At 40.8% G+C, this 121,896-nt stretch overlaps 2 protein-coding genes across 18 annotated transcripts; one reads left to right on the forward strand and one right to left on the reverse strand.

The window, feature by feature from the left end:
• Positions 1-56,046: 56,046 nt before the first annotated feature.
• URB2 (URB2 ribosome biogenesis homolog) lies at positions 56,047-90,099 on the reverse strand. Of its 12 annotated transcripts, none has more exons than XM_070566829.1 (11): positions 89,783-90,012; positions 87,871-88,009; positions 87,226-87,372; positions 86,033-86,209; positions 80,920-84,250; positions 77,960-78,120; positions 75,851-75,961; positions 74,022-74,264; positions 64,632-64,719; positions 61,804-61,943; positions 56,047-58,006 (listed from the first exon to the last, which is right to left on the reverse strand). In XM_070566829.1, the coding sequence occupies exons 5-11, from the start codon at positions 83,834-83,836 to the stop codon at positions 57,809-57,811; spliced, it is 3,858 nt and encodes a 1,285-aa protein (XP_070422930.1). In that variant the 5' UTR covers positions 83,837-84,250; positions 86,033-86,209; positions 87,226-87,372; positions 87,871-88,009; positions 89,783-90,012; the 3' UTR covers positions 56,047-57,808. The 12 variants fall into 12 exon arrangements, 10 of the variants coding, with proteins under 10 accessions (XP_070422930.1, XP_070422959.1, XP_070422948.1 ...); XM_070566858.1 differs by having other exon boundaries at positions 75,899-75,961; positions 89,783-89,976; XM_070566847.1 differs by having other exon boundaries at positions 89,646-89,965.
• On the forward strand, positions 89,131-119,924 carry TAF5L (TATA-box binding protein associated factor 5 like). 6 transcript variants are annotated; one of them, XM_070566889.1, is made up of 5 exons: positions 89,131-89,632; positions 100,411-100,555; positions 104,277-104,381; positions 111,104-111,828; positions 117,913-119,924. In XM_070566889.1, the coding sequence occupies exons 2-5, from the start codon at positions 100,414-100,416 to the stop codon at positions 118,708-118,710; spliced, it is 1,770 nt and encodes a 589-aa protein (XP_070422990.1). In that variant the 5' UTR covers positions 89,131-89,632; positions 100,411-100,413; the 3' UTR covers positions 118,711-119,924. The 6 variants fall into 6 exon arrangements, with proteins under 6 accessions (XP_070422990.1, XP_070422998.1, XP_070423012.1 ...); XM_070566897.1 differs by lacking the exon at positions 89,131-89,632 and adding an exon at positions 90,141-90,272; XM_070566911.1 differs by lacking the exon at positions 89,131-89,632 and adding an exon at positions 90,215-90,272 and having other exon boundaries at positions 104,282-104,381.
• Positions 119,925-121,896: the final 1,972 nt, after the last annotated feature.

Here is a 121,896-nt window from a genome sequence, read left to right on the forward strand (position 1 = left end):
CAGCTCCACAATAGCCTTGAAAACCAATAGCCTCACAATACAGTAGCTGTGAAAATCAGCAGCCTAACAGCCACTGGAGGGGGCAGAATGTATTTGGAGCTCCCCAAAGCCCTATCCCCAGAGAACTGTCACTATTTAAACTGTCTGACAGCTCACTGAAAATCTCCATTCTCAGGACTTGTCTTTATTTGACCTGACTCAGAGCTCACTCAGTGCAAGCAGTCCTATCCCCAGGGCATTTGTCAGAAACAATCAGCAGCAGCTGTTTTACATCTCACTTGTATGAGGCAGCATTACCAGTTGGAGCTGACAACAGGCTGACCAAAAAGCTTAAAATAAAAAACTGGAGAAGGAAATATCTGTAAGGGGAATTGAAATTTCCCAACATAATTCTGGGTATCCAGAAGGCCACATACATATTCAGGGCTATGCGCATGCCTAGGAAATACCTGAGAGGGCCCTAATTTCTTCCCTCTGGCTGACTTTCAGGCTTTGCACACGCAAAAAGTGAAGACTGAGGAAGAGTTGTAAACTGCCTGCTAGCACCATTGATGGCATACCTCAACACTCACACACATACACACAGAGCCACTTGGCAAAGACTGGGAGTCATACTGGTTCAAAGCATTTAAAGAAATCTCTGTCCAATCATTAGCTGACCACTAAGTTAACCAAACACAGACTTCAATGGCTGCATATAACAAAGAATACAGATTTCATAGATTTAGTCCAGGGAAATCACTACACAAACAGGAACAACAACAAAAAGAAACAATAAACCCTGGCGAATAGGGGGAATCTTATTTCTAGAGTTATCACAGTATATTATTTGATGTCCAGTTTCAAAGAAAAAATTACAAGACATGAAGAGAAACAGTAAGGTATGGCCCCAAATCGAGTTAAAAGAAGCAGTCACTATAGACTGTCTCTGAGGAAGCCCAAATACTAGACTTACTAGAGAAAGATCTTAGATGAGCTGTTATAAACATGCTCAAAGAGCTAAAGGAAACTACGTCTAAGAATTAGAGGAAATCATGAGAATGGTGTCTCATTAAATAAAGACTATATATAAATAGAAATTATTTTTTTAAAAAAAGAACCAAACAGAAAATCTTGGGTTGAAAAGTACAACAGTTGAAATGAAAAATTCACTATAGGGGTTCAACAGAAGATTTGAACTGGCAGAAGAAGGAATCAGTGAATGTAAAGACAGGCCAATTGAGATAATTTGGTCTGAGGATAGAAAAAGACATGCTATACAAATAGTACCCAAAAGAGAGCTGGAGTTGCTATACAGACAAAACAGTCTAAGACAAAATTGTCATTAGAAGCAAATAAGGACATTTTATAATGATAAAAGGAACAATCCATCAGGGAGATATAGTAATTATAAACTTGTACACACTTAACAAGAGAGCCCCAAAATACATGAAGGAAAACTGATGGAATTAAAAAGCTAAATAGAAAATTCAACAATAATAGTTAGAGACTTCAATACCCTACATGCAATTATGGATGGAACAACTAGGCAGAAGATCAACAAAGAAATAAGGAGGATGAGAAGAGAGGTATTTCTTCCCTGGTTGGAAGACATTCTTGGTGCACCTTATCACCCATGTCCCATGAGAGGGAAGATAAAAAAGTGGTCCAAAGCAGAAAAGGAAGCCAGGAATACCAAAAGAAGGGTGTCCCCAAAAGAGTGCCTCCCTTTGAAGGAACAAAAGCTTTTAACCTCTTTGTTTCTCGTGGAGAAGTCTGTCCACTCCCAGCAATTGACCCAGTTGCTGGTCCTTGGTCCATATCAGCACTTCTCATTAGGATGAGGACAAAAGGATAAGGTAGAATTGGGATGCTTGAGCTTCTGTTAAAAATTAGAGTGTCCTGGGGCTGGCCCCGTGGCCGAGTGGTTAAGTTCGCGCGCTCCGCTGCAGGCGACCCAGTGTTTCGTTGGTTCGAATCCTGGGCGCGGACAAGGCACTGCTCATCAAAACCACGCTGAGGCAGCGTCCCACATACCACAACTAGAAGGACCCACAACAAAGAATATACAACTACGTACTGGGGGCTTTGGGGAGAAAAAAGAAAATAAAATAAAATCTTTAAAAAAAAAAAAAATTAGAGTGTCCTGTCCTCATCTTTCTAAACAAGATTAATTACCTGTTACTTAGAGAGATTGGGGCACAAGAGAATAACATCAGCCTCCTAGCACACCTGAAAATGTCATGGCAGGATAATTCACCTGGGGAGGCAGGGAACATCCAGAAGTGATCATCAGGCTACCACCTTTAATTTAGAAACCTTGATAAGATACATATCTTGAAAAAATATATGAAAAAAAGAAGAGTATGCAAAATTTAATCAGACACCAATAGAAGAAAAGTTAAAGAATTAATTCAAAATTAATTAAAATTAAAGAATGATAAATGATTTATTTTATTAATTAATAAAAATTAAGGAATTTTTGTCTCATTTGAAGATGCCTATATTTTTTCTACCCATAAATACGTGAAAAACATCTGGTGCTATTTCTCCCCTCAAAGATTGCAAATGTTTTGCTATGTCACTGGGCAAGCAACAACAGATTGATTTAAGTTCAAAACTCCACTGGGGAATGCATTGCTGCACACATTAAAGCTGAGCTTCTGTTACCTTGTAGTTCATTGACTAATTCCTTCAATCAAGTCCATTTGGGGCTTTAACAGATTTCTAATATGTTTTAACGATGTTATTTTTATAGAAGACTTAGTGGAGTGATTCTCATACAAGAGTCCACATGAAAATCATCAAGGTTACTTGTTAAAAATGAAGATTCTTGGGCTCTGTCCCCCAGAAAACTGATTCAATAGGTCTGATTGAGCCTTAGTACCCTGTACTTTAAATAATCAGTCCTGATGAGAAGAGTAGAGAACCAAGTTTTGAAAAGCACTATCTTAATACACAGATCTGTAGACAGAAAAATCTTTTGTTTTTGAGAATTAGCACTGTCTACCTTGACTTCAACCCTACAAGATTACTTTCATGTTATATTGTGGAATAGCGTCAGTGCTAGATAATACATAAGACAACTTTTAAACACAAAAATCCGAGGAGAAATTAAGGAATACCTAAAGGGCAACAACTCAAGAAAGTGAGAATTAAAAAGGTAGGTGAGGGGTGCTGGCCCAGTGGTGTAACGGTTAAGTTCATGTGCTCTGCTTTGGCGGCCTGGGGTTCACAGGTTTGGATCCTGGGTGCATCACTGATCAAGCCATGCTGTGGTGGTGTCCCAAATACAAAATAGAGGCAGATTGGCACAGATTTTAGCTCAGGGACAATCTTCCACAAGCAAAAAGAGGTAGGCTGGCAACAGATTTTAGCTCAGGGAAAATCTTCCTCAACAAAAAGAAAAAAAGGTAGATGAAGAAACAAGGCCAGCTTTCACCTTGAAAGCATGTGCTAGACCAGTAAATTTTACACCCTCCATTTTTATACCCTCCAAGGACCACAAGGCACAGAAGGCAAAGACCAAGATCTGCCCAAGGTGGGAAATTTATTAGGAGACATCCCCATTATGCTACTATACCAAAGGGCTGTACTCTCAATGCAAGAGTGAATTGGAAGTAAACGTATTCTCACCCACAGCAGATTATGAGAAAAATTGCTGACTCACATTGGCCCTGGATTGTCAGGGGGAAAAAACTACCTTAAGATTCATAACCACACTGTACTTCTCACATGGATTTTTGCCCAAGGTGGGAAATTTATTAGGAGACATCCCCATTATGCTACTATACCAAAGGGCTGTACTCTCAATGCAAGAGTGAATTGGAAGTAAACGTATTCTCACCCACAGCAGATTATGAGAAAAATTGCTGACTCACATTGGCCCTGGATTGTCAGGGGGAAAAAAACTACCTTAAGATTCATAACCACACTGTACTTCTCACATGGATTTTCAGCCCAAATTCATGCTCCCTCTATAGTCTGAAAAACCTCAAACTGAGTGTTTTTAAAAATCAGGTCCTGGGGTTAATCCAAAAAGAGGATATAACATTTGTAAATATTTATGAACCCAACACAGGAGCACCTGAACATATAAAGCAAATATTATCAGACCTAAGGTAAGAAACAGACAGCAATACAGTAATAATAGAGAACTTTAATACCTCACTTTCAACAATGGATAGATCATCCAGACAGAAAATCAATGAGGAAACATTGTCGTAAGTGATACATTTGACTTACGTGACTTAGACACACGCAGAACATTATATCCAAAGCAATAGAATACACATCCTTCTCAAGCACACGGAACATTCTCCAGGATAGATCACATGTGAGGCAACAAAACAAGTCCTTATACATATAAGAAGATTGAAATTGTATCAAGCATCTTTTACAATCACAGTGGTATGAAACTAAAAATCAATTACAGGAAGAAAACTGGAAAATTCATAAATATGTGGATATTAAACACCATGCTACTGAACAAATATGGGTCAAAGAAGAAATCAAGATAAACCAAAAAATGCTTTGAGATAAATTAAAATACAATATACCAAAACTTATCATGTGCAGCAAAACAATTCTAAGAGAGATGTTCATAAATGCCTACATCAAGAAACAAGAAAGAGGACATCAGCAACATGGTGGAGTGAGCTGTTCCCTTTATCTCTCCCCCTTTTGAACTACAACTAAATGGACATTCACTGACCAACGGAGGAAGCCCACAAAGCGCAACAAGATGCCTGAGAGACACACGCAGCTATACATCTGAGGGTAGATGGAGTGGCCCCCTGGGAAGTGGCAGAGATAAGTGAGCACACCCTGCTCTGCTCTGGTAGCCCTGTGCACGCACACGAACGCTTTCCAACCTGGTGCAAGCACCTGGAAAGAGGGAACATGCAGCAGGGTGACCATAAGAGGAGGAGGCGGTAACGCTTAGCCAGCGCTCATGGTCACACTCCCGTCAGAGAGAGGGAGCCCACTGTGCCCCTGTGGCTTAAAGGAGCAGCCATAGCTTGGGTTCCAGCAAGGAACCCTGCCCACCAAGTACAGTGGCCTGTGGACTGTGGATTATAAACAGGGACCTCAGCAGATATCTGCACTGGGCAAACACTTCCCAGGCACACACAAACACTCACAGGGCAGCTGCACTCGCAAAGAGGGAACAGGTCCAGGTGGCTGTGGCAATAGGTGCGGCAACTTTGAACCCAAAACACTGCCTGTGAAGGAACCACAGCAGATTTCTGTGATGGGGCAAACACTTCCCAGGCACGCACGAGCGCTCACAGTGCAGCTGTGCTGCCAAAGAGGGAACAGGTCCAGACAGCTGCAGGAATAGGCACAGCAGCTTTGAGTCCACTTTATGGTGGGGGGGGGAACTCAGAGTGCCCCTGAGGCACCAAATAGGGACCCTAGCCTAGAGAGGAAGCCCTGCCCAACAAGGACAGTCCACACAAGTGCCTGAACACATTCTAGGCTGGGGCAAGCACCAATAATACCCTGACAGCTTCCAGCAGACAGGGTGGGGCCAGAAACACTCCTCTGGCTCCCCTCTAGCAATAACAGGGGGAACCTGCCTCCTAAGAATACCAGAAATGCCCCAACAAAAGATTAGTTCATCAAACACCATGAGAAACTGCAGCAACAATTCAGACCAGAAGGAAAATGACAATTCTCCAGAAACCAACTCTATAGACACAGAAATATACAACATAAATGACAGAGAATACAAAATAGCCATCATAAGGAAACTCAACGTTTTGCAAGAAAACACAGAAAGACAATTCAAGGTGCTCAGCAATAAAGTGAATCTCTTCACCAAAGAGATAGAAACTACAAAAAAAAAAAAATACCACTAAGCAGAAATTCTGGATATGAAAAACAAAATTAATGAAATAAATAATAATCCAGAATCATTAAGAAATAGAATGGATCTTATGGAGGAAAGAATTAGTCTTCTTGAGGATAAAAATGTAGAAATTGTACAGGTGGAGAAGGAGACAGAACTAAGATTTTTTTTAAAAAATGAAGAAATTCTTCAAGAAATATCCAACTGAATTAGGAAAAGCAACATAAGGGCTATAGGTATTCAAGAGGAAGAAGTGAGGGAGAAAGGAGCAGAGAGCTTGTCCAAAGAAATAATTGTTAAGAACTTCCCAAACTTGGGGATGGTTTCAGGTTTACAGATAAGTGAAGCTAACCAAGTGCCAAACTTTATCAATGCTAAAAGACCCTCTCCAAGGCATATAACAGTAAAAATAGCAAAAGACTGGGATAAAGAAAGAATATTAGGAGCAGCAAGGCAGAAGAAAATAACCTACAAAAGAAACCCTATCAGGCTTTCGGCAGATTTCTCAGCAGAAACCTTACAGGTTAGGAGAGAATGGAATGATATATTTAAAATAGTGAAAGACAAGAACTTTCAGCCAAGAATCCTCTATCCAGTGAAACTTTCCTTCAGATACGATGGAGAAATAAAAGCTTTCCCAGATCAATGAAAAAGGATCAAAGAAACTAAGAGCTGATTCTTTGAGAAGGTAAACAAAATTGACAAACCCGTAGCCAGACTCACCAAGAAAAAAAGAGAGAAGGCCAAAATAAATAAAATTATAAATAAAAGAGGAGAAATCACAACAGATACTGCAAAAATACAAAGGATTGTAAGAAAATACTATGAAAACTATGTGCCCATAAATTTGATAACCCAGAAGGAATGGATGAATTCCTAGACTCATACAACCTCCCAAAACTGAATCAAGAAGAAACAGAGAATCTGAACAGACCAATCACAAGTACAGAGATTGAAGCAGTAATCAAACTATTACAAAAAATTGAAGAAGATGGAACACTTCCTAACACATTCTATGAGGCCAACATTACCCTGATACCAAAACCAGACAAGGGCAACATGAAGAAGGAAAATTACAAGACAATATGACTGATGAACTAAGATGCAAAAATCCTCAACAAAATATTGGCAAACCAAATACAGCAATGTATTAAAAGAATCATATACTACAATCAAATGGGATGCATTGCAGGGATTCAGGGATGCAGGAATGGCTCAACATCCACAAATCAACTAATGTGATGCATCACATTAACAAACTGAGCTTAAGAATCACATGTTCATCTCACTAGATGCATAGAAAGCATTTGACAAGATCCAACATCCATTTATGATAAAAACTCTCATTAAAATGGGTACTGAATGAAAGCACCTCAACATAATAAAGGCCATATACGACAAACCCTCAGCCAATATCATACTTAACAGAAAAAACTGAAAGCCATCCCTCTGAGAACAGGAACAAGACAAGGATGCCCACTCTCATCACTCCTATTTGACATAGTACTGGAGGTGTTGGCCAGAGCAATTAGGCAAGAAAAAGAAATAAAAGGAATCCAAATTGGAAAGGAAGAAGTGAAACTTTTGCTATTTACAGATGATACAATTCTATATATAGAAAAACCCTAAAGAATCCACCAGAAAACTATTATAAATAATCAACAACTACAGCAAAGTTGCAGGGTACAAAATCAATTTTAAAAAGTCAGTTGCATTCCTATGCACTAACAATGAACTAGCAGAAAGAGAACTCAAGAATACAATCCCAGTTATAATCACAACAAAAAGAATAAAATACCCAGGAATAAACATAACCAAAGAGGTGAAAGACCTGTACACTTAAAACTATAAGTCACTATTGAAAGAAATTGAGGAAGACATAAAAAGTGGAAAGATATATCATGTTCATGGGTTGGAAGAATAAACATAGTCAAAATGTCCATACTACCCAAAGCAATCTACAGATTCAATGCAATCCCAATCAGAACCCCAATGACATTCTTCACAGAAATAGAACAAAGAATCCAAAAATTTATATGGAACAACGAAAGACCCCAAATAGCCAAAGCAATACTGACAAAAAAAGAGAACAAAGCTGGAGGCATCACAATCCCTGACTTCAAAACATACTACAAAGCAATAGTAATCAAAACAGCATGATACTGGCACAAAAACAGACAAACAGATCGATGGATCAGAATTGAAAGCCCAGAAATAAAACCACGCATCTATGGACAGCTAATCTTTGACAAAGGAGCCAAGGACATGCAATGGAGAAAGGAAAGTCTCTTCAATAAATGGTGTTGGGAAAACTGGACAGCCACATGCAAAAGAATGAAAGCAGACCATTATCTTACACCATACACAAAAATTAACTGCAAATTGATTAAAGATTTGAATGTAAGAACTTAAACCATAAAACTCCTAGAAGAAAATATAGGCAGTACACTCTGACATTGGTCTTAGCCACAGCTTTTCAAATACTGTGTCTTCTTAAGTAATGGAAACAAAAGAAAAAGTTAACAAATGGGACTACATCAGACTAAAAAGCTTCTACAAAGCAAAGGAAACCATCAACAAAATGGTAAGACAACCCACCAACTGGGAGAAAATATTTGCAAATCATTTATCAGATAAGAGGTAGACATCCAAAGTATATAAAGAACTCACACAACTCCACAACAACAAAAAAAATCAACCCAATCAAAAAATGGGCAGAGGATATGAACAGACATTTTTCAACGGAAGATATACAGGTGGCCAACAGGCACATGAAAAGATGCTTAACATCACTAATCATTAGGGAAATGCAAATCAAAAACTACAATGAGATATCACCTTACACCAGTCAGAATGGCTGTAACTACCAGGACCGAAAACAACAAACGTTAGAAGGGATGTGAAGAAAAGGGAACCCTCACACACTGCTGATGGGAATGCAAACTGGTGTGGCCACTATGGAAAACAGTATGCAGATTCCTCAAAAAACTAAAAAATAGAAATAACCATATGGCCCAGCTATCCCACTACCAGGTATCTACCAAAACAACTTGAAATCAACAATCCAAAGTAACATATATACCCCTATGTTCATTGCAGCATTGTTCGCAATAGCCAAGACATGGAAACAATCCAAGTGCCCATCGACCGAGGGTTAGACAAAGATGATGTGGTATATATATACAATGGAATACTACTCAGCCATAAAAAAGACAAAATGATCCCATTTGCAACAACATGGATGGACCTGGAGGGTATTATGTTAAGCGAAATAAGCCAGACTGAGAAGGACAAACACCATATGATTTCACTTATATGTGGAACATAAACAAACACATGGACAAAGAAAATAGTTCACTGGTTACTAGGGGAATGGGGGTAGATGGTGGGCATGAGGAGTGAAGGGGACTACTTATGTGGTGACAGACAAGAAATAATGTACAACTGAAATTTCAAAATGATGTAAACTATTATGTATCTCAATTAAAAAAAGAAACAAGAAAGATCTCAAATAAACAACAGAACTTTACACCTCAAAGAACTAGAAGAAGAAAAAGTGAAGCACAAAGTTAGTCAAAGGAATGAAATAATAAAGATCAGAGTGAAAATAAATGAAATAGAGACTAAAAAGACAATAGAAAAGATCCGTGAAAAAAGATCAAGAACTGTTTTTTTTAATAGATAAACAAAACTGACAAACCTTTAGACTCACAAGAAAAAGAGAGATTATTTATAACCAAATAAATTAAACTAGAAAGGAAAGAGGAGATGTTACAACTGATGCCACAGAAATACAAAGGATCATAAGGATATATACCAACAAATTGGACATTGGATAAATTCCTAGAAACACACAACCCACCAACACTGAATTATGAAGAAATAGAAAATCTGAACAGACTGAATACTAGTAAGGAGATTGGATTAGTAATCAAAAACCTCCCAACAAACAAAAGTCCAGGACCAGATGGCTTCACTGGTAAATTCTATCAAACATTTAAAAAAGAATTAATACCAATTATTTTCAAATTCTCTCAAAAAGTGAAAGAAGAAGGAATACTTCTAAACTCATATTATGGGGCCAGGATTACCCTGATACCAAAACCAGACAAGAACACCACAAGAAAATAAAATTACAGACCAATATCCCTGATGAACATACATGCAAAAAATCTCAAAAAAATATTAGGAAAACAAATTCAACAACACATTAAAAGGAACATACAGCATGATCAACTGGAATTTATTCTAGGGGTGCAAAGATGGTTCAACATGTGCAAATCAATCAATGTGATATACCACATTAACAAGATGAAGGACAAAAATCATATAATCATCTCAATAGATGCAGAAGAAAAGCATTTGACAAAATTCAACATCCATTTATGATGGAAACTCTCAACAAAGTGGATATAGAGGAAAGATACCTCAACATAATAAAGGCCATATATGACAAGACAACAATCAACATCATATTCAGTGGTGAAAAACGGAAAGCTTTTCCTCTAAGATCAGAAACAAAACAAAGATGCCCACTCTCACCACTTTTATTCAACATAGTATTGGAAGTCCTAGCCAGAGCAATTAGGCAAGATAAAGAAATAAAAGGCAACCAAATCAGAAAGGAAAAAGTAAAACTGTTTCTATTTACAGATGACATGATTTTATAGGATAGAAAACCCTAAAAAGTAAACCAATAAACTATTAGAACTAATCAACAAATTCAGTAAAGTTGCAGGAAACAAAAATAATATACAAAAATCTGTTATATTTCTATATGCTAATAAAGAACAAGTGGAAAGAGAAATTAAGAAAACAATCTCATTTACAATTGCATCAAAAAGAATAAAACACCTCAAAATAAATTTAACCAAGGAAGTGAAAGACCTGTACACTAAAAACTATAAGACACTGATGAAATAAATTGAAGAAGATGCAAATAAAGGAAAAGATTTTTTGTGCTCATGCATTGGAAGAATTAATATCATTAAAATGTCCATGCTACCCAAAGCAACCTATAAATTCAATGCAATCTCTATCAAAATTCCAATGGCATTTTTCACAGAAACGGAACAATCAATCCTAAAGTTTCTATGAACCACAGAAGACCATGAATAACCAGAAAAATCTTAAGAAAAAAGAACAAAGCTGGAGGCATCATGTTCCCTGATTTCAAACTATATTGCAAAGCTATAGCAATCAAAATAGTGTGGTACTGGCAGAAAAACAGACATATAGATCAACGGAACAGAATAGATACCCCAGAAATAAACCCATGCATGTAAGGTCAATTCATTTACCACAAAGGAGGCAAGAATATACAGTGAAGAATGCACAGTCTCTTCAATAAATGGTCTTGAGAAAATTGGACAGCAACATATGAAAGAATGAAACTAGAACACTATCTTACACCACATACAAAAATTAACTCAAAGTGGATTAAAGACTTGAATGTAAGACCTGAAACCATAAAACTCCTAGAAGAAAACATAGGTGATAAGCTCCTTTGACATCAGTCTTGTCAATAATTTTTTGGATTTGACACCATAGGTAAAGGCAAGAAAAGCAAAAATCAACAAGTGCGACTACATCAAACTAAAAAGCTTCTGCACAGAAAGGAAACCATCAATAAGATAAAAAGGCAATCTACCAAATGAAAAAATATTTGTAAATCATATATCTGACAAGGGGTTAATATCCAAAATATATTTTAAAAAATTCATACAGCTCAGTAGCAAACAAACAAAAAACCCAAAAAACCTAAAAAATCTGATTTAAAAAAAGGGCAGAGTCTGAATAGAAATTTTTCAAAAGAAGACATACAAATAGCCAACAAGTACATGAAAAGGTGCTCAACATCACTAGTCATCAGGGAAATTTGAATTAAAACCACAGTGTGATATCACCCGATACCTGTTGGAATGGGTATAATCAAAAAGACAATAACACGTGTTGGTGAGGATGTGGATAAAAGGGAACCCTTGTTCACTGTTGGTGGGAATGTAAATTGGTGCAGCCACTATGGAAAACAGCATAGAGATTCCTTAGAAAGTTAGAAATAGAACTACCATATGATCCAGCAATTCCTCTCTTGGGTATTTATTGGAAGGAAACAAAAACACTAATTCAATAAGATATCTGCACCCCCATGTTCACTGCAGCATTATTCACAATAGCCAAGACATAGAAACAACCTAAGTGCCCATCAATGGATGAATGAATAAAGAAAATGTGGTGTGTATATATACAATGGAATATTATTCAGCCACTAAAAAGAAGGAAATCTTGCCGTTTGAGACACAGATGGACCCTGAGGGCATTATGCTAATTGAAAGAAGTCAGACAAATACACATACCATATCATCTCACTTATATGTGGAATCTAAAAAAACACCAAACTCATAGACTCAGAGAACAGATTGGTGATTGCCAGAGGTAAGGGGATGGTGAAATGGGTGAAAATGGTCAAAAGGTACAAACTTAAGTTATACACTAAATGAGTCCTGGTGATGTAATGTATAAAACGGTGACTATAGTTAATAATACTGTATTGTATATTTGAAAGTTGCTAAGGGAGTAGATCTTAAAAGTTCTCACCATAAGAAAAAAAATTTGTAACTATGTATGGTGATGAACGGTAACTAGACTTATTGTGGTGATCATTTCACAACATGTACAAATATTGAAGCATTATATTGTACACCTCAAACTAATATAATGATAAATGTCAATTATATCTAAAAAAAAAATCAGGTTCTGAGTTAATAGTGCCTTCAGGCAAGTGACATATACAAACTCTTCCTGGAGAAAACCACTTTCAATGGAGTACTTGACTTGAAGAATTTCCACAGATAAAATTCAAACAATTATGAGGTCACAAATAAAAATGTTATTTAATACCATGGAAACAAGTCTCCATGAGCTAGATACAGGAAAAACGATGCTCAGCAGAATCAGATCCACAAAGAATTCTGAAATTGGAATTATTAGGCAAATATAAAAGCATATATGTAATAGGTTTAAAGAATAAAATTTTATATCACCAAGGTTTAGAAAATTTAAAAATACGATAATTGCAATTTAAAGGTCTATGTTGGGCATCTCAGCAGATGAGATACAGATGAAGAGAGAATTATAGAATGGAAAATAAATCTGAAGAAATTATGTAGAATGAGATGTCAAGAACAAGAGATAGAAAACTTGAAAGAAAGATTAAGAGAAAGGAAAAAAATATTAAGAAGGCTTAACAAATGTCTAATTGGAATTCCAGAAGAAGTAACAAAGAGATAGAGTCAGAGGCAGTCTTTAAAGTGATAATAGCTGAGAATTTTGTAAAACTTATAAAAATCCTCAGATTCAAGAATCCCAAAGAATCTCAAGCAGGATAAATAAAAAGACAAATCATGGTAAAATTGCAAGATACCATAGGTCAAAAGTAAGCAAGCTTTTCCTGAATAGGATCAGTTAGTAAAAATTTTAGTTTTTGCAGGCCATACTCTTGGTGTTACCCCTATTCAATTCTGCTGTTGTAGAGTGAAAGCAGCTACAATATGTAAATGAGTGATCAAGGCTTTATTCCAATAAAACTTTATTTACTAAAACCATTGGTGGGTCAGATTTGGTATGTGGGGTGAAGTTTGTTGACTCCTGACATAGACAAAAAAAGAAAACCTTAAAAGCAACTAAAGAGGGTAGACAGATTACCTAAAAAGAAATGACAAATAGATTTGTATTTGACTTCTCAATAACAAAAATGAAGACAGTGGAATAATATCCTCAGTGTGCAGAGAGAAAAACCACCAACCTAAAATTGAGTCAATCAAAATAGCTTTCACAGATGGAAAGAGGAAGAAAGTAATTTCTTAAAAACAAAAACTGAAGTTAACCACAAACACACCCCTACTTCAGAAACAAATTCTGAAGGATATATTTCAATCCCCAGGAAAGTGATCCCAGATGAAAGGTCTTAAAAAAAAAAAAAAAGAAATGATGAGAAGGAAAATGGAGAAAAATAGATGAGCACCATGGCAAGATCTGCTTTATGGCCCAGAATATAATCTATCTTAACGAAATTTCCTTGGGAAATTGAAAAGAATCTGTATTCTGCTCTTATTAGGTGGAGTATTCTATAAATGCCAATTTGGTCACATCTTTGGTCATTGTATTATCTATTGCTGCATAACAAATTACCCCAAAAGAACAAACATTTATTATTTCACAAAGTTTCTGAGAGTTGGGAATCTGGGCATAGCTTAGCTAGGTAGTTCTGGCTCAGTATCTCTCCTGGGGTTGTAGCCAAGTTGTTGCCCAGGGCTGCAGTCTCTGAAGACTTGACTAGAGCTAAAGCCATTTGTATGCTCTGTCACATGGCTATTGGCAGGAGGCCTTAGTTCCTTGCCATGCAGTCCCTTTTATAGGGCTCTTCAAACAATGGCTTCCCCCAGAGTGAGTAATCCAAGAGAGAGAGAACATGAGCATGCAAGATATAAGCCACAGTCTTTAATAAGCCAGTCTTAGAAGTGACATACCATCACCTCTGCCATGTGATACAGGTCTCTCAGATCAGCACTGGTACAATGTGGAGGAGCTTACACATAAGTATGAATACTAGAAGGTGGGGATCAAATCCCACAATTGTGTTGTTGAAGGTTCTATATCCTTACTGATTTTGTTTGGTCTACTTGTTCTATCAATTACTGAGAGAAGAATGTTGACATTTCCAGTTAAAATTGTGAACATGTCTATTTCTCCTTTCAGTTCTATCATTTTGCTTTATGTATTTTGGAGCTGTTTTTAGATGCATACACATTTAGGACTATTACTTCTCTTTAAGGTACTGGCCCGTTTATCATTATAGAAAGATTTTCTTTATCCCTAGTGAAATCCCTGGCTTGGAAATTGACTTTGTCTGATATTAGCATAATCATTCCAGCTTTCTTTTGTTTATTGTTCTCATCCATTTACTTTTATCTTATATATGTCTTGATATTTAGAGTGGGGTCACCCGCATTCCTTTGCTTGTGATCCCCGCACCCCATTTTCAAAGCCAGCAACAGTAGGCAGAGTCTTTCTCATGCTGCTGTTTCTGCAGTTCTCTGCAGCCAAAAACCACGTTTAAGGACTTATGTGATTACATTGGGTACATCTGGATAAGCCAGGAGAAATCTCCCTATCTCAAGGCTCTCAACCTTGAGGACCTTCATGTCTTCACAGAGCTCTCTGTGTGACTGGTACTGTCACCTTTTGATCTTTCTGAGGTATTAACAAAAGATCATACAGCCACACCCTTGGTTTACCTGCATCCAAAATTCAACAACCTCAGCTGTATGAAGGACTTAAGAAAGTTATAATTTTGCAGATTATCTAAATTTTCCTCATCAGGATAGGAATGATGTGCTCGCGCAACTTTCTGCATCCTAAGCAGCGGTGGAAACTCTAATATTTAACAAGAACTTTTTTAAACAAAGGGAAAAAAAAGAACGACATTATTGATAGTGAGGTGAGCCAGGGTAAGTGCTAATCACATAAGTGAGAAGATGGTTACGAGACATCTAAACACATAAGGAAAAAAGATAAGACCTGTGACTTTTCTACTTTTGATTAATTTTTTTAAAAGCTAATATACAAAGATATGATTTCTGGTTAAACCAACCCCTTGCCCTCACAAAGACTAGTATATTCAATACCATCTGGCAAGCATGATAAATGGTCTCTGGAGTACCCTTCCCTCCACTGACCTTCATTACAGGAGTTAGCGCAATATGATCATAGATTGGCACATCCTTCTCCTTCCCTTGTTATGGAGACTGCCCCCATCCTAAAGCTGGGGACAAGGTGACTCCAGCATTTACAATAAAGGACAATACGTGTTGGCAGCTCACAAAATCTCTCCTAAAGTCTGGGGACCAAAGAAAATATCTTCCCTGAATCCTGATTCTTGCCCCTAAAAGAAGACAAAACATAACTTTCTAGCCCGGTACTCTAAAGGGCAGATATTTGTTTCTGTCACAGAAATAAAGAGTTAGAAGAAACCCCAAATGTAGCTCCTTGCTCCAAACAAAGCCAACATAAATTGGTTTGTGAAGTCTCTCTCAAGACTGGGAACAGCACTTTCTATACATATATAAATAGCAAATTTATTCCTCATTTAATTCTGGGCTGCGTCTATGTGTGAGAAGAATTATTCATTTTGTGGGGTATTTTTCTGTTATTTTTTCCAGATATTTAATGGAAATAACTAAAACTTATTAAAGGATTGTAATTATTACATAACTTCAAGTCATTTTGACATGGCGGGCACATTTTTTCTTTTAGAACTTCTGACACACTGTTGGGTCAAGGCAAGGAACAAAGAAATAACATCAAAAATTAAAGAGGGAGTTTAATCTCTGCTAAGCACACCCCTCTCCTGCAAGTCACAATCAGGGGCCCAGCTGGCCTGCCACTAATAAATGGTTCTCCCTCACTGGTGTGGAAACTTTTTGTTTCCTCTGCATTTATGCTTCTGGGGAAATTTTCTAGAATGATCCTCTCAGAAGTCCTGAGGGATACATGGTCTTGTGCAGTGTGTGTTTACAAAACTGAGGCCAGTCAAGGATGAGGGTATGTGAGGTCACTTGGGTCTGTGCATGGCAATAATTTGGAGGATGTGTCTTTGCTTCCACGGTTGTACCTGTTTAAGTCTGGCCTTGCATGGAGTTCCAGAAAAGCAAAAACCAAAAAGGCAGTCAGAAGAAGATCCAAAAAGAACATTCTATCCCTGTGCCACCATGAAGGGTTTGCCAGCTGCTGCCCAGGGTATGCTGGTTTAGCCGCTCAGCTCCCTACAACAGACATGTGTGGTCCAGTGCTGTGGAAAGCATGTATCCCATGTAGATGAGTAAAAGCCGGGTGCTTGCACTGCCTGCTCTATGCTGGGCACTGTGCCGAGGTCTAGATGTATATGAACTGTAATTCTAACACAATCCAGCAAGACTCACGTTGTGTCCGCACTGGACAAACACAGAGACCAACTCCTAGAGGTTCAGTAACTTGTACAAGATCACACAGCTAGTAAGTGGCAAAACAAGGATTCAACTCCATTGAAGCCTTGCCTCCTTTCAGGGCCCCAACTGCCCCAAACCTGAAGAAGTACATTTCCACTCGCACCCCAGGATGCACTCTATCTGACAGGGAGAACAGCAGCATACAATCCTGTATGAGCCTCCCTGGGCAGTTCAGATGTTGCCTGGGACATTTTTTGGGTCTCCAATTATGTAGTCTTCATCTGTCCTGTTTGATACACTCTGTCAAACAGTTGACGTTTCTTCAGAAGATGTAAAATGCTAGCTTTGTCCAAAGCCTCAATTAAGAAATGAAGTTTAAACACTTTACCCAAGGTCACCCTGCTTTTAGTGAAAGAGTCGCTCTGGGGACACAAGGCTCCTGAGCTCTCTAATGCAGCTCTTTTAGGATGTAGGCAGCCTGATCTGAGGACACAGCCAGGAGCCTCAAGCTTTGGGCTGACTCCTGCAGAATGTCAGCTGTCTATACCCAATTGAGTTAGAAAAAAAATCTCCCTTCAAACTGGAGACATTGCATAGTCCCAACTTTGAACTTCTTTGCTGTAGTAGAGCCACCTAAGAGACTTGAGGAGAGCCAGTGCCTGCTAAAACTGAATTCTATGTTCCTCCCTTCGTATGATGCATGGACGTGTTACCAGGCACCCACCTTCACAGCATGCACCAAAAATCAGGTGGTGACTTGAAGAATGCCCCTCCCAGCTTCTCCATCTACCTGAAACCTACCCCTTCTTCAAGGCCTTGGTCAAGTTCTGTCCCCACTGATGTCTTCCTTGACTAGCTAGGCCTTTTCAGTGATTCCTCCCTCCTCTGAAACCCTCATTATGGCTACTACCCATTGGCAATACATCAGGCCCTTCTGTTGTTGTGAAGGCTCTTTTCTTGTTGCCTGAAGCTACTATTTGGTCAGATGCATCACTTTCTCCATGAGGGTCATGTTTTACACATGTTTGGTCCCCATGGTTCCTAACACACTGCTCCCACTGGTAGAAGCTTATTTGTTAGATCCTCACCATTTTCCTTGGGCACCTAACCCAATTCAATATCTGCCAAATGTCAGGTCTAAGAAGAGAGGCAAACAATTTAGTGAGGCTTTGGTATGGCTCCCACCATCCATGGAGTCAGTTATATCCTTAGAGCTAGTGCTTGGGCAAGGACTTGGTAGTTCTGCAGCATGGTGAAGGGTACGGGTGAGGACACTCATCAGTTGTTTGGGGTAAATTCCGTCTTTGCTTCTCTCTGCCTGCACAGCTTTGAGTAAGACCTCACTTTCGTTTCCTCATGTCTAGACTGTCGATACCAACGGTACCCTCCTAATAGGCCTTTCAAGAGGGCTAATGGAGATAATACACGGAAGTGACCTGTACAGAGAGTGCTCAATAAATGTAAGCTATTTTGATTTTCCTTCCTTGAACTTACCATCGTTTGCTATTGACTATTCATTTACATGATTATTTGACTAATAACTGTCTTTTCTACTAGAAGACATGCTTGGCGAAACCAGAAGCTCTGTCTGTTTTGCTCACCTCCGTACCTCAAAGACTCCCAGCACACTATCTGGCACATAATAGATAATTGGTAAATATTTGGTGAATGTGTGAGTGAATAGAAGACACTTAATATGTGTTTTTTGGATTATAAAAGGACAAGGTGCTCTGGAAGTGCTCCTAGTATTGTAACCTGGGGGCTGGTTACATCCACAAGGCAATACACATACATTTAAAAATGTAGGTTTTATTATTATTCAGGTGTGGCAAGTCCAACAGTTCAGGAGACAACTGCCATTGAAGAGACAGTTTGTTACTCACAGCTCCCAAGAGGAGGGGGCATGCCATGCCATGGGGGGAGGGCCACATGGGGAGGTACCCAGGTTGGTTCGGAGGCAGAGGGAGGGGGGAAAATGTGGGGCTGAGTCTTTATTGTGGTTTCTCTGGGAAGGAACTGATGAGGCAAGATAAACAGGCTCAGGATTGGCTGGTTTGAGTAATTTCAAGGCTCTGGGGCATAGGGGCTGTCCCTGCTTGTCTGGTACCTGCCCTGCATGATTAGGGCAGGGGTATAGTGATCCCAAATGAAAGCCCCATAAAGGAGGTGGTTGGGATGTAGGTTCTGGATTGGTTGGTTTGTGTATAAAGGTGGCTAGAAGGCAAGTTGTTTACTATCTCTAGGAATTGGCTAACACTGTGAGGGGTAGTCCCTCCAGGGTCAGCAAGGCCTCAAGATGTTGAAGAGTCAGAATTACAAAAAATAAAAAGGCACAGTTAATACAACACATAATCTGGACATCTTCCTTCATGTATGCTATATGTCAATAAAAAGCGTGCACAACAAAGTACTTACATAAAACTATGTTTCTAAAGCCACTCTGACATTCTGAGAGAGGACACTTGATTTCTCAGGATGCCAGATGGGCAGACAAGGGCTACAATTTCAAGAGACAAGAGAAGAGAGCCCTCTTCAAGGGCTGGTGACTGAGGCCAAGGATTGGTCCTATAGGAAGCTTCTCCTTCCTCATCACGGGGAGGGGACCACTCTGTTGACCCCTAATAAAGCTCTGCTCTCCATGCCCAACCCTCTATTCCCCTCACTGTCATCTTCCTAAGCTTCCTATTCTGAAGAGCTTCATCCAGAAATATGTACTTGGCTAAGGGTGTTGCCTTAAAGCTGTGCTGCCTTCTCTGAAGGATGCTCTTCCCATCCAAGACCTCTGGTCTCCAGAGGTCTGAGCCAATGGTGGACCTTCTTTCAGTTGGATGGTCTTTCATACATGCCTTACTTGTGGTCAAGTCCAGCAAGTACATTGCTGTGTAGTGTTGAGGAGCACCAATTTTGGACCCCGCTGCATGACCTTAGTTCAGTTTATCAACCACACCATGCCTGAGCTTCCTCATTTGTAAAATGCAAATTAGAATGTTAAAATTAATAAGGCCTGCCTCATAGGTTACTGTGAGTATTAAAGGAGTTACTATACCTAGAACATGTTGAGAACATAGAAAGTATTATATAAATATTTGTTCTTTGTATACTTTATTGTACTGCCCAGTAATCAGGCAGAAATGACTATCAGGTCAAAAGATGGTTATAATTATGATTAATTTTACACAAGCAGATCAGCTTCTTCGTTTTTCTTTCTTCTGCCTCAAACATTCATTGTGCGACCCTTAGTAAGCCCACACTAAGTGCCAGGACCTGAGCTACTCTCTGGAGGAGATGTCTAAGTCAATTATGTCAGTAGAAGAATAGCAATCATTTGTTAAATGTTTACTAAATGTCAGATGGCATGTTAAACACTTGGCGCAAATGAACTAACTTAATCCTTGCCACATCATTACAGGATGAATATTAGTCCTGTTTTATACAAGGAAAACAAGGCTTGGAGAGGTGTGATACTTGGCCACTTTCCCAGAAACACATGGCAGAGGGGGGATGCAAGCCCTGTCTGTCTGACAGCTGACCTGTGAGCACACCGTGCACAGGGCTTTCTGTGATGGAAATCAACCCAGTGAACTTTACCCAGATCGGGGAGGAGAGCACCTACAACGTTTCCAGGAAACATGACTCCTGAACTGAGTTCTGAAGGATATGTAGGAGTTATCCTGGCAAGGGGCTAGTTAGAATGAAGACAATCTGAGCGGAGAAAAAAATGTGCACAGAGTGGAAGTACAGGACAGGTGCATTCCTGGAAGACCCCAATGTATCTGTGAGATGTAAGAGATGGTGCTGGAGAGGTGGAAGGGGGCAGGCTATTCTCTAGAAGATTGTAGAAAAGTCAAGAATTCATTCTCAGGGGTCAAATTCTGTCATTTGGTACATGCTGACCATTTGAAATAACCAAAATTCCAACCACAAACACATGAGATAACTTCCCATTACTTGTCTTTTCAGGCGCCGGGGTCAAATCTTCAAACTAAAGGCCTACCTCTGGCTTTAATGAAAAAACTCAAAGTGCTCTGTCCATGTAGGACCAGATGTTTATCAAATCCAGCTCCCTACCAAGAGGTAGGGTTATGTTGGGGACAAAGGGAGACAGAGAGTGAAGGCTGCTCTGGCCCTGGTCCCACTGCAGATTAATGCAGACATCACCATACCAACTCACCACCTGGCGGCCACTGCCCAGCAGCTGCAGTCTGTTGGCCTCAATGACATCTCCCTCCTCCTGGTCCCGATCAGTATGACTGGCAAAGGAGAGGAAGAGCTTGTGTCTGTGCTCAGCTGGGTGGTCTGGCTCGTGCTGCCTCTTCATCCAGCTCTGACCTCACTATCCACTTGGAGGCAACACAGCCCTACTTCCCAACAGGTTTTCAGCACTGGCTGTCTAGTGTTGCCCAAGGAACTTCTGATGCAGAGAGACTGGGTGAGCCATGCCTCTCTGGGTGTGTAAAGCACTCCCATGATTCGCAGGACAGCCAGAACTAAGATCACCACACCAATCCTTGTATTCTCCTCCAGCTGTCTTTCCAGTAGGTCTTTGATAGGACATATGGGAAAGAAGTTAGCCCCTTCCAGCTCCTGCTACCCAAATACAATTCTTCACGTATCTCAGGATAACACACTCTATAATTTTCAAAGTGTTTTCATATTCTCATCTTGTTTGATCCTGTGTGAGAGGGAAGGCAGGCATCAAAACCCTACGCTGTGCTTAAAGCCACTGGTGCTTCAAGTCAGCAGCCAATAAGAGGCAGAGTTGGAAGTGGGCATCTTGTCTCCCTGGCTCCTGGTCTGGCACATTTCCTAGCCTATCACATAGCCATTCATAGATTCTATTAGGATGGCTATGCTTTCAATTAATGACTGTCTCTGTATAGCAAGCAATTCAATGGCTAATCCACAGCTTATGTGGAACTGCCTATAAGTGGCCTGATCAACCACAGAGCCTTCTCCACCTCATAGGAGAAACCAGGGTCATTCCCTCTAAACCCTGGTCAGTGTAAAATGCCTTTGTGATAGCTGGGGAAAGGAACTCAGTGAAGTTGACAGAATCTCCTTCACTCTTATAGACTAGGTAAGAAAAGGGGGAAAAACCTGAGAGAAAATGTCAGCTGAAGGGCCTGGGGAGAAACTGATTTGGGACTGCTGGAATCAGGGGCAGTTTTGTTGAGAGATCAGAAACCCATACTTGCTAACTCAAGCAAAAGGTTTATTGTTTAAGATACAGAGAATATAGCAGAACCCAACTGTAGGGAGTATAGCTAGGCCTTGAGGGAACAGAAGAATGAATGGCAACCCTTCTCTCGTTCTCTCTCTCTCCATGTCATCCCTCAACTTGGCTTCTCTTTGCATGCCTGCTCTCTTATCCTGCCTATATATTGGTTTCCCCAATTGCTCAAGGTTTCTATTCTCCCATAATTTCAGCCTGCTTATTGCTTTCTCTCACTAAACCTCAACATGATCCTTGGCTCTATCTGTACTTGGACCCTACAGCTAGCCAAATCAGCCCCTGGAATTGGATGTGTCCCAATTCCAGATGCTGGCAGACAGGATCTAACTGCTCATCTAGGTTGGCAGGTCCCACCCCCAGTCCGCTCCTCTGATTCCAGGGGTTGAGTCACATAGGATGCTGCCTAGACCTACCCCTTTAGTAGAGACCAGTTCCTTAGAACTGAGCCTGGACAATCACTCAGATGAGTCTGTGAAAGGAAGAAAGGCAAGGCCTCACTTCTAGAAGCCACTGAACAGTTTGTCAAGGGTGTTGGAACTTGGGTTAGAATGATGGACAACAATATGGGAAAGATCAGGACCAGAGTCTATTAGACACATTCTTACTAATGAAGTGGTTGTCTAGAACAGTGACTGTGTAATAATCACTTTTAATAGATGATTCATTAAAGCAGGGCAAAATGCCTCATTTCCCAACAAACTTTACTAGAAAAACAGCCCCACCAGATTCAATGAGAAGACAAGTCCGCTTTAGATAAAACTCTAAAATTTGGATAAGGAAGAAAATTCCTGAACAGGCACTCAGGAGACCTGGGTTTTAATTCAGGCTTTGCTATAAATTTTCAGCCTGGCAGTCCTTCCTTCTTCATCTAGCTAACTCCTAATTAATTTTCAAGACTCAGCTCCAGTAACTTTCTGCTCTGCGCTCCCATGGGACCCTCTACATAACCTTATCTTGGCAACTTCACGCTGTCCTGAAATTGTTTGCTTACCATCTATCCTTCTCACTAGATGTAAATTCCTCTAGCATGGAGCCTCTATATTATCCCCAGTTATATCCCAGTGCCTTCCATAGTACTTAACATACAGTAGGCCCTCAATAAATGTTTTTCCAACCAAACTGGTTTTACAACATGTTTATCTATGCTGCAAATAAAAGCACACACATTGCTGTCTGACTGAACATTGAGACTTCTTGTGATAGGGGAAAGGTCACCACTTGATGGACATTGCAGAGACCACGGGGACAGTGAGTACTCTAGAGCATGGCCAGCCTCACCTGGGACACTGGTGTTTCTACCTGTAATATTAGGAAGAAACTCCATGTCCCAGAACTGGAGATAATTATAGTGATACCACTACAGATTCTCGCCAAGGCATATTTTCTTATAAAAGGAAAGTCTGGATGTAAAAATGAATAGCAGAGTGACATCAGCAAAATGGCGGAATAGGAAGACCCAAGCTCTCATCCCTCCCACAGAAATATTAAAAAACAAGCAGAAACTGTCAGAACAAATTTTGTTAGGACTCTGGAAAACAGTCAAAAGTTTACAGCAACCAAATGAGAGCTGAATCAAGAACAAAGCACTTCAAAACTATAGGAAGGTTTTCTAGCTATTTTGCATGCCTTTCTCCCACACTTTCTCCTGTGTGACAACAGTTTTAAAGTGGCCACAGTCTTAAAGCAGCAATGGTCTTGAAGTGGCAATGGTCTTAAAGCAACAGCAAGCTTAAAGAGGCAACAGCCCAAGTTCCCAGTGTGAGACCATTTCTCTGGTTCCAGAGGGAGTAGAACACACTTTATTTGCAAATTACTGTGTATGTCAAATATGTCTGAGAAATGTCTTTTCTAGCCTGTCTAGAGGCTAACTGAAGCACTGATACAAACCTCTTCTCTCTTCTTTGCCTAACTCAGAACTCAAGCCAAAAAAGCTCAAAAACATTGAAGCCTGAATTAACAATGTTCAGATGCCTGGGAAAAAAGATTACAGTCCAACATACTATAGACAACCTAAGACAAAAGCTGTAGAGAGCTTCTCGAGGAAATTAAGGCATTCAAAAGTAACCAAGGAATCTAGATAGACCCATGGATGCCTAAGGCAAGATGCGTTCTCAGAAAAGACCTCAGAAAACACTAAGCTTTCACCTTGGACTGATCTCCAGGACTAGAGCCAATTCGCAAAGAGTTTGAGAGCTCCTAGCATTCAAGGAATTCTCTGTCAAAACACCAACTGAATGGATGCTAAGGAACACAGACTTTAGTGACCACATCAACATGAATATAATATTTGAAATAATACTTTGGGAATGTCACTAAACTCACAGGCCTTCAACAATCAAAAAAGCCAGTAAATCTTGGAGAAGGGGGAGAATCAGATTTCCAGAGTCACCATGTTATAATAGTCAAGTATCCAGTCTTCAGTGAAAAAATCATAAGACATACAAAGAAACATGAAAGTATGGCTTGGTTAAGGGAATAAAATTAATTGACTGAAACTATCACTGAGAAAGTCCAGAAATCAGACTTAGCACACAAAGATTTTTTTAAATTGTCTAAAATATGATCAAACCACTAAAGGAAAACATGGATAAGGAACAAAAGGAAATCAGGAAAATAATGTATGAATAGGATGAGAATATCAATAAAGAGATATAAATTATAAAAACGAAGAAAACAGAAATTCTGAAACTGAAAAGTATAAGAAAAGAAATGAAAAATTCACTAGAGGGTTCAACAGTAGATTTGAGCAGACAAAAGAATCAGCAAATTTGAAGACAGGACAATTGAAGTGATCAAGTTCGAGAAGCAGAAAGAAAAAAGAATGAAGTGAACAAAGCCTGAGGTACCTGTGGGATACCATCAAATATACTAATATACACATTATAGGAGTCCCAGAAGGAGAAGAGAGAACGAGGAACACAAAAAATATTTGAAGAAATAATGGCTGAAAACTTCCCAAATTTCATCACATACAGGAATCTACAAGTCCAAGAAACTCAACAAACACTAGTAGCATAAACACCAAGAGACCTATACTAGACACATTATAAGCAAACTGTCAAAAGACAAAGACAAAGAAAGAATATTAAAACCAAAAGAGAGAAGTGACTCCCTCTCAATCTAGCCCATAATCACACTAGAGAGTAACTCAAAGCCACAAGACAAAATAAAGGACACCAACAAAGGTAACCACATAGATAAATATAAAAGATGAGTAAAAAGAGAAGCCAAAATTATTGTAATTTAGGTATGGCTTATAAATTCTCTCTTTTTCCTATGTGATATAATAGGCAAGAGTATTAAACAATAGTTATAAACCTATGTTAATGGGCATAAAATGTACAAGGATGTAATTTGTGATAATAGCGATAAAAGGGGAGAGCAAAAGGTTTGTACACTATTGAAACTAAGTTGGTATTATTCAAATTATGTTGTTATAAGTTTAAGGTGTTAACAGTAATCCCCAAGGAAACTACTAATAACTAAAAAATATACAGAAAAGGAAAGAAGACAAGAATCAAAATAGTACATTACACAAAATCAGCTAAATATCAAAAAAGCCAATAATGAATGAATTGAAGACAAAAGATATAACACACAGAAAACAAGTAGATAAGTGGCAGAACTAAATTCTTCTTTATCAGTGATCACATTAAATGTAAATAAATTAAACTCAGCTATTAAAAGGCAGATATTGGCAGATTAAATTTAAAAAAACAGGATCCATCTAAATGCTATCTACAAGACACTCACTTTAGAATACAAAGATGTTGAATGTAAAAATATTGTGGGTGAGGCCATCTTGTTATGCCAAATGACACTTTCCTAGTTAAAACCATTCTAGCACGTAATCATTATAAATTACTACACACTTTCATGATTTTCTGGCCCTGATCCTATACATACCCCTGCTGAGGGACTCTGATAGTTTTGTTCTTAACAATCTTAACAAACTTTCCCAAGGGATAAGAAGGCCTCCAGGAAGAAGGAACACCTGTAGGATATTCATCATCACTGACAGAAGAAAAGAACAATGAGAGACTCTGGAGTTCATCACGCCTGAAGGCCAACATCTCTAAATGCCCTCTTTACTGCCCATTTTCCCTATACAACTGCCTCAAGATTCTGTAATTCTTTAAGATGGATATATGAGACATTAGTCTGCTATCTTCCAGTTATGCTGGCTAATCAAAATAAAAGCTTCCTTCTCGGTCTCTAACTCGTGATTAATTAGCTCAGATCACGGTGAGCAGAGTGAGCCCATTGCTAAGTAACAGGGTGGGAAAGGATATCCCATTCAAATAGTAATCAAAAGAGAGCTGGGGTGGCTATATATTATAGTCAGAAAAATAATTTTAAAAAACTCATAAGAGACAAAGAAAGATATTACATACTGATAAAAAGTTAGATACAGGAATAAGATACAACAAATATAAACACAGAACTACCCACCAAAAGAACCCAAAATATATGAAGAAAAAATCTACAAACTTGAAGGAAGAAATAAACAGTTGAACAATAACATTTTGAGACTTCAATACTTTACCTTTAATAATGGTTGGAACAACCTAACAGAAGATCAATAAGGAAACAGAGGACTTGAACAAGAATTACATCTAACATATACAGAACACTCAACTCCCAAAACAGTAGAATATACTTTCTTCTCAAGTGCACATGGAATATTCTTCAGGATAGATCATATGATAGGACATAAAACAAGCCTTAATAACTTTAAAATATTGAAATCATACAAAGTATCTTTTCCAATCACAATGGAATGAAATCAATAGCACAGGGAAAACTGAGAAAAGATCACGAGTACATGGAAATTAAACAACTTCTCTTAAATATCCAATGGATGAAACAAAAGTCACAGGGAAATCAGAAAATACATTGAGACAAATTAAAATGAAACACAACACACCAAAACACATGTGATGCAACAAAAGCAGTGATAGGAGGGAAATTATTGCTCTAAAAGCTTATATTGAAAAAGAAGATTCTGGGAGTGATGTCAGCATCATGGCAGAGTGAGCTCTGACCTGAGACTCTCCTCCCTAAGACGCAATGAAAAGGACACACATAAATCAACATAGGACATGCACACAACACAATAGGCACGTGAGAGACCCACACAGACATAAGTCTGAAAGTGGAGGTGCTGGACCCTCTGGGAGCCAGTGGAAGGTGGTAAGGGGATCTCCTCTCCCTCCCCCAAGGCAGTGACCTAGAGCACAAGATGGCATGTGGCTCTGAGAAGGAAGAGGGGAGGGGGAAGTCCTCCATGGGATTGCCTTCACTCTCCAAGTTGCTTCCCAGCCTGTGGGAAAGCTCCACAACAAGGAGGCAAAGCAATCACCAGGGCATATTCACCAAGCTGAGCACCCCAGGAAGGCAGAGAGCAAGTGCAGAGTGGGAGTGACCCAAGGATTGTACACATGAAAGAAAGCACCCCTCTACCTTCCTGGCACACCAGCTCAGCCGGTAGGCCAGAGCAAGGGACTCCCACCAGAGTGCCAGCACATACATGTGTAAAGAAGCAGCAGCCAGTGGGAAGACACAATCAGGCTCTGTGAGCAGAATTTCCAAAGGACAGGCACAGCTGTCAGAGATTGTGGTGGGCTCAGAATACACAGCTCCTGGCCCTCACCAGTGGTGGCAGGTGGAATCTGCAGCCAGGTACTACCACTATGCAAAGGCATAAATCCACTCCATCAAATAATATGAAGAGGTATAGTAATACTCAAGACCATAAGGAAAATGACAACCACCCAGAAATCAATCCTGCAGGCACAGACATTTGCAATCTAAATAACAGAGAATTCAAAGGAGCTATCAAAAAACTCACCAAATTAAAAGAAAACTCAGAAGACAGTTCAATGAAATCAGGAATAAAATTAATGAACAGAGGCAATTCTTCACAAAAGAGATTGAAACTATACAGAAAACCAATCAGAAACGTTAGAGATGAAAAACACAATGAATGAGATAAAGAAAAACCTGGAGTCCTTAAATGACAGAGCTGATATTATGGAGGAAAGAATCAGCAATTTAGAGGACAGAAATATAGAAATGCTTCAGATGGAGGAGGAGAGAGAACTAAGACTAAAAAGAAATGAAGGAATTCTCTAAGAAATATCTGACTCAATTAGGGAATGCAACATAAGGAATACAGGTAATCCAGAGGGAGAAGAAAGAGAGAAAGGAGCAAAGAGTTTTTTCAAAGAAATAATAGCAGAAAACTTCCCAAACGTGGGGAAGGAGCTGGAACTACAAGTAAAAGAAGATAATAGAACTCCTAATTATACCAATGTAAAAAGATCTTCCTCACAGCATATATTAGTAAAACTGGCAAAAGTCAATGACTAAGAAAAAACATGAAGGGCAGCAAGGCAGAAGAAACTAATGAACAAAGAAACCCTTTTCAGGCTTTCAGTGGATTTCTCAGCAGAAACCTTACAGGTTAGGAGAGAGTGCAATGATATATTCAAAATTCTGAAAGACAAAAATCTTCAGCCAAGAATACAAAATGCAGTGAAAGTATCCCTGAGATATGATGAAGAAATAAAAATTTTCCAAGATAAACAAAAGCTGAGGGAGTTCATCACCACGAGACCCTCCCCCCACACCAAGAAATGATCCAGAAGGCCCTCATATCTGAAAAAAAAAAAAAAATAAAGGGTTTACAAAGCCTTGAGCAAAGAGTTAAATAGGCAGACAAAATCAGAAAATTGCACCTCCCTAGCAGGTTAGCAAACACTTAATTATAACACTAAAGAGAAAGGTAAGGAGAACACCAAAAATAACTGTAATCACTTAATTGTAACCACAAAACACAAAATAGAATAAGTTGTGACAACAATAACTTACATGGGAAAGAGGAAAGGGATGAAATTTGCTTAGACTAAGGAAATAAGAGGCTATCAGCAAATGGATTATTTCATCTATGAGATCTTTTATACAAGCCTCACAGTAACCATAAACAAAAAATCAGAGACACATAAATGATAAATAAAGAGAAAACTGAGGAAACCATCATAGAGAATGACCTAACTGAATTGGCAGTCCAAAACACACAGGACTAGAAACAAGGGAAATACAGAACAACTGGAAAACAATTGATAAAATGGCAGTACTAAGCTATCAAATATCAATAATCAATCTAAATGTAAATGGATTGAATTCTCCCATCAAAAGACACAGAGTAGCTGGATGGATTAAAAAACAAGACCCAATAATATGCTGCCTCCAGGAAACACATACCAGCCCTAAAGACAAATGCAGGCTCAGACTGAAGGGATGAAATATGATACTCCAAGCTAAAGGCAAACAAAAGAAAGCAGGTGTTGCCATACTTACATCAGACAAAGCAGACTTCAAGATAAAAAAGGCAGTGAGAGATAAAGAGGGGCAGCATATAATGATAAAAGGGACACTCCACCAAGAGGACATAACACTTATGAATATATATATACCTAACGCAGGAGCACCAAAATATATAAAGAAACTATGAACAAACCTAAAAGGAGATATTAACAGCAACACAATAATAGTAGGGGAACTTAACAGCCCACTTACAACAATGGGTAGATCATCCAGATAGAAAGTCAACAAGGAAATAGTGGATTAAAAGAAAAACTAGACCAGATGGACTTAATAGATATATATAGAGAACATTCCATGCAAAAACAGCAGAACAAACATTCTTCTCAAATGCACATGGAGCATTCTCAAAGATTGGCCATAAGTTGGGAAACAAAGTAAGCCTCAATAAATTTAAGAAGATTGAAATCATATTAAGCATCTTTTCTGACCATAATGCTATGAAACTAGAAATCAACTACAAGAAAAGAGCTGGGAAAGTGACAAATACGTGGAAACCAAGCAACATGCTACAACCTGAACAAACAATGGATCTTTGAAGAAATTAAAGGAGAAGTAAAAAAATATCTTGAGACAAATGAAAATGACCATATGTCATACCAACTTATATGGGATGCAGTAAAAGCTGTCCTAAGAGGGAAATTCATAGTAATACAGGCCCACTAAGAGAAACAAGAAAAATCTCAAATAAGCAATCTTAAACTACACCTAGCAGAATGAACAAGAAGAAGGAGAGAAATAATAAAAATTAGAGGAGAAATAAATGAACCTGAAACAAACAAACGAAAAAAAACAGCAGAAAGGATCAATGAAACTAAGAGCTGATGTTTGAAAAGATAAACAAAATGTACAATCTCTTAGCCAGACTCACTAAGAAAAAAAGAGAGAAGGCTCAAATAAATACAATTAAAAATGAAAGAGGAGAAATTACAATGAATACCACAGAAATACAAAGGATTATAAGAGAATACTATAAAAAACTATGTGCCCACAAGTTGGACAATCTAGAAGACATGGATAAGTTCTTAGACTCATACAACCTCCCAAAACTGAATCAAGAAAAAATAGAGAATTTGAATAGACCAATCACAAGTAAAGAGATTAAAACAGTAATCAAAAATCTCCCAAACAATAAAAGTCCAGAACCAGATGACTTTTCTGGAGAATTCTACTGAACATTAATACATTGAATACCTAGCCTTCTCAAACTATTCCAAAAAACTGAAGAAGATGGAACACTTCACAACACATTTTACAAGGCCAACATCACCGTAATCCCAAAGCCAGACAAAGACAACTACAGGCCACTATTACTGATGAATATAGATGCAAAAATCCCTAACAAAATATTGGCAAAGTGAATACAGCAACATATCAAAAGGATCATACAGCACAATCAAGTGTGAGTTATACCAGGGACTCAGAGATAGTTCAACATCCACAAATCAATCAATGTGATACACCACATTAACACAATGAGGAATAAAAACAACATGATCATCTCAATGATGCAGAGAAAGCATTTGACAAGATCCAACAACCATTTATAACAAAAACTCTAAATAAAATGAGCATAGAAGGGAAAGTACCTCAACATAATAAAGGCCATATATGATAAACCCACAGCCAAAATCATATTCAATTAGGGAAATACTGAAAGCCATCCCTCTGAGAACAGGAATAGTCAAGGGTGCACACTCTTGCCACTCTTATTCAACATAGTACTGGAGGTGTGAGCAATTAGGCAAGAAAAAGAAATAAAAGCTATCCAAATTGGCCATGGAGATGTGAGACTCTCACTATTTTCAGATAACATGATTTTATATACAGAAAACCCTAAATAATCCATCAGAAAACTATTAGAAATAATCAACAACTACAGCAACGTTGAAGGGTACAAAATCAACTTACAAAAATCAATTGCATTTCTACACTCTAATAACAAACTAACAGAACAAGAACTCAAGAATACAATCCTATTTACAATTGCAATAAAAGGAATAAAATATCTAAGAATAAATTTAACCAAGGAGGTGAAAACTATAAGACATTACTGAAAGAAATCAATGATGACAAAGAAATGGAAAGATGTTCCATGCTCATGGACTGGAAGAATAAACATAGTTAAAATGTCCATACTACCTAAAGCAATCTCAATCAGAATCTCAATGACATTCTACGTGGAAATAGAACAAAGAATCCTAGAATTCATATGGGGCAACAAAAGACCCCAAATAGCTAAGGCAATCCTAAGAAAAAAGAACAAAGCCAGAGGCATCACAATCCCTGACTTCAAAACATACTACAAAGCTATAGTAATCAAAACAGCATGGTACTGGCACAAAATAGACACACAGATCAGTGGAACATAACTGAAGTCCAAGAAATAAAACCACATATCTATGGACAGTTAATCTTCAACAACAGGAGCTAAGAACATACAACGGAGAAAGGAAATCTCTTCAATAAGTGGTGTTGGGAAAACTGGACAGCTACATGCAAAAGAATGAAAATAGAGCATTATCTTTCGCCATTCACAAAAATTAACTCAAAACGGATTAAAGACTTTAAGTTAAGAACTGAAACCATAAAACTCCTAGAAGAAAATATAGGCAGTACACTATTTGACATCAGTCTTAGAAGGGTCTTTTTGAATACCATGTCTACTCAGGCAAGGGAAACAAAAGAAAAAATGAACAAATGGGACTTCATCAGAGTAAAGAGCTTCTGCAAGGAAAGGAAACCAACAACAAAATGAAAAGATGACCCATCAACTGGGAGAAATGTTTGCAAATCATATATCTGACAAGATGTTAACCTCCAAAATATATAAAGAATCCACACAACTCAACAACAAAAAAATAAAGAACCTGATCAAAAAATGGGCAGACAATATGAACACACATTTTTCCAAAGAAGATACATAGATGGCCAATAGGCACATGAAAAGATGTTCAACATAACTAATCATCAGGGAAATGCAAATCAAAACTACCTTGAGATATCACCTTACACCTGCTAGAATGGCTATAATTAGCAAGACAAAAAATAACAAATGCTGGAGAGGATGTGGAGAAAAGGCAATCCTCATACACTGATGGTAGGAATGCAAACTAGTGTGGCCAGTATGGAAAACAGTGTGGAGATTTCTCAAAAAATTAAAAATCGAAAAGCCATGCGACCCAGCTATCCCACTACTGGGTGTTTACCCAAAGAACTGGAAGTCAACAATTCAAAGAGACATGCACCCCTATGATCACTGCAGCATTATTCACAATAGCCCAAATATGGAAGTAACCCAAGTGTCCATTGACCCATGAATGGATAAAGAACATGTGAGATATATATATACACAATGTATATACCATACACACACACACACACACACACATACATATATATATGGACTACTACTCGGCCATAAAAAAAAAAAAGACAAAATCGTCCCATTTGCAACAATACGGATGGACCTTGAGGGTATTATGTTCAGCGAAATAAGACAGACAGAGAAAAACACCATATGATTTCACTCATATGTGGAAGATAAACAAACACATGGACAGAGAAGAGATTAATGGTTACCAGAGGGGAAGGGGGCTGGGAGGTGGGCATAAGGGGTAAAGGGGCACATAAATATGGCAAAAGATATATAATAATGTACAACTGAAATTTCACAGTGTTATAAACTACTATGACCTCAATAGAATTTTAAAAAGATCCCAAATCAATAACTTAACTGTACATTTAAAGAAGCTAGGAAACAAAGAGCAAAATAAACACAAAGGTAGCAGAAGGAAGGAAATAATAAAGATTAGAGTAGAGAGAAATGCAATAGAAAATAGAAAAACATTAAGAGAGAATCAACAAAACCAAAATTTCTTATTTAAAAGATTGACAAGTCATTAGCTAGATTGACAAAGAAGAAAGGAGAGAATATACAAATAACTAAAACCAGAATTGAAAGTGTGGAAATTACTCTCAATTTTACAGAAATGTAAAAGATTATAAGGATATTTGAACAATTGTATGCCAACAAGTTGGATAACCTAGATAGCATAGACAAATTCCTAGAAATATGTAAATTACTTAAACTGACTCAACATGTAATAGAAATTCCAAATAGACCTATAACCAGTAAAGAGATTGAATCAGAATCAAAAACCTCCCAACAAAGAGAAGTCTAGGATCTAATGACTTCACTGATGAATTCTAGCAAATATTCAAAGAATTAACATCAATCTTTCGAAATACTTCCAGAAAATAGAGGAAGGAATACTTCCTAACTCATTCTATGAAGCCAGCATTACCCTGATAGCAAAGCCAGATAAAGACATCAGAAAAAAATAAAATTGCAAACCAATCATCTTTATAAATATGATGCAAATCCTCAAAAAATACCAGCAAACCAAATTCAGCAGCATATTAAAAGGAAATACATCATGGCTGAGTGAGATTTATTCCTGGAATGCAAGGATGGTTCAGCATATGAAAATCAACAAATATATTACATTACTAGAATGAAGGGGGAAAAGCTCAAGATTATCCTAATAAATGCAAAAAAAATGAAAAACTCCAACACCCTTTCATGACAAAAACATTCAACAAACCAGGTGTAGAAGGAAACATTCTCAATATAACAAGGGCCATATAAGAAAAATGCAGTGTTAATATCATACTCAATGGTGAAAGACTGGAAGCTTTTCCTCTCAGATGAGGACAAGACAAGGATATCTACTTTCACTACTTCTATTCAATACAGCAGTGGAAATTCTAGCCAGATAAACTAGTCAAGAAAAATAAATTAAAGGCATCAAATGAAAAGAAAGAAGCAAAATTATGTCTGTTCACAGATGACATAACCTTTTAGGTTAAAAACCTTAAAGATTCCACTCAAAAAAACCTGTTAGAGCTAGGAAATAAATTCAGCAAAGGTGCAGGATTATAAATCGATACTTAAAAATGAGTTACATTTTCAGCAATGAACAAGCCAAAAAGGAAATTAAGAAAAGAATTTCCCTTACAGTGTCATGAACAAGAAAAAAATATTCAGAAATAACTTTAGCAAAGGAGGTGAAAGATCAGAACACTGAAGACTGCAAAACATTCTAAAGGAAATTAAACATAAATAAAGGAGAGACACCTCATGTTCATAAAATAGAAGATTATACTGTTTAGATTACAATAATACTCAAAGCACTCTACAGATTCAATGTAATCCCTATAAAATACCATCAGCAGTTTTGCAATAGAAAAAATATTAGAAAATAGAAAATAAAATAGGGGCCGGACTGATGGCGCAGCTGTTAAGTTTGCACGTTCTGCTTTGCTGGCCCAGGGTTCACCGGTTCAGATCCCGGGTGTGGACATGGCACCGCTTGCCAAGCCACGCTGTGGCAGGCATCCCACATAGAAAGTAGAGGAAGATGGGCACGGATGTGAGCTCAGGGCCAGTCTTCCTCAGCAAAAAGAGGAGGATTGGCAGCAGATGTTAGCTCAGGGCTAATCTTCCTCAACAACAACAACAAATCAGCCTATATAGACATTCACTCATAAAAAAAAAGTCTTGTTAGGGGCTGGCCCCGTGGCCAAGTGGTTAAGTTCGCGCGCTCCGCTGCAGGCGGCCCAGTGTTTCGTTGGTTCGAATCCTGGGCGCGGACATGGCACTGCTCATCAAACCACGCTGAGGCAGCGTCCCACATGCCACAACTAGAAGGACCCACAACGAAGAATATACAACTATGTACTGGGGAGCTTTGGGGAGAAAAAGGAAAAATAAAATCTTAAAAAAAAAAAAAAAGTCTTGTTAAAAATATCAATCATTTCAAAAAAAGAAAAAAATAGAAAAATCCTAAAGGACCCTGAGTATCTAAAACAATCTTAAGAAAGAAACACAAAGCTAGAGGCCTCATATTTCCTGAAATCAAAACACTTACAAAGCTGTACTAATTAAAACGGTATGGTACTTGCATAAAGACAGACATATAAAGTAATGGAACCAAATAGAGAGCTCAGAAATAAACCCTCACATGTATGGTCAAATGATGTTTGACAAAAGTACCAAGGAGAAAAGATAATTTCTTCAACAAATGGTGTTGGAAAAATTGGATATCCACATGCAAAAGAAAGAGTCGGACTCATACCTTACACCATATTTAAAAGATTAACTCAAAATGTATCAACAATCTAAACTTAAGAGCTAAAACTATACAACAGAAGAAAACTGAGAGGAAAAATCTTACGACATTGGATTTGACAATGATTTTTTTAGGTATGACACCAAAAGCCTAGGCAACAAAAGAAAAAATAGATAAATTGGGCTTCGAAATTAAAAGCTTTTGTTAATCAAAGGATGCCATCAAGAGATTGAAAAGACAATGCAGAAAATGAGATAAAATATTTACAAATCATATACCCAGATAAGGGCTTAATATCCAGCGTATACATAAAGAACTCTTACAACTCGACAACAACAATAAAAATCCAAATCAAAAATGGGCAAAAGCCTTGAGTAGATATTTCTCCAAAGAAGATATACAAATGGATGGTAAGTACATAGAAGACGCTCATCATCATTATGTATAGGAAAAATGCAAATCAAAGCCACGATGAGACACCACTTCATATCCATTAGGATGTCTATTATTAAAAAAAAAAAAAAAGAATACAATGAGTCTTGGCAAAGATGTGGAGAATGTGGAACCCTCATGGAGCAGCTGCTGTGGAAATCAGTTTGACAGTTCTTCAAATAGCTAAACATAGAATTACCTTATGATCCAGCAATTCAACTCATAAGTATACACTCAAAAGAATTGAAAGCTGGTGTTCAAACCGATGCTTTTCCTCCAATGTTCATAGCAGCATTATTGACGATAATCAAAATGTTGAAACAACCCAAGTGCCCATTGATGGATGAATGAATAAACGAAATGGGATATAAACATACAACAGAATATTAATCAGCCTTAAAAAGGAAGAAAACTCTGACACATGCTACAGTATGGCTGAACCTTGAAGACATTATGCTAAGTAAAATAAGCCAGTCACAAAAAGACAAATATCATATGATTCCACTTATATGAGATAACTAGATTAGCCAAATTCATAGAGACAGAAAGTAGAATGGTAATTACCGGGGCCTGAGAGGAGGAAGCAATGAGGAGTTACTGTCTGATGGGTACAGAATTTCAATTTGGGATGATGAAAAAGTTTCAGAAGTAGATAGTGCTGATGGTTATATAACTTTGTGAATGTACTTAATGCCACTGATTTACACACCTAAAAATGGCTAAAATCCTAAATTTTGTGTTACATGTGTTTTACCACAATATTAAAAAGTTAAAATAAAATTAAAGGAGCAACCCAGGTGGAAGGATGCTTCTTCTTCTAAGACTGGTGCTTCTTGCCAGGACTGTAAAGGGTACAAAAGTTTGGATGTCCCCACGACTGGCAGGGGCAGTGCCCTGCTTGGCAGAAAGGGACAGGCTGCTGGCTCAGTCTGTGAGCTATTGTGTATGTTTCCATGAACACTGGTGTACAAATGTCTTTCTGAGTCCTTGTTTTCAATCCTCTCAAGTATATACTTAGAAGCAGAATTTCTGGCTCATATGGTAATTCTATATCTAGCTTTTTGAGGAATTGCCAAACTGTTTCCCACAGTGGCTGTATTACTGGCTACAAACAAATAATCATAAGTTCTTTACTCGCCACACAAGAGAGGCCAAAGAAAAACTGGAACACCAGCCTTATGGCAAGGAAAGGGCTTTTGCTTCAGGAGACATCAGTCAGGAGACAAAAGTGAGCCCTCAAACTTGCCTCATCTCCCCAAAAGACGGGAGGCCAGGGGTTTTAAAGGTTGCAAGGAATGTGGCTCCTCGTAGGCAGGGGGAGCCACTGGCCTTGCTAGTTGGCATTTTCCTACCAGCCTGCGTTTGGCCTTGAGAGGCTGCTTCCAGGGAGGAGGATGGCAAGATAAGGGAATCTGCAGGTGGGTGGCTTTGGTTGTCTGCCTCCGTGGTGGCTGGTGGCAGGAAGCCAGGGAGTAAGCAGGGACAGGGGATGAGTGCTTTGATTTTAACCCCATGTATGCTGGGTTTAATGTAGGGGAACTGATATCAGGGCTGGTATCAACTGTACCTTTTTACATCCACCCTCTCAGCCATGTAAAGGGGATCCAATTTCTTCACATTCTTGTCAACGCTCGTTATTTTCCTCTCTTTTGATTATACCCATCCTAATGGGTGTGAAGTGGTATCTCATTGAGGTTTTGATCTGCATTTCTCTTATGACTAGTGATATTGAGCATTTTTTCACATGCATATTGGCCATTCATATATCTTCTCTGGAGAAATGTCTATTCAAGTCTTGATCGTTTTTGAATTGGGTTATTTTGTTGTTGAGTTTTAGGTGTTTTTTAAAATATATTTTGGATATTAAACCCTTATCAGATATAGGCTTTGCAAATATTTTCTCCCATTCTGTAGGTTGTCTTTTCTCTCTCCTGATAATGTCCTTTGATGCACAGAAGTCTAACTTTTTGATGAAGTCCAATTTAACTATTTTTTTTCTTTTGTTGCTCATACATTTGGTGTCATAGCCAATAATCTATTACCAAATCTAAGGTCATTAAGATGTACTCATTAAGAGTTTTATGGTTTTAGCTCTTGTATTTAATTCACTGATCCATTTTTAGTTAATTTTTTGTATATGGTGTGAGGTAGGGGTCCAATTTCATTCTTTTGCATGTGGAAATCCAGTTTTCCCAGAACCATTTGTTGAAGAAATTGTTCCTTCCCCATTTAATGGATTTGGCACCCTTGTCCAAAATCAATTGACCATAGATATATGGATTTATTTCTGGACTCTCAATTCTATTCAATTGGTCTATATGTCTATACTTTATGCCAGTATGATGCTGTTTTGATTACTATGGCTTTGTAGTAAGTTTTGAAATCAGGAAATGTAAGTCTTTCACTTTTGTTCTTTTTTAATGTTGTTTTGGTTGCTTGGAGTCCCTTGAGATTCCATATGAATCTTAGGGTAGTTTTTCTATTTCTGTAAAACACACACACACATACACAAAACAACCATAGTTGGGATTTTACAGGGATTGCATTGAATCTGTACATTGCTTGAGCAGTTCTGTCATCTTAACAATATCAAGTCTTCCACTACATGAACACAAGGTTGACCCAATCTCAAATCAGGGGAAGGAAACAGTTTTGGAAGCTGCTTCCTGGGGACCAGGAATAAACATTGATGGCCATGCTGTGCCAGGAATCAGAGGAATCAAGTAGAACCAGGGTCAAAGATTAACAAGAATTCCTCATCCATTCTTCATTTTACAAGAATCGGAGGAAGTCAGGTGGAAGGGGCCAATGATTAACAAGAATCTTTTATACATTCTTTCATTCCACAGCATTTACCGGACATCCATAATATGCCACATTCTGTGCTAGGTGCTAAGGTTCAAAGACAAGTAAGATATATTGCATGCCCTTGTGAATCTTAAAATCAAGTTGGGTGTATGTTAGTATCTTTCAGGTTATAGCAGACGCTCACTGAAACTAACTTCAGAAATAAGGGGGTGGGGGTTGTTATGAGAACTTAGAAGTCTTACTTAGAATGTAGGAATGGAAGCCAATCCTCAGAAAAAGAGAAGAACCAAGATCTAGAATGGTTTAAGGTATTCCTGAGGCCCTCTATCACCATCTCTCATATCTGTGTCTTTCTGAACATCGGCTTCCTTCTCTTCCTCACAGATTGGCTTCCTCTGCTCTTCCATCAGTCTAGTAGAAAACATGGCCAAATATATTAACCGTATTTGCATATTACTGGTCTAGACACCACTCTCTCTGTCTCTGTCCCAATTCCAAATTCCTAGGAAGAAACATTCGAGGACACATATCACCCCATAAATCCCTCAACCATGGCCTAAGTAAGGAACAATTGGCCTATTTAGCTGCTGTCTCCTGGGTGTAACCAGGGTGACAGGGTCACACAGCACAGTAACTACAAAGAGCCCACCACGGCTACTCTGTGGATTTGAGGTGCAAAACAGCAGACAAATCAAAAAGTGTCCACCACGGTGGGTGAGAAGCATCAGAATATAAACAATAATACAATGCACTAAAAGTTGGTGGTAAGCACATAGGAGGGGCCCTAGAATCAACATAGTAGGGACAGAGAGATAGATGCCATATTGAATAAAGCAGCTACACATGAGCTATAATTTTGTTTACTTTTTATTTTCTAAAGCCAAAACTAAGAAGGACAGTTCTAGCAAGGTGGAGATGAGAAACACAGAATCTGATGTTGGTCAGAGGGAGCTGGAGAGATTCACAGTTCAAGTTCATACTGGTAACTGGTAACATGTAGACTGAGTGCTGAGACCAAGTCTATACAGTTCCAAAGCTCATGCTCTTCCCTCTACTCATCACTGCAACTCTTTGAGGAGAATATTTTGCCAGTCTGAGCCAGTCCAAAAAAGAAAAGCTCAGAAAGTCATTCATTTATTTGTGTGCTGATATAATACCTTGTTTTTTATAAAGTTTCTGAGAGACATATAAAAATACCTAATTTTTAAAAATAACTTATTCAACATTCACCATGTGGCAAGTACATGTTAAGTTTTTATCTACATTATTGCATTTTATCTGTAGGTAGTAGTATTACAGTAGGTAGTATTATCTCCATTTTTTGGATTAAAAAACTGGGATTTAGAGAGGCTTTAAGTAATTTGCACAATATGCTACAGCTAGTAAATGGCAAAACTAGAATTCAAGTCAAGTCTGAGTCCTTAATCTCTTAACTGTTAGGCTAAACAGTTGAGAAGTCAACATAAAGGAAACACCTGATTAAGAAATGACAGCCTGATTATCCCCTAGAATTTATTTATATCCCGTATTGTCTTGATTGGAAACCAGGAATAAGCCAAAAATATTAAAGAGTCCTAGTACAAAAATCAAAAAGGGAAGAATACTCATATGAGTCACAATATCCTTAAGATAAAAAGAAATTTAGGATAGCCCCAATTTTTCTGATACTGGGAGAATTTTACCCATGAGTCTTCATAAAGAGAGTAATACTATGTGATATCATGGATAATGGCCTGACAACATCTTTGCAATAAATACTATGATGAGTTTTATAATTCATACACTTGCAATTCACACACCTAATGGCAGTCAACATAAAGCCAAAGAACGTGTGAGTTTAGTAAGTTCTGTGTGAGGCCAAACTAATGCAGTCCAATTCACAGCTCTCTGAAGAACTGGTTTGAACCAAAGTGTGTGTGTGGTGTGTACAGAGACTGCACTCCCTTCAGGGAATCCTCCATGATATATAGGAAGTCCTAGTTGTGATTTCTGAGATGAACTTGGAGTGCAGACAGTCTACGGTGCTGATTAAAAACAGAGCCCAAGAGAGAGATGAGGTTAAAATTAAGGAACTAAGAAAGATTTACCTGGTCACCGAACCTACATGGAATAATTTGGTTTTGATTAATATTGTCTCATAAATATTACTTTTAAATGTTAATAAGCAAAATTCTATGAAAAATTATTTTAAGAATAACGTGAAATACAAATTTATATGCCAACACTATTTTGTGTTCCCTCAATGGTTTTGAAAATAGAATGGTGATTTTTACTGTTTATTGTAAATAGAAAAACATTTCAGTAATCTAATAAACAATGACCAGTGTCTGCAATCAGATGACAGATAGAAGCAGATGAGGCAGCTCCCTTTAAAGCATAGTTTTGATCATGCAAAACAGAATTGTTGTTTGAAAGATTTTCCTCTCTTCTTTATAATGGACATAAAGTGCCTTATAAATGAAATTTTTATTAGGTATTGAAAGAAAGCAATGAGAATAAAAAGAATTTGGAATGAGGTGGAATTGGTGAGGAAGAAATATTAGTAGAACATACATCAAAATACATTAAAAAGTCAAATAAAATATTACTTGGAATGTCAGCCAGGTAGTTTTGAGCATACAGCTTCAAATAGAGAACAAAATATTCAGATGTTTTTATTTAAGTCAGGAATAAAAAGCATAACTAATAATGCTTACTGCCATAAAGTGAAGAATTCACAATTTGGCTCATCAAAAAGTATTCCTGGATTTCAACATAAAGGCAAAACTGTTAAATTCCTTTGAGAATCATCTATGATAGTTTCTGCTCATGAAATCGTTTTCATAATGCAGATTGAAATGAATGGCGGCCGAGATGCACAGGCTCGGCAAAAGTGGAATGCATTGAGTGCGAATCTTAGTGAGAAAAAAATGGGAGGATGATTAGTGAAAATGGGTTGATGTCTTTATAAAACTAATTATAGAAACCAGGAAAAGTTCACTGAAGAAAAATGTGGACCTGTATCAACTTTTTAAAAAACACTTTTACTGCTGTGACATACAGTAAAGAAATTATATATTGGTGTTTAAGTTATGATGCTGATTTTAGGCAAATTCTTCAATTTTAGTTTTAACTAGAATTTTTAAAAACTGGTCCAAATACTCTTTCTTTTTCTTATAGCCTCATTCACATATGCCTTTGCAATCATAGCTAAATGTAAGGTACATTGATCCCCACTGCATCATCAGATTACGCTCTTACTTACTTACAGCTTACATGCTTCACTGGGGCAGACTGGTAGATTTCCTTCACTGTTGTACCCCTCAGCACCCAGAACAGTATGGGACATAATTGCTGCTCAAGAAGCATTTGTAAAAGAATGAACCAATTCTTTTGAATGAATGAATATCATTTAGATGCAGAACTAAATGTTCCCCAAAACTTGGAAATAAGGTTATCCTCTGAGAACGAAACTAAGAAGATACATTAGACCATAGTTGTCTATAAAAATAACCCCAAAGACTGTCTCCATGTGTGAGAATGAGGAGATGTGGGACACCTAAGCATAATCAAGATATAGGGTATAGTATCAGAGAGTCAGGATATAAACATGATTGCAACCAAGAAAATAGAAGACTAATTTTTGTATGTTGTTGGAAAAAACTATCTAGCAGAATGGGATCTGGGAAACAGGGGATCAGAGATTAAGAATTTTTAATTTCTCTAACTACCTTACTAGTAAAAAAAAATGCGTCCCATAAGGGCAGAGATTTTTGTTTGGATGGATGGATGGATGGATGGGTGGATGGATGGGTGAATGGATGAATGGGATGGATGGGTGAGTGGATGAATGGGTGTGTGGATGGATGGATGGATGAATGGGTGAATGTGTGAAGGGAGGGAGGGGTGGATAGACTATTCATTCATTATTTATGTATTGAAGAATTTGTCCATGCTAATCCAGCATGATCCAGGAGAGAGAATCACTGAATCTGTTAAACAGAGGGCTTCTGGCCACTGAAATTATATAACCTATTTTGGGACAGAGATGGGTCACCCAGCTTTACCATGGTTCAGTTCAGTTAATCAACGTTCATTGACCACTTACCATTGAATAGTTCTCAGATGAGATTTCAAGACTCATGGGGGTTCATTAGGATATAGGATCAGTTGGCTGTGATAAAAACCGAAAATAACAGTGGCCTAAACAGGATAGGTTTGTATGTCTCTCTTACACATACTTCTGAACCATATGGTGGCTCTGATCCACGAAGAGTCAGTGTACTACTCAGGTTAGGTTAAGTTATGCTGCAGGAAAAACAACCCTGAAATCTCAGAAGCTTACTAATTATTTTTTGGTTCTTTCCCCTTGCTCATGGAGTAGGTGCTGTGGGTCTGACTGCTCTCTGAAAAACCTTCCTTCAAGCAGTGGCACAAGGGCCCAAATTGAGTCAATCTTTTTGTCAAGCACAAGGCAAGGCAAAGCCCAAGGCCTGGTAGATTCAGCTGGGAAAGCAACAAAGAGTCCTTTTTTGATTTAGACAGTGAGGAAGCAGAGCCAAAAATGACCACTTCCAAGGTCCTTGCCCCACACACTAAAAGGATGACTCTGAAACAAAAACGGCCCAGTGACTGCCACACAAGTTGTGGGCCACCCAGTGACTGAGGAGCGAATGCCATCCTTCAGCCTAGTGGTTTTACAGTCTGCAGCTTTATTCTGAGGGTTTGCAGCAGAAAGCTGCCCCCACCCCACCCCCAAGAACCTGGGAGGTGGTGGGAAATGGCCTCTCCACCCAGCAGGGAGGAAAGGGAGGCTTGGACAAGGGCCTCGGAGGGCTCCACACAAGCCTCCTGTCCTCTCCTATTCTGGAAGGATCCAAGGTATGCTGGCAAGACTTAGATTCACTGCATGTCAAGCCTCACATGGAACTATTCCCTACACCTGCATCCCCACCATCTCCACCTGCACCCGAGGAGAGGATTAGAGACTGGGAGGTTGTGTGTGCCTCAGCCCAGAAGTGATCGTATGTCATCACTGAACATGACTCTGCCTAACTGCCGGGGAAAGGGCAGGGCATGAGGATGTTTGATGAACAGCTCTGCCCTAACAGGCACAGCACTTGACGGGCAGGACCCAGGCTCTTCTCCCGGTGATATGAATCCCCAGGGCATGTCCTTTGTCTGCATGGCCCAGGATGGCTGCATTCTAGCCAGCAGGAAAAAGAACCTATTTCTTGTTAAGAGAACCACCCTGCAGATGCACACACTACTTCAGCTGCTTTTCCACTACCCACACGTCCACACGAGGTGGGCTAGGAAGTGTAGTCATTATGGTGAGTGGCCACATACCTGGTAAAACTGCTATTGTGGAAGCGGAAGACAGATACAGGGGGACAGAGGGCAAAATCAATCACAGGTGTGTTGGGATCATTTGTAAGATGTTTTCTGGGTAATCTGGCATCAATAAAAGTAAAAATATTGAAGTATGTGAATGATTTTTTCTAATTCCCAGATTATACCTCTCTCTCATTTCGACACATTCTGAGTGAAGAACAAGAACAAGGCATACAGCTGCAGCTAGCACATCTGGGTAAATGAGCATAGCTTTGGTGGACCCATGAACTTCATCAGGCAGTGTGTCACAGCAGGGGGAGAGGAGGGAGTAATGCACAGATCCACTCTGTAATTACGGGCACAGAGAGCACGCACCAGCCTGGGCAGAGGCTCAGAGATGTGGATGAGAAACCGTGTGTGAGGACTGCCAAGCAGACCGGTACTGTCAGCATTTAAAGTGCAGAGGAATGGCGTGGAAAGACCTATGTGAAATGTTCTTCAGGACCATGCAGCTCCTTTTACACAAACATCATCCTCACCAAGCAAACCCCAGATGACAAACCAGCTTCCCAAGAACTCTGAAACTGGGTAGACCTTGATGCCTTCATTAATAGATCCATCTGGCAGTCACTGTCAATGGAGCTTGTCCATTGTAAATCTCTTTCAAGTTCAGTGATCATGACATTGTGAGTTAGCTCTGAGAACCGAGTTGATGCTGAGCTCACTGATAGAGTGAAGTTTCTCAGACTCCTAAGTGAATATACGTCACCAGAACATAGGGACCTGCATTAGAGGTCTGCCCTGCTGTGAACCACGTAGAATAACAAACCTCTCTTAAGCTACCTGGACTGTCCTCATCAAATACACAGCACGCCCTTCTCCATCTAGTTCTTGCTCACCTTTCATAATAACAGTTGCTAAGAGTGGCTCTTATGACTTTGCATGGGTGGGAGGGGGGGGCAGGAGATGTTTGGTTGCTTCTATTGTCGGATCCAATCCAGATTCAAGAATTGCCTGTTTTATCTCCATAGTCTCTTATCTAGAACGATCCCTTCACCTTTTCCTTGCTTTATGACTTTTTGAAGAGTTTTACAGAAAGTCGCAAATTCTAGTTTTATCAGATTGTTTCCTCATGTCACTTATCTTGTTCCTCCATTCCTTGACTTTCTGAAAGTTAGATCTAGAGCAGTGCTGTCCAATAGAAATATGATTGTGCCACATACATAATTTTCAATTTTCTAGTAGCCACATTTTTAAAAATTTAAAATAGGTGAAGTTAATTTTAACAGCATACTTTATTATAACTTACCATATCTAAAAGCCTATGGTTTCAACACAATCAACATTTTAAAAATTATAAATGAATATTTTAAATTATTTCCTTAATACTAAATCTTCAAAACTTGGAACATATTTTATACTTAGAGCACATCACAGCTGGGACTAGCCACGATTCAAGTGGTCAATAGCCACATATGGCTGGCCAGTGGCTACCAAATTGAACAGTATACTTCTAGAGGCTTGATTAGATTACAGGTAAACATTTTGGTGACAATCTCTCTTAGGTGATGACATGTAAGCAGATGACTACTTAGTGGGATTCTGTTTATTGCTAACATGGCCAGATCTCTCTACAATAAAGATAGCGCCCTCTCTCTTTGGACTCAGCGAGTAATCCTTGGGGTGATACTTTGGCACCATGCAAATGTCCTTCTTGGGACAACCGGAAAAATTTGGACGTAAACATTAGATGCTTTTATGGAACTATTCTGATGTTTCTTAAGTGTGATTAATGGCATTGTGGCTCCACAGGAGAACGTCCTTATTACTGGGAGCAGGATGAAGTTTTTAGGAGTGAAACATCATGTCAACAACTTCCTTTCATACTGTAAGACTAAAAATTTTATAATATATATAGATATAGATATGCTAGTATACATATAGAGAGAGAAAGCAAATATGTCAGATATTTACAGTTTTTAAATCTAGGTGCAGAGTATATGTGTGTTTATTGTGCTATATTTTCAATGTTTCTATAATTTTGAAATTTTTTACAATAAAAAGTTGAGGACAAAGTTTTTTAAGTAATAATAGCACTTATTCTCTTCCAGGGATTGTACTAAAAGTCTTTCGTACTTTATCACCTTTAATCCCTGGAACAACCATACGAGGTATGTGCTATTATTATCCCTCTTTTCCTGATAGGGAAACCAAGGAACAGAGAGATTAAGTGATTTGCACAAAGTCACACAGATAGTTTAATAAATGACAAGTAAGATTCGAACTGAGTATGTCTGACTTGGAATCCATGTTCTGAATCACAAAAGTATATTTCCGCCTCAGCATTCACAACAAAGAATTAAAGTTCAGAAAAGACATTTTCCTAGGTCTTTATAAGCTCAATCGTTGTTCTAAAGACCCAGCAGCAGTGGAATATGAACTTAGAGAAACTAGAGGCTTGATTCAGCACCCTGGTGGTGGGCCGCCCACCGGGCCTGCAGCTGAGGGTGCTGGCCTCCTCACAGGACCAGGCCTGCTTACATCTTTTTACATCTGCAGGCCTTGGCACTTGCTCAGTCTAATGTCTCCATAACTATGATGATTTTCTCCAGCCTCTCTCAGGCAACAGGCCAACAGAAGTCATTTCAAATACTACTGGCTCTTAAGCAAGTTTGGATTTCCACTTGCTTCTCTCTCATTGCACATAGAACAACGATGATAACAGCTACTATTTACTGAACGCTGGCTGTGTGCCAGACAGTGTTCTAAGTGCTCTTCATATCCTACCTACCTTAATTCTCCCAACAACTCTGTGAGACGTGTTCTAGAAGGAAAAGGAGGCATAGGAGCTACAGGTAGGACGGAGCCCGGAGAGCGTAATTTCAGAGCACATACTTTTCACCAGTGCCTAGCAGAATGGGATGTGCCATCCCCAGAGAGCTTGTCACACTGGAAGGGGGAGAGGGCAGGGCTGGCTATGAGCGCCTTGGCAGCAGTCACTTCGTCATATTGCCTCTTGGGAAAGGGAGGAGGAATTGGCGGGGGGAACATTTACATCTATTGAACACCTCTATGTGCTGGTATTGGGTGAAGCCCTTTAAAATCCATTATTTTGTTTAAGGTACAGGACTACTCTGGGGTCAATTATTATTACGTCCATTTCACAGATGAGAAAATGAAACTCAGGAAATTAAGCCACTTCCTGAGAGTCTCATAAATAGGAAGTGGTTCCTGCTACACAGTAAAAGTTAGTAAATGTTTGCCAAATGAAACCACAAATATATTGCTTCATAAGTTAAAAAATAAAAATACAGGGGCCGGCCAGGTGGCATAGTGGTCAAGTTCACATGCTCTGCCTCAGTGGCCCAGGGTTCGTGGGTTCACATCCTGGGCGCATACCTACACACCACTCATCAAGCCATGCTGTGGTGATGTCCCACATACAAAATAGAAGAAGACTGGCACCACTGTTAGCTCAGGGCTAATCTTCCTCACCAAAAATAAATAAATATAATAAAAATACAGAAGTTGTCACACATTCCATAAGCTAGATGCATTTGTTTGCCAAAGGAAAACTATGGCTCAATGCCAAAGATCTTATGTCAAAACAGAGGCAGCCCTGACACTGGGGCATGCTGGGAGCTCCTGCAGGAGAGAGAGCTGAAGGAGCCAACAGGAAAGAAAGGGAAAGAACCGAGGGCTAATCCTCACTTCTGAGCAGGCACAAGAAACCAAAGCAAAACCAACTGCCTCTAAGAAGCAGGGGTCTGGAACAAAACTTAGGGTGGGTTGGGAGGGGAGGGGTCCCACGAGCAGTGACTCACTCATGAGGAGGTGTCTGAGCTATATTTCAAGCTACCCCATCTGGGTCACAGGCAGCATGGGTCACCCCACTAATTACTGTGGAAAAACAGGTGAGCAGAACTCCCTCAGAGCTAATAGAAAAGGTACCCTCTCTTGGCGGGCACAGGTCCTTAGATCCAAAGCTCTGCACACAGAGCCCAGGTCAGATTTCAGCCTCCACTTTTTCCCCCAGCCAGGAACTCTGGGACAGTGCGCAAACTGTACACCTGTACACAGCAGCTCTGAAGTTAGCCAGGTAATTGGAAAATCTGTGAGACCCCTCTTTGCCCCACTGCAGACCTGCAGAGGCCTCTAGACCTCACTTGTCTCTTGCTCCAGCTCTGTGTGCATTTTCACCTCCTGCAGACATAACCTGGCTTCACCTAGGCTCCTGCCCCACCACTTCCCTTGATGGAGGCCTCCTCCCCACCCCCAACAATGCAGGTGCAACCCAGAGGGCAGGAGCGGAACATGCCCTCCTGTCAGCTCTCTCTCCTCTGCTTGCTAGCCAGGCCCCTCACTCCTGCTCCCTGGGATTAGACTCCACAAGGTCATACATGTCTTTTTTCTCACCCTCTGCTTTCTGGGGAGCTCAGACTAAGACAGAATAAATGGAAGCCATGGACCCACTCCCCAGAAAACTGCACATACAAACTGAGGCATGGGGTCTCAGCAGGTTCGTGGGTTCCCTGAAGGCCAGTGTAAGAACCTTAGCCTTGAGCCAGCTCTGGAGGCCTAGTGGTAAAGTTCAGGGTGCTCTGCTTTGATGGCCTGGGCCTGGTTTCCAGGCATGTACCTACACCACTCATCTGTCAGTGGCTATGCTGTGGTGGTGGCTCACATACAAAAAGAGGAAAGTTGGTAGCAGACGTTAGCTCAGGGCAGATCTTCTGCAGCACAAAAAACCACATCAGCGTTAAGGAGAGGAGAGAGGTAGAAGTTATGGCTTATAAGTAGAAGTACGTTTTGTTTCTCTTTTTTTTTTTTGAAAGGCTGGCACCTGAGCTAACAACTGTTGCCAATCTTTTTTATTACTATTTTTTAAATTCTTCTCCCCAAAGCCCTCCAGTACATAGTTGTATATTCTAGTTGTGAGTGCCTCTGGTGCTATGTGGGACGCTGCCTCAGCATGGCCTGATGAGCGGTGCCAGGTCCGTGCCCAGTATCTGAACTGCTGAAACCCCAGGCTGCCAAAGCAGAGCACACGAACTTAACCACTCGGCCATGGGGCCACCCCCCATTATTTTTTTCTTTTTTTTTTTTTTTTGAGGAAGATTAACCCTGAGCTAAGTACTGCCAATCCTCCTTTTTTTGCTGAGGAAGACTGGCCCTGAGCTAACATCCGTGCCCATCTTCCTCTACTTTATACGTGGGACGCCTACCACAGCATGGCTTTTGCCAAGTGGTGCCATGTCCATACCTGGGATCCGAACTGGCGAACCCCGGGCCACCGAGAAGCAGAACGTGTGAACTTAACCACTGCACCACCGGGCCGGCCCCCCCATTTTCTTTTTCTTATCCTTGGACATAACCCACGACTTCTGACTCCAGAACCCATGAGTTGGTCACAGAGAGAGGAGCTCAAAACAGCACAGAGCAGCCTCAAGACTTTCACCAGAAGCTAAAACAGAACGGGAGGGAGGCGGCTGTGAAAGACTGCTGAAGAAGCAGATGAGGGTTTAAAATGGATTTTGAGATGGGGGCTGCTCTGGCTCTTGACCAGCTGTATCTCAATCTCACTTTAAATAGCCTTTTCCCCAAACACCCTTTGCATCTTAGCCATGAAGCATGGCTAGAACTGTTAGAAGCATGAAAACTGTTCAATAAGATAAAAGATGCATTATAAAACCTTCCATAGTCCAGAAGACCATGGGCAGCAATGGCCGTTCGTCCAGCCCTGCTGCAGGTGTCTGTCCCAAGCACACAGCCATCTGAATCACTGCACCTGCTCCCCCCACCCCTGCCAAGGGAAGAAAAATACCACCCAGGATTTTGGGGGGGTCTCTATACGACACTTCCAACCTGGGTATCCCAAAGGGAGAAATATTTGCCCTTTTTGGAGACCTTGAAAGGAAGCTTCAGTTCTCCCTCCTGTCCTCTAAGGAGGGAAGGAGAGCCCCCTGGCAGCATGCCTACATGTGAGATAAATATGCATTTCAGGGGCTTGAGGAAATCATTAGCAATTGCTGAACACAAACTAATGTACCAGCTTGGACATCCATGCTAATCATTTTGACAATCTGTCAAGTGAAAACCAACAGTGGCAACAAAATGCCACCCAGAGAATGCTGAGAGGCAACTAGGCAGTTATATCAGCTTGGTGCCCCTACTCGCTGGCTGGCTGCTTTTAACCCATTTCAACTCCCCTGAATACTTCCTCCTCTCCTCACGGCCCCCACTGTAAAGGGAGCTGCCGGTTCCTGCATTTCCAGCACTGAGAGCCAGTGCCAGCAGCAGGACATGTTGCCAGGAGCCTGATTGGAATGTAAAATCTGGCAGAGCTGTCTTCTGCCTGGCCTCAAATCTGAGTGACGACCAAAGCTAGGAGCCTAGCAAACAGGTTCTGAAAAGCTCAAGCAGCCCTCCTGACATGTACTGGATTAGGGATGATGGATCTGGAAACTGTGACAATCAGGAAGCTAAAAAAGTCCAACACTAGCATCACATTTCCAGATTTTATTAAAATGTAAGCTGTGGCCGTTAAGTGGAGTGACAATGCATTTCAAGACTGAGCTTCTTGGTAAACAGCGACCTCCATAGATTCAGGCCGCAGGGCTGCCTACACACAGTGGATGGACACCCTCATTTGCTCACTCACTTGTTCCTTCAAATTTCCGTTCTACAAAGACACACTTGTGGACATTTGCGGAAGCAGAAGGATGGAGTGCAGGTTTCCAAACTGCTCTGCTGAGAGCCCGAGTGGCTGGGGCATTTCACTCAACATGGATTGAGCCATTGCTGTGGGCCAGGCACCACCTGGGCACTGAGCTGCAGCAGTGAGCAGCACACGGTCCTGTTCCTGTGTGGGGTTTAACTTCTCCTGGGAGAGAGGACACCAGACAAAATAAGTAAGTAAAATACACAGTAACCTGGAGAGTAGTACTGAGGAAGGAGTGATAAAGCAGGGGGATGATGGGACGGTCATGGCGGGGGGGCTTTAGATTAGGTTTTAGGGAAGTCTTCATGGAGAGAGACTTTCACAGAAAGCTGTGAAAGAAAAGGAGACCCTGGTGGTCCAGCAAAGCTGGGAGGGTGCACAGGGAGGGGAGGGAGGAGGGTAGGGAGGGGGCAGAGCCGGGGACGGGACAGCAGGGAGGGAGAGCAGATCTGAGAGGCAGGGCAAGGCAGGGAGGGCACTTCAACTTTGGTAGCCCTATTTTCTTCTGTTCAAAACACTGATGTTCTACATCAGATTTTGCTTTGGAAGATCATTCACTGCTAAACGGGAAAAAAAAAGTATGAAAACAACTTGTGTGGTATAAAAGGCTATGGAATAAGACAGTGCTGGGTTTAATTCCCAGGTGGGTCATTTGTGGCCTGTTTCTGGAGCTCTCTTACCTCTCTGACCTTGTCTCTGTGGGCCCAGCATGAGAAGACTTAGAGAAAGAGCACTTAGCCTAGAGTCTGGAACTTACCAGAGCTCGGTGGCTGGCTTCCCTGTCCCTGTCCTGGTTACATTCAAGCTGTGCTTGAGGGAAGCACAGACATGGGACCTGCCTTCAAGGACTGCACAGCCAGTTGGCAATGGGAGATGGTGCACACAGGAACATAGTGAAAGGCCAAGCTTGAGGTTTTACCTCCAGAAGCCACTGTTTTCAGCTACAGGGACCAGGAAGGGCAAGCTCAGAATGAGGCGGAGAGTGAGGGTAGGGTTTTAACAGTGCAGGTGGAGGGGACAGGCAGAGGGGCTGCATGTTTAACAAGCAGGATGTGTCTGGAGGACGGCAGGGAGTCCACTTTGGTGAAGGTCCTTCCTTGACAGCTGGAAAGGTTGTAGACGGACTGTAGTCAGATCACAGAGAGCTTCCAGTCCCCAGATAAAGAGTTTGTTTTCAGAAGAGAAAGGGTTCTCGAAGGTTTTTAAGCAAGGTGGAGGTGCAACCACTAGGACTATTTAGAAACAATATATGGGATGGATGAGCATAGGCAGTAAGAGAAAGGAGGGAAGATGGGCTGGCACAGCAACATAGATGCTGGTAATGACAGCTGAAACCAAAGGACAGAGTTAGAAACACTGGGAGACTGAAAGTGAGAAACCAGTTCTGTCTCTCTAGTTGTCTATTTGAGACAAGACAGGGTGAGTCAATGAGTAGAAACTGGGAAGTCTGAGAGGGACTTGCACAGAGGCAACTGGTGACATCAGAGGAACGAAGAGGTGGAGAGCAAGAAGGTCAAGTGAGAACTGTCAAGGACTGATCCTCAGGGACACCAGCCTTTTAGGGTAGGGAGAGAAAAAGGAGCTGGTGAAGGTAAGAAAGAGCATCGCAGCTACCAGGGACCCTAGAGACAGAAGTCAGAAAGGAAATGGTGGGCCTAAACAAGCTAAAGGTGACTAGAGATGAATCAGGAACTGACCAAACAGCCAAGACCTGGGTGATTAAAACCGAGTCCATTATCTTTCAGAGGGCAGCTTCAATGGGGAGGATTACTAGGATAAAATGACAGCAAAGTACAAACAACAAATGCAGACTACTCCTTATATTTGGCTGACTGTCAAGAGAAGGGGCTGGTGGTAATTTGGGAGGATAACAGGATCAACAATCACATTTTTTAGATTAAGTGTATTCTCTGTGTGTCTGTAACAGAAAGCAAAGTGATAGAGATTCGAGAGACAGAAGGGATATGGTTAGAACACTGGAAAAAGCTTGTTTGACTCATTTACCCTGTGACAAAACCTCACAGAAGGTTTAAAGAGAATACCAGCACATGCTGCATGCCTGGAGAATGAATACTGGACCTGGACTGCTGTGGGCACCCACGATCATACAGACAAGGGCAATCATCCTGGTCTTTAAAGTGGCCACAGCTGGTAAAACTAAGTGTGGCATGTCCTCCAGGATGATTATTAGGCACACGTCTACACATTTATTTGCATGGTCTCCCCCAGCACTTTCTCTGGGGACTTATCAGCACTGTGGCATCTGGCCAGGTAATCTTTGCTAGATCTTCCGTAGTCCCATTTTATGAGTGTATTTCTCATCGCAGGCACCAGCTGAGCGGTCCCCCTGCCCACAGCGTGTCGGTGCCCACTTCTGCTGAATCACATCCTTCGGTCCTCCTTTGTCATGAGAACCCTTTCCCTCTCATATCAGCTGTGTTCATTATGGAGATTTTACAAACCTTTTTCTTTCTCTCATGCATAAGATTTATTTTCTACAATCAACCACAACTTCATAGTAAAACCTTTATAATAACCCCATCACCACTAACTTACAATATCTCAAACTATGCTACCTCATGGATGCTTCTTCCTCTGATGGAAAAAGAGACTTTGCTCCCAACAGGCAGACTGAGCTGAGGAGAGAGAACAGGGTCTTGTGGAGAACCATCACCAAGATTTTATTACTTTCTCCAGCAATAGTGCTTGTTTCCCTGCAGTGAGAGAGGTAGGATCACCACGGGCATCTCTGGACATGGTGGCAACAGGGAACAAGCTGGGCAGAAGGATAACAGGGCAGGTGGAGACCGGGTGGTACAGAAGGTAGGGGACATTGGCTCCTTGGATCGAGGGGGCTCCAGTGGGAGACCTAACATTAGAAACTGAGGGCTGAAGGAGCACAGAGGTGGACATTCCTGGAAATGTGGGGCAGGGTGTCAGAGGATCCTCAGTGTGGACGCTGAGGCTACAGAGAACGCCAGCAGCAAACAAGAGGGAAACTGGGTACAGAGCTGAAGTCCCCAGCAGGGAGGGGAGGGCTGGGAGCTGCAGACACAGACGGAGAGACAGCACGGGAGTAGACGCTGCCGCATGATGATAACAGTAGTGTCCGGAGGGACACAAGGGACAAAGATTCCTTTGGGCCCATGGTCCAGAGCAACAGAAGTTAACACTCATTAGAGAGACGACTGTAAGATCCCGGCTGAGGAGGGAAGGAAGAGCTGAAAAAGGAAAACGACAGAGACACCTGAGACCTTTAGAAAGAAAAGTGAAATGAAAAAGAGACAGAGAAAGGAAGAGCGTTAAGATAGCACATGGGGTAATGAAGAATCAAAAACGATAGAAGTGCTGCCTCTTCAGTGGATTTTATAAGACTCAAAGCATAAAGCTTATTAGAAAGAGACAGGGTTGTAGCCTGGCACATTGGCAAAGATCAAAGCAATCTCTATGAACTATTTTGAAGATCAAAATGAGAAACCAGGCAAAAATGAAAACTTTCAGCCCAAATCCCTTCCAAGTACACACGTGCTCTCCTTGACATGTCTTTTCTTCTTAAGCCTCATTCATTCCTTAGCATCGGGCAAAGTTTTCACAAATAAGCAGCAGGGAAGCTGTGACGAGAAAGGAGTTAAGATCTTGTGGAGAGTCCACGTCTTGGGAAGCTGCAGAGGAAGACAGGCTGTGAATACCTATCCACTGTAGTCCATGGGTAGAGGTGAAGGTAAAGGCTGGGAATAGGGCAATTTGCCGTCTGTGTTCTCTTTGGGGCCACTTGATGTTCTACTATCCAGGAGCTCCACAGCAGCCCCTGCAAAGTCACATCCCAGGCAGAGCCCCCCACATTAAGCCTTTCTCCTCCTGAATTTGTCACATCTGTCCCTCCTTTCAGGTTTTCGGCCAAAACGAGGCTCACAAGTGAATTCAGTGCAGGCCTCCTGAAAGTCCCTGCTTTTGGAATGGCTGGCTCCTTATCATTCAGGCAAGTCTCAGCTCAAGTGTCACCTCCCAAGGATGGCCTTCTCCAGTCCGTCTTAGCCCCTGCACTTGTCTTCTTTGCTTCCCATCCCTGTGACCATCCTCTGCAATGATCATGCTTATTTGATTGCTGGCTCATTGTCAGTGACTTCTGCCAGAAAGCAAGCTCCATAAAGACCAGGACTGCAGCCCCAGCGCACGGCACAGTAGAGAGGAAACTGATACATACTTGTCAAATGAATGAGTAACATGGACCATCCACTGTAAAGGAGTTTGGCGCCACAGCAGGTCTCACGGGGTCTAGCTCAAACCCAGTGTTTCACTGTCACCTCTAAGCCCCTTGATCTGCCATGTAGAGAGCTGGCCCGGGCCAACTCTCTTTGCCCGTGAGGTCTACTCTAATAAAATGAAAATGAACACAGCATAGCTTCCATTACTACCACTAACAAAAATGCTTCCTCTTCCCTATTAATCAGCAAAATGGAGTTGAAAAGTATTCTTTCCTGAGGAAGCTTTAGAGTTCAAATAGAAATGATTGTAAGGAAATCAGGACAGCCTTTCTCAATAATGGGAATACTTCAGAGATAGCACATTTGAACTGTGCAAGAAGGACACGGAGTAACAGCCTTCTCTTCCTCATTCCCTTTCTCCAAAGGCTGCGAACTCTCCATAGACAGATGTCTCTGAGTTCCCTTTTCAAAGCAGCATGGGGCCTTCAGCTGTGGCCCTGCAGTGCCACCATCCGGATGCCTGAAGAATTGCTCCATGTCTGCCTGCACTCCACAAACACTCCAAAAGCAGGGGAAAATGAATTATTGCTAATCTCCGGCCGTCATGAACACAATTCCACGAGGGCCTCTCAGACCCATGACGCTCCTGTCTTGGCACTTGACCAAAAGGGTAAAACCAAGAACATGGTTTTAATTCCACCTCTATTTACAGCCTGTGACCTTAAAAGGTTGCCTGCTCCCTCCAACATACCATCCCCAGGTGTGAACAAGAAATAACGTCATCAGCATGTTTTAGGATCCTGCAGGGAATTCAGCACATCAATACGGAGCCTTAAGCACAAAGATGCTGGACCACCTGAATCCATTTCTGGTCCCCAGAGCTTAGAAGGCTTCTACACACACACTGTCTAGACAGAGGGAAGGAAATGGATAAAACACATGCAAAGCAGAACCATCTCCCGGACTCGGTCAGCCAATGCAAGAAAGAAAATCAAATCTGGACCATGAAAAATGGGCTATTTCTCTTAGATAGCCCAAAAATCCACTTTATATTGTCTGTTCCAATCATACATGCATGAAAAAGTAATGGAAAAAAGCCTTTTGCTTAGGGATGATCCTTCAAATAATGTAAGACTACAATTTGACTGACTAAACAAGGATTTTCAGGAGAAATCCAACATGAATTCCACAAAGACAGTAAGTAATAATGAAAGCAAATATCCCAACTGAGAAACAAGCTAATATTACATAACAAACATAATTATGTAAACATAATTTAGATAAGAAATAAAAATGGTAAATACGAAAAGTGTACAACCTCTTAGTAACTAAAGAAATTCAAAACAAAATAACATTTCTCTAACAAGGAAACATAAAAAAAGAAAATCATATACAACTATGTATGGGGGGATTTGGGGAGAAGAAGAAAAAAAAGAAAAGATTGGCAACAGATGCTAGCACAGGTGCCAATCTTAAAAAAAAAAGAAAGAAAATCAGTAATATTAAAGTTGATTGACTAGTGGGAAAATAAATTAGTTCATTTTCCGGAGGGCAATTTGGCAATATTTATATAAATCATTAAGAAGTGAAAGGATTTTTGACAAGCAATTTTTTGAAAACTTGTGGGAATTCATCTTATGAAAATAAAGATAGAAGGGAAGAGTCAGCTGAAAGCATTGCCTATAAAAGGAAACTTGGACAGATCCTGATGTCTAACCACGCAGAATTTATTAGATAAAACAGCTACATCTACTCAATGGACTACTATTCAGCCATTAAAAAGTATGTCAAATGTCTTTATATACCCAAAGATGTTATTGAAATATTACATAGGGAAAAAAGTTAGGTAACTAAAACAAAAGTGCATTTATAATCCAACGTGGCAACTATGTTTCCTTATGTACACCTCTCTCTATATACAGATGCACGGTAAAGGGATGAAAACAACTCACACCAAGGAGGTGGCAGAGGCTGTCTGGGTAGCTGGGGCTAGGAGGGTTTCTAAAGTTTTTTCCCTCTTATTTTCTGAGGTTGCTATAATGAAATACATTGCTTAGGTAATAAGTAAAAACAACTAAGAGTATTTCTTAGACTGAATAGGAAAAAAAATTCCAAAGTAAACTTTAGAAGGCTAAATCAGGAAGAGTAGGTAGGAGAACAGAGCCCTAAAGAGCATCTACTTGCACACCAGGGGCCCCGACCCCCGCCCAGAGCAGGCACCTCAGCCGACACGGGGTAGCAAAGCTCTAACTTTCTCCAGCCCCATCAGAAGGTATACTCAGAGAGAAGGCAGAAAAAGTGGCATTTCAAGAATACTTCCCATGTCACTTACTTGAAGAATATAAAAGGCAAAGATATTTAAAAGGGATTTAATTATATAGCCATGTATCTGAAGTAAAAAACAGGTTCTAGATAGTTCTTAGCGGGGAGAGGGGAACCAAACCACTGAATCGAGACAAGAACCACATTTGGACATTTGAAATGGCCATCAGAGAGATTTGGCAATTTTTTACTGCATGCACCTTATCCTAGTGTCTATTTTCAGGATTCTATTGCAATACTTACTGCATAAAAAGACGTTAAAAAATACTGTGTGAAAAACACGACAATAAAATCTAAATTATATAAACCGAAAAGGATTTTCCACATATGCCAACACTGCACATTACAACATCTGAAGTCTTTCACTCTCCACTCTTTAAGCCTGGGGGCCAAGGCCGCTCAGCACTGCTGGCAGCACCTCTGTAAAGCTGCAGCCTTAGACGGTGTATCTCTTCTCTCCTTCGTGTTTTGCCTTGTGATACTTCACGTAATCATTGTACAGCTCCTTAAAGATGTCTCTCACTCCTGGCTGCAGTGCGACCCGTAGGAACTGGATGTCTGGTTCAATGCAGAGGTCCAGGATGAGGTAGATGCCCTCCTGCAGAAGGCCTTTCACCGCCGGATACAAGGTGACCTAGGAAAGAAGGACAAACCTCTGTAAGAGCAAACAAGCAGGGACTAAGGCCTGGGAAACCTGAAAAGGAATTCCAACTTCAGCCTCCAGTTTGAGAAAAGACACTCCTTTTAAAACACCATTTTGCACATAACTTAAATAACTGAATATTCATATGTTAAATGTTTGTATTTTGGGGAAATAGAAGCCAACTCAAGTGAACAAAAACCTGGAATAAAACATCACAAAATCACAGGGGTAGCTTTGCTATTCAGTAAGTGATGCCTGTGTGTTTACTAGGGAGATTTAAAAAGTGGAATCTTCAAATCTGAAATTCTTACAAGAGCCACCTGCACACTGTCAAATTCTTCCAGACAGTCAATCACACTGGAAGCTATACTAACCATGGGTTAACGGCTGCAGTGTTTACCACACAACTGACCCCACCTCCTGCTAGGCAGGCTCTGATGCCCTCCAGATCACTGATAGACTAGCAATTAGACCACATCAAATCACCCAGCATCAGATGTGATTTATGATTATACTTAATAGATCTTTTCATTTCTGTCAACAATAGCACAATGGGCCCTAAATTTCTAACTGACCCTGATGGCTGAATTGGTTCCTGTGCCTAAAGATGCATTTCTTCCCTGAAATTCTGGGTTAACTAAAATCCGGGGCATAGCAGGAAGGATGGGCAGTCCAGCTCCAACTAGGCTATATCAGATATTGCACACAAACTTTCAGATCAGAGATTCAGACTAACATCTAGACAAAAAGGCCAAGAGAGTAGGCTCCATTCCATTTGCCACAGCCACTCAGGCTTCGGCCTGAACACCCCAGTAGCTGAAACCAAAAGGCAGCAGAAAGGTTCCAGGTGACAGGCCTGGGATTGGTTGAGTCTTTGTTAATAACCTGATGAACTAGAAGAGTTATAGCTCTCTGCAAACACATAGCTTCTGGAGAGGAGACAGTTTATTAACTGGGAGTTTGATTCACCAAGGCAACCACTGGGAGGTACATTCCTGAAGAGACAATTTGTTTCTGTCCCTAAGATGATGCTATTCTTCAAAGTTATGGTCACTTTCACATGATAGTTCAAAAAATTTCTGACAGATCATCCTCTTAAATTTTACTATTTTATAGACGATAAGAACACAAGGACTGAAGGTGAAATGTTGTCCGTGATTCCACAGTAAGGCATCAGGGAGAGGAAGAAAAAATAAAACAAAACACAAAAGTCCTGAATCTTCCTAGTGGAGTGAGGACTTTTTAAGTTGCTGCTCATTCATTCAGTTAATCATCACTCACTAAACAAGCAATTCCACTTCCAAAGGCAAAAAGCAGGGAAGTCACTTTCCCAGTGGCCGACTGAGATCTGAACCTGGTTCGAGTCCAGGACCCACGCTCTTCACGATTCCTTTACACGCTATCTCATTAGTGGAACAGACCAGAGAGTCTGCTGGGAAACAGGAAAACCAGTAGCATAAACCTACACAACCACTTCACATCTTTATGTTTCAGACAACTTATTTATAAAACAAGGGAAAAAGTCAATTTCTACAACAAACATCACAGGCCAATGAAGGAAAACCTCCTGAAGTAGCTTACAAGGACCTTAGGAACGATGAGCAGTGCAAACTATTTACTCTAAGCCATCAACATAGAGGGACAGTTGTCAACTTGATTACAGGTAAAACAGAAGAGAAAAGTGACTATAATTTCCCTGACACATCTCCACTGTGACCCAGTCCTGTGTGGAGGGAACAAAAGCTGTAGGAGTCGCTGCTCCTCATCACTAGCACAGTTTCACCAGGCCATCGGCCCTAACTTCTGACAGACCTCCACTGATAGCCCATCCACAGATACACGAGGGAAGGCAAAGGAGATCCACTCAGCTACACTTGCTATCTAGCATTTAATTAAACTTAAAAGTGTCTTTCTAGTCTAGAAAGATTTATGGCTCTCTCAGGAGATGTCTCTAATGCATATGGAATATTTTCTTCATTACTGAATTAAAAACAATGAAAGATAAAACATGGACTGCCCTGCCAATGGATTCTGGGATGCTGCAGCCTTAGATATTTCCCAAGGCCTATGGCTTTCAAGATTAAAATTTAAAAACAACTGATAAGCATAAATTAGACACGAATAATGGGGCCAAAAGACCAGAGACTTCTCATAAAGTAAATCTCAGAATAAAAATTAGTGACTTAAGGGTTCAAATTACTGCCTTCCTTCTTGGCCCTCAGTTAAATGATATTACTATGTTTCCTTTTATTCTTCAGTGAAACAGAAAATACGCCAGTGTCTTCTTCCAGCAAAAGCTAACATATTAATGAGTCGAGTGCTTAGGAAATATCAAGATTCTATTAAAATGCTAAATAATTCCAAGGAAACCAAACTCTAAGCCCACACCTCATTCAAAGAATGATTTGTGAGGGTCTCTGTCTGCTGCAGCAGCCCTTACACACAGAGAGCCTGGTGAGGACCCAGCGCACGCCATGAGGCCAGGCTGCCTCCTGCAGCATTTCCCCCAGTCCCCACTGGACCAACTGTCCGCCCATATGACTGGCATCTCCACTGGCTGATGTGAGCAGTGCCAGTGGATTTGCAAATTACTTAGTTACAGATTCATCCTGTTACAGGGTCAGGAAGAAAGCTAATGCAACACCAGATTTTCTGAGGAAGCCCATGCAGCCTAATCTCCCTTGAGAAATGCTGACATCACTAACATAACATGTTTACCAGGGGTTTTAACATTATTCTTAGAAGGTTTACAAAGGGGGGATACTCTATGGAGAGAGATATATACAACATAAATGTATATCTACCCATGTGCAAGTGGACAGATATACACATGAACACACTGTCCTTGAAGCTTCTGAAATTTAATTTAAACAAAGTAAGGTATGTGGTCCTGTAGTCAACTCACAACATGAGTCACACAGGTCCTGTGGAATTTTGAAAATAGCACAGTGACATTCTAAAGTGAGATCACTGTTGAACAATCAATTATCCAGAATACTGAGGCAAAAGTCAGACTAAACAGGACAAAAGTATTTCTATTTAATCTAGCTGAATGAGTCTGCAGGTATCCCCACCGTGTCATCCACTTTGAGTGTCTGAGAGCAGCTGAGTCACATGCACGACAGATCCCAAGACTACAGATCCATGGGGCTGGCCCCGTGGTGCAGCGGTTAAGTGCACACGTTCCGCTTCTTGGTGGCCTGGGTTCACCAGTTTAGATCCCAGGTGTGGACGTGGCACGGCTTGGCAACAGCCATGCTGTGGTAGGCATCCCACATATAAAGTAGAGGAAGATGGGCACAGATGTTAGCTCAGGGCCAGTCTTCCTCAGCAAAAAGAGGAGGATTGGTAGTAGTAAGCTCCGGGTTAACCTTCCTCAAAAAAAAAAAGAGTAGAGATCCGTGAACTCCTGCTGCTGAGGGGACCCAGGACCCCTCTTCCTGGTTGCCATTAGACCCAGTCCTGTGAGAGTTCCTGTTCTTGGACCTGGGTAACATTTCACCTCCCTTATTACTCAGGAGCCTGAGGTTTGGGCTGGTGCAAGAAGAAAGATCTAACAGTGACTGAGCACCTCCTAGGTACCAGGCCACTGCCAGCCCTGTGAATGTCACTTTGTTCAGTCTTTGCAATAACCCTGCAGGGTGCTGCTCAACACCAGAAGATATACAGAACAGCCCACAACAGAGGATGATCAGGCCCAAAATGTCACTTGCCCCCTTGGTTGAGAAGTCCTGCTATAAACGGCTGTAAATGAAAGCACATGATGAGAGACAGTCAGCTTGGTTTACCTTCTGTGCCTCCGTCACATACTGGGCCACCATAAAGGGGGAAAACACTGTGAACTCTTCAGCCCGGGCTGCGATGTGGCTGTACATCCTTCCCACTAGGCGGGCACAGTCTAGAACCACCATCAGGTCATCTGTGCTTCCTACAGAAGCAAAGTGTTTCCAAAGCAATTAGTTCAAAAACAGTGCATTTTAACTCTTCTAATTTTATACTTTTAATACAGTCTAAAGATATTCAAACCTTCCATCTTTTCCCAGACTCTTTAATTGGCTACTTTGAAGACAGAATGAGGGAAGAGATGATATATCCAAATATTTATCTCTCTTACAAAAAGAACACTTAAAATACTCGAGTACATGGGGTTTTTTTTTAAGAGTACGGTAACCAAGATTTTTAGGAAAACATCTAGGATTGTTCTTGTATTTAAAAAGGAAATTGATCTCTACAAGGAAGGCTTAAAATGGGGGAAAAAATGGAACATTATCTTAAAAAAATGAGTTTTGACATCATATGATTTTACAGATAAGATGGCCTAATTATGTCTTTGCCTCCTTAAGTTTCAGAAATTGTGCAGAATTTTTCCTTTATAGGCAGATGGATATAAGACTCAATTATCATCACTAGATATCCTCCTGTCTTCCCAGATTTATTTCTGATTCCTAGTTCTTTCTACTTTAAGGTGCCAGGACCATCCAGGCTCTTCTTAATAAACTCCTCTCAAGAATTCTAACAGCCTCAAATGTGCCCACAGCCCAGTTTACACCTGCTCCTGAGGCCTTCACAACAGACCCCAGGTGGGGAACCCCAGCATATGTCAGAGCACCTCCCCAGCTTTCATTCAGCATAGTGATATACCCATTTTCATAAAATTCCAGAAAATGCAAACACATCTACAGTGACAAAAAGCAGATCAGTGGTGGGCTGGGGCCAGGGGGAGAAATGGACTGCAGGCGGACAGTTTTGGGGATGATGCAAAAGTCCTGTATTTTGACTGTGGTGGTGGTTTCCTGCATGTATTTACCTATCAAAACTCATTAAATTGTGTATTTTAAACAAATACAGTTTGTTACACATATATCATATATAAAAACTTGATTTTTAGAATGCACAATGTCTTTTTTTTTTACCTTGAATATACATACAAACATCTTGCATATATGCAATTTTTCTAGATCACTGTAATTTTATGAAATTATGTGAACTGCTAACACTCACTGGACATTTCAACAGGTAATACACTTCACCAAGAAGCACTTTAATATCTAACATGTACCATTTCTTCTCTATTTTCAGACTGCTCAACATACACATCCAGTTCACAACATGAATATCTGGCATTTATTACTTCAGCCACAGATTTAATCTGTGGTCATTAAAGAGTGCATTAGATACCAACAAAAGGAGAGTAAATAGTTAAAACTCTACTCAGTTAAGCCATGAATACACCAGAGAACCAAATCTTGGCAGACTAGAGGTGACTGAGCTATGCCAAAACGGATGTAGCACAGAACTACTCATGTGGAACGTGTCCTCACACTTCCTCAGAACACATGACAAAGGACACATTTACAACTACATGTAGGACACACCTGTGGCAGGGTGTGTGAAGGGCTCTGCTCCACCACTGCTCAGCGAGGCCTGGGCCAGGGCAGCCCCCTACTCGGACATTTCCCATCTCCTGTCTAGGCAGACAACACCAGCTGGAATAGGGATTCTTTCTTGCTGAGCTCAGACTCGACCCTAGAGGCCTCAACACAGAATCGTAGGTAGCCACCATCAACTGACGTAGGCTAGCTTGGGAGAGGGAATCTGCTTCCCAATCCTGCCCCCAAATATATTCACAACATTACATTGACACGTGCTCTGCACTAGGCATGGGAGAAGGTGAAATACCTAACTGTGCCACTGACTGATCCCAAAACCAGGCAGAGTAATTTGGGAATTATAATTAAGGGTTAACTACATTCCTTCTCTTTTCTCAAAAGTTAATTGTTTTAAGTAGCTATTGCTTAAATCTACAAGTCTCAACCTATTAAACTGATTCACACTGGCACAGAAGTTGGATACAACTCATATATTTCTAGCCTGCCACAGGTTCTCCCTGACAACCTCCAAATTGAGTTGTAAACCACTCCTTTGTGGTCCCAGAGCATCCCACCAGATACCCTATCTTCGTGCAGAGCACATCACATGGTACGAGGCTGTTCCATGCTATGCAGATTTGAAATAGTGCAATACAGACAGTCTCACTTTATATGCAAATTTTTAGATAATAAGAATCTCCCTCAAATTAGAAATTTAGCAAAAACCAACAAACTTCAAGGCTGAAAAATAAGCTGTACACATAATTTATGCTATTGTCATGTGGCAGTTTGCTTCATTGGTAAACAAATATAACCTTGCCAAGATGAGGCTGGACTGGTGAGTCCAGGAACTCATTCCTTCTATAAAAGGCGATGGCTCTGTAACTGCCCATTCCTTTGTAATCTCTCCTATTAAATTACAAACTCCTTAAGGGCAAGAATGGGATTGCAGTCAATTTTATATCCCCTTTATATGAGCGTAAATATTCCTGAATCTAGCCACTTTTTCCCCCCAGGAAAATAACTATTTCAATCAGGAGATGGCAAATGCATTCACTGTTTTGGATACAGGAAAACAAGGTGACAGTTTGAAATTTTTTTAAAAAATTGTATTGAGTATTCATCCGATGATCTGAGTATTTTTCTTATTCAAACTCAACTGGGTGGTTCAGTAACATATGTAGTGAGAGCTACCACAAGATGAACATACTTGATATTGCGCATCTGATACTATTACTCTGAATTACCTTTGTCCTTCTGCCGCCCTTCATGCATAACTGAAAACACCAACTTATTGAAACAGTTCAAGAAAGAAGGGATGGCTTTCAGCATAACCTGTAATAAAAGACAAAAGAATATAAAAACATGTAAGTAATTGTTTATTTCAAGCTCTTCTACTTTAAAGGAGCTCATATTTATCCTTCTTAACCTTACCTATCAAGATACTCAAAACAGTTGTGGCAACTTCTTTTTGCCTAGACATTCTGGAGAAATTGCTCACTCACCTTACTTGACTCTTCAGCATCTGTTTCAATGGTTTAGGGTAGGGATTCCATGTTGCATAACTTTAGGAATCAAATGAAGCAATCCTAGTTTAGAATTTGCTGAATTTGTGTCTTTTACTTTAACTGTTACTAGTGCATTCTGGAAATGAGTAGAAATAAATAATAAAAGGAACAGTAACCAAAGTATTCAACTATAATTGGCACTGGAAAAAAGATTATACAAAGCAAATTCATTTAAAATGAGGATCAAAACTTCTCATTTTTTAGTGATGAAAATGTCTGGCTGAGACTTTATCTTGAAAAATGATATTAAAATTATAAAACGTGAGAGAGGATCCAAGATGGCGCTGTGAGTAGTCCTCTTTGTCTCTCCCCCTTCGAGGCTACAATTATTTGGACACTCATTGCTTAACAAAGGATATCCAGACAGCATCTCAGGACGTCTGAGAGACCCACGTACTATACATCGGAAGGCGGACGGACTTCCCTCCGGGAGGAGGTAGACATAGGTGAAAACTCTCCGACCCCGACCGAACAGCCTAGTACCTGCAAGTGGCTTTCTTCCAACGGACGCCCCCAGAAGATCAACACACACCTAGGGCAGGAGTGAGCACACACCAGAGGAGCGACGGTGGAAACAGGTGACCAGAACCCTACCTAAACCCCCTGCAATTACTCCTAAATGCAGGGGGAAACTCTAGAGTTACACACCTGAGCCCGCGGGGAGAGTCTCGCCCCACCATTGGCAGGGAGATCCCGCCTAGTGTTCACGGCGCCCAGAGGGTCCCAGAGAGAATCACTGAGGGTACGGCGGCCCCCCGGCTGCCACTGCCTGCACGGTGGGGAAAGGGATTGCCGGAGATCTCAGAGAGGACTGGGGCTGGGTGAAGCTCCAGAGGCCGGCTCCACGCCCCAGAGGGGAAGCTCCAGAGTTCCGCCCGGGCAGCAGACGAAACTCTCTGTTTGCCATTAGCGGAGGGGCCACGCCCAGCATCCACAACACCAGGAGGGTCCCAGAGAGGAGAATATCAGGCAGGGCAGCAGCTGACCAGCTACTACTGAAATCAGGATCTCCGGCTATCCCCCAGACAGGGCAAAGGGCTCCCCGAGTTCCTGGGGAACAGGACTGGGGCTGGGTGGAGTTCCAGCAACCCACCTCTGTAGCCTAGGGGGAAACCCTACAGGCTCACGGCAGCCTCAGGGAAAGCCTCTGCACAGCACTAGTAGAGAGCACCCATCCGGCAGCCACAAGGCTGGAAGACCCCGGGACAAAAGTAGCATAGCTAGGTGAGCTAACCACAGACTGTAGAAGATGCCAATAGCTCTGCTGCGACCCATAGTGGACAAGTGAGATTTTGTGGGTGCCGACAGTGATGGAGCAGCAAATATAAGTGATCCTACCCCTGGCCGCTGGAAAAGCCCATAACACCATTGCAGACCCCAAGGAGGGAGCACGTCTAGGTGGGCTGCAACAGTAGGCACCAGCAGCCTGAAGCCTCCCCATGACGGCCCCCACAGCAGAAGAGGGAATCCAAAGGACCACTGTGACTACGAGGAGGGGCCCAGACCCAGTTAGCAACTGCGGAGAGGATTCCTGGTTGGTGCAGTATAAACAGCTGCTCCCCCACCACACCAGCAGAAACAAGTGGAAGGAGCAACTAAACTCTATCTCTATGCGGAGGCACAAATCAACAACATCAAGCAATATGAAAAAATACATTAAATCTCCAGAACAGATGGAAAATTACAAATACACAGAAAACAATCCCAAAAAAATGAGATATATAACCTAAATGACAATGACTTCAAAACAGCCATCATTAAAATACTCAATGAGTTAAGAGAGAATTCAGATAGACAACTCAACGAGTTCAGGAGCTATGTCACAAAAGAGTTTGATACGATAAAGAAGAACCAAACAGAAATACTAGAAATGAAGAACACAATAGAGGAGATTAAGAAAAATCTAGATGCACTGAACAGTAGGGCCAATAATATGGAGGAAAGAATTAGCAATGTGGAAGATGGGAATACAGAAATGCTGCAGGCAGAGGAGGAGAGAGAAGTAAGACTAAAAAGAAATGAAGAAACTCTCCAAGAATTATCAGACACAATTAGGAGATGCAACGTAAGGATTATAGGTATACCAGAGGGAGAAGAGAAGGAGAAAGGGGCAGAAAGCCTATTCAAAGAAATAATGGCTGAGAACTTCCCAAATCTGGTGAGAGAGATGGATCTTCAGGTGACAGAAGCCAATAGATCTCCAAACTTTATCAATGCAAGAAGACCAACCCCACGGCATATAGTAGTGAAGCTAGCAAAAGTCAATGACAAGGAGAAAATACTAAGGACAGCCAGGCAAAAGAAACTAACCTACAAAGGAACCTCCATCAGGCTATCAGCAGATTTCTCAGCAGAAACCTTACAGGCTAGAAGAGAGTGGAATGATATATTCAAAAATCTGAAGGACAAAAACCTACAGCCGACAATTCTCTACCCAGCGAAAATATCCTTCAAATATGATGGAGAAATAAAAACTTTCCCAGATAAACAAAAATTAAGGGAGTTCATTGCCACAAAACCTCCTCTTCAGGAAATCCTCAGGAAAACCCTCATTCCTGAAAAATCCAAAAAAGGAAAGGGGCTACAAAACCAAGAGCAGAGGAGATAAGTAGAAGGACAACAACAGAGAGTAGCAGCTCTTCATCGGAACAGATTAAACCACGGGACAAGAAACAAAGGAAATTGAAGAAAACCGGAAAACAAGACATAAAATGGTAGTGGTAGGCCCCCACATCTCAATAATCACTCTAAATGTAAATGGATTGAACTCCCCAATCAAAAGACACAGAGTGGCAGGATGGATCAAAGAACAAGATCCAACAATATGCTGCCTCCAGGAAACACACCTCAGCCCCAAAGACAAACACAGACTCAGAGTGAAGGGATGGAGAACAATACTCCAAGCTAATAATGAACAAAAGAAAGCAGGTGTCGCTATACTAATATCAGACAAGGTAGACTTCAAAGCAAAACAGATAAAGAAAGACAAAGAGGGACAGTATATAATGATAAAAGGGACTCCCCACCAAGAAGACATAACACTTATAAATATATACGCACCCAACACAGGAGCACCAAAATTTGTAAAGCAACTCTTAATAGAACTAAAAGAAGACATCAACAACAATACAATAATAGTAGGGGACCTCAACACACCATTAACACCAATGGACAGAACATCCAGACAGAAAATCAACAAGGAAATAATAGAATTAAATGAAAAATTAGACCAGATGGACTTAATAGATATATATATAGAACACTTCATCCAAAAACAGCAGGTTACACATTCCTTTCTCAAGTGCACATGGAAGATTCTCAAGGATTGACCATATTTTGGGAAACAAAGCAAACATCAATAAATACAAGAGAGTTGAAATAATATCAAGAATCTTTTCTGATCATAATGCTATGAAACTAGAAATCAACTACAAGAAAAAAGCAGAGAAAGGTGCAAAAATGTGGAGACTAAACAACATGCTTCTGAACAAACAATGGATCATTGAAGAAATTAAAGAAGAAATCAAATATTATCTGGAGACAAATGAAAATGAGAACACGACATACCAAATCATTTGGGATGCAGCAAAAGCAGATCTAAGAGGGAAATTCATCGCAATACAGGCTCACCTCACTAAACAAGAAAAGGCTCACAGAAGCAACCTCAAATGACACCCAACAGAACTAGAAAAAGAAGAACAAACAAAGCCCAGAGTCAGTAGAAGGAGGGAAATAATAAAAATAAGAGCAGAAATAAACGATATTGAAACAAAAAAGACAATAGAAAGGATCAATGAAACAAAGAGTTGGTTCTTTGAAAAAATTAACAAAATCAACAAACCTTTAGCCAGACTCACCAAGAAAAGAAGAGAGAAATCGCAAATAAATAAGATTAGGAATGAGAGAGGAGAAATCACAACAGATACCAATGAAATACAAGGGATCATAAGAGAATACTATGAAAAACTATACGCCAACAAATTGAACAACCTGGAAGAAATGGACAAATTCCTAGACTCCTACAATCTCCCCAAACTGAATCAGGAAGAAATGGAGAATCTGAATAGGCCAATCACAAATAAGGAAATAGAAACGGTAATCAAACACCTCCCCAAAAATAAGAGTCCAGGACCAGACGGCTTCTCTGGAGAATTCTACCAAACATTCAAAGAAGACTTAATACCTATTCTTCTCAATCTATTCCAGAAAATTGAGGAAGATGGAGTACTCCCTAACACATTCTATGAAGCCAACATCACTCTGATCCCCAAACCTGACAAGGACAACACAAAGAAGGAGAACTACAGGCCGATATCACTGATGAACACAGATGTAAAAATCCTCAACAAAATTTTGGCAAACCGAATACAGCAATACATCAAAAAAATTATACACCATGATCAAGTGGGATTTATACCAGGGACACAGGGATGATTCAACATCCGCAAGTCAATCAACGTGATACACTACATCAACAAAATGAAAAACAAAAACCACATGATCATCTCAATAGATGCAGAGAAAGCATTCAACAAGATCCAACACCCATTTATGATAAAAACCCTCAATAAAATGGGTATAGAAGGAAGGTACCTCAACATAATAAAGGCCATATATGACAGACCCACAGCCAACATCATACTCAATGGACAAAAACTGAAAGCCATCCCTCTGAGGACAGGAACAAGACAAGGGTGCCCACTTTCACCACTCCTATTCAACATAGTACTGGAGGTGTTGGCCAGAGCAATTCGGCAGGAAAAAGAAATAAAAGGAATCCAAATAGGCAATGAAGAAGTAAAACTCTCGCTGTTTGCAGACAACATGATCTTATATATAGAAAACCCCAAAGAATCCATAGAAAAACTATTAGAAATAATCAACAACTACAGCAGAGTAGCAGGGTATAAAATCAACATACATAAATCAGTAGCATTTCTATACACTAACAATGAACTAACAGAAAAAGAACTCAAGAACTCAATCCCATTCACAATCGCAATGAAAAGAATAAAATACCTTGGGGTAAACTTAACCAAGGAAGTGAAGGATCTATACAATGAAAACTACAAGACTTTCTTGAAAGAAATTGACGACGACATAAAGAGATGGAAAGACATTCCATGGACATGGATTGGAAGAATAAACATAGTTAAAATGTCCATACTACCTAAAGCAATATACAGATTCAATGCTATCCCAATCAGAATCCCAAGAACATTCTTCACAGAAATTGAACAAAGAATCCTAAAATTCATATGGGGCAACAAAAGACCGTGAATTGCTAAAGCAATCCTGAGCAAGAAAAACAAAGCCGGCGGAATCACAATCCCCGATTTCAAAACATACTACAAAGCTACAGTGATCAAAACAGCATGGTACTGGTACAAAAACAGGTCCACAGATCAATGGAACAGAATTGAAAGCCCAGAGATAAAACCACACATCTATGGACAGCTAATCTTCGACAAAGGAGCAGAGGGCCTACAATGGAGAAAAGAAAGTCTCTTCAACAAATGGTGCTGGGAAAACTGGACAGCCACATGAAAAAGATTGAAAATTGACCATTCTTTTTCACCACACACCAAAATAAACTCAAAATGGATCAAAGACCTAAAGATTAGGCCTGAAACAATAAGTCTTCTGGAAGAGAATATAGGCAGTACACTCTTTGACATCAGTTTCAAAAGAATCTTTTCGGACACTATAACTCCTCACTTGAGGGAAACAATAGAAAGAATAAACAAATGGGACTTCATCAGACTAAAGAGCTTCTTTAAGGCAAGGGAAAACAGGATTGAAACAAAAAAACAGCTCACTAATTGGGAAAAAATATTTACAAGCCACTTATCCGACAAAGGGTTAATCTCCATAATATACAAAGAACTCACACGGCTTAACAACAGAAAAACAAACAACCCGATCAAAAAATGGGCAGAGGACATGAACAGACATTTCTCAAAAGAAGATATGAATATGGCCAATAGACACATGAAAAGATGTTCATCATCGCTAATCATCAGGGAAATGCAAATCAAAACTACACTAAGATATCACCTTACACCCGTTAGATTGGCAAAAACATCCAAAACCAAGAGCGACAAATGTTGGAGAGGTTGTGGAGAAAAAGGAACCCTCATATACTGTTGGTGGGAATGCAAACTGGTACAGCCACTATGGAAAGCGGTATGGAGATTTCTCAAAAAGTTAAAAATAGAAATACCCTATGACCCAGCCATCCCATTACTGGGTATCTATCCTAAGAACCTGAAATCAGAAATCCCAAGAGTCCCTTGTACCCCTAGGTTCATCACAGCATTATTTACAATAGCCAAGACGTGGAACCAACCTACGTGCCCAGAAACAGATGATTGGACAAAGAAGATATGGTATATATACACAATGGAATACTACTCAGCCACAGAAAAAGACAAAATTGGCCCATTCACAGCAACGTGGATGGACCTCGAGGGTATTATGTTAAGCGAAATAAGCCAGTCAGAGAAAGACGAACTCTATATGACTCCACTCATAGGTGGAAGTTAATATATTGACAAGGAGATCTGATCGGTGGTTACCAGGGAAAAGGGGGGGCGAGCGGAGGGCACAAAGGGGGAAGTGGTGTACCCACAACATGACTAACAAAAATGTACAACTGAAATCTCACAAGCTTGTAATCTATCATAACATTAATAAAAAAAATTTAAAAAAATAAAAAAAATTATAAAACGTGCTTCTTTTATACTCAACCATCCTTAGATTGTGATCAAAACAATATACTGTCCAATAAGCAGCCACAATCCACATGTAGCTACATAAATTTAAATTAATTAAAATGGAAATTCAGTCATATAGCTCCTAGACCACATTTCAAGTGGTCAAGACAAGTGTGGCCAGTGGTTACCATGCTGGACAATGAGATACAGAACACATCCATCACCACTGAAAGTTCCACTGGACAGCACTGCTCTAATTCTTAGAATGAACAGAGTAAATCAAGTGCTGGGATTCCTTTCTTTGGTATAATTTATCCAACCAAATTCTTGATAGCTTAACATCACAATCTTTACGTGAAATTATCAACCTTTGCAAACATCTTCAGAAAGAGATCATTTTTGCAAAAGCTTTCCAGAGCTTCATCAAATTTCCCAGGGAGCTCTCTTAATCCTCTATCAAATTGATTAAAAGCACACAAATCCAGGGCCAGACTATCTGAGCTCACACCCTGGCTTCATGTGTGATCCTGGACAGTCACCCAACCTTTCTGTGCCTGTTTCCTCATCTGCAAAATGATAATAATTATCAGTTGTCATGAGGATTAAATAAGTGAAAACATGTGAAGTGCTTAGAACAGCATTAGCTGCTGAGTGTTCTGCTGGGTACTCTGGCTATGCTGACTTCATGCTTCCCCCTTTACACTCAACTAAGCACACTCTAGCCTGGTACTTTTATCCACTCGGACCTACTGTACACACTGCCAACACTGTGAGCAAGTACCACATGGGGCCCTCTGCCCCTACTTTATCCCCCAGGCCACATGAGTGTGAGCTACTACCATCAGTCACATCATTCTTGACTGCAGTACCATGTCATTATTCTTATCAATTTTCTCCTTTCATTCAACAGTCTAATTCTGCTAAACGGTCATGTATTATTTGTCCTGCAGGAGATTTGCACAGTTTTCTAACATTACTTTCATCAACTACATGAAATCCTGCAGCTTTTGCAAGATTTGCAATTTCAGTTTGTAACTGATTTGTATTGCATTTATATTCTTTGATCACATAAAAATCTAACAATCAGCAGAGAGATTTAATAACAAAGATGCTGACAAGTGGGGCAGGGCCAAAGGCAACTGTTAAGTGGGGAAGGCAGTGGAGTGCGGCCCAATGTCATGAGTGCTTAATTTGCCAGAGAATAAATTTTTTTTTTTTAAAGATTTTATTTTTCCTTCTTCTCCCCAAAGCCCCCGGTACACAGGTGTATATATTTTTAGTTGTGGGTCCTTCTAGTTGTAGCATGCGGGATGCCGCCTCAACATGGCCTGATGAGCAGTGCCATGTCCACGTCCAGGATCTGAACCGGCGAAACCCTGGGCCACCGAAGCGGAGCACGCCAACCCAACCACTCAGCCACGGGGCCGGCCCCAGAATAAATTTTTTTAAAAACTGCATTGCCGGCAGGTCCCTAACCTTATAACATTAAAATACTTAAAAATATGTGTGCCTGTGTATATGTTCATCTATCCTATTTATGAGTTCCCATGCATCACATGTATGGAGGTGGTACAGTGAAAAAGAACACTGGTTAAAGAAATCAGCAGACTGAAGTTAAGATGTGGACTCAGCTGGGTGACACTGGTCAAATCACTTAACAGCTCTAAGCCTCAGTTTCTTTATCAATAAAATGGGATAACCACTTACTTCACAGACTTGCTGTAGGGGTGAAATGAGACACACAGCAAAGGTTCAATAAATGTTGGCTGAACTGGCATCTTTTCTATGGGACATTAATTCCTAGTCTCAGTTTAATTTAAAAGACAGCATACTTCAAAAAAAAGAAAAGTGATCTACTAATGACCAAGTAATATTGAAAAATGCATGTAAAACATCTAGATAAAATTGTTTTATGAAATAAAGGAGTGCAGGAAAAAACAAACAAAAAAAGGGCAGCATACTTGTCAACTGAGAACTCAGGATGCCTCACTCCCTAGACCCATTTGAATTAGAAACCCAAGAAGAGATCTAAGCAAGTAAGTAATATTTAAATATGTGGTCTGCAAAAACAGAATTTCTAATGAGCTTTCTTAAAAGCTAGTACACAGACACTGTTCAAAGTGTCAGATCCAACAAAGACGAACTCACACAAACAGCCCAATGTGAAGGTCAAGCATTTGTGTGCTTGAGAAACTGCTCTGGCCCTGGAAATTACTGGAACCAAAAAGTTTGCTTAGCAAATCATTATTTTTATTATCCTGCAACAGTAAAGTTCTACAGCTGCTATTCTGATGGCTGAAATGACCCTGCTAATAAAGAAAAGGCTGCCTGGTGCCCTGTTCCTCCTCCTTACCTTCGGGTGACACTGCAGGATTGAGAAGAGCACATTGTGCACTCTTGGGAAGATGCTCCCATACTCGAAGGGCTTCAGGTGGTCCAAAGGGACTGTGAGTAGGATGCTGAAGGCCAGGCTGACATGGTGCGGGTTGCTGACGGTCTCCTCCCCCTGCCGCAGCAGTGCGGCCAGCACATCCAAAATGGGCCCCACCACTGCCAGGGGCACAGGCTGCTCCTGACAAGCCTCTCGGTTTTGTAGCTATTACGACAAGAAGGAATCAAGGAAAGAAAATGAAGGTAACTTTCCAGAGAAATAACAAAAAAACTGAACCAGGCAGGTAAAAACTGAAGTGGCAGGGGTAAGAACGTCCACACTCCAAAATGAATTGATGTGGTCAGTGGGCAGTTTGAAGAGACAAGGAGGCCAGTGTCCAATCTCCAAGGGCAACCTACTATGGAATTGGCTGTTTCAGTCCACACTTTTTGTTGGATTCATCTACCATGAAGAGAAGTAATTTCTTATAAAAGAGTTGACTCATCCAACTTAGAACAAGAAAACTTCACATCAGACATAGATAACATTTTCCTAAAAAGATGATGCATTCCACATCTATAATTAAACTTCATTTGTTACAGTTGTTAAAAATCAATTCTAGTTAAAGATGTTCAATTATCATTCTAGAGGAGGGAGAGAACAGACTCCAGATGAGGGAAAGCTCAAAGTCCTCCATACAGAACCTGGGAGAGCTCACCCATGACCCTCCTCCTCACACAGCCATCTGTAAACAGCACCCTTGTGAGGCTTTGGGGGCCTATCTCTCACAATGCTCATCTATTTTTGGGTACTCTGGCTGCACTGACTTCATGCTATCCCCTTTATATTTACCTAAGCAGTTCCTAGCCTGTGTTTATATCAATGTGGACTGCCAACACAGATCACGCACCACATGGGCCCCTCTACCCGCTCCCCATTCCTCCTCCTGCTGCCCACTACACATACTAGGTAGACATGGGATTCGTCCACGAATAGAGATTCCTAGGAAAGTGACGACACAACAAAATGGAAGAACAGAAGAGAATGTAAGTCTATTCTTTAGACCTTCTGCCCTGAGAATATGCAAATCCAGGGCAATTCTGTCAGTAACAAACGCTAGAATGAGAGCTGATAACAATGTTAAAATAGATGCTGCTCTTTTGAATCCAGGTCTAAGAATACTGACGCCAGACTCCTCAAAGGGCAGAAACATGGAGATAGTCCCAAGCTGAAGTAAGTTTGTGTTCTAGTGAAGCAAAAAGTCATGTATCTACTGTGTATATTCACCAGGTACCAAAATGTAACATCTAGGTGAGATTATATCAATAACCTACCCGTAACATTACTACCCCATTCTATAAAGCCATTATTTCTTACTGCGTCATAGATGTGCGTCATTTAAACACACACACACCCCTATAAGGGAATGAATGCATTGAACTGATCACAAAATTTTGTGGGGGCAAAGAAAGCCCCAAGATTCCTCCTCATCTCATCTAATTTAGACAGGCCCCCACAGTAGCCTCATCACGCCACCACATTCTTTCTATCACTGCCTGTCCAATGCTCCCTAGTGCTCCTCGATGCCCCTTCACACCCCGTCTCTACTGAGGACACCCATGTGTGCAGACAGACAAAAGCACCAGCAGGACACGTACTGACAAAAAAGCATTCTGCTCAAAGCCACCTTCAGGATGCAGCCCCAAAACACACTCTGCATAAACTCAGAAAATAGCAGAAGAAAACACCGCCTTCTGTCTCTACAGGAAGAAGAGGGATGAGATACAGGGCACAATCCAGAGGGTACTCACAATCAGAGCCGTGACTATCTGGGGGCACGCACGCCAGAACAAACTTGCCTTCTCTCCACTGAAGAGGCAGCTCAGTAGCAACTTGATCAATGTAACAGCAGATAAAATGGCCTAGGATAAAAGGAAAAAAACTTAGCAGAAACAGCCAAGCTTTCTCTTAAGAAGTCCATGTTGGGAAGCAGCCTGGTCTCTGGTGCTGAGGCGATAAAGCAGAAGCCCGTCAGAACCCTGGTGTCGGGGCATGGATGAAACCAGGCTGGGGTTAAGTCCTGAGGGTGATGTCCTTTATGTCACCACACAGTCAGGGAATCAACAAATAAGATGAGGAGAACTAGGACAGAGTAAGGGCGCTTGTTTTCATTAGCATCTCATTAAACCAAACATGTACATGTGCCAGAGAGTAAAATAAAAGAAGGCCACAAACAAGTACTCTGGTCTAATTATAGATATCCCATCCTGTCAAAACAGTGTGGAAAGAGGAGGCTGGCTGTAACCTACCTGTGCAAAAACTGTATGTGCTCACGGATAAAAGGAGGAAACACGGACAAAGTCAAACAGCTGGATTAGGTGTGGGAGTACAGGGGAGGGCTTAAACCATGTGAAGGGAAGTATGTGGGAAGGAAACTATCTTCACTGAGTGCCTCTGTCAATAAATATCTGACGCTGTGCCAGGCGTTTGATTGACACCATCAATTTCAGCGTCACATTAGTCTCTTCTTCCTCCCCTAACACTGCAGACCCACAGCCCACAAAATTCTGGCTTCCATCCTTTGCTCCTCGCTTTCCCTCTCACTCCCTGACTAGACACATCCCTACACACATTCCCTAATCCCCATCCCTAACCCTGTCAGCAGGCTCACTCTCTCCCCTGAGCTTAGGTCCCCCTCTCCCACCAACCTGCAGGGTGTGTCTACCCACCAAGGGCCTGAACGTTGATGCCTCCCTTGCCCGTCCATCTTCTCACACTCACACATCCTCTGCTCCCAGCAGAGGACACGCTCACTATGTTGTGCACACATCACCCTCCACCCTGTCTCCATAGCAATGTCCTTCCACTCCAGGCCACCCCCCTGAAATCCTATGAATGCTCGGTTTGAGTGTCATCTCCTTTGTGAATCTTCTCCGACTATCTGACTGGTTTAAACAGAAATTTATGGTTTATTTTTCCTTGGCTTGTGGAAGGGAAGCCCAGAAGCCTTCTCACAGCTATAGCTCAATCGTGCTGCAAAGACGCACAATGAAAACTTCCAGAGAGAGATGGGCAAGTGCTGCAGGCAGTGCAGAGCAGCCAATCTGGTCCAGCCTGGGCCTCATGCTCACGTAAAGGAGACATGAGTTCTCCCTGCTGCCCAACTCTGACCTAAATTACCCTCTCCAGCTCTCCTCCCACCCAAATCAAAACCCAATCCTTGTGTGTTGATTATAATCAGAAATCAAGAAGCCACTTGTGATGCAGAGAAAGCTCAGAACTAGAAGACTTGGGTCGTAATCCTGGCCCCACAATAGTTAGCTCTGTGGGTTTATTCCTCCTGTGCAAGCAGGGACAATATCTGACCAGTCCAATGCATGGGCCGTTGAGAGTACCAAATCTAGCATGTGATCTCCATGCACGGGCTCAGTAAAATACGTAATGCCAAATGCAAATACAGGGCTTTATTAGCAACTACCAAATAAACAAAGGCGCAAAGGATTGAGGGCAGCTTGCTAACTTGAGTGATTCTCAAATGGGAGCCAGGCTGTATGACCAAATCAAGTAAAATTTTTCAAAAAGTATGACGGGGAAGATCTTAAACAATGGATGAACAGAATTTAACTTTTTACGTTAATGTCAACATTTATATCATATTTAGTATTTCACATAACAAGAACACACAGTTGCAATTTGAAAAAGTTTCCCTTTGAAAAATAAGACCTCCTTACATTGAGGCCCTGGGCCTCTCGAGAGGCCAGAGCTCCCTCCGCAAACTCCCTTTTTGCCTATAGTGTCTATTGGTCTGACTGTGTGTGCTTAATTAGTTTTAGGGGTGACGCTGCATCTCAAATAACTTTTCCCATTTGAGCAAATACTGTCTACATGCCTGCCACACAAGCAAGAAAGGAGCTACACACCTGTAAATCTGCTCTCCACATATTACAGATGTCTAATCCTTGGAGAATATACCGCATCACCATCCTGAAGTCCTCTGTTGTCCCAACCTCTAACATTTGGGTGAACAAGGCTCCCAAATGAGGTTCAAAATCCTGAATTACCTGAACTGAAATTGCAGGATCTGTGTGGAAAAGAAATCAAAACTGTCAAGATGTGATAGACAAGAGGCAGGTGAAACAAACCAGAGCAGCTATATGATGAAACAGAGTGCAGCCAACAAATTAAGTCACCATTTCAGCGGCATGGAAATACTCATGTGTAGGTGAAAAAAGCAGGACACACAACATTTACAGCATGACACCAGCATCTCACACACAGTGCAAAGAAGAGCCTGACAGAATGATAATGTTTAGCAGTGCTTAACTCTGGACCATGGGAGATAGGTCACTCTTACTTTCTTTATACTTTTTTTCTACTTTCCTTTTATTCTTTTATATAATCAGTAGGAACACAGGGGTGGATGGTACTTTTAAACAGATGGGAACGTTAAAGAGATTAAAAGAATCTCAAACTTCTGGGGACCTGCCTGTCAGTCATCCAGCTGTTTCCCACTTAATGTGGGACAGCCTTCTATCGTCCCAGGGTCCTGTGGCCCACAGTTTCAGAATAAAACTCGAGGTTAGGGCCTTTAAGGCCCTTTATAATCTGACCCCAGCTTATCTTTCCAGCCATGTTTCAGCCCATCAGACTATTCCACATTGCCAGAATACCTTCCTACGTCCCAGGGCTTTGCTTACTACATACAGCATGGTGGGGAGGGGAGGACCAAAGGCTTTGAGAGAAAGATGTAGGTCCGAGTCTCCTACAAGCTGTAAGATCCTGGACTCATGACCTCTCTGAGCCTTAATTCCCACATCAGTGAAATGGGCAGAACAGCACCAACTCCTGTGGTTGGCAAATAAAATAAAGGGCACTGCGGAGTGTCTACCACATGGAAGGCTCAGCATTAGCACTCCCCACCATCTCCACTGGCCCTACCTATCCCTCTGAGGCCACTGCTTACTAACACTTTGCCTGCATGCACCTTTCAACCCAAAGTCCATAGTTCTGGGCCACTTTATAGCAACTGTCCTGTAATTTGTATAATTTATGTGAGTGCCTGTTTACTTAATTAGATAGGTCAAAATCAACACTTCAGTCATCTCCAGAGTAGGACAGAGTTCCACACATTTTTAAGCATTTTAAGCATTTTTAAAAGTGATGGTTTCTATAATTGAATTGAGGTAGTCTATTCCACTGTGAGAAAGTATCCTTACAAATGCTCATTTTTATGAGCTGAAACCTATGTGAATCAAGTCTGAGGATACAGGTGGCCACCCTTTGGTTATTCAAAGCCACCTTGATGCTCCCTCTCTCGCCCAAAGCCTTGGGCGACTCCTCACTTGGCATTTCTTCCAGACTTCTCTCTCCTCTAGTCCCTTCTCTAGACACAGTCCAGCAGCTCAGGTGTATGAGGCATGGACCAAGTGGCAACACTTGGGCCCGTGGTCTGAGGGCTCAGTAGGGCAGCTGGCCTCATCCCCTCCAAGAGCATGACTGAGATTTTGTCCTTGGAGTCAGAAGTACCACAAGCCAAAGGACACACAGTTAGAACTCAGAGGCAACCTCAACTCACAAAGGTTGGAGGAAAAAAGGAGGAACACAGTATTTTGTTTAACAAAGGGGCAGAGGGGGCAGAGGTTTAGACCACCAGCTGCCATTTCTTAGAACATTAATTTAGAACACTGTAACTAGTGTTAATAAAAGACTAAATTTTAGCCCCCATTAAGAAGGTGAACACCATTCCTTAAAAAAGTTGCTGAAAGAATAAGATAGAACATGTGACACCAAAGCCTTTCAGTCAATCCACAATCAAGGCAGAGATAGAAAGGCTATTCAAAGGGAGACAATAGCAGCGTTATTCAGGCCACACACTTCAGTTCTGGCGCTGGCCCAGGCAGACTAGTCAGCTTTACTTCCTACAAGGCCTCATTTAATGCTTTTGTATCTGAGCACGACTGTGGCCCCATCTCGCCCATCACAGCTTCTCCACAGGGAAATAGAGAAGTTGGCATGGGTTCTGAGGGTTAGGCTTGGCTGATGGACCACCCCCCAAACTCACCTCAAAGGACTATCATAACTAACCTCAACCCCTCAATAACCAAAACAAAAAGGCAAAACGAACCCACACCAACTTGAAACAGTTAGGGATGAAATCTAGCCCAGTAACCTTTGACCTAAAGGACAAGAGATATCGAATCATCCTGCACGAAGACACTGGCTGGGTTTGCGTTTCTGATCAGCTGGCCTAGAAAGTCAATATCCAACTGAAAGGCCCAGATGACATCACAGGCTGAGCCTCTTTCTGGCCAGCACCTATAGCCCCAATGATAGCTGGGCACCACACTGAGACCTAGGGGTTGAAGTTCTGCCCTCAAGGGATTTTATGAATTTCCCTAAAAATCAGTCATTTGCATTTTTTAAAAGTTGGCAGATCTTGTATCTTTCTTAAGTCAACTGATGGCACTCAAGATCTAATACAGAAGAGCCTACTAATAAGGATGAATTTATCTGTTGACCATCCAGGGCCAGGACAGATAAAAACTAAAAGAGAATAGTATATCTCAAAACTATAAACTAGAACAATCTCCAAAATAAGTGAAAAACTAAGGTGCTAAACAACATATCGATAAGAATACCATTTGTATAAAAAGGCAAGGACACAACTGTGAGGGTGCTGCTTCCACGTGCAGAGAAGGCAGATATTGGAAATGCATTCCTGGGAGTCGACGGGAGGGGGGTTTTCTCACCACTCACCGTGTCGTTCCTTCTGAAATGAACACCTGCTCCAAGGTGGGGGGAAGCTCTCTTTGCCGGCCACTTAGCTAGCTTTCACCAAAAACTCTGCAGTGCAGAATCAACTCAAGAGAAAAGATCTTACCTGCAAGAACTTTTCTCACAGAATGAAATATGGAGATAAAAACAGAATCCTTCTTGGGATGTAGTTCTGGGGCCAAAAGGAACAGAGTTAAAAACCGCACAGCTGCCTGGAAAGACTGAGTGTCTCCTGCAAGAGCTGGCAACTCTGACAGTATTTGAGAGTAAACACTCTGGTAGAGGGCAGGATGGGAGAGCTGCATTTTGTCTGTCATTGGGGAAATCTCTGTCCCGTGGTGCCTGGAGTGCTGGCCCACATCTGCTTCCAAGAGTGTGCTAACCGACGAGATGAAGGCAGAGGGAAGGCGCCGGCCCTGCGCCCCATGTACCAAGCAGAGCTGGAGCACAACTCCAGTATGGAGAATGGCTTGCTGCAACAGCTCAGGCAGTGCTTCTGTGGCCTCGTGTTGCTGCATCCATTCTTTAACAAAAGGCCCCAGGACTTGGCATAACTTAGTTAAAGACACCAGAAGGAGCTGCCTGCCCAGAGGAGTTTGATTTTCCAATTGTTTGCCTGAAGTTGCTTCAGTGTACGGTTTGAACCTTGAGAGGAATGCGATGATTTTCCCAAAATTGAGCACCAAGCTCAGCTTTATCTGGATAAGCAACTGCATGAGCTGTTCTAAGAATGTCCCTATCACTTGGAGGAATTCCAACCAAGAAGGGTCATCCATATCAATAAGAAATCTACTACTCATTTTGAACAATGAGGTCAGTACAATCTCAAAAATATCACTAATGTACATGACTTTGAGCACTGAGCGGGCACTTTTGCCCCTTTGCAGGTAAGCAAGGAGCTGGTAGCAAGTCATCAAAAACTTGAGGTTCAGTGAGGAGGAGCAAGAGCCCCCCACCTTGCTGATGGCCATGGACAGTAACAGAAGAAAATAACACACATGATGGGGACTCAAGAGGTTGTCCAGTTGCAGAGTAGAAACAACTTCTAAAAGCCGCAGGATGCTGTCTAATTGTTCCCCCTCCAGCTGAATGGGAAAGTCGCTCCTGACCAAGGATAGTAAGTTTTGGGCAATTTCTCCTCTTGGTTCTACAACATCAGGTCCAACTTTTGCAAATATGTTTTCCCAGTGAGCCACAACCATGTGGTCCTTTACAAAAAGCCAGGGAAGCTGCTGACTAAGAAGACTAGAGTCACTTTGGACACCAGAACACAGAATGCTAGTACATCTTGCAGTTAGGCACATTAAGAAAGCAGAATGAAGGGACTGCATTTCTGGAAAGAGAGGGCTGTGAAGGACGGCCTTGGATATGTTCTCAAGTGTGACATTTAGCTCCTCATCTGCTGAGCCTTCCTGGGCTCTGCTCATTGGTAAAGTTCTTAGCAGGACATCAGCCAGGTATCTCACATCATCTGGAGAGAGGTACGATATTAAAATGGAGAGATTTGACATAACCAAGTGCCAGTGTGCTACGGGGTATGTGAGTGCACTCACTGTCCCCACTTCACCATCCCAGGAAGCTGCGGTCCTCTGAGTCAAGCTTTCTCTGCCAGAACCAAGAATGTAGGCAGCATCACACTTAAGAGAGTGGAGGGCTGCTTCAGACAGGAAACTAGTTTGCACCAAAGTCCTTTTCATTTTCTGCAGGTAGAGGTGTTCTAAGCAATATCTGCCGAGAGTGTCAAATTGAGCCACAAGCTTTTCTATCTTCTTCCAGTGGCATGTTTCTATACCTGGGAGCAATGAAGGGAGGTCAGAGACCTCTGGAACACCACCAGTAAAGGCCCCAGACACAGAGTGATACTGGCTACAGTTTAGACTAAGCATGGCATCAACCTGGGCCCAGGTGTATGAGAGCAGGAGCGCAGAGTCACTGACCTTCTGTAGCCACAGCTCACAGTCTGGGCCCTGGCAGTCCAGGAGAATGTGCAGCAGGGGCTTCACGAGCTCTTGGAGCATCCTTTCCATCGTGCACTGTGTCCGTCTGATGACAGGCAGAGGTGTGCTATTGTCCAGACTCCTCATATTGAACATGACGCAGTGCAGCAGCGAGCTCAGGGACAGGGACTTCAGGGCCATGTCGACATCAGCTCGCAGAGAAGGCAAGACCAAAGACTGGAACTTGTCCAGCACAAGGGACCATGCATCCAAGACCTGACTGGGGGGCAACTCCAGGAGGCACTCACAGAGCACCGTGGAGGGCCCTGCGGCCAGCACTGGCTGCCTCAGCGCCTCAGCAGCCGGACGACAGATCACCTCCAAAATCTCCTCAAACAACCGTGGCACCTGCCGGAGTTTGACATATGTTTGGAAGAGAGTGTTGATAAGTGCCTCCTGGGCTTTTCGGGTTCGAAACTCTGTTACTTCTGCATCAATCCACGCTGAAGCCAAGAGGTCATCCAGGTCTGGCTCCAAAATCAAATGGTTCAGAGACATCAGAACCTTGAGGCAGCGGAACCAGGCCGGCACAGAGGCTTGGGAATGGTTTATCAGCAGCTCAGCCAAACGGCGGTAAAAGTGGAACTGAGCTTCTCCATGCCGAATCCTATCAGTGGCAATGTTGTAGATATTACTGTTGGCCACAGAGTTCAATAGCTGTTCCACAACCAGGAGTTCGGTGGTCCAGTCTGAGGTGGACAGGGCTTTTATCTGCTCCTCTGGCAGGTGGGAAAGCCTCAAGCAGCCAAATAGCCTGGGGAGCGCCCGGAAGCAGAGAAGCTGGTTCCCCTCCTTGAAGTAAGAATCTAGAAAGAGCTTATATAGCAAGGCCACTGAGTTGGCTACAACAGCAGCATGAAGGGATGGTTCACAGTAGCTGGTATCTACCAATCTAGCAATCACAGTGTCCATGGGAGCTAGAAGATTCTTCATGGTCCCCATCTTCTGGTCACCTTGCTGCTGCTCCAAGAGCTCCTCTTTGTAGGATGAGAGTAGCTCGGGCTGAAAAGCTCCGCCTCGAAGCATGGCCTCAATCTGACTCCTAACATCCCGGCTCAGTGCCTGCCGCAGCTGGCCCTGGCCACCCTGTGTCCACGTGCCCCCCGAAAGTAAGTGCCTCAGGACTAGGCAGGGCTGGAGCAGATGCCCAGTCACCTCCCCAAAGGCACGTCTTGGGTTGACCTGCTGCTGCTGGATCAAGATGTAATGGCCAAGGGCCAGGTGAATGACCTCGAATAACTGGGGTACCACAGCTGCTTCTGGCTGCCTACAGGTGGACCAGCACAGCTGGCTCAACAAGGTGACTATCAGCTCCTGTTTGGCTGTGTAGATGACAGCAAGGGCAGGTGTTGAGAGGATGCCCTGGCAGCAACTCAGCACAGCACGGATGTTTCTTTGGGATCCCGAAAGAGAGAACTCGGCTATTCTCTCATTTATGATCTGAGCATTAAGAAAGAAAGACAACCATTACTGACTCTAAACCCAAATATATACACAAAAAATACAACAGAATCAATAAACTCACTCCTTGCCCTCACCTTGATGAGAACGAAATGCCCAGATTATCATATCTAAATGAACTTAACATTTACTTAATGTACCAAAGGAAAGTAAAGTACCTGTTTTAATTCCTTCACACATCCACCTCCTATCAATATACATTTGAGAAAGGGATTGATGCCTTTGTAAATCTGCTGTCCCTGTTTAAAGAGCTGGGGTTTGTAAAGCTTAAACTCTACAGATCACTTTTTCTTGGATCCTAAACCTGCAATTCAGCTTAGAAGCTACAGGTGGACGGACAGTAACCTTGGGTTATGATCCTGTAATCAAAAATACATTTTTATAGTCAATTATACTGTTTCTATTTAAAAAGACAAAGCAAAAGGCACTCTTAAAAAAGGAAAGCCATTGATGCCAGATAACTACTTATTATATAGCAACCCCACAGTCTACTCCTTCCAAAAATCAGAAATTCACAAACACCAGAAATTATGAGGGCTGAGCAGATTCCTAAATTCACTCATAGGCTATGTGACTTGCTCCTAGTCTTACGGCATCTGAGAATCAAATTTATCTTGGATGCTAAGTTATCAGTAGCCAAATGACACAGATGTGATGATCTCCATTCAAGGAAATGCTTTCTCTGGAAAAGCTGAAACAAAAATGTCAAATACCTAAATGCCAATGCATTACCACAGTGATTTCCAAATTCTTCTGACTACATAATCCATCTACAAAAACTTTTTCCACACTTACACCCAATAAGGATAATTTATTTATAAATTGTATGCATGTACTATAGTACTACTATTTATATAATTATAAAGCATGCATGAAAATTAAAACATAACTTTTTTTTTAAACATATAGAGATGTCGTAAGATTTTCTTCCCACACTCGCAAAGAACCATTCAGAATAACCCACTTTGGTGACCAGTCGTCTATTATTTTTAAAAGCGACACACAATTTAGAACAGAATTTCAAGAACTACTAAAGCCTATGAATCATCAGGCAGCTGAACTATTTAATTCTTCTTTTACCAGCCTCTATGGCTCTTCTCTTTCAGCCTGCACACTCATATGGGTGAGATGGTATTATGGTCAAGAAAACAGGCTTTGCAATCAAGCAGATCTAGGTTCAAATCCCGGCTCAACCACTTACTAGCTGTGTGACTCTCAGCAACTTACTTAACTGCTCTGAGCCTGATACACAGTAAGTGCTCATTAGTAGTACTGTTTATTGTCACCAGCTACTCTTACAGTATTTCATGATACTCAGTTTTGACAATGAGGTTCGTAATTCTGATCTCCGACTTCAAAATCACTTTGAGTCAAACAACCTTGGCAGCAATTCCTATCCAGATTTTGGCCTTTGATTTCCCTCTAAGCCAACAAAAAGGTGGGGGGAAAATCACAAAGCAGTATAATTTGCTGGTCATCTTTTCCAATTAAAAAGGTAATCAACAATCAGTTTATGAAACACTTCTATGCTTTTCTTGAATATTAAATAACAGTGCTTAGCACAGTGTAGAGCATACAATACACATTCAATAAATACGAGTTGCTATTATAATTCTAATAGTATTATTTCCTTCTCCTCCCCTACCTTGATATTTGCTGCATCTTCATATAATTAAACCTGAAACAAGCCTCTAGCATTAACAGGAAATCAACAGAGATGCATGTAACAGATACAGGACAACACAGGAAATTGTTAATTACCTTGACTAGGGAAATCTGAAGGTTAATTGTCTTTCCATTCTTGAGGAGATTCTGCAATTTTCTGCTGTGCAGAATGTTATCTATATAGATCCAAAGCCTTTCAACAATGTCTTCCTTCAGCTCAAGTTTTTTCTTATAAAATGCAACCAACGACTGTCTTGCCCAATCAAGTAATACCTGAATTTGGAAGAAATATACTCTGAAAATAAATGAATTTCTTTAGCAACAAAGAAAGAGGACAGGCATTTATAGGGACATTCCATGCATAAGCAAATCCAACTGTCAGCGGAAAAAACTATCCTTTAAAACTTATCTTTGGTAATATTTTATTGCATACATATTCAGGTATCTTAAAATGTTTATTATTAAAGAAGTAATAAAAAAAGAAAACAACAAATTTTGGGGGTCGGCCTGGTGGCATAGTGGTTAGGTTCACAAACTCCACCTAAGCAGCCCCAGGTTCCCAGGTTTGGATCCCAGGTGTGGACCTACACACCGCTCCTCAAGCCATGCTGTGGTAGCATCCCACATACAAAATAGAAGAAGATTGGCACAGATTTAGCTCAGGGCCAATCATCCTCAACAACAACAAAAAAGAACTTTGTCTTCATGGGTCAAATAAAAAATTTCAAGTGAAACAACAGTTTCTTCTAACTTCTAACTTCTCTGAAGTTGTACTAAATTTTAAAAGCTGGAAGCACAAGAATTGCTCAGAATGGCCACAAAATGAATCACACACAAAAGTAAAAATGTAGAGTCAAAGGACAGGGGTTTGTGCCCAGGCTGCCCATGTTACCCATGGCTTAACCCTCCAATCTATTTACCTTACGCAGAAGACAGAGAGTCTTCTGTGAAATAATGCACAAGTGCCTTATGAAAAGGAGGGTTGAACATATATAGTTTCCATTATTGTGACATGTTTCCTGATTCATAAACATGAGGAAAGGTGGTGAGGCCTCAGTTCATGATACGAGAACTGTCACTAACAGAATGAACAGTGACAGATGCTAAAAGGAAAAAAACCTCTCAGGATAAGATAGTGAAGCCCTTGATCGAATTGTCTGCCATGACTTCCCCTTTTGGCTTACCCTGTGTAGCATTTGCTAAGTGACTGTCAAGCTGCCAAAAGGAGTCTCAGGTGCAGCCAGATTTAGGAACTACTAGCAAATATGACAGCGCTCCACATACTGTACCTCATCATCATTTTAACAGATGTAATCCATCTTTGACACATTTTGTGCTGTCTTAATACCAGCATACGTGTGTATGTTAATCCAATTTCGTGAGCTCATCATCCTGGTGTCTCCATTGTATTCACAGTATTTTTTAGCCAAATAAGCCTGAGAAATGTTAAAAATGAGCGATGTCTTTCTTAGTTCCTAATCTATTTCTAGAACGGCTTAGTACAAATACTAAACCTTCTCTACTTCCCAACCTTCAATTCATCAAAGTCCAAAGATGTTTAACAAAGCACCAACAAGCAACACTACTGGAGCATCACTTTGGATTTACAAGTAAATGGAGCTGCCTAAAGACGCAGAACTTAACTTCTGTAACCTAATTCCCAATTTGTTCACTGATACACATACTTCATTCAGAATATAAGAGATGTTTCCGAACATAAGAGAAATGCTAACTAGATTTTGTAACAGAAAAACTTTACTAATGTAATTCCTTACAATACCTTTTTTCACTGACATTACTTTTAACTTCCAACCATGTTTCCTTCCCCAATCTTTTCTCTAATCTTTTAAAATCTTAACTAAGTGTCAATATGCAATTTACATAAGTGTTAATTATTTTAAGTTGTAGAAATGTAAGTTTCACATTAAACTTACTTGTTCTTTATTTGGAAGAAAGCATTGGTGGGAAATCCAAGCAAAGTGAGCTAGTTTCAGTTTATCTTCCCAGGAAGTTGCCTTGCTTTTAAGCTTAAGGGAAATGCCAGAATAAACAGCAGCCATTGCTACACTTTTTCTAAGATTTAAAACAATGGAAAAAAAATATTAGATTAAGGTCAAACTCAACAAGCACCAGAAAATAAACATTATCTATCTTATTGTCAAATAATATATAGTCCTTAAAATTTTTTTTTCAATGAATTAAAACACATCAACAGAATTGTCAAGCCCAAGTCTATACATAAGACGCTTGAGCCCATGAATTTTCCAGGGGAAATTCAGACAACAGCAGGCAGAAAACACACACATAGGTACAAGTTTTCCTGCTGTGATCAAACACCACAACCCCAGAAGTGCGTGTGCAGGAATTCAAGTGGACAAAATGCAAAGTGTTCAAAGTACTTTGAAAACAGATTCATTCACACATGGTTTTAGATGGAAAAAGTTTCTGCACAAATCTTCTGAAATATACTATGTATTATGTATTAGGACCAGCTCCATTAAAGAGCTTCAAGAGATAAACAAGCAATATATGGAGAAAAATTCTGCAAGTAAAAAGAAATACAGTATAAACCCAATCCTAATACAAATACTGTTATTTCAGCTGCAACAGTAACTTCTCACTACATTCAGTTATGTATACATTTACAAACATACATTGCTTCCAAAGACTCTACAAAATATATTTACACAATTAAGGCTGTAAAAATAGAATACAATTAAATCATGAATAAGGAAAGAAAGTAAACATACCAACCACCTACAATTACTACCAAACCGAGGTAAACATAGCTTTGAGTTTCCTAAAAGTCACAGTAAAAAGGGGAAACATATCAGGTTAAGCCATTTTCATTATACAAAGGGAAACAAGTCAGTTCCTCAAAAGAGAAAATTTTTCTTGATGCTTAATAGTGAAATAAAATTATTGAAAATAAAAAGCAAAACAGGACAATGGAAATGCCAAAAAACGATCGCAGTTCCACGTTTCTAATATAAATACTGTCAAACCAAAAGAATTTGCTACACTGAGGGCTAGATCACTTGCATTTTTTAAATCTCTGGGGCCTGAAATCCTACAGACCTACCTTCGGAACTTATTCCCATAGGTAACTAACTATACACAGAATGAGAGAACACTGGGTGAAGGACACTTCCATTCAGCATGGTATCCATCACTCTATTACAGAGAACAAGAACAGTCAAGCGCTGTCAGTTTTCCTGTTTCACCAACCAGTTCAACAACTACTTATTTAACTTCTAAGTTCAATGTTAGACAGCCATCGCGACAGCTACAAAGTAGTTAAAAAGTGTTTGCAGAATTGGCAACAAAGACTCTCCAGATACCCTCCGGGTTCTACCAACTTTCCACTCTCGGCGCCCTCGGCGACGTGAAAATAAGCCCGATGCGGGAAGCAGAGCGCCGTTAGTACGCACGCAAAGGCCGCTTACGCGCGGCCACATGCTGAATCCTGCCCAGCAGAATGAAACCAAGTAATGAGAGTCAGGAGAGAGCAACAAGGAGCGATGTGAGAGGTCGCCGAAGAAGAGAGTCCAGTCAGCTCTCGCCCAGCGCTTGCTGACTACGGGAGAGGCCAGGCCCGCGGCGGAGGGTCGTCCCTAGGCAAGGCGCTCCCCTCGAGGTGGGCCCCAGGTCGGCCCCAGGTCCGAGCCGCGGGCGAAGGCAAAGAGCCGTCCCCAGGTAAGGAGCTCACCTCGAGGTTGGCCCCAGGTAGGGGCCGAGAGCCGGGGCAAAGGGCGTCCGTCCCCAGGTAAGGAGCTCACCTGAGGCCCCGGCTTGGGTAGGGACTGCTTGCTCGAGCGGAGGGTCGGCCCTGGGGCGGGTGCTCACCTGGAGGTCGGGCCCACGTAAGGGCCGCGGGCGGGGGCAGTGGGCCGTCCTCAGGTAAGGTGCTGCCCTCGAGGCCAGCCCCGGATGGGGACCACGGGCGGGGACGAGAAGAGCGGCGGCTAGGTCGGCCTCCGCGCGGCCCACCACGTGGGAGCGGCCCCCCGGGCGCTCCTTCCGCCCGACGCCGGCGGCGCGAAGGGGCGGGGCGGCGCGCACGCCAGGCATTGCCAGCCGAGCACCGAGGCGCCTCGCCCATTGGCGGAGACAGTTGCGCGTCGGAGGCCCGAGCGCCCAGCCCGCGGCCCGCTCCGTGTCAGTCAGTCATGGAGCGGCGGCCCAGAGCCGCGGCGGAGGCGGCGGGGCGCGGGGCGCGGGGGCCCGGCTGAGGCGGCCGTCGGAGCGAGACCTGCCGCAGGGACGACGGAGGCGGAAGCAGCCGGATCCCGGAGGCGGCGGCGGCGGGAGAAGCCGGAGCCGCCTGGGATGTTCAGTGAGCGCGGGGCGCGGGCGGGAGGCCGGGCCGGGGAGGGAGGGAGCGCGGGAGCGCGGAGGCCTGGGGGGTGGGGGCGCGCGGAGTCCCGCCGGCGGCGGTGGGGGCGGGGCGGGGCGGGGCGGGGCTCGGAGCGCGGGCGCGGCCGCTGCTCCGCCCTGGGCCTGGAGTCCCGGCGGCCGGCGGCGTGGCCTGTAGTCCGCACCCCCTGGGGGCTCCGCTTTCCCGCCCGGGGTCCTGCGGGGCGGCCTCGGGCGCTCGTCGGGAAGGGTCCTGAGTACCGGGCAGCCAGGCGGGAGCACAGGTCCAAACCTCTTTCTTCATTTAAGGAAAAAGGAAATGTCTTTGGCCGAACTCAAGATTAAACTTCGCACATGGTGGTTGTGAGCGGAGGGGCGTGAGGTCGACCTCTGCATGTAACAGGGGAGGTCTCGGGTCAGACTAAGTGTTGCTGGAGGATCCGACCTGCAAGGTGGCCTTGGAGGTTAACTCATGACAGCGTGTAAGGTTTGTGCGCCTAGGCGGTCCTCGCGAGGCTCCTGAAAATGTGTTAGGTAAGGCGTTGGTCCGAAGTGAGCTGATGGTTAGAAATAGGGTGTCATTTTAGACTTAGCGGAAGTGGAGTACAGGAAAGCTTTATGCAGTTCTCCCATCAGTTGTGAAAGTGTCGTTATAATGCGGATCTCGCAGCTTCTGTGGTTCTGGGATCTAAAGGTAAATCTGCCAATCCAATGCGGCTTTCGTCTTAAATTACCTAAACTCTGACCTTGCAGATTGAAATCTTAGAATGGTAATTCCCGCGAATTAAACAGTTGGGCGCCGTGTTGGGAAGAAGAGTAAGGGCGGAGTTCGTCTTCTGTTAGATGATAGAAATGTATGAAATACCTGAGTTGTAGGGTAGAGGGAGGACACAGCAGCTGTTCTCCAGCCTTGGTCACAGCCCTGCTTGAAAATGGGTGTAGGAAAGGGAGATTGTGCCGCATCTTAAACTCCAAGAAGCTTAATATAGTGGATGGGGCTTGATGACTACATAGACCTAAGGTTGAAACCATGTAACTATTTGTGTAACTTCTGTTAACCTCAGTTTATTCTTCTGTAAAATGGGATAATGACTGATAACTTGAAAGGGGACCTTGGGGCCGGCCCTGTGGCGCAGCGGTTAAGTGTGCACATTACCTTTCGGGGCCCCCGGTTCCAGGTTAGGATCCTGGGTGTGGACATGGCACGGCTTGGCACGCCATGCTGTGGTAGGCGTCCCCACATATAAAGTAGAGGAAGATGGGCATGAATATTAGCTCAGGGCCAGTCTTCCTTAGTAAAAAGAGGAAGATTGGCAGCAGTTAGCTCAGGGTTAATCCTCCTCAAAAAAAAAAAAAAAGTGGACCTTTTAAAGGGTACCAGAAAAAGGAATAATGGATGTGAAAATGCCTGAAATATAAAAAGCACTCTGTCAATATTAACTATTAGCTACTATAATTTCCTGGGTTTTAGCAAGATACTTTCTAGATTCCTTGTAGGCCAAAGTTTTTTTGTGTTATCTGTGAAGCATACTAATTTTGATTTTTTTTAGTGAACTACAAATCCCTCCTCCCTTGAAAATCACTGTTAAATTAGGAAACGAAAAGGTGGGCTTGCCTTGAGCATTTTTCTTTGTCATCAACAATAAATCAGATTAGTATGTTTTGGAATAGTTTTGTTGGTCCTGCCTCTAAATATGAGGTTTCTGTGTGCTTCTGTGACTGTGCAACTGGGTAAAGGCCTCACTTAACTGCTCAGTAACTAGTTTTTTGGGTTTTGTTTTGCAAACAGATGTCTGTCACAACACCTATGAAGGGCATCTCGGGAGAAAGGGAGGGTTTGTTTTTGATGATCTATTTTAGCTGGAAGAGAGCCCTAGAGATCCTGTGTTAAACCAGCATTACCCAGGGGACAGTACTAGAAGTAAAGCTTGCAGCCTCTCTTCATGGGGCACACAGCTTCTCAGGTAGTAACTGTTCTGATCATTTTCTCAGCAAGCATCTGGTAAGCCTTCACTATTATGTCCCCCAAAAAGCCCCTGATCTAATGTAAAACCCTTTGGGCAGCAGGACACTGTAAAGAGTGAGAGCTCAGACCCTGCAGCCAGTTGGCCTGAGTTCTCGTCCCAGCACTGCAGAACCTTGGGACAGTGTCTGACTTCTTTGGGCCTCAGCTTTCTTGTCTGAAAAGTGTTAGCTTGCTTACAGGGTTTTGAGATGTAGAGGAGATAATCTATGTGCAGCACTTGAAATAGTGTCTCGCCAGTGGTGTATGCTCAGTAAGCGTTAGGAATTTGATAGTGGTGGTGTAGGAAACAAAGAGTATTGTGAGTGCTGTAATAGATGTTTTTTCCTAGGTTCAGGGAGTAGAGGGGGCCACGTTAAAGGAAGCTTTTGGGAGGGAGAGAGGAGCTGAGCTGTGAAGTCTGAGTGGGATTTAGCTAAACCAAGCTGGAATGCCAGTGTAGGGGTACCTCCAGTTAATGGAGGAGCCTTGACCAAAGCCCCTGGAGGTGAGAGGGTGGGGTGGTACTCACCAGATAGGTAAGTGAAGGTGGATCAGAGTAACCTCGAAATGACACAATGGAGATTGAATTTTTTTTATCCTCCACACTGGTGGAGGCAGTAGAAAGTTTTTAAGTTGATTACACACAGCCTCAGATTAGCTTTTTGGAAAAACTGGGCTTACCTACAATACTGTGGCATTGTATTAAAAGTAGGGAAGGCTCATCCACCTGTCCTGGCAGCTTTGTGTCTGCCTGTGATTCCAAAAGGAAAATAACTACTTAGCAGAGACAAGCATTTTAATCCAAATCTGGAAGCTGAGAGAGTACTTACAGAAGGCATGAAGAAACCCTTAGGTCATTCCAGGCAGCCTTCTCTCCTAAAAGTTATCTTCAAGGGTATTCTATATGTGCCTGATGACAAGGCAAGGTTTCCCGCAAAAGTGTCCCTCTGAAAAGAGGATATCACCTCGTGTTCAAACCTCTCCTATTGAAGGACACTCAGTTACTCTTGGAACAACAAGATGCTGTTTGGGAAACACGTATTGGGCTGAAACAACCTCATTCGATGCTAGTTTGGGATATTTATAGAATCAATAAGTGAGTGATGAGTGAAAAAAAAGTTCTGCCTACCTGAATGGGGATTGATGGCTCGGGTTAAGATTTCCAGTGAGTGCATCATGAGGATTCACAAAGTGCTCGCTCATAGCCGATTTGGTAGATGCGAAGGTGGTGTGCTCTAGAAAGTGGAATTTGATGATTCAGAGCGGCTTAAGTGACCACAGGGACTCTGGTGTTGAAGATGAAAGTGAAGAGTTAGAGTAAAATTGTTTCAGGAATTAATATATTGCCTTATATATTTTTAAGTACATAGATGTAAGCTAATAAATTAAAGATTATAAACAGACATTTGACTATTTCATCTACAATCCTAAAAGATTTTTTTTGTTAACCAAAAACTTTTCTTCCTAATTTTCTCATTGTAAGAGTAAGGTTGTCTCAGGTTTGAACTTTCCTTTTAAAGTTGGATGTTTTAACAGAAATTAATTGCTACTCTGTTTCTCTGCTGAAGCAAATTCCCTTTTCTCTTCTCATTTTTTTAACTTTTAGATGGTTTAAAGAATGTTGTATACTGACAAAGTTTGGAAAACACTATAGAGAACTTCCATTCATAATTCTTTGTTTAGCAGTCGAATAAAATAGTCTTCTGGTAAGATGTCTTGAAATGTATCTATATCTTAATCACTTTACAGTGTTTGGTAATAATAAAAGGTTGCCCTGTTTTTAGTAACAAAATACTAACTTTTGGAAATTTGATAGTTTAGTAATCAGAAGTGTTTTGCAAAACTTTGTGAATTAACATTTTGAAGCTAAGATATTGATGCTTTAGTTTCACGAAGTAATACCATGGTCTAGAACTGTGTTGTCCGCTGCAGTAACCGTTGGCCTCATGTGGTAACTTAAATTTAATTAAAATTAAAAATTTAGTTCCTCAGTTACACTAGCCACATTTTACTTGCTCAATAGCCCTTTGTGGCTGGTGGCTACCATACTGACCAGTACAGACCTAGCACATTTCCATTATTGCAGAAAGTCCTGTTGGACAGTACTACTTAAGATGAAAAATTGAAGATCACTCCACTCTGAGACACACACAGATGTTTCAGTGTCATTAAAGTATCTCTGAAACCTCACTTGCTGCATTTGAAGTCAGTTTCAGGGAGAACTGTAAACATAGGGAAACATTTCTCCTTCTTCTCTGTTTCTTGTCTGCAGTAGTGTTGCCAAATAGAGTATCCATGAAGGTTTTCTCTGTGAAGTCAAACAGTAAATTATGCGTTTTGAGTGAGAGAGTGTGCCGTACTCTTCCATGTTAATGAGGTTTTGTAGAGAAATAATTTCTCTGTCCTGTAAATAGTATTAAAGTAGGAACCAAATATCTGTGGATTTTTTTGGTTCATAAAAATTCAGAGAAATCATGAGCCTAAAGTAAACTCTCAAGAATTCCAGGCAGAAGCTAGACAAGGCTTAGTTTATTTATTGTTTGTTTGTTTGTTTTATTTCAGAAAGACTGGCCCTGAGCTAACATCTGTTGCTCATCTTCCTCTTTTTGCCTGAGGAAGATTGTGGCTGAGCTAACATCTATGCCAGTCTTCCTCCACTTTGTGGGATGCTACCACAGCATGGCTTGATGAGCCGTCTTAGGTCTGCGCCCGGGATCCAAACGTGTGAACCCCAGGCCACCAAAGCAGAGTGCACAAACTTAACCACTACACCACTGGGCCAGCCCCTACTCACTTTATTTTTAATGTGAGTTTCAAAGATGAGAAAAGCCCTGTCTCAGAGCCCCCTCCATCTGTTTGGGGGAACTAAGGAACAGTGATGGCAGGAGTGGACAGCCTGTATTGGCAGTTCGGGGTTGGGGGGAGGGGGATTTTAAGTTTGGGAGAAGCATAATCAGATTTGTCCTTTACTTTGCCTGCATTCTAAAGGGTGGTTTGAGGTAGTGCTAGAAGTGGGAAAATACTGGAGTAGTTCAATTGAGAAGAGATTTGTGCTGTGAAATAGTAGCAGTGAGGATAGGGTAGCAGCAGTGGCTCCAAGAGAGAATCCTGTGTAGAATAGGAGTTACTGGCTGCTTAGAAGTGAGAGGGAGAGAGAGAAAAGAATCGTAAGATGATTGGGTTTTTTTGCTCTAGTGGTGGGTGGTGGCACCATTAAGCTGACTAGGAAAACAAGGAGAAGGACGAGGTCTTAAAGGAAGATAAATTTGAGCACAGTGAATTTCAGATGTTTGCGACTTCTGGGTAGACATGCCTTTTAGACTTGAGCTCAGGAAGGTGATCTGACTAGAGACTGTAAGTCTTGGGTAAGTAGTGTGATGATAGGGAATGTGAAGAATGAGAAGCAGACCAAGAATGGAAGAGGAGGAGCCAGAAAGACACGTTTGCAAGAGAGAGAGTGTTTCAAGGGAGGAGGTATGTTCAGCAGTGAGAGACCATGTAGGATAGTGTGGAAAAGTGACTGTTAGATTTGGCAAGAGTTGAGGAATCTCAAGTCTAGTAAATAGCCTGCTGAGATAGGGAGTAGGCTCATTAGCTGGGTAGGGAGACTGGTGCAGATTTGGAATGGTGAGGGTGGGAAGCTATAAGGAAAGAGAATAGTTGACAAGAAAGACATCATGGAGGTTGCCACTGGTGGTGGAGAAAAGCAATTTCTAGTGACATCTCCCTGCCTGGTTGTATGATTTCTGCTCCTCCTCCCCCCACAAAAAAAAACCCTCCAGGTTCTACATTGCATCCTGAGCTCCCAGCTATGAGCCTTATTTGTGTGCCATTTATTTCTTGGGACATGATGGAAAAGAGCACAGCTTCAGGTGTATTCATGTCAGTCTGTGATTGAGCAAAGACTGAATGTGAAAGGCCATTATAATTTTAAAATTATATGAGGTATGACTGAGTCTAAGAGTAGAATGGCTCATTTATTTTTCAGCTGTGATTTATATTTTCACAAAGCTAATTGAATACACTTTATCAAGATGATTAATGCAAAAGCTTAGATTTTTAAGTCCTACTTAGAATGACCTTTTGATAGCTATTACACCCGTCTAGACTGCTGCAAGTAAAGAGAAGAAAACTAATATTTGATTACCTAGTTGGCACTTTACATGACATCTCATTTAACAAAAAATACAAAATAATTTTTATCTGTTTTTAAGAAAAAATTTACAGTTGGAAAAAATATATTTACTTAGGAAAAAACCAAACACCTAGCAACCTGTCAGTATACTCAGTTGGGGAGCTGATTTGAGGATGGTGAGTTTACCTGAATTTGTTTTGAATTCATCCATACTCAAAGCTGCCACCTTATATCGAGGGGGTGCTGTCCATGTAGTACTCTACTGGCATTTCATGGAATTGTATAGTACTTAGCCCGTGAAGTAATGGGCTTGGGGGTGTCCCTCTAAGCACCCCTCCACTAACCATAGGCATTGAACATAAGCGAATGGGGTTAGGATGCAGTGAAAAGATTTACTCAGCTGCAGTCCTGTATTATTATCATCATCTTGAGCATGCATGGGTTCCCTGTATCTTTGCTTCCCGTGTTTCTGTAGTTCGGTATGAAGAGTGTAGCTGTAGTTTTTCCTGCATAGTTATTACTTTGAGACAGGAAAATGATCCTGTCCTGATTTTATATAGCAACTTTGTTGAAGTATTAGTTAATCAGTAGGCAACTGTTGATATGTGAGAAATAGATACTTATTGTGTCAGAATCCTCATTTTAATTTCCAGAAATACTAATAATGTGACATGAAGAGAAAGAAATGTGGTCATCTATTTTTACCTTTAAAAGTTAAGATATTTTATGTAAATTGAAAATTATGAGAAATCCTGAAATTTTAAGAAAGATGAAATTATATCCAAACTCAATTTAAATTTAAAAGATTTTATAATTATGGGAAAAGCTAAGTAGGTAACTTGAAATTGCAGTATTAATATCATGTCTGAATCTCTCAAAAGACAGGTCTATTTTAAGGAGGTTTTTTAAAATGTGTCCATTTATGGTCTTGGTACTATGGAAATCACTTGGGGGAGGGGAACTGATTTCTCTGCACAACTCTTTTCATTAATTATTTCACTTGAAATATGTATGCATTGGAATCAAATCCAGTTAAGTGGATTGGGTCATGTCTCTGGTATTCTGTTGAGGGTGGCTGTAAAAGGGAGTTAATGCCAGTATTCCTGCCCTTAAGATTCTTGGACCTACAGTTGGCTCACCACCCATCCTCAGGGAAGGTCTTTTCCCATAAATGGTGGTTTGGATTCAGAGAAACGGCCATTTGGGGAAATTTATTAGAATCAGTATTTTAAAACTAGTTCCTAGCAATCCCAAATATGGCCAGTTTTTGCTGTTGTTCATTCTCCTTTTTGTTTCCTCTTTCATAGCTTTCATTTCTTTTCCCCTCCTCCTCAGACATGCATATACTTTGTCCCACCTTGAGGGCATTGTGTCATTGCAGGGTCTATTCTCTGTCAGTTTTCCTGTGTCTTTCACATGCATGGTGTTTTCCTGGTAGAGAGGTGATCTCTTACTCTGATCTTATTTGGAACACTAAGGGACACACAGGGATACAAGCTTGAGTTCCCATGGCAACAAGAGATTGGCATTAGGAAATCTGGAAAAATTTTAGTCTCAGCTAAAATACGAGGACTCGGGCTGCTCTGGAAGAATTTGGAGACTAAGTGCTCTTGAAGTTAGATTAAAAACAGCTTTAGCAAGCAGTATTGTAGGGGTGTGTGATGGTGGGAGCTGTGGGGTGGGGGAAGGCAGAGGTCCTGGTTTGACTAGTCCTGACTTTGGGCCAAACTGGGGAAGGGCAGTACTGTCACAGTCTTTGTATGCATTTACTTTTTTTTTTTTAATAGAACATTGAATCAGAATCTCTGGGACTGAAATTATTTATATATACCCACTCACAGGAGATTCTTGTGAGTAGTCAGGTTAGAGAACCATGGAGAATCACTGATATAGTCAAACTGATGTAGTAATGCGTATTAGTAACCACGAAGAAACAATTCTCTCTCTTCGTTGATGGGCAGATAATGCTTAGAGCAGGGATCCCCACTCTCGAAGTGTCAGAATCCTTGTATTAGCAATAAAAAAAATCTTAATTAAAAACTAATCTGAGTTATCAATACAGTGAAAGACCATAACTGAGTGAGGCAAATTCCATAGTGAAAAGATGGTTCAGTATTGGAAAATAGGTTAATATATTTCATTGTATACTGAATCTCAACTGTATCAGACCCAGTCTCCCTCCTTTTTAACAAATATTTTATACTCTAGATCCAGAAATGAAAAACATAGATAATTTAATCTTTCTGTACACGTAGTTTAAAATAACGTATTTAGGATGTCCTAACATTTTATATTTATATATAGATATATGTGTTTTAGTATATGTGTCTTCAGCCTTCAGTGTTTGTCGTATGACTCTTAGAGAATTGAAAAGTGGATCTTCAGAGTACATTTTAAAAGGGCTACCACCACTTAGTTCAGAAGGATTATTTGCAAATGATTTTGGAACAATTTGTTTGCTACAGTATCTGGGTAAAATGTTTGGTTATTCACCACACATCACACACTAAAAGAAATTGCAGATGGATAAAAATTGGATATAAATGAATTTTTAAAAAGTTTTTAAGAAAAAATAAATAACAGATTTCTGGAAAGGGAGAAATTTAGTCTTTAAAAAGAATGGAGGAAATCACAAAGGAGAAGTCCAGTGCGTGTAATTGAAACTGAAAACTTAAGCACATCCAAATAACTTACTGAAAGCACATCTTACACACACAAAAATTGGGAACCCTTGATTTAAGAATGTTATTTGGTGGGGCTGATTACATGTGTGTGGATAATGTCACATGCATTCCAAAATGGACACCATATTTGGATCTTGAAGGGGAAAATATTTTTTATACAACAGAAATGAACTTAGAAAATTCATCCAGCTGTCGCTGGTCATCTGGACTGCAGTATTCTTTACTTCTGGCAAAGTAGTATTTGCAGCCCATGGCAATATCAGCGGTTCCTGTCATTGTTTTCTTTTTTTAAAGATTGACACCTCAGCTAACATTTGTTGCCAATCTTCTTTCTTTTTTTTTCTTCTTCTTCTCCCCAAAGCCCCCCAGTACATAGTTGTATATGCTAGTTGTGAGTGCCTCTAGTTGTGGCATGTGGGACGCTGCCTCAGCATGGCCTGATGAGCAGTGCCATGTCCGCGCCCAGGATCCAAAGCGGCGAAACCCTGGGGAGCTGAAGTGGAGCACACGAACTTAACCACTCGGCCACCTGTCATTCCTGATAATAAATTTAGTAGTCAAGGAAAATAATTTTTCTGTGGACGAGGAACCCTCAGATTAGCTTGAATTATCAAAAGCAATTTACCCCTGTTGAATGCATTTCCTACTATTTTCCTTTCTTATAAGAATTCATGAGATGAATTTTAACACATATGCATACCGTCTTACCATTTTGATGGTTTTCTGTACCTGTGATTACAAATAAAGAATGAAAGAGGTAAGTAATATGATAAAAATGAAAACACAGTGCTCAAATCCGTTATTAACCTCTCACTTCCTCAAAATCTGTTTGTCCACTTTCTCAGTTTCTCAGGTCTTTGATTTTGTAGTGCCTCCTGCCTGCTTTTTTGGCTGGTTCACTGCTAATTAACACCTCTCTCACAGGGTAGGCAGGAGAAATAAAGGACCCTGACCCTGGCATTCAACTGGTCCTGTTTGCTCTTTGTTAGCATCTCTAATCAGGCAGACTGAAGTCATGGAAATAAAAGGAGTTTGGGGGCAATCTATGGGGTTTTATTATCCATGATAATCTGACTTTCCATAATTGAAGTTGGCTGTATTGTCATTGGGAAAATAGATAAAATGGAAGAGAGCACCAGGTTAGTAATGAAGAAACTTAGTTTTGTGTCTTAACTAGGTCACTTAACTAGCCATGTGCTAGTCTTTCTCTACTACTTATTTTTCCTGTCTGTGATGTCCTGGTTGTATTGGATGATCTCCCAGATCCCTTATAGTTCTGTGGTTCCCCCCGAAGGTCATGAAACGAGTGCGCACCGAGCAGATTCAGATGGCTGTGTCCTGCTACCTCAAACGCCGGCAGTACGTGGACTCAGATGGTCCCCTGAAGCAAGGACTGCGGCTGTCACAGACTGCTGAGGAGATGGCAGCCAATCTCACAGGTAACCATGGGGGCTGCTCCTGGGGGTGAGCTGGAGCACAAGAACTCATGTCAAGGTCCACAAGAAATGATTTTTCCTCTTCTGGACATAGTGCCAGATTACGCACACTGTCCAACAACCTCAGTGGGCAGCGCCAGATGAGTGGTGCTGGCTCTAGAACTGGCTGTCCTTCAAAGCCATCCTTGGATGCCACTTGTAAAAACGTCCTATCCTAATATATCCTGCCTCAGAATTCTAAATGATTTTATCTGTACCTGAGATTATGTGTAACTTGTTCCTTCTAGAAACTGTTATCCTATGAGACCCGTAGGCTAGAGTCCCTGTACCCCTGTTGCATGTGTCCCCTCCTATAGCCTCACCTGTGGAAGTCAGGTTTGCTGGGTGAACAAGTCCTTTGGATTCAGTGGCTGGAAATAGTAACACAATAGATATGTTCCTGAAGCTTTTAAAATTTGTTTTTGTTTTTTGTTTGTTTTAAAATTGGATTCTTTTGTAGAAAAATTTGTCTTGAATCTATCTGGAATAATAAATAATTGTTCCTTAGCTATTTTGTGAATTCAGGTTTTTATGGGATACAATTTTCTTATATTGAATTTGTGTAGTAGAGATTTCAAGCAAGTTTTTTTTGTTTTTGTTTTTTTTCTTTTCTGCTTTTTCTCCCCAAATCCCCCCAGTACCTAGTTGCATATTTTATTTGTGGGTCCTTCTAGTTGTGCCTTGTGTGACGCTGCCTCATCATGGCCTGATGAGTGGTGCCATGTCTGCGCCCAGGATTCAAACCGGTGAAACCCTGGGCCACCGAAGCGGTGTGCGCGAACTTAACCGCTTGGCCACTGGGCCGGCCCATGGAGCAAGTTTTACTGCCGTGCTTTTAGGATGATGAAAGGCTGCTCTAAAGCCTGTGTGTGGAGTTCAAGGTTGCAGTGCTTTCTCCAGCTCAGCCCTGCTCATCTACTCAGACTGGGCCCTTCTCTCTTCTTTGTTCCTCTGCTTTCTTCTGCTCTTCTATGTATCTGTCACCACCTACTCCATCTCTTACTGATTTCAACCTTCATCGTGCTAGCAGTAGCTACCTCAGCTTCCTCTTTTCTTATTACCTTCAAAATCAAGGACCCAGATCCTTTATGCTATAAGGGTGTATTGATTGCCATTGCTATGGAAAAGGAGTGATGAGACAATAAAAACCTGAGGATGTCCTCAAAAGAGTGGTTCTTGACTCCCTCTGAGACAGTAGAAGAAGCCCAACAGGGATTTGCCTTCTTATTCTTCAGCATCAAATCTACACCATTCTTCCTTTCCTTCAGACTCCGCTGAGTTACCCTTGAAAAGAACAGGGCCTGTTGATGGGCTTGGAATACATTAATAAATTCCTCATTGTTTGTAGTAGGATAGCCAATTTACAGGGCCGTAGTAATTTCTTCTAAACTTGGCATCACAGTCTTTAATGTGCATGAATAATCTCGTACTGCCCTGCGTTCATTAGAACGTGAGGACAGTAATTCAATGCTGTTGTTGACAGAAAATAGGAACAAGCACATTACACAGACTTCTAGAACTTCACTCTTCTTAGTTGTCTTAGTTTAGATAGAATGGCTTATTCGGAGAGTCACTGTTGTTTCTGGAAACCTACTAGGAAATGTGAGAAACGTGAAATGAGATTATCATAAGATTTTGTCCTAGGTGTTTCTGTCCATTGAGTAATCTGAGTAATTATATCTTCATTCAGCAGGAACATACTGAACATCTGCTGTAGGCCAGGTGCTGAAAAGTTCTAAAGATAGCTAAGATTCGATTCCAGCTCCTGAGGAGCTTAGCATTATAGCCAGGAAATTAGGCAGGTAAATCAATAATTAAAAAGGTATGATGTAGTTAAGTTCTGTGAAGGAGAGATGCCCCTGGTTCTGTAGGAACAAAGGAGATAGTCATCTAAGTTAGCTTGGCAGGTCAAGGAAGGCTTCCTAAAAGGTCTTGTGGTTCCTAGCATGTAGTCATGGGTCAGTAAATAGTAGAAGGAATGAGCTGAGTTTCAAAAGAACAATTAGGAGCTAAAGGGGGAGCTGGGGTGGGGGGAAGTGGCACTGGTTGGAGGGGGGTATCCAAGTTATCAAATGCGAATTTTAGAGAGATCACTCTGATGGCTTTGTTGATTGGGAAAGGCCCAGATTAGAACCAGGGAAGTTAGTTAGAAGGCCATAGTGCAATCTAGTGAGAAGTGAAGACAGTTAAGGAAGTGGTAATAGGAATGGAGAGGAGAGGATAGATTTTAGAACTCCGTTGGACTTAGTGATGGATAAACTCAGGGTTGGGGGCAACATGAAGAGGGAAGAGCCTCCTCCTCCTTTGTGTAGCCTTGCAGCATATCCTCCTCCTTCCAGCTGTCTCTCTGAGTCCTAGTAGTGCACATTGACTTTTTCTCATCTATATCTCTCTTTCTATACATTTTATATTGTTCCTTCCTCAGCCCTGCTGCACTAATTACTGTTCCCACATCCATGTTCCATCTCCTAAAATGTATTACTGTTTCATCCAGATTATTGTTAAAGATGGCTTCTGTCAGTCCCCAGCTACCTTTCCCCAGTGTCTTCCTTTCCCCTGCAAAGGGGATAAGAAAATTTTGTCCTCCTTTTTAGAAAGCATAAACTCACAGAATAGACATTAAATGCATATTTTCATACTGAATATTCAGACTCCAGACTCCTTCCCCCATTCTGCTGCCCAGAACACTGGCAGCCAGGCACCTATCCTCCGGGAAGGCAATGAAGAGATTCTTCCTGGTGAATCAGACCTCCCCAAGAGAAAAGACATAAAGACATTGACATTGAGAAATTGTCCATCCAGGTCATCCTGGGTGATAAGCACATGGAGTTTTCATCAGCTCTGTAGTGCCTCACTTTCAGCTGTGCACGCTGGCAGCTATGGGCTGTCAGACCCTACAAGAAACTAATCTACTTACTATGAAGAATAGAAATGGAAAGAAACGGTGAGAAACCACTTGGGGAAAGCAAACAGTAAAGAGAAGAAAACTTCAAAAATACCATCAACGATAGCCTTGAAACAAGAAGAGAATACTATTTTTAAAAAGAAATTTCAGAGAGCAACAACAAATTTTGTAAATTCTGATACATGATAGTGAAAATGAAAAATCAGTAGAATGGTTGAAAGTTTGAGGAAGCCTCCCACAAAGTAGAGCAGAAAGACAAAGAAATGGAATATGGGAGAGAAAATAAAAGGATCAGTTCAGGAGCTCCAATCTCGAAATAGTAGGAGTCCCAGAAAGAGAAAATAAGAAAGATTCAACAAAATCATTCAAGAAAATTTCTCAGAACTGAAAGACACAAATTTCCAGATTGAAAGGGCCCATGAAGTGCCCAGCACAATGGTTGAAAATAAACCCGCACCGAGGCACATTATTCTAAAAAGTCAGAACATGGGGTCTAACTCAAATTAGTTCCCTGAAGTTACATACCTATCCTCTGTCATTCAGCTTATTTATCCTGTGCTTTATATAAACTTTTTCTTTCCTCTACTGCCATTGTATTGGGTATCAAGAGGGAGAGGAGACAGATATGTGTTATCAGTCTGTCATAGTTAACGAGAAGCCCCAACATACTTTGAAAATCTACTGATTTGCATATGTAACACCCCCTTCCATCCATCCTGCCACATATTGCATTAATAATTGTCTTTCCCACCCCCATCTTGTATAACTTTCCTTCCTCAGTCCAGTCAGAATCTGGGTGCGCCAACATAGTGTCTGCAGCCCCATGCCAGGCAGAGCCCCAGCAATATGAAGTACAGTTTGGACGACTACGGAATTTTCTGACCGGTAAGTCCTCAACACTAGGAACTTTTTCTTATTAAGAAAGAGTAGTGCAAATCTCCCTCAAAACCTACAATATTCTAGGTCTGGTATAGGTACTAGGGATTCAAAGGCAGTTTAACACAGTCCTTGCATTCAAAGTTATGGTCTGTTGGAATTCCTGAGAGAGTGAAATCATGAGGTTAAAATTTGCAGGGACTGGAACTCTGGGCATTTTATTCACTGTTTTATCACAGCCTTCAGCACAGTGACGGGGACTTGGGTGGGATGAGTGAAAGAAAAATCAGCCATGTAGAGGAACATCCTTAAATGCAGCGTGTGTGAAATGCGCCTCTCAAATACGTGTTGATATCACCACTAATAATAGTACACCTCAGAATGGTCTCTTCCTCTTATTTCCAAAAGCGCAGGACAATGGTCCTTGTGAATCAGCAAGACAAAAAAAATTAGAAATTGTAATTCAGACCAGTTTACGGGGGTGTAATGACCACTGAAACACAAAATCAACAGATAGGAGTTCTATTCAGTTCTTCTAACTCACTGTATGACTTTTTAAATTAATCACTTAAAAAATGGAGTCAGCTTCTCCAGGGCCTTCATTTCCTCCTATGTGAAATGAAGAATGCAATTCAAAGGTAAAACCAAGTGATTTCATCCAGTCACAGGATGACTGATTATAATTTTACTGTTGGAAAGATTATTCCAGTAAGAGTAACCATGTTGATTCTGGTTATTGATCAAAGTCTTTTGTTGAATACTTCCTTTTTGCAAAACTCCTTGAGGTGTAAGATCTGCTCTTGAAGAATTGAGAATGATTAGCTGATACTGGTTAGTGGGAAATTGTAATTAAAATACTTTGAAGCTGTTTTATTTTTCTTTCCTTATTTAAACAATCCTCAGGTTAACAATTTTTAATGATAAAGATGCATATAAAGTGATCAATATATGAACCAAAATAATATACCTACTTTTATACAGACTTAGAGTTGTCCTAATTTTACTTGACCCTCATAATGATTAATATTTTATAAAGAAAGAATCCACATTTTCTGTATTCTGTGGTTGGAGAAAATGACCAAAATTTTACAGGAAATAAATGTTACAAAATAAAACCCTAGAGAGGATTATCTATCAGCTAAGTGATAGAATTCATAAGTAGAGAATAGTCTTTTACATCGTTACGAAAATGAAAAAATCATGAAGATTAATGGTTTAGTAAAACAAATCTATTATGTTTAAATTGGAAAGAAAGGTTCCATTAATGTCCCCCAATCATGTGAACGTTAAATATCTCAGAACAGTGAGCAGCTGCTTTGCATCTCCACGAAGGATAAAAAAAATTGAATTTCTAAGTAGGGTTTCATTTAGAGGTAAGCAAGAACTTGGAGATAATGAGCTAGTTTTAATCATTGGCATTGGTTTTTGAGGCTTTAGAGCAATTTATAAAAATTTTTACATCAATTTTTAGAAAGTTATTTTACTCAGTTTTTAAAATATTATATTTATCTCCAGGATAGATTTCTCTTACCACTCTAGTGGTGCAGAAGCTGGTTTAGAAAGAAATGCCTAGCCTTTTTCGTGCTTCCTATTTCATTCATTCAACCAATATTTTATGTTAAGCACTGACTACATGCCAGGCATTACAATAGAGGATATTGATGTGGAGCATGCCATCCAATGAAGGAAACAGACTAAAGCATAAAGCCCGCAGTTTATCATTATAATAGTGATGCACTCCATATACTTATGCTATGAGATGGCTCTTGGCATGGACATGACTTATTTTCATTATGAATGACACTCAGATGACCATAGTGACACTGTGTAGATTTTTGTTTATAGTTTTTAATCACTGAAGCAAAGCTATAATAAAATGGACTCATTGGAATAATTTTATTATAGAACTACAATGACTTTTTGCAGTGAAGAATTAATACATTTAATTTACCACTAATGTGATTTATCCTGGCGCAGTTTTCTGTTCAAATTTCTCTCTTTGGGCTCTTAGTTTTTCTTAAATATTTGGTAGAGCTCTTAATATAGCGTAGTGGTTGACCCCAAGTTTTTGAAGGTGCTGCTTTTTCCTAATATATGGTACTTACTTTATTTGTATCTCATAGTTTCTTTTGCCTAGGACTTTGCATTTCAATAAATTATAATCTGTCAACCTTTTCCTTTGCAATTTTATGTCGTTTCAAAACTGAGAAAATTGTTATTTTCTCTATAATTTAATTCTTTAATCCATTGGTCACAGATTATTTGGAGGGGGTGAATATATATGTTTTCCCTTATAGACTACTTTTCCTGGAACATTTTTCTCCACTCTCAGGTCTCAGAAGAGCAGTCAACCAAATTGAATGAATATTTCCTGAGAACCAAGATAAAGTATAAGATGTAGTCATTAATCTAATTTGGAAGCTAATCCTAACATAAGAAGGCTAAAAGTGAAAGTAAAAATTTTTAAATAAAATTTGAATATTGTAGAATTGTTTTCTCAGACTTGTATGAGATCAATTGCTGAATTTTGTACACACAGCAATTGCATTTGGAATGGAAAGAGAATGTGATTTTGACAGGGGTAGTCAGAGAAGGCTTTACTGAGTAGGAAGTGGGATTTAAGTTAGCACTTGGAAGATGGGTTGGATTTCAGTTAACTGGAAGGGGAGGAGGAGGAGGATTGAGGGTACGTGGAAAGACATGAGCAAAAGGGCAGAGATGAGTTCTTTGTGTAGGGTAGTGAAGGAACTAGCTTTGTTGAGAATGAGGCTTTCAAATTAGAAATGGAGCTAGATTGAAGAGAGACCTGATCAGCAAGCAAGGCGAGAAGTGGAGACAACTATTGATGTGAATATTAGTCTGAAAGCAGTTTCTAAAAGAGTTTGTAAGAAGTTTGTAAGAGGCGTGAGTAGGAGGCCAGCCTAAAGTCCACTGCAAAACTTAAGAAGTGGGGTGAAGAAGGACCAGAACTTAACAGTGTTGTGGAAATGGAAAGCAGGGTCTTGATTTTATAGTTAAATTACCAAGGTAGGATCACTGAGGCTTAGGAATAGAGGATGAAGAGGAGCTGAGGATGACTCAGGCTCTGTGACAAGGCAGAGTTGAAAGTATATTGAACAGAAGTAAGTCACGTTATAGTTTTTACATTGTTATGATGATGACATCCTACTGTATAGCTTGCAGTAGGAAATTTGAGCCTGGAATTTAGAGAAGGATGTAGACTTATGATAAAGAGGTATAAATTAAAGTCTTAGGAGATGATAAGTCTCAAAGGGAGATACTAGAGAAAGATAAGAGTGTCTGAGGCTGTAGCACCATTAATGTATTTTTCCTCCAGAAGTTATCTGCATGAGAGATTCTGCAAGCTTACCTATTTGCTATAGGCCCTTTTCTCCAGGAGGTGTAGTGAGAAGAGCATAGACTTTGGAGTCAAGCACTCTGGATGTGAACCTAGAGCGAACTGTGACTCTTAGAGGCGATATGGATGTAAAGTGCCTGGCTCATAGGAGGCACACACACCGAGTGTTCTTTCAAATGAAATAAGTATTTGAGGAATGAGAAAAGGAAGAAGAGCCCAAAAGGGAGGGATGTGAAAAGCTGAGCCCAGATAGTGTGGTCTTTCAGCACAAAGGACGAGGATGTAGTGGTCACTGGGGTCCAACCCTACAGAGAAGTGCAGGAGAATGAGGACTAACAAGCTCAGTTTTTGTTTAACTTAGTGCTCCTTTCACTACTAATTCCTGCAAACTCCCTGAAAAACTCCATTTTTCTCTTGTTTACCAACATCAGAATGTGGTACCAAGTAGGTGTTCATTACATAACCAGTGGATAGATGAATGGAAGAAAGAAGGATATGTTACTTTTGTAATTAGAAAAAAACATTTTAAGCGAGTACACTTTCAGTAAAATATAGAATATGTGTCATGATTGCAGAGAAACAAGATTAACAATGAGAATTAAGACTCATATATGAGTCTTCCCTTGTTCCACAGAATGAATATGCTGATTGAGATTTTATTTTATACCTAACATACTGTTCTTTTCAGACAAGGGAGAACAATTAAGCAATTTTGAAACTGTGGGCTGAAACAACAGTGAATTTCAGTAAGTTTAAAGTAGTACAACCCTATTTCTTGAGGGTTAGGTTTTTTCTAAACTTACTAAAATTCCTCTCATTTTGGAAAATAAGCCTGAAACTAAGATTTTAAGGAGTTGAAAATAATCCTTCATCCCTGTAGACTGTATTGGAAGTCTGATTGGTAAGGGTTGAGTCTTTTTGTTTTTTGGGTTTTTTTTGTTAATATTTTGGGAAATAAATTTTCCAGAGGTCTTCTAAAGAATTACAGTATTTTAGGAAATAACAAGATCTGTATTAATCAGTTCTCCAGAGAAACAAAATGAACAGGATGTATATACAGAGAGATTTATTGTAATTTATTTTAAGGAGGTGGCTCATGCAGTTGTGGAGGCTAGCAAGTCCAAAATCTACAGTGCAGGCCAGCAGGCTGGAGACCGAGGGAATTCTGCCTAACATAATACAACTTTCCAGCGTACAACTGAAAACGCACTGATTCCTGTCCCCGTAAGAGGAAGCAAAGTCCCTGGGGAAAGCTGCTTATTCTCCTTGATATCCTGTAACTTAAATACTATGATGCAAAGTTAATGACACTTAAATACTCTGATATAAAGTCAGTATAACTTATATTACATGATAAGGGAATAAGAAAGAGAAGAAATTTTATATATATAGATACACACACACATTCATAACAAAATGAGGAATACTCATGACAGTTACAGTTCTCACTTCTTTAATTGGTCATGTAATTATAGCTGGTATTTATAACCACCTTCTTCTACTACCCAGTCTGTATTCACTTTGCCTTCAGCAAGCACCTCAGCTGGTCCTGGTTCTTTGCTTCATGGGGTGACCCAAACCTTCATTCCTGAAAGGTCTGGGCCATTACTTGTCCTCCCTGGATTGGGTTGTTGTGGTTTTCCATTGACCTTAATCACAGGATAGGGTAATACTAAGAGATTCGCTAGGGATCTCCTATATTCCAGACATACTCTCCCTTACCTCCATCATGGAGTAGCAGTCCAGTTTCCTCTTGGCAGACACAATCAGTCACCCCAGCCAACACTGTAACTCCCTTCTTTGCCTGTTGATTCAAAGGCATGAAGAGCCCAAACTGGCCAGGTGGCAGTCTTAACTTCCAGTTCGGTGGAATCATTGTTGTAATTTAAGTTCATCTTCGATATATGTATTTGAGTAGGGACACATTTATTCTAAAATGCACCTATTATGCAGTTAATTCACCTGCAGTAAAGTAAAATAGGGTATTAAGCAGAGACGGCATGCTGGTATCATTTATCATCAAATTAGGGAGGCAAGATTCTCTAATGCAGTGAATCTTGAGCCATGTATGGATTCCTTTTCATGAAAAAAAAATGCTAGCAGAAATGCTAAGTGCTGACTTAAAACATTTTTATATTAATTTATTTAAATATGTGCAAACACTACACTAGATATAAAACCTTTATGCTTACTATATTTATGTATGAAACCCAAACTCATTTATAAATAAAGTACAAGCAAAACCACAAAAACAATAATGTTCACATCAACAGTGAGTGAAGATAGTGGATTGATTTTGCCAGAACTACCTTGCTACTCCACATGGACCCAGAGATGGTCCTGGTGGCTGTGACAGAGGCTAGTTTTCATGCAGCTCCCCTGAGATGTTTGTGCCCTGCGATGGGCCGGCTATCTCACCACTTGTCTCACCTGAATGACTGCGAAACCTTTTCTCCATCACAGCTCACTCTGTGCCATCACTTATTTAGGTGTCAAATACACCTCTGGGCTTTTCTCATTAGCCTGTGACAAATAAAGCTGTACACTTTTTTGAACATTGTTTGTCACATAGTTTTATGGTATTAAAGTCTCAAATTAGTAAATGGTTTAATCTTCATGACATGAAAATGTCTCATTTGTAAATTATCACTGCAAAAGAGAAGTTTTTTTAACCAAAAAAATCAAAATGAGTAACTGAGAGATATGGGACAATTATGGATGAATATTGTCATTTTAGTGTTAGGACACGCCAGTGTGGGTAGCTAGACACGTTAATGAACCCACTAAAATAATGACTTTGATTTGCTGTAGGCGGTGGATGCCAAAAGTAGTAACAAAACAAAATAGAGCACTAAAATTGTATGTCAGCACTTGCCAAATGGCCATCCATATAATTCTGGATATACTTGTGTTCATTGTTTTTTAAATTATTGTCAAGTTAAAAAGTTTCTGTGAACAACTCACAATCTCTCAAGAATACAACTAAGGACATTCAGAGGTCTGAGGTACCCAATTTGAGAAACACTAATGTGTTGGAAAACATACTAAACCTTGAAGACCTGTTGGATACAAGCTGCTGAATTGTTGTGAGAACGTAGGCAAGTTACTTAACCTCTCTGGGCATCGAATTCCTGATTTGTGGCTGACGTCAAGCCCAGGTTTGCTAGACTTCAGAGTCCCTGCTCTTCCTTCTTCAGTCAAAAGGCTCAGACTTTGAGTTTCTAGAATTCTGTATTGGGCTTATATTTCAATCAATAGCCTCAGAAAATAGGGTCCTGACAAGAAATGTTATGTGATGGTGGGCTCCCCTGGAGAGTCACATTATTCTTTGAGATTATACCCCTTTTAAAGCCCTCACTTTTTTTCATTATAGATTCTGATTCCCAGCATAGCCATGAAGTGATGCCTCTCCTCTATCCTCTCTTTGTCTACCTCCATCTCAACCTGGTCCAGAACAGTCCGAAGAGCACAGTGGAAAGTTTTTACAGCCGCTTCCATGGAATGTTTCTGCAGAACGCTAGCCAGAAGGATGTCATTGAGCAGCTACAGACCACTCAAACCATCCAGGACATCCTGTCTAACTTCAAGCTTCGAGCATTCCTAGATAACAAGTACGTGGTCCGTCTCCAAGAAGACAGCTACAACTACCTTATCCGCTACCTCCAAAGTGACAACAACACAGCCCTGTGCAAAGTCCTCACCTTGCATATCCATCTTGATGTGCAGCCTGCCAAGAGAACAGACTACCAACTCTATGCCAGTGGCAGCTCCTCAAGAAGTGAGGGCAATGGCTTAGAAGGCACTGACATGCCTGCCCCTATTCTGCAGAACGAGGCTGCCCTGGAGGTCTTGCAGGAGAGCATTAAACGGGTCAAGGATGGCCCCCCCTCCCTCACTACCATCTGTTTCTATGCCTTCTATAACACAGAGCAGCTTTTGAACACTGCAGAAATCTCCCCAGATAGCAAGCTGCTTGCTGCTGGGTTTGACAACTCCTGTATAAAACTGTGGAGTTTACGATCCAAGAAGTTAAAATCAGAACCCCATCAAGTAGACGTGTCCCGCATCCACTTGGCTTGTGATATTCTGGAAGAGGAGGTATGAATATCATTTTTTCTTCCCTACATCTGCCTTACTAATTTGCGTAGAATATTCTTACCAAACATGACAGATCTTATGGAAAATGGACTTCATTATCTCCCTCATCATAGAGCTACAGCCAAACTAATGCCATGTAACCTATAGCCGTTGAATTTCTGCTCTTCCCAACTTTGGAAGAGATGAAAACTATTTTTAACAATATTAACTGAATGTTATTAATGAATGGTCAGTATTTCTTACTATCTGAAATGTGGATAACATTGCTAAGCCTAATTAAAGACCTGTAGCTAATATTGAGATATACGGTAAACGTGTGTGGTGCATTTGTGCGAATACAAACATTTAGAAGTAGGATTACTGGGTCAAACAGTCTACATTTTAAATTGTGATAAATATTGCCGTTTTTCCAGTCTCATCGACAGCAAATGAGAATACTGGTTTCTCTCCACCCCCACCAACACTAGGTGTTATCTTCCTTTCTGAGGCCAGTGCAGCTCCTCTGGCCATGTGGCCCAGGGTGTTCCCATAGCCTGTTCTGAAAAGTACACAGGAGGTATACTTGAAATTTCATCCATCAGTCAGTACAATGATCTTCCTTGGTTTCTTTGGGATAGTCGTTGAAAAGGGCAGGCTGACTGGCCTGAGTTTCGGGTCACTGAGAGTCACTGCCTTAGAAAAAATGTGGGCAAAATGAGATAGAAATTGAACTTTACACAGTTAACTTTCCCTGAGAGTGGCCCCACAAAAACTGTGGGCTAGAATATTTTTGTCATATTACCACTGAAATTCAGGTAGCTCTGCCTCAAGTTACTTTTGGATGGCAAATTCTTTGCACAGCGTTGAAAAGTTGAGTTTAAAAAAAAAAATCACTTGAGTTAATTTCCAGTTGCTGATAAGGATAGCAAGAATATTGCATGCATAAGTAAGCCGTTTTTTCCTATTTCTGTTTTCTCAATCACTTTCTAGTTAGTATATTAGTATGTTCTTTGTTTCTTGCAACTGAGACAACGTAATTAGAGGAGTTTGTTATGGTGAGCAAAGAGTCTAAATTCCAATGTGCAACCTTTGATTTCTAGAATTTTATAATACCCTCCACAATATTTTTCATTGCACATGTATTTGAATTATCAAATTTCTTTTTTCTTTGGAGACAGTTCTAACCTCTTGGGGATTCCTCACATACAACGGAGGAATACTGCCCTCATTTACTTTCAATTTTCTCTAAATACCAAAAAAAACTATTCCTACTGACCTTATTAGCTTTATTGATCCTGAATTTGAGGATTGTTCTAGGCATTAAATATTAATATAAAGGAAGGTAGCAAAGATAGATACAAAGATGGAAAGAATATTAGACTAAAAAAATTTTAAGATTCTCCCGTGGCTACCATTGAAAACTAGCCTTTGACTTGTTCTGTGAAGGTTTCCAGGCATCAGAGGCATATATTTGAAGACCCAGAACTGCAAAATAACATGACAAATTCCAGGAGCTGAAAGAAATTAAATATGGCTGGAATGGGAGGGGGAGAACGGGAAGCAATGTGGTGCTGCTGTCTATGTGAGAGATTATGGTAGCCTGAACTAGGGTAGTGGCCTGGGGGAAAAGAACACAGTGGGTGGACTAGGCAAGAGCTTAGTTACTGGATTAAGGGAGGGGCTGAGGGAAAGGAAGAGTCGAGGATGACATCTTTGTCTCAGGCTTGAACTGGGTGAGTGATCGAGATGCTATCCACTTTGAAGAGAACAAAGGACGTCAGAGAAGCAATCGTTTTGTTTAAGTATCTCTCTGGTTTATTTATCATTATTCATATTGAAAGTACTGTAGTAGCCTCTGCTTTTTTTGAAAAGAAACTTTTTTTCGTTTTTAACTTTAGAACTAAAGTTGAGATCCTCTTACTCTGTCGTTGAGGGATTTCCTGTTTAAGATTTCTTCTCCCCCACCCACCCTCACCCACACCCATTTGTCACAGTAGTTTGCTTTTTGGTTTCTGACAGAGCATTTTGGGGGGAAAAACAAGGTATAAATTAGTTCTGATAGTTGGTTTTCAGTGTTTCTTCAATGAGAACTTGGACTTTCTTTTTTCCTTGTGGAATTCACAATTAAAATCAATTAAAATCAAGACTCTGAACACAGAGGTCATAAACTCACACTCCTGTAGAAGAAGCCAAGCAGGTAAAAGTAAACGGGGAAGCCACCTGGGTCACAGAGATGACAGGAAGTAAGAAAGCGCCTTGTAAACCAAGTAGAAAAGCCAGTTTGCAATCTCTGCTTTAATCTTTGTGAAGCAGTAATTGTTGCATAAATTAGTGGATAAAATAGTTTAACATTAGATATTTAAACAACGATGAGACCCAGCAAGTCCATTTCTTGGTGTACACCCAAAAGAACTGAAAACATATGTCCACACACAAACTTGCACACGAATGTTCATAGCAGCATTATTCATATTAGCCAAAAAGTGGAATTACCCCAAATGTCTATCAGCTGATAAATGGATAAACAAAATCTGGTCTGTCCATACAATGAAATATTATTCAACCATAAAAGGGAATGAAGATACGTGATATATGATACATGCTATAATGTGGATGAACCTTGTAAACATTATGCTAAGTAAAAGAAGCCAGTTGCAAAGGACCACATGTTGTATGATCCCATTTACAGGAAATATCTAGAGTAGGCCCATCCATGGAGACAGAAAGTAGATTAGAGGTTGCCAGGGGCTGGGGACAGGGGAATAGGGAATGACTGCTAATGGGTACAGGGTTTCTTTTTGATGTGCTGGAAATGTTGTCTACTAGATAGTTAGGATGGTTGCACAATTCTGTGAATATACTGAAAACCATTGAATTGTACACTTTAAAAGAGTAAATTTTATAGCATGTTAATTATATCTCGGTTCACAGCACTGCCCTGTAGCTTCTATCATCTCCAACTTGAAGACAGTCTAGATGAACCTTTGAAAATCTGTGAATTGGTATCCAGTTCTCCTCTGCCCACCCCAGTACTGGTAGCCTCTCCTCCTACTTCAGACACGAGAAGTGGAGAGTGAGGCCCTTGCTCTCCATTCTTTGTTCCACACCAAATGGAAATAGAAATGAGACCCAGTTCTTACCCTTGTTGATTGGTAACTATGTATTAATATTTGAGCAACATGGTAAAACCACACCACATCAAGGATTTGCTCTTCTTTTCAATTATGTGTACATGGCCACCCTCATCCCTGCCAGCCTCCTGCCTCCTCAGCCCTCCAATACAACACCTGTATTCTGTTCATTTAGTGTCTAGTAATTCTTCCCCCAATCTGGTCATCTTTAAGTGTGAAAAGTGAAGAAATCAGTATTGTCAGTAATATTCAATCCTGTAATTTGTATATAAAACTGTCATATAGATCTATGCTGGCCACTAGGAATATAATACAATCCATAAGTTATTTAAATTTTTGTAGTAGCCGCATTTAAAAAAGCAAAAAGGAATAGTCAAAACTAATTTTAATAATGTATTTTATTCAATCCAAAATGGCCCAAATATGAGTTCAACATGTAAGCAGTATAAAAAATTTATTAATGAAATCCATTACATTCTCCTTTTTTGTCCTAAATCTTGGAAATCCAGTGTGTATTTTACACTTCCAGCAAATGTGCATTCACACTAGCCAGTAGCCACCTTTTCTATTCTAGTTCAGGCTCCTGTCATCTTTCACACAGATAGCAGTGCCTCACCCCCAAGCCCAGCCATACATAAATTTCTTTCAGTTCCATTGGCAGCTAATTAGGGAACAGCCCAAGGCTGAATTTTGACCCCAGAAAGTACCCTTGATGTAGGAAAGACTGGAATGTGAGCTGAGGGACTTGGAACAGCCTGCTCCAGGAACAGACACCCATAACAAATGTGAGATATTTAGAGACTCCATGTCTAAAGCAGGGGTCAGCAAACTATGGAACTGGGGTGTGTAAGACAATATTTGAAGATTTATTTATACTTGTTTTTCTTATTTTTAAATTTCTATTTTATGCATGTTTTATAGTATATGTAATATAGTTTGCTATTACACGAATATGTGTTACAATTAAAAATTCTTATTTGGAATGCATGCCCGTTTACTGTGGGGTGTTCCATCAAAATTGTAGGGAGTTTTGGGATGTTGTCCTATTAGCATGAAAGGAAGGAGAGAGAAAATGTGTGCGGTTGGGCATGTGTGAATCAACTACTTGTTCAGGGTTTCAGCTCGACTGTGTTGAGGCCCTTGTGGGACTGGCTTGAGCCACAGAAGAAAGTGTGGCTGGGTTATTTTAAGCTGTGGTCCTGGCAAAGAGCTGATAGTGATAGCCAGCAGGAACGTTCTGGTTTCCCCATTTCTTGGTCTATAGAGTCAGCCAGGTGCCTTTCCATGAGCAGGAACAATCATCAAGACCCCTGGGAAGTAGCAGCTTGACTCCTGGTGCACCCTCCGCTCTCCGTCTCTGAGCACACTGTTTAGTTCCCCACCAGGGAGGTGAAGACCCACCTTCCATGACTTCCTCCTCCAAACGAAGACTGCCTAGGCCTCAGAGATAGTAACATGCCCTTTAATTCACCATTAACTTTCAAAGGATCTTTGTATAATTCATCCAGGGTCGTTTTTTGCTCCCACAGTTCTTATATAAACTTCCTGGTGTAGAGCAGTGAGTCATTCTTGAAATTTTAAAGTGTTGTTATAACCTCTTTGGAAAGGAAAATTACTAATATTCTTGATGACAGTAGAACCTTAAGCTTCCAAATGCTTATGTATTTTTAATGTTGAGTGTCTGGAATAGCCAGTTTGGATATTCATGGACATCAGTGTTTATTTTCTCTTAACTTTTTCTCAAATATGTACACATTGGAGGCATTTGTTTTATCTGGAATTTAATAGTTTTCAGATAGAAGTTGTAAGGATGCCCTTTTCCTGTACAAGAACCAAAGGCTCACAAAGTTATTTGTTTCTAAGCCAACAAAGTCAATTGGTTCAAGAATCTTCATCTTACTGATCATTCTTCTGGTGTTTAATTAAAACCCATTTTAATTTATGAATTCCAGGATAGAGACAGCTGTAGTTTTAAGGAGCTTGTCTGTGAGGAAATGAAGGGAAAGTAGATTTTGAACACAGACAGTGTACTTGTGGGGAAGAGGGTGGGGAAGGGCACTTTCTCCCTAGCACCGTCAGTGTCTGTCTTCTTTTCTGTCCCCACACACAGGAACTTATCTCCAAAAACCACATGAGTCACTTGGCTCTGTGCAAAGCAATGCTGAATCCATGCCTTGTCTTTTATTTTGGGAAAATATTTAAGACCCTCCAGAAAGTCATGGTTTTAAAACTTTATCTTTGTTTCTTTTTGGACACCAGCTGTGTACGCCTGGTCACAGGGTGTGAGTGTAATTTATTGATAACTGCACCTTTCTGGCTTACTATTAATTCTGATATGTCCAAGTTTTATTTTAGCTAAACTCCTACAATAGTTATGTATTAATTTTGAAGTGAGACCACATCTGCCTTCATCATTGACCCCAATCATGGGAGTAATGAACATGTCAAGATTTTTCTTAATGGACTAGAAATAAGGAGTAATATGGCTTATAAAAAAGCAGCTAAAAGTGACAGATAAGACATGCCCATAGAATACAAGAATCTCAGAACTCAACATAAATTCAAAAGTAAATCTTTTCGAATGACGTATATCAGAATTAGCAGTGAACGTTTCCGTAGGGTACCTTTTAATCAGCTTTTGAAATCTGTTATCCTCAACCTAAGAGTCATAGAGAAATGATTGTGGACCTTACAGCAGCCTGGCATTTCTGCATCTTTTGATTTGATATAGTCTTAGCTGCAAGACGAATTTAAGGAAAGCAATTTGTGAGTTGTTAGAGACTTTTTTTTCAGTTATGCAGTTATGAGTTGTTTTCTGTGATCACCTTTAAGGGCAAGACCATTGTCATTTACTGGGTAGATGCTATTTCCCAAGCAGTGTCTTTTTTTTGAGGACTTTTTGTTTTCCGTGGCAGACCACTAAACATTTTTTTTTTGTGTATCTCCTTTGCCATCTCCACCCCAATGTTCCCAGGATGATGAGGATGATAACGCAGGCACAGAGATGAAGATACTGAGGGGACACTGTGGACCAGTGTACAGCACAAGGTTCCTCGCAGACAGCTCAGGGTTGCTCTCTTGTTCCGAAGACATGTCCATTAGGTACTGGGACCTCGGAAGTTTCACCAACACTGTGTTGTACCAAGGACATGCCTATCCTGTGTGGGACCTGGACATAAGCCCATATAGCCTGTACTTTGCCAGCGGGTCCCATGACCGCACTGCAAGGCTGTGGTCATTTGATCGGACGTACCCACTGAGAATATATGCAGGACACCTGGCAGATGTGGACTGTGTCAAATTCCACCCTAATTCAAACTACTTAGCTACAGGCTCAACCGACAAGACTGTCCGGCTGTGGAGTGCTCAGCAGGGGAACTCCGTGAGGCTCTTCACAGGCCACCGTGGCCCTGTGCTTTCTCTTGCCTTTTCTCCAAACGGTAAGTACTTGGCATCAGCTGGCGAGGACCAGCGTTTGAAGCTATGGGACTTGGCTTCTGGGACCCTTTATAAAGAATTAAGAGGCCATACGGACAATATCACCAGCCTCACCTTCAGTCCTGACAGTAGTTTGATTGCCTCTGCATCCATGGACAACTCTGTGCGAGTCTGGGACATTAGGAACACTTACTGCAGTGCACCTGCTGATGGCTCCTCCGGTGAACTCGTGGGTGTATACACCGGGCAGATGAGCAATGTACTGAGTGTGCAGTTCATGGCCTGTAACCTTCTTCTAGTGACTGGAATCACACAAGAAAATCAGGAACATTAATTTTTTTATCTTTGTTGTAATGGACTGGGGCAATAGTAGAAGGCCTCCAGATTGCAAGTCTTACGACAAACTGAGATTGAATCACTGACTGACTGTGAAAGACTCCCTGCCTCCCTCCCTTCTCCTGTGCAGACATCCTGATCACCTTACCCCTTCACTCAGCCCCCCCAAATGTCGAAGGACTGTGGGGGAGGAAACGCGGTGATAAGTGGACGTGAGATCAAGAATGAAGATGCTCTGGAGGTCAGATTGCAGTTCTTACAAAGATCCCACTGTGTCCTCATGTGAGCACCTTCCTGGCTCTGTCTCATTTTCCCATTTGTAAAACCGAGATGCTGCTTCCTTCCCTGGGTGCTGCATTTGGTCTGAGGATGGTGGCAGAGCACTCTCAGGAGGAGCAGTGCTCCAGGGTCACGTGTTATCAGTCGCTTGGGTGGAAGGGAATATTGGTGTAGGAATGCGGGGTGGGAACTAGGAAAAGGGGTGGACATAATCCTGGTAAAAAGTCTTTCCTTTTCCATAATTACAGAGAACCAGGATTTTTTATTATTGTTATTATAATTATTATTATTATTGAGAAGAGGAAACCTAGCACTGGCAGAGGGGCCTTCTCTGCTCTCCTCTTTCAGGTTTTACTCCTGGCACTGGCTGTGATACTTGGAATTTTGAGGTTCAGGGAATTCAGAGAATTTGATAGCACAGTGTATTGGAAGAAAGGGAAAATTTCTGGGTGACAGATTGATCCCTCCACCTGACATGTTTCTAGCAATGGGTGGGTGGATTTGATTGAGAAAGTCTTGGGCTCTTGCAGTGATGGTGGGAAGGAAAGATTCTTTTTATGGCTGCACTTCTATTAACAATTCTCTCCCCTGAAAGGACATGTTGTGGTAAAGAAATGAAGATAATTTCAAATGATGAAAGATAGAATTAGAAAATTAGATTGAATTTCCAAATGACCGTTTATTCAGAGGTGTGGCTTTTTCAACGTCTTTTTCTCCTGAGATCATCCGCTCCCACCTCCTGCATTGCAATAGCAGTTTAATGAACACTTTGTGAAACAAATTGTAAGTATGTATGCACGCATATAAAACTATGCTTTGAGGATAAAGCAACTTCTAATTTGTGGAAAAAGGATTAAATATTTCTGTTTTCTGAAAAGAGTTATTTTGTATTTTGTTTTCTATTAAAATGTATTTAGTTTCAAAAAAAAAAAAGAAGTGTTGGCATCTCATTTAAAGTGTGAGGACAGGTGGGTGTGTGGTCCGTCCTGGGGTGATGTGGCAGCTCACCTCTCTTCAGGGCGATAGCCAGTTATGCAGGCCAGACCAGCCTCGGTGGAGGTGCTTTTGATCTGTTCTTGTATGCTGTTCAGCTTACTTTGAATCATGATTCCTCTTGGCATTCACATGAATTACTGATAGTATTTAATACTATTTATACATCCAAGATTGCCAATTGCTAACTGAAGACAACATGTATTTTACCATCTAGAGTTATGTGGTAAGATCCTACTTCCAGTTTTCTTTAAAGGCCCTATTATAAAATCTCTAAGTGGCATAAGAACTGTGTTATTTAATTAACTCAGTATTTATTTGAACAATTCCAGATAAAGAACTCATTCAAGGATTTAAATGATGCCAGAATTTTTAAAATGTACTTTAAAACATAATTTTCTGACAAGGACACCAAAAATTATCAGGAAATTAATAGGAAGACTCTAGAATTCTATCCAAAAAAAATTTTTTTTACTTGAGCCTAACATGTTAATTAATAGGAAATATTTCTTATTGATAAAAATCCACATATTGGAGATACTGTAAGAAGGATCCTTTGGCAGCTTAGCCAGACAGCATCACCTTCCAGGTGGTCTACAGGTAAAGCCTAGAATTCAAATGTGTTCTTATCTGTAATAAGGGAATTCTTAAGTTAGATTGTGTGGTATATTGCTAGAAACAATGAAATCTCTAAATTGGGCTGAATCATTCTCAGAACTGAAAATATCACTGATCAAGGAGGATTTGGAAGCTTTGTGCTTATTTTTTAATGCAGAATTTCTTTGATTATATATAAAAATGTATTAGGTTCGCTAGTCTTCACATTACCAATCACATATATACGTTGTGATTTCAGTTAAAGCTCTTAATGATCTGCATATTTGACTTTTTTTTTCTTTTGTGAACTGATTTTAATGGGAGATAATTTAACTTTATAGACTGCCTCTCACTACTTCTCCAAAATCTTAGAAGTATTATAAGGGGTATGTATGTGTGTATATGTCCACAAGGGTGTGTAAAAATGTGGTTACACTCTTGAAGTTGCTCTCTTGCATTGTTTTATTTTATCTTCAGAGCAGTCATGTGAGACAGGACTGGTGGTAACACCATTTTGTAGGTGAAATACATAAAGACCAGAAAAGCTGTATTATCTGTCTACACCCAACATGGAATAGTCACATGTCTTGGATGTGTTAGATAGAGAGTCTATAATCAGTATCCTCAGGTTCTAGCCAGAGGATATAGCCCTGAAGATAGAAAAACTTTTTTAAAAAAACCTCCAAAAAGGAAATATGAATATAAATAGATTATTTAACAAGCATATATATAGTGCTTACTGTCTGCCAGAAACCACTCCAAGAGCTGTATGAAAATTAACTTATTGTATCCCCATTAGAACCCTATCAGGTATCCCAATTTTACAGATGAGGAATCTGAGGCAGTGACAGATTAAGTCACTTGCTGAAAGGGTCACACTGCTAATAATCGATGAAGCTAGAATCCATGCTCTTCTCCATGCTGATGTCTCCCTTCATTCCTGCAGGACCAGGTAGAGTGATCTGAGGTTTGTAGTAACAAAATGTTCCTGGCAGTAGTTCTAAGACTCATGCTTCCCTTTGCCAAATAAATCAGCAGCAAGAAGTAGGATCAGGAACTGACAGTAAGAACAAACTTAAACAATATATGGCCAAAAGAAACTTAAGAATATCAGTTATAGTGAACCACAGTGATATAAGGTTGAAATTTCTTAGACTGACAGGCTCAGGAAACCTGACTGTAATTTTAATTAAGCAGTAGACTGGCCAAACGAAAGAGAGAAAATTAAGATAAAGGAAAGTAATGAAAAAAGATGAAACAGGAAACAATTTAAATTTTTATGTTCAAGATCCAGCTTCTAAGAATATCCATGTAG

Source organism: Equus przewalskii, chromosome 1 (genome assembly GCF_037783145.1).
Source record: "Equus przewalskii isolate Varuska chromosome 1, EquPr2, whole genome shotgun sequence".
Taxonomy (NCBI): Eukaryota; Metazoa; Chordata; class Mammalia; order Perissodactyla; family Equidae; genus Equus; species Equus przewalskii.

What these genes read in the sequence shown, in the direction of transcription:
- URB2 (XM_070566797.1), bottom strand. Translation starts at nt 90,038, where the DNA reads ATGGGCGAGGCGCCTCGGTGCTCGGCTGGCAATGCCTGGCGTGCGCGC. An exon ending in TACCCAAGCCGGGGCCTCAG is followed by an intron (nt 88,010 to 89,715) that starts GTGAGCTCCTTA and finishes TTTAAATCTTAG; the next exon opens with AAAAAGTGTAGCAATGGCTG. An exon ending in AGGGCGGCAGAAGGACAAAG is followed by an intron (nt 61,944 to 64,631) that starts GTAATTCAGAGT and finishes TTGCTTCTGTAG; the next exon opens with GAAGCACAGATGACCTGATG.
- TAF5L (XM_070566889.1), top strand. Translation starts at nt 100,414, where the DNA reads ATGAAACGAGTGCGCACCGAGCAGATTCAGATGGCTGTGTCCTGCTAC. An exon ending in ACTACGGAATTTTCTGACCG is followed by an intron (nt 104,382 to 111,103) that starts GTAAGTCCTCAA and finishes TTTTCATTATAG; the next exon opens with ATTCTGATTCCCAGCATAGC. An exon ending in GTGATATTCTGGAAGAGGAG is followed by an intron (nt 111,829 to 117,912) that starts GTATGAATATCA and finishes CAATGTTCCCAG; the next exon opens with GATGATGAGGATGATAACGC.